The sequence below is a fragment of the Pelobates fuscus genome, chromosome 1 (genome assembly GCF_036172605.1).
Source record: "Pelobates fuscus isolate aPelFus1 chromosome 1, aPelFus1.pri, whole genome shotgun sequence".
NCBI classification, from domain to species: domain Eukaryota; kingdom Metazoa; phylum Chordata; class Amphibia; order Anura; family Pelobatidae; genus Pelobates; species Pelobates fuscus.
The window spans coordinates 101,111,010-101,255,188 of record NC_086317.1 but is presented as its reverse complement, the minus strand read 5'-3'; the positions used below and the strand labels follow the sequence as shown (position 1 = coordinate 101,255,188).

General features: G+C 43.3%; 3 protein-coding genes across 9 annotated transcripts; 2 read left to right on the top strand and 1 right to left on the bottom strand.

Annotated features, from left to right (window-relative positions):
* Window positions 1-31,680: 31,680 nt before the first annotated feature.
* Window positions 31,681-73,005, top strand: MED14 (mediator complex subunit 14). 6 transcript variants are annotated; one of them, XM_063450115.1, is made up of 31 exons: window positions 31,681-32,119; window positions 34,074-34,100; window positions 35,534-35,639; window positions 36,780-36,953; window positions 38,142-38,271; window positions 38,466-38,594; window positions 39,519-39,626; window positions 40,323-40,455; window positions 44,957-45,107; window positions 45,268-45,379; window positions 45,850-45,975; window positions 48,639-48,717; window positions 48,880-49,039; window positions 52,415-52,609; window positions 53,431-53,565; window positions 54,011-54,087; window positions 54,553-54,713; window positions 54,823-54,969; window positions 56,349-56,440; window positions 57,516-57,668; window positions 59,085-59,354; window positions 59,759-59,899; window positions 60,977-61,085; window positions 61,359-61,484; window positions 67,225-67,407; window positions 68,236-68,471; window positions 68,721-68,900; window positions 69,391-69,498; window positions 70,353-70,478; window positions 70,900-71,089; window positions 72,421-73,005. In XM_063450115.1, exons 1-31 carry the CDS (start codon window positions 31,935-31,937, stop codon window positions 72,492-72,494), a joined length of 4,323 nt encoding a protein of 1,440 aa, XP_063306185.1. In that variant the 5' UTR covers window positions 31,681-31,934; the 3' UTR covers window positions 72,495-73,005. The 6 variants fall into 6 exon arrangements, with proteins under 6 accessions (XP_063306185.1, XP_063306184.1, XP_063306182.1 ...); XM_063450114.1 differs by having other exon boundaries at window positions 60,974-61,085; XM_063450112.1 differs by having other exon boundaries at window positions 54,553-54,734; window positions 60,974-61,085.
* A 5,245-nt stretch (window positions 73,006-78,250) lies between these two features.
* C1HXorf38 (chromosome 1 CXorf38 homolog) lies at window positions 78,251-87,337 on the bottom strand. Of its 2 annotated transcripts, XM_063444261.1 has the most exons (7): window positions 87,095-87,337; window positions 86,048-86,182; window positions 83,114-83,236; window positions 81,632-81,781; window positions 79,733-79,906; window positions 79,531-79,651; window positions 78,251-78,595 (listed from the first exon to the last, which is right to left on the bottom strand). In XM_063444261.1, exons 1-7 carry the CDS (start codon window positions 87,296-87,298, stop codon window positions 78,582-78,584), a joined length of 921 nt encoding a protein of 306 aa, XP_063300331.1. In that variant the 5' UTR covers window positions 87,299-87,337; the 3' UTR covers window positions 78,251-78,581. The 2 variants fall into 2 exon arrangements, with proteins under 2 accessions (XP_063300331.1, XP_063300332.1); XM_063444262.1 differs by lacking the exon at window positions 81,632-81,781.
* A 16,919-nt stretch (window positions 87,338-104,256) lies between these two features.
* LOC134588276 (serine/threonine-protein kinase Nek1-like) lies at window positions 104,257-107,101 on the top strand. Its single transcript, XM_063444260.1, has 2 exons — window positions 104,257-105,741; window positions 105,907-107,101. Exons 1-2 carry the CDS (start codon window positions 104,285-104,287, stop codon window positions 106,547-106,549), a joined length of 2,100 nt encoding a protein of 699 aa, XP_063300330.1. The 5' UTR covers window positions 104,257-104,284; the 3' UTR covers window positions 106,550-107,101.
* Window positions 107,102-144,179: the final 37,078 nt, after the last annotated feature.

Here is a 144,179-nt window from a genome sequence, read left to right as displayed (position 1 = left end):
AGCCACTTTTCCACCTGTGCGTTCAGGGCGGACAGGAGTGCTTGTCCGGTGTGACTCTGCTTTCAAGCAAGTCAAACACAAGACGGCGTGACAATGCCGTATCCGGGATGTGGAATAGTACCTGGGGAGCTGGGGGGGTGCCGTTGATGTGGAGCAAGATGCAGCAGCAGAAGAGGACTCAGCCGAGGAGGTTATGGAAGAGGATGGAGTAGGAGGAGTAGAGGAGGTGGCAGCAGGACTGCCTGCAAGTCGTGGCGGTGTCACCAACTCCTCTGCAATGCCACGCATTCCATGCTTGTCAGCCGTTAGCAGGTTTACCCAATGCGCAGTGTAGGTGATATACCTGCCCTGACCATGCTTTGCAGACCAGGTATCAGTGGTCAGATGGACCCTTGCCCCAACACTGTGTGCCAGACATGCCATTACTTCCTTTTGCACAATTGAGTGCAGGTTGGGGATTGCCTTTTGTGAAAAGAAATTTCGGCGGGTACCTTCCACTGCGGTGTCCCAATAGCTACAAATTTTTTGAACGCCTCAGACTCCACCAGCTTGTATGGTAAAAGCTGGCGGGCTAATAGTTCGGACAAGCCAGCTGTCAGACGCTGGGCAAGGGGGTGACTTTGTGACATTGGCTTCTTACGCTCAAACATGTCCTTGACAGACACATGACTGTGGGCAGATGAGCGGGAACTGCTCAAGATGGGAGACGGAGTGGCGGATGGTTGAGAGGGGGCAAGGAGGACAGCAGTGGTTGACGTGGCTGAAGATGCTGGACCAGGAGGAGGATGGCGGCTTAGAGTAGGCGTGCTGCTTGTACTCATGTGTTGATCCCATAGGCTTTGTGATGTGAGATCATGTGCCTACGCAAGGCAGTTGTACCTAGGTGGGTGTTGGACTTCCCACGACTCACTTTCTTTTGGCACAGGTTGCAAATGGCATCGCTGTTGTCAGAGGCAGACACACAAATAAAATGCCACACTGCTGAGCTCTGCAATGACAGCATTCTGGTGGTGGCAACAGCATGCGTTGATTGTTGTGCTGTCTGGCTGACCCCGGGTGCCGACCTCCCCTTGCTTCCAACTCGTCTCCTCCTCCTCTCTGTCTCCCCATCTGAACTTTCGCCCTGTTCTTCTTCTTGCCAAGCGGGCACCCACGTGACATCCATGGACGCATCGTCATCATCAACCGCTTCACTTGTATCTGACAACTCAGAAAAGGAAGCAGCAGCGGGTACAACATCATCATCACACCGTACCTCCATGTGTTTAATACTGCCTGCCTGAGACATATCCCTGTTATCTACATCCTCTGGCAATAATGGTTGCGCATCACTCATTTCTTCAAACGGATGTGTGAATAACTCCTCTGACATACCAAGTAAAGCGTCTGTGGTGCTAGTTTTGGTGGTGGCGGCAGGCAGGTGAGTGGTATCTTGAGAGGTGCCTGAAGCTAAGCTGGAGGAGGATGGTGCGTCAAGGTTCCGAGCGGAGGCTGTAGAAGATTGAGTGTCCTGTGTGAGCCAGTCAACTATGTCCTCAGATCTTTTCAAGTTCAGGGTACATGGCCTCTGAAAACTGGGCATTATTCTAGGGCAAAAGGGAATCACAGCACCACGACCACGACGGCCCCTGCGGGGTGGCCTGCCTCTGCCTGTCATTTTTTGGGGGATTAGTGGTAGTATGCATGCAAGCTACTGTGAGACCAGATATGAGTGGCAATGTGCACTGGAACAGTTCTGCAGAGCACACACTGTAGGCCTGACACACCCGCTTGAAGACAAGTAACTGCTATTCAATCTATAACAGTGAAAAAAATCTTTTGGTTTTAAATGCACGCTATAGAGACACCAGATATGAGTGGCAATGTGCACTGGAACAGTTCTGCAGAGCACACGCTGAAGGAAGGCCTGACACAGCTGCTTGAAGGACACTGACTGGCTGCTATTAGCTTACACTGGAAACCTTTTTTCTTTGTAAAAGCACGCTACAGAGACACCAGATATGAGTGGCAACTGTCAAAGTACGCTGGCAGGGTTGTACAGGGCACACGCTGAAGGAAGGCCTGACACAGCCGCTTGAAGGACACTGACTGGCTGCTATTAGCTTACACTGGAAACTTTTTTTCTTTGTAAAAGCACGCTATAGAGACACCAGATATGAGTGGCAATGTGCACTGGCACAGTTCTGCAGAGCACAGGCTGTAGGCCTGACACAGCCGCTTGAAGGACACTGACTGGCTGCTATTAGCTTACACTGGAAACCTTTTTTCTTTGTAAAAGCACGCTACAGAGACACCAGATATGAGTGGCAACTGTCAAAGTACGCTGGCAGGGTTGTGCAGGGCACACGCTGGAGGAAGGCCTGACACAGCCGCTTGAAGGACACTGACTGGCTGCTATTAGCTTACACTGGAAACCTTTTTTCTTTGTAAAAGCACGCTACAGAGACACCAGATATGAGTGGCAATGTGCACTGGAACAGTTCTGCAGAGCACACACTGTAGGCCTGACACACCCGCTTGAAGACAAGTAACTGCTATTCAATCTATTACAGTGAAAAAAAATGTTGGGTTTTAAATGCACGCTATAGAGACACCAGATATGAGTGGCAATGTGCACTGGCACAGTTCTGCAGAGCACAGGCTGTAGGCCTGACACAGCCGCTTGAAGGACACTGACTGGCTGCCATTAGCTTACACTGGAAACCTTTTTTCTTTGTAAAAGCACGCTACAGAGACACCAGATATGAGTGGCAATGTGCACTGGAACAGTTCTGCAGAGCACACACTGTAGGCCTGACACACCCGCTTGAAGACAAGTAACTGCTATTCAATCTATAACAGTGAAAAAAAATTTTGGTTTTAAATGCACGCTATAGAGACACCAGATATGAGTGGCAATGTGCACTGGCACAGTTCTGCAGAGCACAGGCCGTAGGCCTGACACAGCCGCTTGAAGGACACTGACTGGCTGCTATTAGCTTACACTGGAAACCTTTTTTCTTTGTAAAAGCACGCTACAGAGACACCAGATATGAGTGGCAACTGTCAAAGTACGCTGGCAGGGTTGTGCAGGGCACACGCTGAAGGAAGGCCTGACACAGCCGCTTGAAGGACACTGACTGGCTGCTATTAGCTTACACTGGAAACCTTTTTTCTTTGTAAAAGCACGCTACAGAGACACCAGATATGAGTGGCAATGTGCACTGGAACAGTTCTGCAGAGCACACACTGTAGGCCTGACACACCCGCTTGAAGACAAGTAACTGCTATTCAATCTATTACAGTGAAAAAAAATGTTGGGTTTTAAATGCACGCTATAGAGACACCAGATATGAGTGGCAATGTGCACTGGCACAGTTCTGCAGAGCACAGGCTGTAGGCCTGACACAGCTGCTTGAAGGACACTGACTGGCTGCCATTAGCTTACACTGGAAACCTTTTTTCTTTGTAAAAGCACGCTACAGAGACACCAGATATGAGTGGCAATGTGCACTGGAACAGTTCTGCAGAGCACACACTGTAGGCCTGACACACCCGCTTGAAGACAAGTAACTGCTATTCAATCTATAACAGTGAAAAATTTTTTTGGTTTTAAATGCACGCTATAGAGACACCAGATATGAGTGGCAATGTGCACTGGCACAGTTCTGCAGAGCACAGGCCGTAGGCCTGACACAGCCGCTTGAAGGACACTGACTGGCTGCTATTAGCTTACACTGGAAACCTTTTTTCTTTGTAAAAGCACGCTACAGAGACACCAGATATGAGTGGCAACTGTCAAAGTACGCTGGCAGGGTTGTGCAGGGCACACGCTGAAGGAAGGCCTGACACAGCCGCTTGAAGGACACTGACTGGCTGCTATTAGCTTACACTGGAAACCTTTTTTCTTTGTAAAAGCACGCTACAGAGACACCAGATATGAGTGGCAATGTGCACTGGAACAGTTCTGCAGAGCACACACTGTAGGCCTGACACACCCGCTTGAAGACAAGTAACTGCTATTCAATCTATTACAGTGAAAAAAAATGTTGGGTTTTAAATGCACGCTATAGAGACACCAGATATGAGTGGCAATGTGCACTGGCACAGTTCTGCAGAGCACAGGCTGTAGGCCTGACACAGCCGCTTGAAGGACACTGACTGGCTGCCATTAGCTTACACTGGAAACCTTTTTTCTTTGTAAAAGCACGCTACAGAGACACCAGATATGAGATGCAACTGTCAAAGTACGCTGGCAGGGTTTTGCAGGGCACACGCTGAAGGAAGGCCTGACACAGCCGCTTGAAGGACACTGACTGGCTGCTATTGGCTTACACTGGAAACCTTTTTTCTTTGTGAAAGCACGCTACAGAGACACCAGATATGAGTGGCAACTGTCAAAGTACGCTGGCACAGGTCTGCAGAGCACACGCTGAAGGAGGCCTGACACCCAGACGCTTGCAGACAACTAACTGCTCTTCTATTACCGTGAAATTATTATTTTTTTTAAATGTAAAGCTTAAGCTATTGTGACAACAGATATGAGTGGTGGCACTGACTGTGCAAATGGGCACAGCATCCAGCCTGACACAGAAGCTGGCAGGCAGGCAACTGCTCTTCTATTACAGTGAAAATGTTTTTTATTTTTTTTAAATGTAAAGCTTAAGCTATTGTAAAAACAGATATGAGTGGTGGCACTGACTGTGCAAATGGGCACAGCATCCAGCCTGACACAGAAGCTGGCAGGCAGGCACCTGCAATTACATTACACAGAAATAAAATAAAAAAAAGCAGACTGATGTTCTAGCTCTAAAAAGGGCTTTTTGGGGTGCTGTCCTTACAGCAGAGATCAGATGAGTCCTTCAGGATTGTAGTGGACACTGAATACCCTAGCCTAGCTATCAATTTCCCTATATAATCAGCAGCAGCTACACTTTCCCTCCTCTCACTAAGCATGCAGCTTCAGAATTAATCGAAAATGGATGCTGGGAGGGAGGTGGGAGGGTCTGCTAGGGAGGGTGTGCTGCTGATTGGCTGGAATGTGTCTGCTGACCGAGAGGCACAGGGTCAAAGTTTGCTCAATGATGACGAATAGGGGGCGGATCGAACCGCGGATGTGTCCGCCCGCCGCGGCGAACGCGAACACGCTATGTTCGCCAGGAACTATTCGCCAGCGAACAGTTCGGTACATCACTAGTAATTACCAATGAGCCAGGCTTTATTCAAAAGAGAAGTAATATTTGGATCAATTATATAATACATGTAGATTTAAACTAGACTTGGTATATAAATAATCAGTTTAAGCAAGGTGTAAGAGCAAACACTAATACATCAAATAATGCAGCAATACAGTGGTATAGAACTCAACACACTTGTGGGAAATCCACTTAACACACATCCTTACTAATAACTAAAAAAATATACACCGTGAGGAGCTAAAATGAATACATATACTCTCCTGTCTCCTTTTTGTATATACCGTAATTCTGTAAAGATAGACAACAGATCTATATCATGTAATCGAGATACACTCACAAAGAGAGAGTCACAATGTCACCTGGCTCTAGTGTTATTTGCCTTAGGATCTTTTAGGAGATCCAAACCCTGCTTCAATCAGTCTGGATAGTGGTGGTTGGAGCAATATCCTGTGAATGAAGAGGTAGACGGTTCGATGGAAAAATAACAAACGTATTAGAAAAAACTAAAATAAGGTAAAGTAACACAAAGAAACAAAGTCCATTTAAATATTGGCAACAAAGTCCAAGAAGACGCGTTTCATCGAATTATGGCTTTATCAGTTGGTTAATGGCGATATTCTTAGCTGCTGTAGTGTTTTTTAAACCATCTGAATTTAAATCCCCTGGTTTTAGGTTTTGTGGATCGGATCAAGCATTCCACCTGTTGCTTCCTCGCGTCATGACGTGAATACATTTTGCGAACATTCTCCTTTCTGCACATATTTTACAGCATCAGGATACAATATTTACATAAAAAAAAAAGTAATATATGGAATGCTAGTGCGTTCCACCAGGTTCGGGCACTACAGTTGTGTAAAATACATAAAAACCTATATAAAAACTATTTAAAATCATATTCACACAAGCATATGCTATTAGATTGAACATCTATACATCTAAAAATCATACATAGATAAACTTTTATGTGGTAGAATATATTAAGAAAACATACAGATGATCGTTTCACTGGAACAAAGGCAGGGTTTTACTACATAATTAAAATATGCCGAGTATTGGCATAGGAAATAGGTGAGTAAAGTCCCTAAAATTTTACAGATTTAGATTAGAGGGTACAATCTAAAAAGTAGATGGCCAATGAAAAAATATTGCAATTCTTTATAAAAAAAAAAATCCATTTGATAATATTAATCTCTGGCCATTAATAAAATTATTATCAATATTGTTAATAAATGTAGAATCTTATTTAAAAATGCATTTTAATAATATTAATCTCTAGTAATTAAAACATAAATGTGTAAACAAAACATTTTTTAGTTTAAAAATGGCATAGCTCAAAATCTTGATTCAATCCATTAGGTATTAGTGTATTAATATTAAAGATACATTCCATTTCTTCTTCTCCTATTCTATTATTAAATCTGTCCCTCTCCAATCTTTTTCTTGTTTTAAATATTTTTATTGTCGTCTTAGTATATATGCGGTTGTCAAACATATTACTGGTTAAGCAAACAGTTGCCTACGCAGAGGCATGCTTATCAGAATTGCAAATGACATGAGAGCTTGCATTTTGCGAATTGAGCAAAGTAGCATACGGTTGCCTGCGCAGAGGCGTGTACGTCATAGTTATCAAGCGATGACCAAGTTTGAGTATACGTAGGCTTTGCATAGTTAGATTTATCATTAAACATACATAAACATTGCGAGAGTTGATATGTCTTGGCTTAGAACAAACCTGTGTTTGCAGTGTTCTGGTGCTGTGTTCCAATGTTTCTGTGTAAAGATTAAATGCATGCGTGGAAACAATAAAGTAAAGAAAAACAAAGAAATGCGGACTATAGAATGGCAGGGCGGCTATTGGGATATTTAGCATTTTTACCCACATCATGTTGTACTTCCTCCTGGCTATCTAGTCAACAAAAATAATAATAATCAGCCTCAAGCGGGGGCCCTAGGGGGCTTTTAAAATATAAATAGCTGGTGACGCGTAACTACAAGTGTACGTGCGTCTTCCTATTGGGATATGTTAGCATTTTAACTTACATCATGTTTGACAACTGTCTGGCTATCCAGTCAACAAGAATAAATGGCCTTTAGCGGGGGCCCATAGGGGCTTTCAAAATATGAATCGCTATTGACGTGCAGCTGCATGTGTACGTGCGTCTTCATATAAAGATATGTTAGCATTTTAATTTACATCATGTTGAGATAATCAAAGCAAGGAAAACCTAAAATTGCATAAAGAACGGTTTCTCAAATGTATTATCTTGATACTGTCCCTTTATCCTTATCTGTCCTTCGTTGCGATATTTATTCCTTGCTTGGGACAGTGCTCAGGCGAAGCGAATAATAATAGGCAAGTCTCTCCGCTGGAGGTGGCATAGCAGTGCCTGGTAAGATATGGTGCATCTGTGCAGGCCGCTCCTCACCTTGGCCTCTGGTATGCTCATGCCAAGGGTGCTCCTATGTGTCCTGTCGGTCGGTCGTTGCAGGGTCTCCCCAGCACCTCCGGTGTATCCGTCCCCCCCATTTCTCCATCCAGGCCTGCTCTGGCCGTGCAGCTGGAGACACTGCAGTGCTGTGGGCACTCAGGGATGTCGGCAGTCCGGCAGACTCCCACCCCTGAAAAGTCCTCGGCCTCCCATCCCCTGCACCTCCCCAACTCCTGCAGTACCCCGTCGGAGCTCCAGCCCCATGGTGCCTCACCCTTCTCCGGTCACATACATGTCACTGGCGCTCGCCTCCCCGGCCACCGGTACGCCGGGGGTCCAGCTCGCCCCAACGACACAGGGCTCGCAAAGTTGGGGGCATCCTTCCCTGGACCACCACCAAATCCTGGGGTAGGGGCCGGCTCCGCGCCTTCCATTCTGCCGCCTGGAGGGGTCTATCTGTGGGATCCGCCACCCCGGAGGCCTAGGTGACCCCCGCGTACCTTCCTGCAGCTAGCATATTCAGCGGCCATCTTGGCTCTTCATGGGGGAGGATTCCCCATTATGTGGGCCCTTCGCCTCCAGGCTCCGGAGATGCGACTTGTGGGCCGGAATCACCCCCGCCGGCCTGAGGGGGGGGAGCGGGGCCGGGTCCCCCTCTCTCTCTCTGCCGTGCTATCTCTCGTCGCCACATGTGCGTAGGCCCCGTGGGCTCAACCTGCAAGTCGGGCGGATATTTTGATCATGATCCAGCTGATGTGTTCCCGTTCCACCTCACACTCGATGCCCATATTTGTTTCGGGTCCAGTTGGGCTTTTAAAGCATTATTTCTTTATATTTATGCTGCTCATTGCCGGAGCTAGCTCGGATGGCTGCCGCTCAGCTCGGCGGCCCGGCCCCGCCCCCTCCAATCTTTTTGAACTAATTTTATTGCATAAAAGAACAGGCCTAGCGGATTTTGATTGTGACATAGTTTAAAATGATGGAAGACCATATGTATTTCCCCACGCTTTTTAATGTTTCTAAGATGTGTGCAAACATCTTAGTGTGCAAACATCTAGTGCTTCTCTCAACATAAATTACCTAGGCCACAAGGGCATTTTAAGATGTAAATTAAAATTTAAAAAAATAAGTGAGTTGAACTTGGATTTTAAAATCTTTATTACCCTGATATTTTACAGATGTTTTACAGATATTTTATATGTCGTTTTGCACTATTGGACTCCCTACATGCTAGACAACATCCACAAACCAGTGGCGGAACTACCGCTGGTGCAGCCAATGCGGCTTCCAATGCGTCTACACCGTGGCCCACACACTTTTCGGGGCCTATGGACTTAGGGCCACCCAACGAGTATTATAGCTGTATTGCTTAACCCTGTAGTGTCGGCTGGCTTGGAGAAAGTGACATCCGTTCACTTCCTCCCAGTTAAATAGAGAGTGGTGCGCAGGAGGGAGGAAGCACCGAAGACTGGCAGCTGGGGGGGAGAGAGAGGCTGCAGGTAGCTGCAGCAGATCCCACACTCGCTGCCATCAGCTTCAGTCACTCTAGCACCAATACTACACACAAATGTACATCCGCATTTAAAAGCCAACATTACATCCAAACACACCCCTGCAATCAAACACAAACATTACATACAATTACACCTCTGTATTGAAACACAAATATTATATACAAACACCCTTTCGATCGAACACCAACACTACACACAAAAGCGCACCTGCATTCAAAAGCCAACTGTCATAGCCTAATTGCTGGTATTACCGATATCCTGACACTTCCGGGTAGCCGGAGTTCTGCCACACCCCCTTTCTCTGACGCGCTACTTAGGGAGACCGCGCCAGATCCAAATTGCTGGATTATTGAAAAAGGTTACGACCGCAATCACATACCCGGCAAAAGTTTCTTCACTCTCTTTAACGTGTACCGGACCCGGACTGGATTTCGCTGACTCCCTCTCTCCTCACCACGACCTCGGATTGTATCACGGACAACTCTTCCATACTTAAGAACTTTCCCAGCATGGTGAAAAGCTAAAAGCAAGCTGGCCTCTACGAGTATCTTGTTATGCCTTTTGGGCTCTGTAATGCCCCCGCAACCTTTCAACATTTCATAAACGACATTGTAACGGATCACCTGGCACCCCGACTTGGTACCTCCGTTAATGGATGCTCCTAGTGCTTCCTGAGGACTCCAAGCACTCTGGCAGACACCATAATCACCGAATCCAAGAAACCTTTAAATTCTCCCAAGCGTATGAATGCTGTAGACCATTGAATAGGAACCATACGAATAGGCTTGTACCCCTAGCAGTCAACTGGAACAGCATACAATAAATCCTTCCCCCAATAATGAGACGACACATCACTTTGAGGTTAAAACAGGAACTCTGGACTGGCTCATCCAGCCTGGCTTTTATTACACTAATCCACATACAGGCCACACCCAGGGGGAGGCATAAAATAACCAATCACATAAATGGTTCAGCCCACACATCCCCTCCCCTCAGATAACATTAAACTCAATTATCCGGTACACTTTTTCAGCCAAGTTCTGGATGTACCCCAAAACCCGGGGGTACACCTTTAAATCCAGCATCGCTGGATAGCCCTTATTCAGGGGGACAACATATCCAAAATTCAAGTAATTCGGATGAATGGTTCGGGAGATATGGGGTTCCAAAGATTTGACCGACCGCATGGGTAAAGTATCCGAAAACAGTTCCATGCATTTTGGCCCTGCGGTCGGTCACAAACAAGGGAATGAAAACAGACGAATTGCCTGTGTTATAGAGCCTGGAGAGGGTTTGAATGAATTCCCTTGTTTGTGGGGTTCTTTCTACCGAACGGCGGGTCATTCGGTAGTTTCCATACGAATTTCTGGAAGTATGGAGGTCTCAGCGGTGTTTGCCTAGTCAAGTGTCCGATTTTAGTTCCAGACACTCGACGGCAAAACACCGCTGTTCGGTAGTTTAAGATGGCCGCCGCCACGTGTTTGTTTCCCGAATGGCGGCCACCCAGAGGACAAAGAATACATTACACGGATTGCCAATTACCCGTTTGCAACATTGTTGCAAACTGTAATTGGAGGCACACTTATTCCTGGGTGGTCTGGTTGTTCGGTGGTTTCACTCAATATAATAAATGGAGTGATTCTACCGAACAATCAGATGAATGCTGCATACATATCCCAGGTTAAACTTAATACACATATACACATATAATATTACAGGCAATATACTAGAATATGTATCACAGTCTTAAAGGGACAGTAGTCCCAAAAGTCCCAATATGTCCATAGATGCTGTTAAAAGGGCCAGTAGCAGCGATATACAGTACAATATGCCCCAAATAACCCAGGGGCCATAGTCAGCAGGTAGGAGGCTAGCAAACAGGCTTCTCCAGGGCCCAGTGGCGAGGTTGGTTTCGCCACATTTCTCCCCTTTTCCAAACAGACTAACAGGGTACCTGACCTCTTGCCGGTCAGTGCCCTTGTTAGTCCAGCAGCCCACCCACAAAACAGAAACAGCAGTACAGCCCACCCACAATAAATGGTTACTACACCTGAGTAAGAGAAAAACTTGACCAGGTCCAGGTGCCTCACCATGGCTGTGTGGGGGACTGGTAGGCTGTTTTGGTGGGTTGCTGAGTGGGCAGAGCCCAGCGGTACTCTGCCCTGGTGCCAGCACTACCCCGGGAGTAGTCTGGTTGGAGCCTTGCTGGAGACCGACTGCCTCCCCTTTAGCTGCGCAGCTCTGCTGCTGGAGACCGACTGTCTCCCCTTGAGTTACACAGCTCTGCTGCTGGAGACAGACTGTCTCCCCTTTGGCTAAACAGCCCTGTTGTGGGGGGGCAGGACCGACCGTCCCTACCCCCTGTGCTGGAAGTGCAGAGACCACGGTCCCATCTGCACAGGTGTGGGGCTTACAGTCTCCCCCTGGTACATTAAGCTGCCGCTGGGGAGAGGTGGTAACCAGCTCCTCTCCCATTAGAACACTCTGCCCATCGATGATCCGTCGCTGGGGAGAGGTGGTAACAATCTCCTCTCCCATTAGAACACTCTGCCCATTGATGGTCTGCCGCTGGGGAGAGGGGGTAACAATCTCCTCTCCCATGCCTACTTTCAGTCTTTGTGGAGGGAGACCGACTGTCTCTCCTCCCAATTCAGTGTCCTGCTGCTGGGGAATAGAGACTGGGCTCTCTATTCCCAAACAATCATGCTGCTGCTGGGGGGTAGGACCAACTACCTCTGCCCCCTGTAACTCAGCCTTCCGCTGGGGAGGGAGGACGCTGCTCTCCTCTCCCTGCACTTCACACTGCCTTCCCGGCATATCACTCTGCTGCTGGGGGGTAGGACCAACTACCTCTGCCCCCTGTAACTCAGCCTGCCGCTGGGGAATGGAGACTGGGCTCCCAATTCCCAACAAATCACACTGCCGCTGGGGAGGGAGGACGGCTCCTTCAGCTCCCTGTAACTTGGGCGCAGAGACCACGGTCCCATCTGCGCTGGTGTGGGGCTTACTGTCTCCCCTTGGTGTGCTAAGCTGCCGCTGGGGAGAGGGAATAACAAACTCCTCTCCCTTACACACCTTCAGCCGCTGGGGAGAGGGGATAACAGGCTCCTCTCCCTGCACTGTAGACTGCCGCTGGGGAGCAAGAACGGCACCTTCAGCTCCCTGTAACGCACACTGCCGCTGGGGATCTGGGCCGACTGCCCAGCATCCCTGTAGGGCCGGTAGAGAGACCGCAGTCCCATCTCCACCTGCCATCTGTGGGTCTTCCCAGGACCAATCCGTGAGGCCCCGCAACATTTGTGAGTAAGGGCCCGGTGGAGAGACCTTGGTCCCATCTCTACCTGCCTGTTGTGGTTCCTCACAGGACCAGTCTATGAGGACCCCCACTTCGGGTTCCTCCCGCCGCCTCAGGGAAAGACGGCTAACCTCCTCGGATGCAGCCTCTACTCGGCTGCTGTACCGCTCCTGCTGCTGAGCATACTTCCTCTCTTTTGCCAACCGGAATTCTCGGTCCAGCCTTGTGTTTCGCTCAGCCATGACCTGGTTCCAGATCACCCGGCGTGTCTCCATGGGTATATCATCCCCATACTCGGCCACTCGCTGCCTCACCTCGGCCAGCCAATCATCTCCAGAGCCAGAACCTTCCATACTTGTCTGCTCCCAGGGGCGCTGCACGACTGCTAGCGTTGCCCTCAATTTGTAAATCCAAACAGTGTCTCTGAGCTGCTATACCTCGCACTAGGACGCCATCCCACCGCTGCCACCAATGTAACGGATCACCTGGCACCCCGACTTGGTACCTCCGTTAATGGATGCTCCTAGTGCTTCCTGAGGACTCCAAGCACTCTGGCAGACACCATAATCACCGAATCCAAGAAACCTTTAAATTCTCCCAAGCGTATGAATGCTGTAGACCATTGAATAGGAACCATACGAATAGGCTTGTACCCCTAGCAGTCAACTGGAACAGCATACAATAAATCCTTCCCCCAATAATGAGACGACACATCACTTTGAGGTTAAAACAGGAACTCTGGACTGGCTCATCCAGCCTGGCTTTTATTACACTAATCCACATACAGGCCACACCCAGGGGGAGGCATAAAATAACCAATCACATAAATGGTTCAGCCCACACATCCCCTCCCCTCAGATAACATTAAACTCAATTATCCGGTACACTTTTTCAGCCAAGTTCTGGATGTACCCCAAAACCCGGGGGTACACCTTTAAATCCAGCATCGCTGGATAGCCCTTATTCAGGGGGACAACATATCCAAAATTCAAGTAATTCGGATGAATGGTTCGGGAGATATGGGGTTCCAAAGATTTGACCGACCGCATGGGTAAAGTATCCGAAAACAGTTCCATGCATTTTGGCCCTGCGGTCGGTCACAAACAAGGGAATGAAAACAGACGAATTGCCTGTGTTATAGAGCCTGGAGAGGGTTTGAATGAATTCCCTTGTTTGTGGGGTTCTTTCTACCGAACGGCGGGTCATTCGGTAGTTTCCATACGAATTTCTGGAAGTATGGAGGTCTCAGCGGTGTTTGCCTAGTCAAGTGTCCGATTTTAGTTCCAGACACTCGACGGCAAAACACCGCTGTTCGGTAGTTTAAGATGGCCGCCGCCACGTGTTTGTTTCCCGAATGGCGGCCACCCAGAGGACAAAGAATACATTACACGGATTGCCAATTACCCGTTTGCAACATTGTTGCAAACTGTAATTGGAGGCACACTTATTCCTGGGTGGTCTGGTTGTTCGGTGGTTTCACTCAATATAATAAATGGAGTGATTCTACCGAACAATCAGATGAATGCTGCATACATATCCCAGGTTAAACTTAATACACATATACACATATAATATTACAGGCAATATACTAGAATATGTATCACAGTCTTAAAGGGACAGTAGTCCCAAAAGTCCCAATATGTCCATAGATGCTGTTAAAAGGGCCAGTAGCAGCGATATACAGTACAATATGCCCCAAATAACCCAGGGGCCATAGTCAGCAGGTAGGAGGCTAGCAAACAGGCTTCTCCAGGGCCCAGTGGCGAGGTTGGTTTCGCCACAGACATCTTCAGGGATCTTCTAGATGTATGTGTCATCATTTATCTAGATGATATTCTCATATACTCTAACAATCTCGATGAACATAGGAAACACGTGCGATGGGTCTTATCCAGATTGAGAACTCACAAGTTATTCGCTAAACCAGAAAAATTTATTTTTGAAGTTAGTGAAATTACCTTTTTGGGGTATGTTATTTCCCCTCATTCCATAGGAATGGATAGTTCCAAAATAGATTGTATTCTTAAATGGCCTATTCCTACTAATGTAAAAGACTTACAACGTTTTCTTGAGTTTGCCAACTTTTATAGGAAATTCATTAAAAACTATTCCGACATAGCTCATCCGTTGAATTTCCTCAACAGCAATAAACGTCCATTTGTTTGGAATGGAAAAGCTCAATCAACCTTCAACGAACTAAAAGAAAGATTTACAACTGCTCCTATTCTTCAACTGCCTAACCCTACATTTCTTTATGTTCTGGAAACAGATGCCTCAGAGACAGCTATCGGAGCAGTCCTTTCTCAACACAAATCACCTCAAGATCCCCTCCATCCAGTCGCCTTCTTCTCACGTTCTATGTCTCCCGCTGAGAAAAACTACCCTATCGGTGACAAGGAATTACTGAGTATAAAAGCCGCTTTCGAAACTTGGCGACATCTTCTCGAAGGAACAAAAAATCCTATAGTGGTTTATACGGACCACAAAAATCTTGAGTATCTTTACACCAACAAGACACTCTCAGCCAGACAAGTAAGGTGGAATCTTTTTTTTTCTCGTTTTAATTTTCAAATTGTTTTTAGACCTGGATCCAGAAACAAAAAAGCCGATGCCCTTTCCAGAATCACTCAAGACCCTGGCATATAGAACCTTCCTGAGCAAGGAACTCCTCCCTATAAAATCATTGGGATCATATCATCCCTAATTGATGACATCAATAATCTAAAAGAAGAAGATATTGATCTTCCCAAGTCAACTAAACTAACAAAGAAAAACGGCATCTTCTATTTCAAAAACAGGATTTACATTCCTCCTTTATTTAGGGATAAATTGCTCAAAATGATTCACGATTCTCCTTTAGCTGGTCATCCTGGTGTAAAAAAACCTTTGAAATATCTACAAGATATTATTGGTGGCCTCGCCAGGACAGAACCATTAAATCCTATGTCAAAACTTGTTCAACCCGCCAGAGGTCCAAGCCTGAGCATCATCAACCATTTGGCCAATTATTAAACCTACCAATACCAGAAAGACCTTGGCAATCCATCTCTATGGACTTCTTGGTAGAACTCCCTCCATCTCAACATTATACCACCATTCTCGTGATAGTGGACCGCTTCACTAAAATGTCCCATTTTATTCCTTTGAAGAAATTGCCCTCATCATCTGAACTTGCTAAAGCATTTATCGATAACATTGTGAAACTTCATGGACTTCCTGATGAAATTATTTCAGATAGAGGAACTCAATTTACCTCCAAATTCTGGAAGGAAACATGTGCTTCTCTACAGATTCAACACAAACTGTCCTCCGCATATCATCCCCAAACCAATGGGCAAACAGAAATGGTTAATCAATGCGTAGAACAATATCTACGATGTTATTGTTCATACCTACAAGATGATTGGAGCACATGGTTGCCTATGGCCGAATTTGCTTATAACAACTCCATTCACACCAGCAGTAAAATGACGCCCTTCTTCTCAAATTATGGGTTCCATCCCTCTTCATTTCCTAACCACACTATTCCTTCATCCAACCCTGTCGTTTCTGATCGAAACTCTTTTATGTCTTCCTTATTCGTCAAATTAAGGGAAAATCTTAAATTCGCATTGCATAACCAAAAGAAGTTCTTCGATACTAAAAGGCAACCTCCTCCTACTTACAAAGTAGGCGATCTTGTATGGCTTTCCTCCAAAAACATAACCACCAACCGTGCCTCGAAGAAACTAAGTTCCCTCTTTCTTGGTCCTTTTCGCATATTAACAATCATTAACAGTAACGTTGTTAAATTAAAGCTTTCCCCAACTCTAAAACTTCACCCTGTCTTCCACGTTTCCTTACTGAAACCACATCTATCTGACCCTTTCCATAGGGATGTAATTACTTCTCCTGATCCTGTTTTGGTACAAGGTGAAGAAGAATACGAGATCCAAAAGATTCTGGATTCTCGAATCCATCGTGGTTCCCTTCAGTATTTAATTAGGTGGAAAGGGTACGGAATTGATGAGGACACTTGGGAAGACTCCTCTACCGTTCATGCGGACAGGTTAATTGCCGCCTTACACAAACGTTACCCTTCCAAACCATGTTGATAGCACCCAGAGGTTGCTCCATGAAGGGGGGCTACTGTCATAGCCTAATTGCTGGCATTACCGATACCCTGACACTTCCGGGTAGCCGGAGCTCTGCCACGCCCTCTTTCTCTGACGCGGTCCTCCCGCGCTACTTAGGGAGACCGCGCCAGATCCAAATTGCTGGATTATTGAAAAAGGTTACGACCACAATCACATACCCGGCAAAAGTTTCTTCACTCTCTTTCACGTGTACCGGACCCGAGCTGGATTTCGCTGACTCCCTCTCTCCTCACCACGACCTCGGATTGTATCACGGACAACTCTTCCATACTTAAGAACTTTTCCAGCATGGTGAAAAGCTAAAAGCAAGCTGGAACTATTCTCATCAAAAGCTAAGTAGTATCTTCAGTTCTAATTCAGATTCTGCCTGCTCGCAAGTCTGTTTAACTTTCTATTGCTACAACTATCAATCCTTCCTGCAAATTGTCGGACTGTTACTTCCCAGGAAGCCAGTCATTTTCATGGACTAACGAATTGCTTTTCTAACACTATTGCAAAACTGCTTCTGCTTGCTTCATTTAACAACGCTAATATTTAAAGCTACAGTACCAGTATTATTGTTTGCTTCACCCCCAAATTAATTAATTAAAGAACCATCAGATATCTGCAGTTGTGTTCCATATATATATATATATATATATATATATTATTCAAGTGAGCATTACACCAACACTACATACAAATATACCCCTGCATTCAAACACAAACTCTACAAACAAATACACTACTGCAATTGTATGATAACAGTACATACAATTACACCCCTACATGCACACATATACTCTATACAAAAACATGGTTACAATCAAATGCACAAACACTGCACACAAATACTCTGGGTTCCCAGAGTGGCTGTAGTGCCACTGGGTGGTGAACCATTTAACTGCTGTATCTCTGCCTGCAATGATTTTCATGATAGAAAAGAAAGATGTTAAAAAGAAAGATGTTTTTTCCTGAGGAAGTCTGGATGATAAAAAGGACAAAATGCGTTGAGCAAATTCTATATTCAGCCCGGCCTGAGCCTATGGAGTCGTGACCATCGATCCCCAGAATTATTTCTTCTCAATTATTGGCAGACTTAACAATGGGACTATTTGGCCAGCATGCACAAAGCCCAGTTTGCACATTATACAATATATGTGCATGACTTTTTGTGAGTGCATTTTTAAATATACATTTTTGTGTTATGATCTTTCTGCCTGTTTTTCTTTCTTTTTTATTATGACCTCACTTTTAAATGGATCCATTTAAAGGTGGATGTTTATACTATTTTGGTATGTACTAATTATATACTGGTGTCTTCTGTGTCTTTGTTATTTTTTTGGAAGATTCTTGTGGGAGTGTTTATTGGAGTGACAGCATTCATATGAATTATATATATCTTTGTCCTCACTGCACCATCTGTTTATCTTTTTTTCTTGTTTATTCTTGTAATTCTTCATACAAAGGAGGTCTGCTCCCTTTGCAGTTTTACATAAGCAGTCAATATAGAACCAACGGAATGGTTCCTCTCTCATGCAATTTTAAAAGATTACAAATAGGGAAAGGCCCAGACAGACATAATGGCTAAATCGTAGAACAGAAAGGCCAGAAGATTTTTATTTTTATACAGAAGATTAAACCATCTCCGAAAGGGATAAATGCTGACAGCCACTACACTTTTTACCCCCACAGTTTATAATATAAGTGATGGATCTGTTGATAAGTCCAAGTCCTGCCATGTAAACAAAGCAATGCATTCACACTAATGTAGAACAGAATGGAAATGAATTGTGTGATAACGTTTATTGTGCAACACTTCTTAGTGTCCAGCAGGTAATTAAATAATGGTGACTTAAACTAATTATGTCCTGGGCAAGGATTTACATTGTTTTAACTGATTATCTCCTGTGGGGAACGTGCCTATAAAATACCTGTGTTGTGTTCAATTAAGTCAGTTCTTATTCACCCTTCACTAAGTCTCAACTAGTGTTTGGGTGAGACTACTATACAGCTTATATCACTGTATCCTGAGTCATTGTGAAAAAGCTCCATAAACACTACAGTCACGCTGCGGCGACTGGGGCAGAAGCGTTCCATGTTTTCCTCTGTTGCTTCTTGGAAGCAAGCTTGGCAGAGGTACCCAGCTGGGGTACCAGGCAGCCCGTCACAATCAGTGAGTTGCCTTGGCCAAGTAAAAAAAAAAAAAAATCTGCTCCAGAAATATAAATTGTGAGAGAGGAGGCATGCACACACTGCATGCAAATATTGAAATAAACTCTCTCTGAAAGACAGAACTTCGGCACTGCAAATGCATGTAAACTGATAGCAGTCTTACTATCTCTTTAAAGAATTTCACTTATCCTGTATGACGATGCTATGGGACAAACTACTTGTCCCATTAACTTCTCCCTAGACAAGCATTCTTTCATCACTTAAAGACCACACAACAATCTATGTCACCATGCAGTGCAGGGTTTTTATATCGGTTAACGGCTTAAAACAACATGCGTTATAAGTACCAGCAGGGCTATATCTATGCTGGTACAAGGGAGCCCAGAACTGGTAAATGAGCTGTGTGCAGCACAAAGCCTTTTAAATCTTTTTAAATCACTGCAGATGTGCTGTGTCTGGATTAGAGGTTGGATTATGGATACAATAGTGGGTTGGATTATGGGTATAATTTGTGGTGGATTAGAGGTAGAATTCGGGGATTGGATTAGGGGCAAAGATATACATGTGTGATATCACTGTACTCGAGAACAGTAGCAGAATACAAGTATGTTATTTTCACAGTAGTAGGACACAAGTAGTTTGTGAATTCTCCATTAAAAAAAAATAACCTAACATAAAATAACGATTTGAGCAGTATACTAGAACTGTGGTTATAGAATGTCAGACCATTCATGCTAGAATGTTTCTGTTAACGGATGAGACTTGCTGCAGAAAAGGTTATGGTTAAATTGTTAACATAAAAATTACTGCAACTTGTGCAAGTGCTGAGGCCTGCACAACATTATGGGGCCGGAAATAGAATGAAAAGGTGAACAGAGAGGAGCAAGAGAGGAAAATAAAAAGAACAAGTGCGACAAGGGAGAAAAGCAGAGAAGAAGAAACTTAGTGTGACCAAGGGCATATGTCCACACTCCCGTTTTGGGTGACTCTTCTCTTTCCAGTGTTGCCAGGTTTTTAAAAATGTTTAATAGGTGCTCAAAGACCTATTCCTGTCTCTTTTGGTGGTATTAAGGGGGTCAATTATAATTTGCAAAGTTGAAGGATTAGCGGACTTCCAAAGCATAACTCAAGCCATCTTGGAGGCTATGAGAATGTGAAAACCATTTCTAGGCTAACCCATCAACAGAAGGAGTTAGCATGTCTAAAAGAAATACGTCAGGTACATGTGAGTGAGATATACACGTAGGCCAAGTAATTAGCTCATTAATGGCCATCCAGCAGGTTTTCAAGAAAGGCCAAGTCAAGAAAATACCGTAGAAAAAATTGGGTACACTGGGACATGTGGCATCTTTAAGAAAGACCTGATGAGTGTGGATAAATGTGTGAAAGTCTTTTCGGTATGAGGTACCATCGCATAAGAAGCCTCTTTTGGGACTCCCATTGATTAAGATAATTGGAAGCAATTTTAATTAATGAGGCTGCTTGTTCTCACTCAAAAAGGGAAACTGATTTGTTGAGATCCTCCTCCCATTTAACCAAATATTGCAGATCAATAAATGTTTCCAAAAAAACAGCATTTTTTAAAAGTGTGATAGTATAGGCATATTAAGGGGAGTTATATGGAAAAGCTAGAATATGCTTAAAATATGTGTATGTAAGCCCTTCTCTTTGTGAGAGTTTAAGTGTTTTTGCTAGCTCATCAAAAGGACATAGGCCTGTAAAATCCATTAGGTGATTAGATGACCATGGAGTAATATATAGGTCTTGTATGAACAATTTTAAAGTAGAAAGGGAAACACAATGCGGACCTTGAATGTTATGACGAAATTCCATAACCATAGGATGTGCCAGTATAAAATACAAGGTAGCCCCCAAGAGAGTATTAGTATATGTATGCATTTTCTGTAGCTGCCTAGGGATGAGTGTTATTGCCCAAAGAACGAGACAGAAACTCAGCCAGTGATGATGCTTTGTAAAAATTAGGCATGTTAGGGTCTTCAATCCCCCCAAGATACACCGAGAGTCAAGTAGTCTTAGTAGAAATTTGAGGTGGTTGTGTTTCGCAGATGTAGAAACGGAGAGCAGATTGGATATCTTGTGATAGAACATTGTGATACTAAGTTCCACAACTATATACAAGAGTGACATCTAGTGAAAAAGTTACTTATGACAAATATATATATTCATAATGTATCAATATTCTCACATTAAATGGAACTTTGAAAGCAGAAGCATGTATATCAACATAATACATAGATTTTATACTATAAATTGGTTTTACATAAATTGACAAATGTGAGTGTAAGACCATATGTTTCTCTCAGACCTCAAGCTGCTTATTTTTATTTTATTTTATTCATCTTTCATTTCCTGTTATAATCTGCCATTTACCTTCTTTTCGTATGAAATCTCCTATGTCTCCTGGTGTGCAGCCAGGAAGGGAGTGGGAGAACGATATTCTGTGTGTAAGAGAGAGAGTGTGTGGATGTTGCTGAAGGTCTGATGTGGATACGAGAAGGAGGCTGAAGATGAGAGGAGCATTGTTCCTGTCTCCAAGCTTCAATTCTACATAAATTAAATTGAATGGATGACATAACACATTAGTTCTAATAGCATACTGAGTATATCTAAAATATATATTCAGACACAAACAACCATACACTGTAATATGTCTAGTATTATAACACAAAAGAGAAAAGCCAGCACACACTAACAGGTCATCGAGAAAGGAAGGAGAAAAAAGTTTTCTTCAGACAGAGTGTGCAGAATTAATCAGAAGTACAAAACATAAGAAAAGGATCTAGCACACTTACAATTATTTTTCACTGATCAGGACTACAGTTTATTGGGTAACAGTGTCCACAAGGGCTACAGAGGGGCGGTTGGCTTGACAAAGACCCTTTTGTGGGTCAAAACATTGCCCTTGTGTGTGCAGTTACCCAATAGACCCACAACAGGGGCACTGAGGAAACAATATTCCACCCCCACTTTTTTTTTTATTAATTGTCCAAAGTGGGGGCTGTGCCAGGAACTTCCTTTTGTATTATCCCCATGTTGCCAGTCTTTTATGTCAAAGCACAGCCAAAGGTGCTTGCTGTTTAGTAGACAAGCCCCTAGCTGCGGCCTGGTAGACGGGTGCATTTGGGAGGTTTTAAACCTCCGTTATACTAATATGGGGGTTCATATTGAGTAATCTATTTTATGTGGCAGTACTGAATTAGTTAATTGTGTACATGTTTTATGGATTAAAATGCAGCTCTTGATCTCATGGTTCTCTGACTAGGTAACTTTGGTCAGTGTAGCTGACCATGAGTGCACCTTCACCTTCTTCCTGGCACATAGCAACAAACATCCTGGAGCTTTACCGAAGCTCTGCGGATAGCACAGCCTGACCGCAAGACCGCAAACATGCCTAGTAATGTCGCAAATGCCCGCTGCTATTCCAGAGCCGGTCGCTCTGACTTGGGGACCAGGATATTTGTCCTTTACAACATATGTAGCTGAGAGTATACTTTATCCAGTTAAATTGAGGGAGTTCCTCTTCTCTACAGAGAGATTCCCTTTTCTTTGATAGTCCCCTATTATACAAATAGGGACTTATTCTCTTTCCCCGGACTTCCTGGCACCTGTAGTGTGTATGTCCCAAAACTCGGATTGGCTCCCACTGTGTAGCTGTAGTGTACCAACCAGGTCCTCGAACTGTGGAAAATGTTTTGACACACCTTTGCGTAACACTTTTTAATGTATAAATATATGCCTGTTGTTCAGTAAACCACAGTTGTCTTGTTCCTACTCTAGGAAGATCTATTCATCACCTTACCCATTATCTGATTAATTTTAAGGTGATATCACTGAAGTGGCTCAGGCTACTCGGTATGTAGCCATAAGGTACCAGGTTAATGCATAGCTCCTGGAGGCCTTTGGTTGCATGGAGAAGGGATGAACGCATTACTAGCAGTGTCGGAACCCGATGGGTCTCGGTGAAAGTTGCCAGGTAGTGACAGCTGATCACTTCCTCCCAGTTTAATTATAGAGGACCAAGAGGGAGGAGGCTCAGAGAGCAGCGGTGGGGCCCCCATCAACTGTGCTTTACAGGGGCCATATGAGGTTGATTGTTTCCGTCTCAGCGGCAGCGCACTATGAAAGCCACGCAGGAGGGAGCCCAGCTTGGGACCACTTTCAGGAGAGCCCCCAGCAACAGAGAGGAGCGAGAAGCAGCAACAGGCCTTTCTGCTCCTCGCAGTACACAAGGACCAGGAGCTGAAGATAGAGAGAATGGGACTAACTGACCAGACTGACGGTGGGACTGCCTGAGTCAGTATTTATGGATCACTATGTGTGTGTGTTGTGTGTGTCACTATATGTATGTGTTTAGTTTGTGGGTTATTATGTGTGTGTTTTGGGTGTGTGGGTCACTATGTGTTTTGTGTGTATGGGTCACTGTGTGTGTGGGTGTATGGGTCAGTGTGTGTGTGTGTGTGTGTATGTGTGGGCCACTAAGTGTATGTATCTATATGTGTATATGTGTCAGTATGTGTTTATCTGTTTGTCAGTATGTGTGCATCTGTGTCAGTATGGGTGTGTATATATGTGTGAGTCAGTGTGCATGTTTATCTATGTTAGTATGTGTGTATCTGTGTATATCTCAGTGTGTATCTGCATCTGTGTCAGTATGTGACTGTGTCTGTGTGTGTGTGTATCTGTGTCAGTATGTGTGTGGCAGTGTATGTGTATATGCATCCAGGCATTCAAAGACCCACACAATACACAAAGACACCCCGTTATTTAAATGTCAACTCTACACAGAAATAAACACCAATACAACACACAAATGCACAACTGCATGCAAATGCCAACACTACATATAAACACACCATTACATTCAAATGGTAACATACATACAAATACACTACAATATTCAAAAACACGCTTACATTCAACACATACACTTCTCACATATACGACCCTGCAAGGAAACCCTGCAAAGAAATGGTAGATCTCCAGCTGTGAAAGCATTGCGGGTGTTGCACTATAGTTAAGGATCTGTCTTTTAGCCATCCTTGCGCTAGAGGGAGCCCAAACAAATTTCTTGCACCAGGGCCCTCTCTACCTATGTTCCGCCACTGATTAGCATATTCAAGTCAGGATCCTTGTTCCTGGTACAATTAACAATTGTATTCATGTAGCATTTTCTGAAAAACAACAACTTATTCTTTAGTAACAAAAGTTAACATTCCTAAAGAGATATTTCTGCCTGCTAATAAACGTACTCCCTTCAACTTCGATTTTAGATCTTCAGTTCAGTTAGGGCACAACAGCACGAACATATAGCTGCCTCATGACAGAGACAGTCACATCCACACCACACTGACACTTTACATTGACATGATCTTAGAACTCTGCTTTTCACTTCCCTCTAACCTAATAGCAGGCCTCAAGCATTCCAACACAGTCCTTGAAAACAAATAGTATGTTAACCCCTTAAGGACACATGACATGTGTGACATGTCATGATTCCCTTTTATTCCAGAAGTTTTAAGCAGAAAAAACATTCCATTTGACTGAGCAGTAAACCAAATTAAAAAAGAACGTAATGTCCATATATTTTTATTGTGCATGGAAAATAGTCTTCCATTTACAGGTCCTTCCATATGTCCTATGGAGAAGACAAAACTGAGTACAATACTATTTTAAAGTTTAAATATGACAAAATTACATATGTTGGACCTCTAAGTTGGCTCTCACACCTATTATGTAAAGTTGTCACACAAAGTAGATATACTATTACAAAACATAAGGACAATTTTAATTTGTCCAATTAACCAAAAAAATGTACGCAACGTTATAAGGTAATTTCAATGTTCATGATGGAATTTTTACATAATATTTGCTGGATTCCTACGACTTGTTTTGAGGGGTTTTACCAGCATGTCAATTCACCCCATATTGTCGACATTGTTCCCAAATGTAGGCAGCCCAACACTGACTGGATGTCTCAGCACAAAGTCTAGGTTTGGCCATCACTGACCAGGAGAATGTCTAAAAAAAACTTTAGCTTAACCCCTTCAGGACGGAGTCAATAGTGCACGTTCTGATCAAAACAAAACGTAAACAAAAACTGGAATTTGCGCTATATGTCTGTTCAACCGTAATTCACCTCTTTCATATTAAATGCACCCACACTTATTATATATCATTTTGTTCAGGAGAAACAGGGCTTTCATTTCATATAAAATATTTATATATGAAACAATTTATTATGAATAAAATAAAAAAAAACTGTAAGAAATTAGAATTTTTTTTTTTAATTTGTAGTTCCGCCTCACATTTTAGCTGTAAATGTCATAATACTGTTAGGTTTTACTGCAACAAAATGCACATATTTGTAATCAGCGATGTCTCACGAGTACAACAGTACCCCCCATTAACAGGTTTTATGGTGTTTTGGAAAGTTACAGGGTCAAATATAGAACGTTCCATTTTCAAATTGAAATTTGCCAGATTAGTAATGTTACCTTTGAGACGGTGTGGTAGCCCAGGAATGAGAATTACCCCCATAATGGCATACCATTTGAAAAAGTAGACAACCCAAGGTATTGAACGTGGGGTATGTTTAGTCTTTTTTAGTAGCCACTTAGTCACAAACACTGGCCAAAGTTAGCGTTCATATTTGTTTCTGTGTGAAAAAAGCAAAAAACTAATATTTGGCCAGTGTTTGTGACTAAGTGGCTACTAAAAATGACTGGACATACCCCATTTGCAATACCTTGGGTTGTCTACTTTTGCAAATGGTATGCCATCATGGGGGTAATTCTTATTCCTGGGCTACCATACGGTCTCAAAGGCAACATAACCAATCTGGCAAATTTCAATGTCAAAAAAATGAAATGCGAGCCTTATATGTGACTCCCTAACTTTCCAAAACACCATAAAACCTGTACATGGGGGGTACTGTTATTCTTGGGAGACTTCACTAAACACAAATATTAGTGTTTTAAAACAGTAAAACATATTACAACAATAATATAGTCCATAAAAGTGCCGTTTGTTTGTAAAAAATGCAAAAAACGTCACTTTTACTTAAAATATCATCGTTGTAATACAATTTACCAGTTTGAAACACTAATATTTGAGTTCAGCGAAGTCTCCCGAGTAAAACAGTACCCCCTATATACAGGTTTTATGGTGTCTTGGAGAGTTACAGGGTCAAATATAGTGCTTGCGAATTAAATTCTCTGCACTTTCTCCCTGTGTTGTCAGGCATGTCAATCAAATTTTAATTAATTAAATGACATAATTATGTTAAAAAATTACTTAAATATACACGTAGAATTTTAATATATATGCATTTATAGGTATTTAAATTCTACGTGTATACTAATGTAATCTTTCATGTAATTATATGTATTTATCTATCTATATATATTTGCGGTTATTTGTATTTTATATATAGATAGATATATATAGAATGTCATTCTAAGTGTATTCTGTTTCCAATATATATATATTAATAACAAAATACAGTTAGAATGAAATTACATATGAATATATAATTTATTTTACATTTTGTTTCAATATTTTATTTATTTATTTTATTATTTTATTTATTTATTATTGTAATTATACGTATATATATATATAATATATATATGTAGATCTATTATATATATAATATATATACATATTATATATGTAACGTCATTCTAAGTGTATTTTAATACTAATATATATACTAATATTAGTATTAAAATACATTACGTATGACGTTACATATATATAATATGTATATATATTATATATATAATATATATACATATATTATATATATATAAATACTTGTATTTTATTTTAACATGTGTATTTAATTTTTTTTTTACACTACCTACCAGCAGGGGGACTCTCTAATATTTTAGACAGTCCCCCTGCTGGCATATCCATAGCCAGCTATAGGGGGCCATGTGATCGCTCTTTGAGAGCGATCACATGGCCCCCGGGGGCCTCATTTGCTGGAGGGGGGCTGCCTGGGCTCTCAGGCAGACCCCCAGAAGAGGATCGCGGCGGAGGTAAGTATAGCTTACCTCCTGGGGGCTTCAGCCGTTACGGCGTTCTATGCCGCCGCAACGGCTTTAAAGCCCTTTAAAGCCGCGACGGCATAGAACGCCGTAACGGCGTTAAGGGGTTAATGAAGCAGTTGTGGTGTACAGATCATGCCCCTGATTAAAATATCAGAACAAGAGAAATAAACGTCTAAAGTAAAGTAATGTACACAATGTACTGACTGAAAATGAAATATTTTATTTTCATACAGGCTGTGTGAGTCACAGGCAAGGGAGGTGTGGGTATCCCTGCATAAACAGAAACAAAGTGATTTAACTCCTAAATGGCAGAGAATTGAGCAGTGAGAGTGTAGGGACATGATCTATACACTAAAACACCTTAGGCCAAAGTTGTTTTGGTGCTTAGAGTATCTGTTTAAGAATTAGATAATAAGCAAATACAGAAAACAATAAAGACTCAACATCAGCAAAAATCATAAATGTGAAATGTGTTCATACTTACAGTAATGTTCATTTCCTGTATAAATACATGGCAACATCACAAATGGGTAGCTCCTTCCTCTGGGATAACAGGACAGGAAGGACAGATTATTAAAGTAACCTTCTCTCTCTTAGTCCCAAATTCAAGTTCTCGGGAATAAAGGAAAAGGGGGAAAGGGGTTAATACTGCCACAGATTTCTCCAGAAAACAAAAATTACTGTAAGTATAAATACATTTTCCTTATTTCTGGTCAAGCCATGGCAGCATCACACATTGGTAATACCCAAGCTAATAATCAAAAAAGGGAGGGAAGGGGGCGGGGCCAGGCCGCCGAGCGAGATGGTCGCATGTCAGACCAGCTCCTGAAATTTCTTACGGAAAAAAAAAGCAATCAGCTTATTTTGGCGTAAAAAGCTGACAAAAATCGGTGAAACACATCGGGTGGAGAGTACCGGACCCGGGGTGAGGCTGGCCCGACCGGTTTCAGTCCCCTGGGGGATGAATCCTCACTGGCACCAACGAGGCCTACTCCGGCGGTGAGTGGGGCAGACGGCCGCTGCCCCGCTATCCTGCCCATCGGTGCTCAGACAGGAGCCAGACCCGTGGCCCCGTTCCCCCCCCCATGGACCGGGGGGGGGGGGTGATCCCGGTCCCCACCCCCACATGCCCCGACCATCCCGGGAGTAACAGCAGGGCCGCCTGGATCCAGCACAAAAGCGCAGCGTGCAAGATGGCGGAGACCAAGGATGCTGGCGCCAAAACCGGCAGTGAGGCTCAGAAGCGACCCACACCGCTCCCCCTGCACAGAATGAACTTGCGGGCAGCACTGGCAAGAAGCGGCACCTTCACAAGAGAACACAGAGCGCAGAGACCGCCTTTAAAATGGCGGAGACTGCATGCCCAGATATCCATGCTCGAGGGCTGACTGATGCACCCTCCCTTCTGACATCTCAAGGACGGACTGCCGAAGGACGCCAAGCAGGAACAGGCGAGCACATCCCCATACCCCACTGGCCTCACTACAGAGTGACAACAACCTAACCTTACCTTCCACACTGCATGCGGCCTGACGAACGCGGATTGACCACCTACAGCCACCATACTGTACACGATGACCGGCGCGGCAACAGGGACTCTTTTCCCGCCTAAGACAGGCACTCGCCTGGATCGCCCATACAGGGACTGCCACCATACGACCATGACACACATCGGGACTATAACTACCATAGCAGTCCTTATATCCCCTTTTATTTAAATGCTTTGAGAGATATTTAGGGGGATCCCCTTGCAGGCGACCACTAATTGCCCATCAAAAGAGTACTCACAAGGGTAATTCCATCTGCTGAAAGAGTAACTATGCGGCTGTTAATATACATATATTTGTGTGCACCTAACATTAATGCAGAGCACTGTATATCATCTAGCCTAACATACCCTCATTTTGTTATAGTTATCCTTGACTACAATACAATCGGTAGTCAGTGGTCTTTATTATATAATATGTCTGTCTAGCATGTAACCCAACGTTTAATAATTAACCTGTCCCAACCGAGTACAGCCTTGCATGTAAGCTACTATACGTTGACAGTATTAAAGCGAGAGACAACCGTATTAAAGCGAGAGATAACCGTATTACAGCGAGAGATAACCGTATTAAAGCGAGAGATAACCGTATTAAAGCGAGAGATAACCGTATTGAAGCGAGAGATAACAGTATTAAAGCGAGAGATAACAGTATTAAAGCGAGAGAAAACAGTATTAATGCGGGAGATTACAGTATTAAAGCGAGAGATAACAGTATTTAGCCATAGCATGTTACTATATATAAAATGAGGTTGATAATCATAGGAGACTTTGTCAATATGTTATGACGACCCCATCCTGTACAACTCTTGAACGTCTCCCTCTCTTTTTTCTGTACCTTCATAATCACATGCCTCAACAAAAATAAAGAATTAAAAAAAAAAAAAGGGAGGGAAGAAAAAAAAAAGTACACGCACACAAAGTACAAATACAATATAAAATTTTATAAATGATTTTAGAACTCGAAGACCAGATTATGAACTTTTTGCTGATCTGACATCGACGCCATAATCCTTCACAAATGTATTTGCAGATGACCAAGTTGCTGCTCTGCAAATACTCTCAACTGGAATTTGTGCTGCAGCTGCCCATGAGCATGAGAGAGACCTTGTCGAATGCACTTTTATTCCATAGAAAATTGTACCTTCTGGGCCTCATGGAATTTAATTATTGCTGTCACAACCCACCTGCTCAGAGTGCATTTAGAAGCCATATGTCCTTTCTGTGCATCACTGGGAATGACAGAGGTTTCTTTATCCTTTAGTTCACTCCAAGTAGACAGAGAGACATCTGACTATGTCAAGATTATGCCATAAGGCCTGAACTTCTGTTTGTGATTCTTTATAAAATGTAGGTAAAACAATTTCCTGATTTAAGTGGAAATTGGAGACAACTTTAGGTCGAAATTCAGAAGCAGTATGAAGGATCACTTTATCTTGATGAAAGATTGTGTATTGGCTTAAACAATATAAGCAATATGACATAAACAATATCAGGAATATAACTTGGAAATGTATCTAGCCGATTTTAAAGCAACTAATAAGATAGTCTTCAAAATCGGCAAATGATGAAAACAAAGATTTGAGGACCAGCCGTAAATCCCAACGAGGCAACAAAACCTGTAATGGAGGTCTAACTTTCATAACTGCAGTCATAAAATGAACCACCACAGGTTCCAAGGCTCAACGATTCTCTATAAGGGCAGATAATGCTTAGATCTGAAGATTAAATATACATAAACGTAACACCGGATTTGACATATATGGAGAAACTCCAAAATCTCTGAACTAGATGGAGATAGAACCTGAAAGTTTCTTGACTGATTTTTTTATGTGCTTAATGAAAGGTGATTACTACAACTTCTGATTGACTTGAGTTCCTTAAAGACTGCCTCTCATCCTTCACGTAATCAAAAGCAATCTGCCTGGATCCTGATGAAATAATGGACATTGAGATGGTAAAAACTTGCTAAACAGTATTTCCCAAGAAACATCTGTTGACAATTGTAGAAGAAGAGGAAACCAATGCCTTCTTGGCCAGAAGGGTATGATTGGAATTACCTCCACTTGTTCCTTCCTGATCTTGAGAATATGCAAAATTAGTGAAATTTCAGGAAACACATAGCCTAGGGGAAACACCTACTACATAAACAGGGCAGTTATCCCGCTTGAAAGAGGATGAAATTTCCTTGAAAAAAATGCTGGAACCTGGTGGTTTATTACTGTAGCCATGAGATCGATTGGATGCAGACCCCACCTGCGTATGATCATGTTGAAAACCCTGGGATTCAGACTCCATTTCAGGGGCAGGAAGACTTAGTTGCTGAAACGTCGGTGTTCTGTGGTCCCCTGCTCTTTGGGTTAGCATACCTGGTTTATTATGGGTTTATTTTTGTTCTTGAGCACTTTATTATGCACGTATAGTGGTTATTTCGTAGCTGGTTATTTACATACCTGTACTGCTATCAGCACTTTTTCTGTACAATTTATGTATATCCACTATATGAATAAAATACGTTTTATATGCAAACAACATTTTCTTATGTGCTTGGGATTCTTTCTACTCTTTTATTGCAATGACGTATACTTGCTGTAGTTGACTGGAGAATTCTTCCACCTATGTTAGTGATGCAAACTGATTTTCTAGTGATACTACCAGACCAACTAAAAAAGAGGTTTGCCGCTTGCTGAGCCATGCCAGGCACGGAACCACAGTAAGCAACACTAGCAATTCCAGAACTCTTGTTCCAGGCTGGCTTATAAAATATGCTGGAGATGGAGTTAGAACTAGCTGCAATATATATATCCCAGTAAGTGCAGTATTTCAGTATACAGTAATACTTTAACACTCAGACATATTGCACACCTTAATTATACAGTTTTTCCAGTGTCAAATGTTGAGATGTGTGGGCCACTACAGTAAACAAGTGCATGGAGATTGCGAATGATGTGGTTGTTCCACCCATAGAGAACACACTGGACTAGCCTGGCAACCCAAAAGGTGGATCCTGGCACATGATTTGTGGCTCACTGGTGCACAGCATTAGAAAGTGATAGTTTTAGGTGACTAACACCACATGTGTATTATAGTTTGACACCCCTACATGTAAGGAAGCAAGATGTTAACAGGTAATATTCCACAACAGAATCCTGAGCTAGCTTTGGAACGCATGACAAACTGCACAGCAGCTAATCTTCATTACGACACTGACGGCCGTAAACAGCGCTCGGCGAGCACTGACTGGGATTCCCTCCCGCAGCCGACGTTCTGCCTCCAATCAGGAATGAGCATGGACGCACGCCGACTCCCTGCCGCGCATGCGCGCTCCCAGCGTACCACTTCCGGTGGAACCTTCGCCGCTCGCCTCATTCCCTTCCGGTGTGTGACGGAGGAGGCTCCCTGGCAGGGCACGGTGGGTCTGCCCGGACCGGAACCGGAGTGCCTCGACCCCGGACAGTGAGCCGCCCCTGTTTGATGTGTGCAGCCATTCTCGGTCCCGCCGGGCTGTGGTGGTGACCCGCCTGTCCGCCCGGCTGATTGTCCCCCGCATGCACTCCGGCGGCGGAGCACGGTTGCCCCGGTAGATCGGTGTCCGGCAGCGGGCAGACATGCCTCCCGTGCAGCTGGAGAGCAGTCAGCTGGTGGTGGCTGGGGGGCCCACATCTGCCCCCCAGCCCCCTCCCCCCGGGGCAGTGGTAGCCACAACGTCCCCGAGCCATGGCTACCGGCTGAGCGCCCTGATCGAATTCCTACTGCAGAGAACCTACCAGGAGATCAACGTCCTAGCCGACCTGTGAGTACCCCCGGGCTGGGGGTAACTGGGGGGTGGGGGGGTAAATCACAACATACACCACACTGGCAGCTACAGTGAATGGCAATGTGTCTCTGCCAGCACTGGCAATGCTGCTCTGGGCTCTGTGTGAGCTGCTTGCTGTGAGGACCTGGGTTATATATATATATATATATATATATATATATATATATATATATGGTATATATGTGGAGTTTTGTAAAGTGCTAATTTACTCACTGCACAGTACAGAGGATGAAGAAAGTGCAGCAGTTATACAGACTTTGCAATGAGACTGATAATATTTGCATTGGGTCCCTTATAGCTGCAGCTGTGAATGGTCTCTATATTTCCCATTTAAATGGATATGACTACTGTAATATAACTTAATGCTGATCTAGTAAGAGCATAGCTACTTAATTTACTTACTGCTTATAAAGCCAGGAACATTTATGTACAGCTTTTTGTCTATTTGCCGAGGTGTTAAGTGTGAATGGGCATATACAGTTGGAACACCAGAAGAATAAATGTGTGGCTTGTCAACGTGCGATTTGTAAGGTTGCATTTGAATTACAGAGGTATGTTTCTGTGGTGTGTCAATGTTTGCGTGGAGCATTCACGTATGTAGTAGTTGATAGGGTGTAGGTCTGTGGAGTATCAGTGCATGTGTGGTTTACTGAAGTGTCAGTGGGTTGTGTGATTGCCATAAAGTATTTGCCTAGAATTTCAGAGTGGGTTTGGTTGCCGGGTTGTATTTGTGTAAAATTTCAGTGTCTGTTAAATTGCCGGGGTGTATGTGTCAGATTGGCAGAGAGTAATTTTTGTCGAATATCCGTGCAGTTGTGATTGCTGAAGTGTCATTGTGATTGCCAGAGAGTATATGTATATAATTTCAGTACAGGTTTGATTGCCACAGTGCATTTGTGTAGAATTTTAGTGCGTGTGTTATTAAAGATCTATAGTGTCGTGTACAGTGTCAGTGAGTCTGTGATGCCAGGGTGTATGTATAAAGTCAGTGTGTGCATGCTTTAAAGTGTCAGTGCATGTGCTGTTGCACGATTGTATGTGTGATGTATTTCTACAGTCTACTTGTGCAGCCTCTGTATGTAGAGGTGTGTTTGGGCAGGATATCTGTTTCTGTTTGCGTGTCAGTGTGCGTAATTGCAAGTGGATAATTTGTGACCGCAGTGTGAATGGGCTTTGGGTCACTGTTATTTGTCAAAATGGGTTAACAAATGATGGTGATGGTATTCAAACATCAAATGCACGTTAATAACTAAAATATGCTGTATAGATTTTGGTATTTTGAGCGCCTCCATAAAGGAACTTTCCAAGTACCATAAACACTACATGTTGCTGTACTGGTTATGTGCCCAAGTGCATCTCCTCCTCCTCTTCCCATCCCCATTGTAAGGAGTCAAACCATTCTGGAACTGTTTGACTTGTCAGCTTAGGTCTGCTGCGCCCTACTCCTCGCCCCCACTACTTACTATGGGGAGCCACAATCTCCGAAACAGGAGCTTTCATTAACTCAGTTGAGCTAAGCCCTGCACCTCCAGGCTTAACTTTGATAGAGAACGTGTGACTCTCTAGCTATACGAACTAGTGGAGACCGGGAGCAGTGCCCGGTGTAAACTAGATAAGAAAGTTATTTTAAAATGGCTTGACTCCTTACTATACCTTCTACTGCACACTGTAGTGGTTTTGGTACTTGGCAGGTTCCTTTAACGAACTGTGCTGATCATGGATATTCTCATTACACAAACTTCCAAAGTGCTTTAGAGCATTTTTGTAATATTTTTTTATTGTGTATTGTCTAATTGTGTATATATGCAATTTGTTTGTAAATAGGTAGCTATTGTAAGACCATTTAAACTTGCCTAGTTATATAACTATAAGCTTTGTGAGTTTGAATGTAAGTATGAATAACATTTTTTTTTATCTTGTGTCCAATTAGACTCCCAAGGAAGACTGACATGGAAAGGTGAGTTCTCTTGCAATTACTCTATTAAATAGATTCCCTTCTATTCATTTAACACCCACTACAAAACTTTTCAACATATTCATTTTACAATAATATGTTGCTCGTCCCTTTTAGAACACTATTTGGTTTGCTTCTATACTATATGAATTTATCTAACCTTTTTATTTCATGGTAATCCACCGATTAAGATTGAGTTCAAGAATGGTGTTTGCATGGCCCTGTTGTGTCCCTCATAACATTTTTAAATTATCCAATACTGTAAGCCATATCAACACCATGGTTTAGTTAATTGGAAGTCATTTAATACAGAAATGAAAAAAATTCCAATTTTTCACATGTAGGAACACTATTAAACCGCACAATTTATTGCCTCACAACTGTTGGTTAAAGGAACACTCAGCTGCACAAAAACAATTAAAAATTCCTGTTTAGCAGGTATACCCCCAGTGAAAACATGCATGCATTTAATAATGCATTTTTGTTGTCGAACAATAAAGCCCTCCCTTTCTAACCCAGCCCAAACCTTTTGTGGCTGTCCAGTCACAGTTTCCAAAGCAGCTTAATGAGAAGTCTTTGCAAGACAGGTGGTCTGAGCAATTGACTGTATCTTGAGTTTAGCTCCAGTGAGCCAAACAATAAGGAAGTTACATGACTGGTTGTCTGACAAGGTTAATTTATAAAATTGTCATTTTCTATTGAAATCCTACTTTTTGTAAAATAGAGAGAAAATGCATAAACACTCTTGAAACAAAAAATACTTCAGCAAGCTAAAGTGCTTTAGTGCTCTGAAGTGTCGTCTTAACGGTGCCCTAATCGGTGTGGGTTTTTTTTTTGTGCATTGGATAATTGTCATATAAAAATTACCTTTGCAGCTATTAGAGTGCATTAATATTTGCATGCATAGAAGCACTGATAATTAGTTTTATAAAAAAAATACTAGTTCTTGGATTGTTTTGATTCTTTCTAAATTGACTCTTTACATAAAGAGTTTAGGCCAGAGCTGCATAAACAAAAGTGATTTAACTGTTAAATGGCAGAGGATTGACTGCAAAGACATGGTCAGTGCACCAAAACTGCTTCATTAAGGTGAAGTTGTTTGGGTGCCTCTAGTGTCTCTAAGTTAGTTGCCTCTGCAAGCCTGGAGAGTCCATGGCATAGTGATTGGTTGTATTTCTACACAGCAGGGCTGAATTCTCACTTGCCAATGCTAGTGGCAAGTGGAAATTTTAAACTCTGATATAAAATTTATCATAAAGATACATTGTTTGCTGCTTTGGTAGCGGTTTGAGCAAATATTTAACCTGGCATGACTGGTTTACTTGAAAGGGTGGGGCAGGATTGTTAAAAATGAGTATTTGGTAAGAAATTAATTTGTTACCTTCACATGTGATAGGTGTTTGAAAGGCTTTAAATGCTCGTATTTTTGTTTTCAGGAAGATTGAAATTGTTCAGTTTTCCAGCCGTACCCGTCAGCTCTTTGTCCGCCTTCTTGCATTGGTTAAATGGGCAAACAACGCAGGCAAAGTAGAGAAATGTGCGGTAAGATTTCAAAGTGTGCTTTTTGTTTATTTTCTTCTTTAAGGAATGGCCGTTTTGGAGACTATGTAGGGGGACAAAAAATAAATAAGAAAATATATTGTCGTTTTATTTTGTGGGTGAAATTTACCTTCTGCCACCCTCTCTCTAGGATGCTTTATGTTTGTGTGCACGGTTTTCAGTCAACTCCATGTTTATAATCTTTCTTTTTCAATGTATGTTGTAATGTTTTAAAAACGTGAAGGGAAGTTGTTAAGGTGTCTGGAGGTCCTGGCCACACTCTTACTTTAAGGTAATGTACCTCCAACGCTGATCTGCAGGTCCCCCAGGCAGCATCTGACAACTAAATCTGTTTCAGAAAGTGCAGATTGCCGCCGGGCACTGGCGCTGCCTATTGGCTTAGAACTGTGGGCTGGTCCTCTAAGCCAGTCAGTATCACCCCACTAATGAAAACACTGGAAACAAATCAGTGTTGTGTGACATTATGCTGCATAAACCATCACAGGCATCCTAAGAGATTCAGACTGGTTCGCTTTTTTTGTTTGTTTGTTTTTACCCCTTAAGGACCAAACTTCTGGAACAAAAAGGGAATCATGACATGTCACACATGTCATGTGTCCTTAAGGGGTTAAACTCTACTAAATATTTAAATCTGTTTACCTTTATTTTAATACAGCACTTTACAAATTAAGTAAAAAAGATATAGGTGGGTTTACAGACCGAAGGATATGCAATGAGATATACTGATACAAAAAAAAGACTAGAGGACCCTGTCCATGGGCTTAATCCATTATCTGCAGCAACTTTTAAAAGAACTGTGGAAGACAGCTGGTGAGCTTACATAACCTGTCTAGCAGGAGTAAATTACTTATTTTAACAGAGGTATTCACAAAAAGTAAATTTTTAATAATTCAAGGAGAATCTCAACATTTAGTTGATAGTAGCCAAACTGAAAAGATAGCTGAGGAGAATTTTTTCAGTTAGCAGTTGTGGCATAGAAGTTGAAAATCAATTTAATTCCAGTTAAATTGCCCACATTTCACACTTCAGTGAATAACCATGCTAGTTCTATGTAAATGAGGTACAATTTATGATTTGTTGATTTATGTTTAGTTTTAAATGTATGTATTTTTTATTTTGTAGATGATATCAAACTTTCTTGATCAACAAACCATATTGTTTGTGGATACCGCTGATCGACTTGCATCTTTAGCCAGAGATGCCCTGGTGCATGCTCGTCTGCCTAGTTTTGCAATTACATATGCTATTGATGTGTTAACAACAGGATCCTACCCACGGTTGCCGACCTGTATCAGGGTAAGCATTATTCTCTTTTGACTGGTGGAAAATAAACTATTGTGATTTGTGGGTTTTATTTTCTATTTTGCTCTTTTGGTAAGTTACAAAAATCTGTTATGACTGCTTACTATTAAAGAAAATGTAGTCAACCTATGTAGTGCCAGGATTAACACTGTTATAGATCGTATATCCCATACATTTCAACTTACTAGGAAGACACTCGCACTTGAAGGCTGCATAGCTTAGATTACCATCTTTTTTATGTCCTACTTGGTAAGATGTGTGGCTAACATTTTGAGTCCTGTTTCCTTTTCCTGAATCGGTTCCAATGTTGGGCTGTTTCTATTTCTTACAGTCCCCTAGTAAATGAGTTGGAAACTATATCCAAACTGGCTAATTTGGATACTATTCTCTACAAATGCAAAAAGGTCTGTGGACCATTTCATGGACATTCCATAAACCCTCTGCTTGTAATCTTGCACAAAAAGTAGAACAGTGTCACAACTTGTGGTGCAAAGGTCCCACTGATGATAGTGCCACATTTTGTTCTGTGTTTTTGTGAAGAGCTTGGTATACACATTCTTGCTCCATGTGATGCAGACATGCCTGCCCACTTAAAGTAGCCTGTTCTGACATGATCATCTTCATGTGTAACGGCTCATGTAATGGCAATTTGTAAATATAAATTATGTTCGCTTTAGGAGCTGTTAAAGTCTTTCTTTCTACTGTTCAAGCAATTTCATGTTTGTAGGTCAGTGGATGCTACAATAGTGTAACCCCCTTGTTCTCACCCCTCTATAATGAGATTGGCCTTGCATGTGACTCCCTTAAGGACCAAACTTCTGGAATAAAAGGGAATCATGACATGTCACACATGTCGCGTGTGTCCTTAAGGGGTTGAACAAGACAAATCTCTCTAATCATTGCAGCACACTGGAACCACATTGGTGTGTGTGAAGTTCCTATGTTCTCCCAACAAACACTAACAGAATATCATGCCGACTGAGAGCAGGAGAACAGTCTGTAGGAAAAGTTTCCTGCTCTCTCCTGTCATTTAATTGTCAACATCGACTTATGCTTTTGGCATAGAAGTATTGGTTAGGAACGTTATCACATACCTGTATGATAGATTTCGCTCATGTTCTCATTGAGAATTTTCCATTTGTCTTTTTCACTGCATTAATTCATTCATTTCATTTTACAAAGGATAAAATAATACCTCCTGACCCCATAACCAAAAGCGAGAAGCAAACAACACTGTATCAACTCAATCAGATCCTCCGGCATCGACTAGTGACTACTGATCTTCCCCCACAGCTTGCAAATCTCACAGTTGGTATGTTTTATGTTCAGATTTTCTTCTACATTAAAATCAATTCATTATTATATATTTTTTGGAGTTTTTTTTTTTTTTTTTTTTTTTTTAAGTTGCACCTGGTCGTGAAAATATTTAAATTAACTAGTTTCTCAATTTTGGTCAATTAATTTATTTGGCAATTAAATATTGATTACCGTTTTAATTTAATGCAGCCAACGGCAGAGTAAAATTTCGCGTTGAAGGGGAATTTGAGGCCACTTTGACTGTGATGGGAGATGATCCTGACATCCCATGGCGTCTCCTGAAATTAGAAATACTAGTGGAAGATAAAGAAACTGGAGGTAAATACGTGAAAATATGATTTGTAATTGCTTATTCAGGTCTCTTGTGACCTGAAAAAAAAATGTGGCTTGGTAACCACAGTTTGTCTCCCTGTTGACTGGTGAAAGCAGACTAAAAGTTCTGCCTCTACTGGCATCCTTGTTGCATATTTTTGGATTTAATTATTTTTCCTCTCCCCACCACTGCTGTTCAATGCTATTGATGATCAGGTGTTAGAGATGTAAGGGCCTCAGTAACATTGGTGTTATTAATGTGGAAGTAGGCTGTCGCTGCATGATATGAGGTGTGAAATGGCGGCAGCATTTGTGTGTATGTGTGTAACTGTTTCAGGGACTGGCCAGTTATATAAGTTCATGATATACCTGTGTGTGTTATAAGAGTGACTGATGTGGCATGATTGTAAGTGTGGGTAATTTGGTATAGAAGAGTATGGCTTACTGTGTGTGTCACAAATGAAGTTTACCTGGCTTATAGAGAGAACATGTTAAAACAATGAAATTTGGCATTTTACATGTAGAACAGTTTCCTTTTTTGTTTTTTTCATGGTTCATGCTCCTTGACGCTATTTGAAGAGCCCAGAGGTCGCTTCAGAATAAGATTAATTTAACTGAATAGAAAATGTTGATTGTTGGCACTAATCTGCATATGTGTTTCTTATGTAACTTGATTACAAATACACTTGGTAAACACTCTGCTATATGATGTGTATGTTTGGGCACCTTGAAAGCTCTTAACCAGTCATTAGCATTGTGATGATCTAGATATGCACATCTATATATGGACTGCCAAGGTCTTTTATATTTTGGACAAAATACTCTTCCATTGACGTACAAAAAAATAACACATGTATGGATCAATTCTTTGACTCAATGCACAATTTCCTTCCCTGACTTATGTTTTTTCACAAAATATTATTGTTTTAGATGGTCGTGCGTTGGTTCACAGCATGCAGATCAATTTTATTCACCAGTTGGTCCAATCAAGGCTTTTTGCGGACGAGAAACCACTTCAAGACATGTATACCTGTTTGCGTATCCTTTTAGTTTTCAAACCTGGCTCTCATTTTTTAGGAGCATGAAAGTACATTTGCTTACTTATAAGTTATTTAAAAAGTATAATCTTGTTACCCAAAACATTTCAGTAAGGATATTTGAAAAGTGTAGATTGTCATTCTTATTTGTTTTTGGAAAACCTTGAAGGGGCCTCTGACCACCTCTACAGCTTATTAGGGGTTATGGTACAAAGAATCTTGGGCATCTTCTTACTAGTTGGTATCAAACGTTTTAACAAAACCTTGGGCTCGCTAAGCCTATTATCGTTGTGCAAAGGTAGACTGTGTATACAGAAGTTACTAAAAAAAATAATAAAAAAAAATAATAATAATAACTTAGCACATTGAGCTGTAATACTTATGGAGCTTTTAGACTATTCCTATAATCTGATGGTAATCTATGATTGAATATAGATGTAAATGTATATCTTTGTTATAGGTAACTAAGCCTTACGGCTAGCTATGTCTTCCCTCGGATGCAATGCAGGGTTTACATTTTTTAGCTACAAACCAAGATACTTTTAGGGTTGTTTATGAAAAAGAATCACTGCTTGTTTTTTTGAGCTGTGACCAAGTGTTGCCCTTTGTATGTTTTTGTTTCTTTCTCCATATGTTAAGCATTATTGCCTGTTGGAATTCCAAGTGCGATTGTTCCCTTGACCTTATTTCAATATAGATTCCTTCTGCCTATCGCTTCAGCTGGAAGTCCTTCATTCACAGACCCTCATGCTAATTAGAGAACGATGGGGTGATCTAGTACAGGTAGAACGGTACATTACAGGAAAATATCTCACGCTCGCGGTTTGGAAGTAAGTAACACTATTACGATGTCTTATCTACATGGGTGTACAATATTATCAGATTACCGTATATACTCGAGTATAAGCCGAGTTTTTCAGCCCATTTTTTGTGCTAAAAAACCCCAACTCGGCTTATACTCGAGTCATAGTCTGTATTATGGCAATTTGCATTGCCATAATACAGACTGGGGGAGAGGGGGGCTGGCAGAGCTGTAACTTACCTGTTCTGCAGCTCCTGTCAGTTCTCTCCTCCTCTGCGCCGTCCGTTCAGCACCTCGGTCAGCTCCCAGTGTAAATCTCGCGAGAGCCGCGGCTCTCGCGAGACTTACAGTGTGAGCTGATAGAAGTAAGTAAGGACCACTAGGGGAGGGGAGGGGGAAGTAAGGACCACTAGGGGAGGGGAGGGGGAAGTAAGGACCACTAGGGGAGGGGAGGGGGAAGTAAGGACCACTAGGGGAGGGGAGGGGGAAGTAAGGACCACTAGGGGAGGGGAGGGGGAAGTAAGGACCACTAGGGGAGGGGAGGGGGAAGTAAGGACCACTAGGGGAGGGGAGGGGGAAGTAAGGACCACTAGGGGAGGGGAGGGGGAAGTAAGGACCACTAGGGGAGGGGAGGGGGAAGTAAGGACCACTAGGGGAGGGGAGGGGGAAGTAAGGACCACTAGGGGAGGGGAGGGGGAAGTAAGGACCACTAGGGGAGGGGAGGGGGAAGTAAGGACCACTAGGGGAGGGGAGGGGGAAGTAAGGACCACTAGGGGAGGGGAGGGGGAAGTAAGGACCACTAGGGGAGGGGAGGGGGAAGTAAGGACCACTAGGGGAGGGGAGGGGGAAGTAAGGACCACTAGGGGAGGGGAGGGGGAAGTAAGGACCACTAGGGGAGGGGAGGGGGAAGTAAGGACCACTAGGGGAGGGGAGGGGGAAGTAAGGACCACTAGGGGAGGGGAGGGGGAAGTAAGGACCACTAGGGGAGGGGAGGGGGAAGTAAGGACCACTAGGGGAGGGGAGGGGGAAGTAAGGACCACTAGGGGAGGGGAGGGGGAAGTAAGGACCACTAGGGGAGGGGAGGGGGAAGTAAGGACCACTAGGGGAGGGGAGGGGGAAGTAAGGACCACGAGGGGAGGGGGAAGTAAGGACCACGAGGGGAGGGGAGGGGGAAGTAAGGACCACTAGGGGAGGGGAGGGGGAAGTAAGGACCACTAGGGGAGGGGAGGGGGAAGTAAGGACCACTAGGGGAGGGGAGGGGGAAGTAAGGACCACTAGGGGAGGGGAGGGGGAAGTAAGGACCACTAGGGGAGGGGAGGGGGAAGTAAGGACCACTAGGGGAGGGGAGGGGGAAGTAAGGACCACTAGGGGAGGGGAGGGGGAAGTAAGGACCACTAGGGGAGGGGAGGGGGAAGTAAGGACCACTAGGGGAGGGGAGGGGGAAGTAAGGACCACTAGGGGAGGGGAGGGGGAAGTAAGGACCACTAGGGGAGGGGAGGGGGAAGTAAGGACCACTAGGGGAGGGGAGGGGGAAGTAAGGACCACTAGGGGAGGGGAGGGGGAAGTAAGGACCACTAGGGGAGGGGAGGGGGAAGTAAGGACCACTAGGGGAGGGGAGGGGGAAGTAAGGACCACTAGGGGAGGGGAGGGGGAAGTAAGGACCACTGGGGGAGGGGAGGGGGAAGTAAGGACCACTGGGGGAGGGGAGGGGGAAGTAAGGACCACTGGGGGAGGGGAGGGGGAAGTAAGGACCACTGGGGGAGGGGAGGGGGAAGTAAGGACCACTGGGGGAGGGGGCAAATATCCTTGCACCGGCCCTGCACACACTGCATTCATACACACACACACTGCATTCATTATACACACACTGTAAATAAATATTCAATTAATATATTTTTTTTAGGATCTAATTTTATTTAGAAATTTACCAGTAGCTGCTGCATTTCCCACCCTAGTCTTATACTCGAGTCAATAAGTTTTCCCAGTTTTTTGGGGAAAAATTAGGGGCCTCGGCTTATATTCGGGTCGGCTTATACTCGAGTATATACGGTACCTAGTATTTCATGACTAAACCTTGTTGTGTTTTGGATTATGCTAGCTGAAGTTTTCTGCCGTTTGACTAGCACAATGTGTAGATGAAATTGTACGCTCTTTTAAAGTAACACTTTATTATTTTAGCCATGTAAATTGTGCACCAATATTTAGTGGGGGTTTTTTTTTGGCGATTGCGGGGAAATTTCTAAAAGTGAAGCATGTACAATAGAAACCAGTGGAAATTTTCCACCTTTAGAACCTTGCTCCAGAAGCATTGTGTGTTTCTGCCAATGAGGATATTTAACTGCCCAGCACCTCTCAATGTCAGCTTATACCAGGGCTCGACAAATTCCAGGTCGCCATAGCGACTAAAAATCTCACCCTGGCGCCTGGGATGCGGCCACCCTTAGTAGCATGGAGGCGGGCAGCCGCCCTGAGGAGCATGGAGGAGCCGGCCGCCTGCGAGAGCATTGTGCGCGAGGGAGCAGTACTCTGCCTGCAGCTGCTTTCTGCTCCCTCGCGCTGTGTAATGATGCTGGGAGCTGGAATATGACGTCATTCCGGCCCCGGCATCATTACAGAGCGCGAGGGAGAAGAGAGGAGCTACAGGCAGAGTACTGCTCCCTCGCACACAGGAAGAGTGCAGCCCCACTGGATCCTAGCAAAGTACCTCTCAGCTCTCCCAAAGGTAGGGAGGCTGAGTGGGTTTCAATTCAAACAAAAATGTGTGTGTGGGCCTGTCGGAGTGTGTGTGGGCCTGTCGGAGTGTGTGTGGGCCTGTCGGAGTGTGTGTGGGCCTGTCGGAGTGTGTGTGGGCCTGTCGGAGTGTGTGTGGGCCTGTCGGAGTGTGTGTGGGCCTGTCGGAGTGTGTGTGGGCCTGTCGGAGTGTGTGTGGGCCTGTCGGAGTGTGTGTGGGCCTGTCGGAGTGTGTGTGGGCCTGTCGGAGTGTGTGTGGGCCTGTCGGAGTGTGTGTGGGCCTGTCGGAGTGTGTGTGGGCCTGTCGGAGTGTGTGTGGGCCTGTCGGAGTGTGTGTGGGCCTGTCGGAGTGTGTGTGGGCCTGTCGGAGTGTGTGTGGGCCTGTCGGAGTGTGTGTGGGCCTGTCGGAGTGTGTGTGGGCCTGTCGGAGTGTGTGTGGGCCTGTCGGAGTGTGTGTGGGCCTGTCGGAGTGTGTGTGGGCCTGTCGGAGTGTGTGTGGGCCTGTCGGAGTGTGTGTGGGCCTGTCGGAGTGTGTGTGGGCCTGTCGGAGTGTGTGTGGGCCTGTCGGAGTGTGTGTGGGCCTGTCGGAGTGTGTGTGGGCCTGTCGGAGTGTGTGTGGGCCTGTCGGAGTGTGTGTGGGCCTGTCGGAGTGTGTGTGGGCCTGTCGGAGTGTGTGTGGGCCTGTCGGAGTGTGTGTGGGCCTGTCGGAGTGTGTGTGAGCCTGTCGGAGTGTGTGTGAGCCTGTCGGAGTGTGTGTGTGTGTGTGCCTGTTGGAGTGTGTGTGTGTGTGTGCCTGTTGGAGTGTGTGTGTGTGTGTGTGCGTGTGTGTGCGCGTTTAGGTATCTGCCCCCTCCGATTGTTTTTACTCACTTTTTTCCCCATTTTCTCACGCCGTGCCAGTTTCCCCATGGCTGAGATTATCAATCTTTATGATCTCAGCTAAGCTAATGCTTTCCCTTAGGAAAGCATTGGGAGGATTTTGTGCATGCACAGCAAATGTACCAATCTCCTAATAGAGATGCATTAAATTGATGAATCTCTACGAGGAACATTCAGCACCTCCATGCAGAGATTGGAGATATTGAACCTGGGTGCTGCACATGGTGCAGCAGTGACCCAGGACTTTCTAAGCAGCAATGTAAATTCTGCCTTTTTACAGAAAAGGCAGTGTTTACACTAAAATGCCTGCAGGGACAGGCTATAGACACCAGAACTACATCAAGCTGTAGTGGTTCTGGTGACTATAGTGTCCCTTTAAGAATTGCATTTTCTCGTTGAAAATGACTGGCTCCTAGATTCCAAACAAATTTGTAAAGTCCTGGCTTATACCATACGCTTATAGATCAATGTACAGATCCAACTCATTGGCTGCAAGCATTCTTCATTGTATTAATGGCATTCTAAATATAACTCTTGTGTCTATTAAATAAATTAAACAATTCCCCACATTAAATAATTTGCCCATTAAGGAGAAGATGGTCAGTGCTTTCAGTAAGTAATATTTAACATGTAGGTAAAAGGTGGAGAGCTATGACCAATATTTTTGAATGCTCTTTTAACACAAGGTGATGAAGTTTTGTTAGTGAGATAAGTCAAGATTAGTTAAATTAGTACCTCTGCTAGACTGCAGTTAATTGTGAAAAATCTTGCTTGCTATATTCTGCACCATTCCATACATGCATCCATACATTGCTATGACAGGCTTAAACTATGCTACTGACTTAAGTATCCCTGGCATATATTTTAGACGGTTAAATAATAAAAAAAAAAATATGTAAACATTTTTCTTGCCGTTGCAGCCAGCAGGTACTGGGAAGGAAAACCGGAACTGCATCTGTCCATAAAGTTACAATAAAGATTGATGAGAACGATGGTTCAAAACCTCTCCAAATTTCCCATGATCCTCCTCTCCCAGTATGTGATTCTAAATTAATGGAAAGAGCTATGCGGGTAAGGACTAAACCATTCTGAAACTATTATTTATCATTCATACCTTTTCTTACATTGTTTGGTAATTCTTCTTTTTTTTTTTTTTTTTTTTTTTTTTATATCACAATTTTTAATTTAAGAATGTTTGTTTTTGTGTTTTTTTTTTCCCTCTCTATTAAAGATTGACCACTTATCAATTGAAAAACTGCTTATAGACAGTGTACATGCCCGATCACATCAGAAATTGCAGGAACTGAAATCCATTTTAAAGAGTTTCAATCCCAACGACAATTGTAAGTACTTTGTATCCACACATTCTTCAGGAGTTCATGGGAAATTTATTTATATATTAAAAGAAAAAACTACAGTGAAAACTAATTATTGTGATGTAGCTTCTATTATCTTGTAATATATCACATTTTTTTTCTTCAATAAACAAAGCAATAATGCATCTCATAGAAGATAGAGAGCCAGCGGTTAGTGAGGATTGTTATAAAATGCGCACATACTTATAGTTTGCTTTTGCTAATTAGTTCAGCTGTAATTATCATAATGCTGGGAAACATGCACATATAAGCTTCTGAACTTAAGTTGGTATTAATGCTTGAACCGTAAACTTAACTTTGAAAACAAACAAAAAAATATTACAATGAATAATGTATTGGTCTAAAATAATATGGCTTTCTTTGATCCAGAATATATATTTTTGGTTTCACAGTGGTTTTATTTTATATTTATTGGTTTGTTTTTGTTTTTTACTCAGCCTTTGTGGAAACTGCTCTTCCAACTCTTGTCATTCCTATTCTGGAGCCCTGTGGTCGCTCGGAGTGTCTTCATGTGTTTGTAGATCTCCATTCCGGAATGTTCCAGCTCATGCTGTATGGATTTGGTAAGTCAGTATGGTTAATTGTTGCTTGACATTGCCCCTTGACTTCACTCAAGGCACTTGTATGCCGGCAAATAAAATGTAATCTGTGGAAAGTGACTACCTACTAGACCATTATTCAATTTCATGAAGGTCCTGTGGTTAGGACTGAAAAATTTGATATTTATATTACACTAAATAAAAAAAATTTCCGTATACAAGCCTCTTTAATAATTTATTTTATTTATAAAATATTTTACCAGGATGGGATACATTGAGATTTCTCTAGTTTTCAAGTATGTCCTGGGTCCACAAAACATTGCATTGTTACAATAGGATTCAATATTACTAAAATACAATATACAAACTATATCTACACACACACACACACACATATATAAAATTAATACATAACAGGTAATATATTCAACCATGACAAGTGCATTCTGTGCTGAGGTGTATTGCCATAGATCTCTTAAAAGATTTTAGATTGAATAAAGATTTGACTGTGTCTTTGGGGTTATTCCATAATTGTGGTGCTCTGTTGGAAAATGAGGATCGAGCCACTTTATTTTTGCATTGCGGTATGCTAAATATCGTGCTAGTACTGAATCGGAGGTTGTAGGAGGTGGGAAAAGCTTGAGAGAGCATTCTACTCGGGTAGGGTGTGAGCTTCCCCGAAATGATCTTATGCGCAAGGCTGGAAAGATGAAGTTTATTAAGGTGGGTTTGCAGTGCGGGTGCATACACTACATCCACATAATCAATGACCGGCATAAGCATTTGTTGCACTATCAATTTCCTTACTGTGGGACTTAGGCAGGATTTGTTTCTGTACTGGGCACCTAGTTTTGGTTAAAGTTTTGAAGAGATTTTTTCAATGTGAAGGTCAAAGGATAGATTGGCATCTAGCAACATACCTAGATATTTAAAAGAGCAGACTGCTGTCAGTGTGCTATTTGAATGTGTTCTGATTCACAGTTGTTGGTTTTTGTAGTTTATGTAATTTAAAGTACAGTTCCAAAGATCATTGTAACAGTTTTGTCAGTGTTTAGGAAGTTTGTTATCCGCTATCCACTTTTCTACCTCTATGAATTGGTTTTGGAGCACAGCCTCAAGCTGCGGTAGCTTGGGTTTACTAGCGTAGATTAGTGTTGTCTGCATACATGTGTATAGTTGAGGATTTGCAGGTGTTGGGCAGATCATTCATAAATAATGTGAATAGTAGGGGGTCGTGCATGGAACCTTAGGGGACTCCACACGGGACTGGAAGAGGGAGGGAAGCGCTTTCAGAAATGGCCACATATTGTAATCAGTCTGAAACATACGATCGAAACCAGGTTAGCGGACGATCCCCAATGCCTGAGTTTTTAAGTTTTTTGCAATGCCATGGTCTACTGTGTCAAACGGCCTTTGAAAATTAAGGAAAATAGATCCAGTTAAGTCTCCTTGTTCCGTGCCAATTTAGATGTCATTGCAAACTTTTAAGAGGGCAGTCAAAGTTGAGTAATTTGTCCAAAAGCCTGATTGATCGTTGATAATATTCACATTATTGGGTGTGGATGCATTTTTGTAAGATTTTTGTCAATCCCGGAAGCAATGATATCAGGCGATAGTTAGATACCAAAGTATTGTCACCACTTTTATGGATAGGTACAACTTTTGCAGTCTTCCAAAGTTTGGGCATGTATCCTGACACCAGGGATTAATTGATAACGGTAGTGACAGGTTTAGCAATTGCTGGCACACTGAGATTCAGCAACATTGTTGGGGTTTAATCTGGTCCTAATTGATTTTTCATTTTTAAATTAAGGTGTTTATTAACGACACTAACAGGCACAGGTCTAAAATTGTATTTCTCTATATGAGGATTTTGAAGATTTGGCTGGGCCTGATCTTTATTTGCGGTCTGAAAATTAATGTAATTTGTTATTTTAGCAATCAGGGTGGTAAAACATCCAACAAAATAATTGTTAAAGGCATTTGTTACATGTAGGGGGTGTTGCAGTGTTTGGTTGTCCATTTTGACAGTGGAGGGTTGGGAGTGGATTGTGGGGGTTTGTATGCTATTTATGATATTCCAGAAGTTTCTTGGGTTTGATAGGTTGTTCAGTATTGAGCCTTTGCCATTTTTGTTTGTTTTGCGCATGTATTTTGCCATTGTCTGTAAGTACAGTGATCATTCATGGAGCCAGTATGCTTGAACGTTGACCACAGTGAATAATTTGAATGAGGTCAGCTGTAACCCAGGGCAGGTGTGTCCCTTTTAGTCGCACTTTATTGCAGTTTCAGATTGGAACTCTATTTTGTTCCAGATTGTATGTTAGTTGCTAGGCGTTGTGCACCTTGGGCAAAGAAACACAGTGCTGCTAGTTTTATTTTATTTTACATATGTATTTAAAACTAGTTTCTGTAGCTACTGCAAGCTCTACCATTCTTCCATGGCCAGGGAGATGTTCCATTATATAAAAGCTGATTTCTATTGCGTGGAAAATGGGGGTACGCTGCAGGCTAAAGTGCTTTGTGTTTGGAGTGTTTAATGTAGTAGTATTTATGTGGTTTTATTTCAACAAATATTATGAATCACTGAGCTTATCTTTGTTAGTAGCTGTAAAGAATTGCTTTTATTTATTGATAGAACTTTTGTGTTTTTTTGTTTTTTTTTTAAAATTTCTTCTGCCTTTTAGACCAAATCACGTTGGAAGATATAGAAAAATCCATCAATGATGACATGAAACGAATCATTCCTTGGCTCCAGCAACTCAAGTAAGTTACTCTGGAATGGTATTGCCTTTTTTACCATATCGTAATCTTTAGCAATAGTGTAAAGTGCTACTAGGTTCTGGTTTCTGATTCATCCTTCAGGGGCACTTATTCAGAATAAACAAGCTGTTTATTGATTACATTGCTTTATATTTTTGCTTCAAGGTTTTGGCTCGGACAACAGCGTTGTAAGCATTCGGTAAAGCATCTACCCACTGTCTGCAGTGAAACCATACATTTGACAAACTATGCCACTCATTCGGTTAACAATCTGTCCAGACACAAGCTGTTTATAAAGCTCACTCGTCTTCCTCAGTATTACATAGTAAGTGACTTAAACATGGTAAGAAGAAAACCCAAAAAGTTGCTGACAAACTTAGATTCTCATTTATTAAAAGAGAGTAAGTAGATTGGTTTCCATGGTGTATTAGTTAACTGTGTATCTTTGTATATATGTGTGTTATAGTGCTACAGTTCATATCGGGCTTTTGCCAATGGATGCTTCTACTTCATTAAAATAATATATATATTTATAAAAAAAAAATGCTATAAATATTCACTGCATTTCCCCTCATATATTCAGTTTTCCTTTTTCAATTTTGAAACAGTGTTTGGCTATATTTCCCCAGTCCTTTGCCTTGCCTGTTTTTGTATGAATTTATACACTGAAAAAAAATAAACGCAACACTTTTTTTTTTGCTCCCATTTTTTTTTATAATTCTTTATTTTTCTGTGCAAGTGATTGATAAACATGTTCAACGTGCCGCAACAGCACACTTACGCTTTACATCATAGACATTATCATGGTTGCTCCCATTTTTCATGAGCTGAACTCAGATCTAAGACTTTATCTATGTACATAAAAGGCCTATTTCTCTCAAATAGGCTGGCCACAATAAAAGGCCACTCTAAAATGTGCAGTTTTATCACACAGCACAATGCCACAGATGTCGCAAGATTTGAGGGAGTGTGCAATTGACATGCTGACTGCAGGAATGTCCTACAGAGCTGTTGCCCGTAAACTGAATGCTCATTTCACTACCATAAGCCATCTCCAAAGGCGTTTCAGAGAATTTGGCAGTACATCCAACCGGCCTCACAACCGCAGACCACGTGTAACCACACCACCAGGACCTCCACATGCAGCATCTTCACCTCCAAGATCGTCTGAGACCAGCCACCCGGACAGCTGCTGCAACAATCGTTTTGCATAACCAAAGAATTTCTGCACAAACCGTCTCAGGGAAGTTCATCTGCATGACATACCACAACGAGATCCTGAGGCCCATTGTTGTGCCATTCATCCACAACCATCACCTCATGTTGCAGCATGATCTGTACGCAATTCCTGGAAGCTGAAAATATCCCAGTTCTTGCATGGCCAGCATACTCACCCATTAAGCATGTTTGGGATGCTCTGGATTGTCGTATATGACAGCGTTTTCCAGGTCCTGCCAATATCCAGCAACTTCGCACAGTCATTGAAGAGGAGTGGACCAATATTCCACAGGCCACAATCAACAACCTGATGAACTCTATGCGAAGGAGATATGTTGCACTGCATGAGGCAAATGATGGTCACACCAGATACAGACTGGTTTACGGGTAAAACTACACATTTTAGAGTGGCCTTTTATCGTGGCCTTAGACAAAATCTCCTTTCTTCCAGCCTAAATGCGTGACCTTGTGTCCTATGTATAGCCTTATTTATGAATACATTTCCAGAAAATTGTTTGCACTGGCCCCGATTTTATATTTTTATAATGTTATCATATCCCCTCTGAGGCGCCGTTTTTCCAAAACTAAAGAGATTTACATTTTTTAACCTTTCTTCGTAACTAAATTGCTCCATTCCTTTATTCAATTTTGTAGTTCGTCTTTGCACTTTTTCTAGTGCCATGATATCCTTCTTTAGAACAGGTGCCCAAAATTGCACAGCATATTCAAAGTGTGTTCTTACTAGCGATTTTATAAAGAGGCAAAATTATATTTTCATCCCGAGAATTTATACCCCCATTTATACATGACAAAACCTTACTGGCCTTAGCAACTGCAGATTGACATTGCATATTGCTGCCTAATTTGTTGTCTATAACAATTCTTAAATCCTTCTCGTGTGTGGTTACCCCATATTCACTACCATTTAGGGTGTAAGTTGCTTGTGCATTCTTGACCCCGAAGTGCATAACTTTGCATTTCTCTACATTAAATTTCATCTTCCATTTTAGTACCCAGTTCCACAATCTATCTAAATCCCTCTGCAGCAAAGCAATATCCTGCTCAGTTTATTACTTTAAACACTTTTGTGTCATCTGCAAACACTGAAACATGGCTTTCAATGCCTATTTCAAGATCATTTATAAATGTTAAATATAAGCTGTCCTAAAACAAAATTCGAGGGACACCACTTACCACTTTTGTCCAGCCTGAAAATGTACCATTAATGACAACTTGCTGTACTCTATCCTTAAGCCAATGCTCTACCTAAGAACAAGAATATTCATCTCGACCAATTTCTTTAACTTTGAAGACTAACCTATTGTGAGGAAGTATCAAATGCCTTGGCAAAATCTAAGTAGATCACATCCACTGCAACACCCTGATCTTTACTTCCACTTCTTCGTAGAATGTAATTAGGTTAGTTTTACATGACCTATGTTTCATAAAACCATGCTGATTATTGTTAATATCAAAGTCCTTCCTAATGAATTCCTGAATATTATCCCTTCAAATATGTTCCCAGTCACAGAAGTTAAGCTCACAGGCCTATAATTTCCAGGCAAGGATTTTGAACCCTTTTTAAATATAGGAACGACATCTGCCTTCCTCTAATCCTCCGGTACAATACCCGAAACAAAAGAATCTTGAAAGATTATATTTTTTATTTTTATTTCCCTTTTAGCTCCTTAAGTACTCATGGGTGAATACTGTCTTTTCTTTAACTGCTGTAGCATCTTGTCTCGAGTCATCCAATCACAAGTTATCTGCAAGTTTTTTGCCACAATCATTTGCATATCTCTTGCCATAGTATTAATATATACTGAAGAAAAATCGTTATTTAAAATTTCTGCCTTTTCCTGGTCTTCATTAACTAACAGACTTGTGAAGAATATTTGAGAGTAATAGGCCTTTTGTGTTCATAGAAAAAGTCTTAGATCTTTGAGTTCAGCTCATGAAGAATGGGGGCAAAAACTAAAGTGTTGCGTTTATAATTTTGTTCAGTGTAGATGTAAATTAGAAATGTGCCCATTATCATTTTCAAACAGATTGCTTTTCTTAATGTATTATCAGTGTTTTACCAACAAAAACGTGAAGGATAATTGTCACCACTGTTTGTGGTCATGTCCCCTGCATATTGCTGCAGCAAGAGATCACATAATTCACAATATGCACAGAAGTCCAATGTATTTGAAGCACTGGTATGCTTCAAGGGGAGATGTGGATGTCTCCTTTATAGCCCCTGCTCTGCTGGAAATGAATTGAGTGGGGATCTTGCATCAACTGATTGCAGCAGGGGATGATGAGATCAGCAGTTAATGATCGTTATTTATCATTGATTTGTTTAGTGTTTAAATATATAATGCTTCCCTTCCTAGTTGTAAACCAGAGACATCTCAATGTATCCACTGTAAGTAAAATGCCTTAAAAACAAATGCATGATGATGCATATATTAGTTTAAAATATCTTTTCATTCTGCAGATAGTTGAGATGTTTGATGTTGCCGGCAATCCCACAGAGTTGGAATACACATACCATTTCCTCTCTGTTAGCCACCCAGATGGAGAAGATAATCCCCCAACTGCCCTTGTACTTCAGAGGTTCAAACCAAACATTGAGGAACTGGCTGTTGATGGAACATGCCGAAAGCAAGCAAGAGCTGGCGCTAAGCGCAAGGTAGTTAAATGACCTTATTCTTTATTCATATTTGCATGAGCATTTACTGTGGTAACATGTTAAATGTTCAAGTGAGCTATTTACTGGTTTGATCTTCATAAGGTCACAAACATTTGCACCTAGGTAAAAGAAAAATGTTACAACTTCCTGAACTCTCTTACTCATGAGTGGCCAAAACGTAAACTTGCAGTTGTTTTAGAACAACTACAGCTCCTTTGATTTTTGAATTGTCTTCCTACTTTACTATATCCTGGTTGTTGTAACACTACAACTTGTTGGGTTCTCTCTTCTCAAAGTAATGATCAGATGTCCTCATTCGGTTGCTTACTACAGGAAGGGTAAATCCTTTGTGAATGAACCTCATGGCAGGATTGCATCTCCATCAGACAGCTCCACATCAGTGCACAGCCTGATGTAGGGTCATAAAGAGATCCTACACTTTTTACAGAAAAAGCCCACAAGAAGTGTAATTAAGTCTTAGTTTAAAGGTAATTCAGGCATGGGGTCCCTGCTCCCCGTACCTAGAGAGGTATTACCTCAGCAACTCCCTGATAAGACACAAGAATTCTGAAATAATTGCTTGGCGTTGCTGTATGTCTTGTGCACAGAGCACCTGCCATCATTTCAGTACTGGGTGAGATCAGTCTGAATTGCAAATAGTGTAGGTTTTCTTTGTAATAAAAATGTGTTTAAGACCCAAGTGGTGACAACCAGAAGAACAAACTATTAAGTTTTTGATTGTTTTCAGTGTTGTTTTTACCAACTGTCTATAAATAAATATTATTCCATCTTGAAGAAATTGTGGTTTTCTTTATTTCCAGCTTTCTGGTGAACAGGGCTCACCAGAATCCAAGAAGCCGAAACGGACAGGGGAAATGTGTGCCTTCAATAAAGTTCTTGCTCACTTTGTGGCCATGTGTGACTCGAACATGCCTTTCATTGGCCTTCGTATGGAGGCGAGTAGTTTAAAATCTTCACACTGACATCAGATATGCTCATTGTGTTTTAAACAGCACTTAAACAAATCCATTTGAAGCCTGAGGTACAGTTATGCGCATTTATTAAGATTACGACCCTCATCCTAACGCACTTCCACATCACAACACAAAAATGTCCCCCCCCCCCGCCTGCATAATATCTAATAATGTAGTGTAAATGGCAGTACACATTTCACTGAAGATTAAATCATTATGATTGAAATTTAATTGGCATTGTTTCACTGGAATGTTTGTATATTCAAATATAGTAGTTTTGGCGTTACCAGTAAATATTCAGCAAATTGGTAACGTCAGAGTTTCTGTTAACAAAGCAGCATATTTTGATTTTTTTTAAATTTTCTGTATTTTGAATGGTTTTATTTATTTATTTTTAAGTATTAACTTTTTTTTTACATCACTTTAGTTGTCCAACATGGAAATTCCACACCAGGGCGTTCAAATAGAAGGTGACGGTTTCAGCCATGCTATTAGAATATTGAGGTAATTACATTTTATTTTTGGTACATATATTTTTGCTTTGTTTAAGTAATTAAAGTACCAAACATTTGTCATTATTGTTTTGGCATCTTGTGCAGTCTCTTTTCAAGAGGAATGGCTTTGAGGAAAGAGCATAAATCTAGTTTCAGTTCTTAATTTTTTAATTTTTTTTCACTTTATTTGAGGCTTGGGTCTCTGCAACGACTCAACTTCAAAAGCTCAACTTCATTTAAAGATATTTAATGCTGCAACCTAGATCCTGTTTTATTTTATATATCCATTCATTCATCCATGGAGAGCCCATGTTAATAAAATATATATATATAATTTTTTTTTATTGAATATATTTTCATTTCAATGTCCGATTTGCAATATTTCTTTCTCAGTATGGGTTTGTTTTGCAAGTTATGTTTGCATTCTCTTTAAGCAATGTTCATGTACACTTCTTTGTTGTGTTCCCATTTCAAGGATACCTCCGTGTAAAGGAACGAGTGAAGAAACTCAAAAGGCACTTGAGCAGTCTCTTCTCGACTGCACTTTCCGGCTCCAAGGCAGAAATAACCGCACATGGGTGGCAGAGTTGGTATTTGCAAACTGTCCACTAAACAGTTCGGCATCTAGGGAGCAAGGTATCGCATTCAGGGAGCAAGGTGTGGTGACATTCATTTAGTTTGCTTATTTTTCTTGGCATCCTAACAGTCTTTGTAAAATATTTTCTTTTGTCATCTTTTATTGCAGGTCCAACGCGGCATGTCTACCTAACTTATGAAAACCCGCTTTCTGAGCCAGTTGGTGGGCGAAAAGTCGTAGAAATGTTCCTAAATGACTGGAACAGTATTGCTCGATTGTATGAGTGTGTATTGGAATTTTCACGCTGTTTACAAGGTACCTTTTTAATATCCAACTTAATTGTAATGCAAATTTTGTTTCATTACTGACATTCTAATATGGGTTTTTATTATTATTACCGTATTTTTCGCTCCATAAGACGCACTTTTTTCCCCCTCAAAAGTGAGGGGAAATGTCTGTGCGTCTTATGGAGCGAATATGAAGCTTTACTTACCTGTCTTGCAGCGTTGGCCGGCAGCACAGGGCGCACCGCGGTAGTGGAACTTGAATTTCATGTTCCGGTTTCCGGCGGGACTGAAAGGAAGTGTGCACAAGCTGAGTGCACACTTCCTTTCAGTCCCGCCGGAAACCGGAACATGAAATTCAAGTTCCACTACCGCGGTGCGCCCTGTGCTGCCGGCCAACGCTACAAGACAGGTAAGTAATTATGGGACAAGGGGAGGGGGACAGTATGGGAGAGAAGAATGCCAATTCATTTTCATTTGTAATAAAAACTTATTTAATATTTTATTAACTTTGAAAGTGTGTAGTAAATGGTTGATGGGGGTTATGGTATATTAAAGGAATAGTCTAAATCTAAATATTTAATGCATTGTAAAGTAGTGAAAGGGCTAAAAATCTAAACAAATATCAGTAATTGTTAAAAAAAAAAAAAACCACAAAAAAAACCAATGGATTACTGCTTTTTGGTGTGACCACTGACTAAAATTGAAATTATCTTACACCGTCAATACAATATGACATTTGCATAGTTGTAATATCAATATCTGGGCACATCTGGAGGCTTCTTATGAAGGCAGATTTATCTATGGGGAGGGGGGGGGGATGAAGTCTATGGGGAGGGGGGGGGGGATGAAGTCTATGGGGAGGGGGGGGGGATGAAGTCTATGGGGAGGGGGGGGGGGATGAAGTCTATGGGGAGGGGGGGGGGAATGAAGTCTATGGGGAGGGGGGGGGGAATGAAGTCTATGGGGAGGGGGGGGAATGAAGTCTATGGGGAGGGGGGGGGAATGAAGTCTATGGGGAGGGGGGGGGGATGAAGTCTATGGGGAGGGGGGGGGGGATGAAGTCTATGGGGAGGGGGGGGGGATGAAGTCTATGGGGAGGGGGGGGGGATGAAGTCTATGGGGAGGGGGGGGGGATGAAGTCTATGGGGAGGGGGGGGGGATGAAGTCTATGGGGAGGGGGGGGGGGTGAAGTCTATGGGGAGGGGGGGGGGATGAAGTCTATGGGACAGGGGAGAAAACAAATATTCTGTACAAACTGTCCCATAGTAAGAAACACTATGGGACAGTTTGTTCAGAATATTTTTTTTCTGGGTTTCTTCCTCTAAAAACTAGGTGCGTCTTATGGTGAGGTGCGTCTTATGGAGCGAAAAATACGGTACTTATTTGTTTATATTTTTTTTCTTTAAGACATACCTCCTCACCTAAATCTCTTTTCGGAAGTTCGTCTCTACAACTATCGCAAGCTCATATTATGTTATGGGCCAACAAAAGGAAGCTCGGTAGGTAAAATAAAAATTGGAGAACCAATAATGACTTTTGTTATTTTTTTTTTTTTTATATATATATACTAATATATAATGTTTGGTGAGATTGAAACAATCTAATTTTAAGTAAAACTATATGATGAGTCTTTAAATATTTAGTTCCGTACCTTCCTTTACATTGTTTGCATAGTTTAGTTAAATCTGTTGTTTTAAAATAGATAATGTAGCCTTCTTAATTATTTAACAATTCTTGGTGTAATTCTGGGTAAGAATGCTATTAAAATGCTAATGTTTCCCATCACTTCACTGTTCTGCACGCAGTGAAAACCTATATCTGACAAGCTAAAAAAGTAAAACCATTCCTCTAAGTTCTTGTGCAGAATTAGAAGTTCTAGAGTGACTGAAGTAATGCAGCACATGCCAGAATGCCTTTAATACATTAAATGACCACTGTTGCTTCAAAAATATTTTAATATAATAATCCTTATGTGTGTACACACACACACGGCAATAAACATTTTCTTTGTAGCACAATGTTGTATAGTAGTGTCTTTTTTTTTTTATAAATGCGCATTACATTCGACGACAAAAATATTTTTCAGCTTTCATATTTAAAAAATGTAGCCGCGCATTAGGTGTGTCCGTCCCTCCTTTAACCAGAAGATCATGTTTGCCTATGATGTAGTATGAATTGTAGTGTTATCTGTCCAATCCATGTGAAACTCTCATTTCCTATCAGTATTAAAGATCTATGGAAGATGTAACTTCCATACATTACATTTCCCTACTGCTGCAGTGACCTAATGCACCTATGGAGCTGTAACAGGACCTACAAAATTATTTTTGTCCCCGCCATAAGGCATACATTTTGATTTTCTTAACACTTTGTCTGCTCATTTGGGAATGCTGTGCAGTGCTGTTCGCTTTCTTTGGTCATGATTGTATAAATACTGATGATGGCAGCTCCCTGATTATTTTTTTTTTTAACATTTTTGTTAAACACATGACATAAAATTGATTGAAATGCTTTTATTTCAGAGGTTTCTAATGTTTAGAATGCTAATATTTTTATTTATTTTTATTTTGGCAGATAAGCATTCAGTGGAATTCTATCCATCACAAATTTCATATCTCACTTGGAACCACAGGCCCTTATTCTGGCTGCAGCAACTGTCACAATATCATCCTTCACCAGCTACAGGAAATGTTTAACAAAGTACCAAATGTTGTACAGTTATTACAGGTATTTTTTAATTTCACCAATGGCAGATGGCCTTTCTTTTTCATATTAAGTATTGCCATACTACAACAATACATAAATCTCTTACAAATTAACCATGCAGTAAATCCGTTTTAATCCACTTTTAAAGAGGAACAGTTATGTCCTAAATTTTTGCACAACCTGATGGGCTAAGTAAGTTATCATTTTTAAAATTTATTTATTCCATTTTTTTTTAAAATAATTTTTCTACATTTACATGCTTTGTCGAGTACTCTTGCAGTGTCTCATACTTGAGTATGTACAGTGCTGTTGTAGAAAATACACTCTTATGGAGTGTCTCTGTTAGATGCTCAAAAGCATGGCTCGAGTATCAGAGGGTCGTAAAGTTGCTGCTACACCTAAGTGCAGTGGAGATATGTTTCATTGCCTTAAAAGGACAAATAATTATCTCATGATGTGAGCATTGCTTGCTTTCCGTGCCACAATTTAACATCCTGCAACAACCACAAGGTGGCTGATGAATGGAGGACTGTGCCTGTAGGGCAGCCACTGATGAAATCTAATTCTCATGAAAAATGACTTGAAGGCACTCAAATTAATGAATGGAAGATACCATAGCTCGTACCACTTATTCATTTTATCTTTTTCTGTCATGTTGACTAGCAGCCACAATTTAAATGTCTGCAACTGATGTATATTTTTTTTTTGAGGAATTATATTTTCATTGTATATTATATTACTGCAATCATGCATCTGGTTTTGTGCAATTATATACACCGTTCAGTTGCCTGGTTACCATTAATGTGTATGTGATGTCCCTTAAAGGGACACTATAGTCACCTGAACAACTTTAGCTTCATGAATCAGTTTTGGTGTATAGAACATGCCCCTGCAGCCTCACTGCTCAATCCTCTGCCATTTAGGAGTCAAATCCCTTTGTTTATGAACCCTAGTCACACCTCCCTGCATGTGACTTGCACAGCCTTCCATAAACACTTCCTGTAAAGAGAGCTTTCTTTATTGCAAGTTCTGTTTAATTAAGATTTTCTTATACCCTGCTATGTTAATAGCTTGATAGAACCCTACAAGAGCCTCCTGTATGTGATTAAAGTTCAATTTGGAGATTGAGATACAATTATTTAAGGTAAATTACATCTGTTTGAAAGTGAAACCAGTTTTTTTTTTTCCTGCAGGTTCTGTCAATCATAGCGAGAGGAGGTGTGGCTAGGGCTGCATAAACAGAAACAAAGTGATTTAACTCCTAAATGACAGTGAAATTGCAGGGGAATGATCTATACACTAAAACTGCTTTATTTAGCTAAAGTAATTTAGGTGACTATAGTGTTCCTTTAAACCTGTTAAACTCTCCCAAAAACTTCTATCGTTTAGACATCATTTTTTTTTTTTTTCTTCTTTACATTTTCTGTGTCTTTCCAGGTATTGTTTGACACTCAATCTCCTTTAAGTGCTATTAATAAGCTCCCAACGGTACCGATGCTGGGCCTCACACAGCGAATAAACACAGCCTACCAGTGCTTTTCAATCCTCCCACAATCACCTACCCACATTCGATTAGCCTTCAGGAACATGTATTGTATAGACATTTACTGCAGAAGTCGAGGGGTTGTTGCAATACGGGATGGAGCTTACAGTCTCTTTGACAACAGCAAAATAGTGGAAGGTTTTTATCCTGCTCCTGGACTTAAGGTGGGTAATATGTGTACTGTATTTATGCAAATGTCTCGCGTATAATGTTATATTCTCCGTTAAATATGTTCTTTCACCTTGTTTTTTTTTTTTTTTTTTTTAACTCAATTGAATAATCTTGACAGTTCTTCACTTAATGTTCTTTGGGAAATTCTTTTTTAAATGTAGTCTTTTGTAAGCCCTTTGTAGCTGCTCAAGATAAAATGGATACATTTCCAAGAAATGTTTTCTTCGTATCCTGCTGAATTAGATGTTCTAAAGGTTATTCAAACTGCTCTCTTGCTCAAGGTTTCATTTTCAAAATAGACTGCAACTTAAAAAAAAAAAAAAGTAATTGTAAATACTTTTATATAACTGATCCACCGGTGTCTTCTAAGGGTATATTTATTTTTATCTTCCAACAGACATTCCTAAATACGTTTGTCGACAGTAACCAGGATGCTAGACGGAGGTCGGTAAATGAAGATGACAATCCTCCCTCCCCTATAGGAGGTGATATGATGGACTCCTTAATTTCACAACTACAACCACAACAAACACAACCGGTATGTCCACATGTTATGTACACTAATACAAGTAATGCTCCTTTAACGCCAGGGAGCCTCTGAGATCGTCCCTTTTGAAGTGAAAATAGAGAGCAAAGTCCCTGGGCCCTACATGGCCCAGAGCAGTTCATTTTAAGGGCGTATTTGGGCACTACTGTTCTAGGTGATGCTTTACTTTTATTAAGTATAGGGATATCTGAGATTTAAAAAAAAAAAACCTGTGTGTACAATTGCTTAAATGACCACTGTCATAAAAGTTTTACTTCTCAACTTTTTTAAGCTTACTATATTTAATGAAACTTACTGATCCATATTTTTTGGATTATGTATACAGATTTTTTGAGAAAATGTCAATTTATCTGGCAGGTCAGCAGTGTTGGGCACACAATATACTATTATTTGATCAAGTGCTGCTCAGCCTAACTTTGGGAGGGAGGGGGGGTGGGACTGCAGGCACCAACAAACTAAAATGTTTATCTGGTTCCTTTAAATTAAAAAAACAAAAACCTGACATCTCTTTGGTGTGAATAATACTTCACTTATTGGAAATGTACAGGACATTTTATTTCTAGAATATTACTGCATCTTCCAAACCTTTGCAAACTTTATATACACAACATTATGGATATGCATATAAGCTGTAAAATATGTTTATATGTCTGTATCTATAATTTGTGCATGCCTTTATATTTTTTTCTGAATTGACCTGCCCGTGTTCTGACACAGAGGAAACATGGGAAGATGCAATGCAAGTAAGAATAGAGACAACACAAAAAGGTGGCAATTTCTATCTAATGTCTGGATGGTACACATGTTGCTTAGTATTGAGAAGGATGTTCATCTCTCCCGGACCCTCGATAGCTGGTATTAGAACAAGTTCCGTCCCTGTCACTATTACTTTTGGAGTAAGAGGGTTTTTTCTTTTACCTTAACCTTTTTTTATTTTTTCTCTCTCTTTTCTACTAAGATACACTGCAGGTTTAAGGTCTGTGTAAATTAGCAAGTTATATAATTGAAACCACTATTACTACCTGGAATATTTTGACTTTCTAATTTGTAATTTCTAATTTTAAGCAGTTTGCGAAGCAGGCGGGCGCATCGGGTGCATACCCTCTTACTTCACCACCTTCATCTTATCACAGTACAGTTACACCGTCTCCATCCATGATGCATTCACAGTCTCCAGGTAAGAGTGGTCCACTTAAAAGCTTTGGATTGACATTGGTGGGAGGGTAACAACTCTAGGCTTTTTCTACTGTAGTATTGATGGAGTAACAAATCATATACCTCTGGCAGACCACAATTCATATTATGTATACCTGTCTTAAATTATTAGACATATGGATATGTTTATCACTGTTTTATTAAGAAACAAATCATCTGTTGCAGTTGCACAGCAATACCATTATCTTTGAAGCTACCCTTTAAAATATATATTTTTTTTGGTTTCGTTAACTAGGAAATCTGCAAAGCTCACCTAGTGGTGCACTAAGAGCACCTTCACCTGCTTCCTTTGGTCCCACTCCCTCGCCTTCCTCACTTGGAATCACTATGGTCCCCACCTCTAATTTTGCTAGCCCTCACGGTGAGTGCTTGTGTTGGATTTTTTTAAAGGAATATTCACCTTTTATCAACCTTCATTTTCTATTTTGATTTCTATACATAATATATTCCAACCGATGGTAGTAGTGATGTACCGAACTGTTCGCCGGCGAATAGTTCACTATTTCATATTAATACATATATTATCACACTGCACATTCTTCTCAGTAATGAGAATTTTCTCCCTATAATGTGTTTTGTAAGACAATGTCGCGTTTAGCCAATAGGTTTTTATTAAAGAGGACCACTATACACAGGGTGATTCCTGTTGGCTCTGGAATTATGTAAAAGTTGTGCACTATCTAATGCAGTAAGATGGGCATCTCTTTCTGCCTAATGCGTCAGTATAAAATGGTGTAATTAACTTTTCATTGAAGTCTTGCTGAAATCTTAACTACACCCTCTTAAAAGGACTAAATAAACAGCAAGTGACAATCATTTGTAAAAGTCACTATAGTCACCAAAACGACTTTAGCTTAATGAATCCATTTTAGTTTATAGATCATGCCCCTGCAGACTCGCTGCTCAATTATCTGCCATTTAGGTGTTAAATCACTATGTTTATACAGCCCTAGTTACACCTCCCTGCATTATCTGCCATTTCCTAAACACTTCCTGTAAGGAGTCATCTAATATTTATACTTCCTTTACTCCAAATTCTGTTTAAATTAGAACTTCTTATCTCCTGCTCTTTTACTAGCTTGCTAGACCCTCCAGGAGTCTCCTGTATGTAATTAAAGTTTAATTTACAGCGCAGGAGATAAAATCTTTTACATTAAGTTACATCTGAAAATGAAAGTTTTTTTTTTTTTTTTTTTTCATACAGGCAGTGTCAGAGGAAATGTGACTAGGGCTGCATAATTAGAAAGAAAAGTGATTTACTGTATATACTCGAGTATAAGCCGAGTTTTTCAGCACATTTTATGTGCTGAAAAACCCCAACTCTGCTTATACTTGAGTCAGTGTCTGTATTATGGCAATTTACATTGCCATAATACAGACTGGGGGCTGTGGGGGCTGCAGAGCGTTTACTTACCTCTCCTGTCAGCTCCCTCCTCCTCCGCGCCGGTCCATTCAGCACCTTTGTCAACTCCCAGTGTAAGTCTCGCGAGAGCCGTGGGGTCATAGTGTGGCTCTCGCGAGACTTGCACTGTGAGCTGACAGAGGAGCTGCACGGACCGGCGCGGAGGAGGAGGGAGCTGACAGGAGCTGCAGGAGAGGTAAGTGCTCTCCGCCAGCGCCCCTCCCCCCCCCCACTGAACTGCCAATGCCACTGGACCACCAGGGAGTGAGAGACCCCTCTCCCTGCCATGTATCAAGCAGGGAGGGGGGGCCGAAAAAAATGAAAAGTAAAATATTAAAAATAATAAAATAAAAAATAATAATTAAATAAAATAAAAAATAATTATTGAAATAATTAAAAAAATAATAATAAAATTGCCCACCCCCCACCAAGGCTCTGCAACACACACACTGCATTCGCACACACACTGCATTCGCACACACACTGCATTCGCACACACACTGCATTCGCACACACACTGCATTCGCACACACACTGCATTCGCACACACACTGCATTCGCACACACACTGCATGCACACACACACACTGCATTCATACATACACACACACACACACACACACACTGCATTCATACATACATACACACACACACACACACTGCATTCATACATACACACACACACACACTGCATTCATACACACACACTGCATTCATACACACACTGCATTCATACACACACACACTGCATTCATACACACACACACTGCATTCATACACACACACACTGCATTCATACACACACACACTGCATTCATACACACACACACTGCATTCACTCACACACACTGCATTCATACACACACACACTGCATTCACTCACACACACTGCATTCACTCACACACACTGCATTCACTCACACACACTGCATTCACTCACACACACTGCATTCACTCACACACACTGCATTCACTCACACACACTGCATTCACTCACACACACACTGCATTCACTCACACACACTGCATTCACTCACACACACTGCATTCACTCACACACACTGCATTCACTCACACACACACTGCATTCACTCACACACACACTGCACTCATATACACATTAATTATATACACACACTGTAAATAAATATTCAATTAATATAATTTTTTTAGGATCTAATTTTATTTAGAAATTTAACAGTAGCTGCTGCATTTCCCACCCTAGTCTTCTACTCGAGTCAATACGTTGTCCCAGTTTTTTGGGGTAAAATTAAGGGCCTCGGCTTATACTAGAGTATATACGGTAACTCCTAAATCGCAACCTCGGCTTATACTAGAGTATATACGGTAACTCCTAAATCGCAAATAATTGAGCATTGTAACTTCAGAGGCATAATCTGTACACAAACACTGCTTCACTAAGCTAACGTTGTTTTGGTGCCTATAGTGTCCCTTTAAGCTTTACAGGTCATATGATTGCACCACAGGGGCAGGTCAATGCTTCAGCATACACTCCCCCAAGACCAGAAAAGGGCTTTGCCAATCATGTCTTGCATTCTGGTCTTTTTGTTTTTAGGGTTTTGTTTTTTTCTCGTATCGCATAAGCACCTGTCCAGCATGGGCTCTCTAAATTGTTCCCCTGCCTTGTTTTCCCTAGTAATATATGATGAGTGGAACTGCTGAATATGCTGATAACAGCCTATTCACAGCTCAGTTTGTCTAGGAATTACCCAAACTTGATAATCTAGAGCTGGAGAGAGGCGAGATGTGCAATACAGCCACTTGACATATCTTGGTCCGTAAATGGACATTTATTTCCTCCCTTGATGTCAGTAAGCTAGCAGCAGTCTTCAAGCTGCAGTGAGTTTTGCAAATATCTGCAATTAACCGCTCTGAGTAGGGACTGCAAGCAAAGTGTTCTCCACACAATATTATTTGTAATGTTGCAGTTTTTTTCATAGAGTTTTTCTATTGAGCCTTTCCCATGTGTTGTGTATTAGAAATATGTTACATTCATATGCTGGACCATAACAGATTGAATGTGAGAAAAGTGGATTAGGACTGTTTGGGGATGTTGTTGTTGAATGACTTTGACTTTTAAAAGGCAGCCCCCAGTTTTTGTTAAACAAATCATACCTGAGATATTTCTTAACTAAAACCAGTTCTATGTATTTGGGCTGATGAGTACTATAGTCGTCGTTGCAGCCCAGGAGTAGTAGGAGTGTGAGCGCAGGGCTTAATTTTGAATTTATATTTCATATTACATTTACCCTCAGAAGCTTACTTTTTGTAGTGCTTTTTGTGTTGTAGTTAATTTGAACCTCTTGTACTTAAAGGGATCCTATAGTGCCAGGAAAGCAAAGCAAAACAGTTTTCCTGGCACTATAGGTTTAATAGGTCCCCCCCTAACCCTGAAAGGGATAAAAACACCTTTAGCCACATACCTGAATCCAGCACCGATGTCCCTTCCCCGCCGACATCAGGCTATGCCCACGCCCCTTCCCCCCTCCATAGGAAACCATTATTCAATGCTTTCGTATGGGGAAAATCTGACGCTGGAGGTCCTCATGCAGAGCGTGAGGACGTTCAGCGTCAGATAACGGACCAAAGATCTGTTTGGATTCTGGAAGCTCCCCCAGTGGCACTGTGGGCAGACTTAGAACTGCAGTGTAAGCATTGCAGTTTTTCTGGAACTGCAATGTTTTATATTGCAGCATTAAGTGCAATAGGGACACAGCACCCAGATCACTTCAATTAGCTGAAGTGGTCTGGGTGTCTACAGTGTCCCTTTAAGCAGCCTTTGTGCTATATTAATTTAGTCTGCATATTTAAAGCAGCTCATTTTTTTTTAATATTTTATAGTCAAAAATTAAATCTCGTCTACCTTTTTGTTTTGTTTTTCCAAAATGAAACCTATTTGCAAAGTGGGGACTACTTTTCCTTGTGCATAAGCTGCAGGGTGAGAAAAGGTGGGTGTTTTAGTCAAGCACCACGCCCGTTGTCAAGATTGTCATTGGCTGTATTTGTGTATACTCTCCTCCCTCCAGCTCCACGTCTGACAGTCATGGGCAGTCATAATTGTTTTTCATTGATTATCTCATCAGTGTATTTTACTTCTGCGTGATTTCATGCACATACGCACGGCAGGGCAGAAGATCGAATATCTGGCACTGCCATCTAATATGTCAGAGCAAAGATGAATACTCGGTGGAACTTTTAGATGTGCTTCAAAGCAGAAGTGAGGACTTCTTCTAGAAACGTTGCTGGCGGTGCAACAATTGCCATCCCTCTGCTTTATGAGTAACATTGGATTGGCAGGGTAAGCAACCTTCGGCTCTCCAGATGGTGTAGACTTCATCTCTCCTGACTCCTTGCCAGTGTTAGATTGTAAATATATTATGGGAGATATAGTCCACAACATCTGGTTTGCAGAAGGTTCCTAGCTCTTATCATATAACCCGATACAGTAAGATAAACAATATTTATAATTTTATTTGAAAGTAAACTGTTGACGGCAGCTGTCTAGCTTAGACCCGAATCGTAAGTGTATGAGTCCATAGGTGTAGCCTAGGGCCAACCTTTTCAAGTTTTTAGGGAGGGTGGCTGTCTAAGCCTCTATTACAACGCTAATTGTGGGGATTGACTTTTATGATGGATCAACATATGTATATGCCAACCTATAGTGTACATTTAGGCTGAATCTGTACTTTTTTTTTTTTTTTTTTTTCCCTCCTACTCCCTACAGTAATCCTCTAATTCCATAGCCCTGATCTGTGTATGTTTTTTCTGCTTTAGGTCAATGTTTCTGCAGATTCTTGTATTCTTCTTATTCATATTTGCGGATTGACTCTATCTCCGTGTCTTAATTAAATTTAGAGATTTGACTTGTCTGTGTGATATGATTACATTTCCCTGTACCCACCATTTCTGTATTTCTTGATACATTAGGTAGTTCTTAAGACAAGGAATATGCAATATTTATCCAGCATATGTATTGCTTATTTTAGAAGCTAGTGAAAGTACATTATATATGTGAAACATGTTGATGCTGCCTGGAGCTTTTGCAGGCATATATATTTTCTACTTGACCTCTTGTCAATTTCATGGAATCAATTGTCGCATGTAGAAGTTACTATGAAACAAATGGCTTGACTACTTACCTTGGTGGGATAGAGAACCAGGACACTGTAGTGGTTATGGTGCTTGGAGAGATTAGGTCTTCTAGTGAGGCTGTATAAAACAATTCATTTTGAAAAGTTTGAATCTGTTGTGATGTATAGGTGAGTGTTAATTGTATTGTTAACCGTGTCATTGCACCCTATGAAACTGTTTGAGGGTGCTTATCTGGCATGATTTTTGTTATCAATAATTTGAGGTCATCCTTTAGCAGTGGGACACAGTTAGGAGGTAGTTACAGTTAACACTTATATGGTGAAGTTGAGGAAACCGTCACATTTCTGTGGCATTATATCAGCATTGTCCATTATTAATAAAACCGACTACCATGCTAAATTTTATAATTCAGTATCAACATCTTCCATTTACACATAACTATGAATATTGTAGTCTTCTCCTGCCATATTGAATGTTTATACATTGTAACATATTAACATAAACACATTATCCCATGGAAAGCTTAAGTACATACTAACATTAGATGTGAAGTCATAAAAAAAATCTCATCTTGCAACTTGCACAGGTACATTAGACCCTAGCTCTCCGTACACCATGATGTCACCCAGCCAGCGTGCAGGGAATTGGCCAGGGTCTCCTCAAGTATCTGGTCCTTCTCCAGCAACTCGTATGACTGGAATGTCACCAGCAAATCCATCTCTTCACTCTCCTATCCCTGATGTGTCTCACTCCCCTCGAGCTGGAACAAGTATGTCATAGTTCCCATCATGCACTTTTTTTCACTAGACATCCTCGTTGGGTGTATTTTATTAGTGTTTTAACATTCTTCAAATTTTGTTATGATCTGTAAATTGGTAGCAATTGCAGATATTAACGTAAGATAATTACAAGTTTATTGCCTAATTATTTGGTTCCATGGGCCTCACAATAAACAAAATCACGAAAATTAAGCATATATTGTTTAATATAGTCCACTCTAAAGTTCAAATATAGCATTTCAGAAAAAAAATATGTAAATATGAGATGTCTCAAAAAGGATCTGTCTTTGTTTTAGATGGCTTTGCATTTTTGTACTTGTTCTTTTTGGTTTTCCTGTCCTTATAGACGTGCCTCTGTTTTGTGCAGTGTTTATAACTGCGATCTTTGACTTTTCTGTGTGTCTGGCACTAAATCATAGAAATGTCAACTTTCTTCTAATTAATCTTGACTACGTCATATAGCGTTAGTGAACGAATTGCTGAGATGTGCAAATCATTTGCACCAGGCCTCTTACATGATCAAAGAATGGAATAATGTCCTTCCTGAGCTTTAGGTTCAGTATCTCTCCAAATAAGCACATGTGGACATGTTGGTATCCCTCCCCCTTATGGGAGAAAAATTGTGTTGGGATCTGTTCCTTGAAAGCCCATCTAGTGTCTTAGTAGTGAAGTCTTTTTTTCCTTTTTTTTTTTTTCTCCACTTGCTGCTAAAGTTTAGCTTTTTGAATGTGTTATTTATATGTAAATATTTATCTCACAAGTAAAGCCTTTCCAGATTTTAGTGAATGTTTAATTGTTTTTCCCCCTTATTTTTATAGGCTCTCAGTCAATGCCAACAAACATGCCTCCTCCACGTAAGCTACCTCAACGTTCTTGGGCTGCGTCCATCCCTACAATCCTCACCCACAGTAACTTGCATGTACTCTTACTGCCTTCTCCTACTCCCGGTTTAGCACCAGCATTAGCCGGTAGCTACCTATGTTCTCCTCTGGAGAGGTTCCTTGGATCAGTTAACATGAGGCGACATCTCCAGCGGATAATCCAGCAGGAAACGGTATGTGCACAGCTTTCAGTTGGATCCTTTACATTTGATCAGGCATTTTGTTTATGCGTTTTACATGTCTTGTATTTCATGCTTTAACATTCATTTTCAGTAATATTTGAGATTACCATTTACTAACTTCATAGCTATTGATGTAAGTTAGTAAAAAATATCTTTAAGGGCATGTATTTAGTAAAATAAGTAAATAGAATGAGAGAGAATGTCGGTTATTAACTTTGCTGTGGTGTGGTCTTTCTTCAGTTGCAACTAATAAATTCCAATGAACCGGGGGTCATAATGTTCAAGACCGATGTATTGAAGTGCCGGGTGGCTCTCAACCCCTCAACAAACCAGACATTGCAGCTGAAAGTGACACCTGAAAATGCCGGGCAGTGGAAGCCAGAGGAACTGCAAGTTTTGGAGAAATTCTTTGAGACTAGAGTATGTGAAAACACTATTGTTACTTGTGAGGGGAAAAAAAATAACTTAATTTCGTTGTGTATATCATTGAGTCATATGTCTCTCACTAATGTTGAAATACCTTTTTATTATTTATTTACACCACTGTGTAATTATCTTTTGAAGAAACTCTATCAATTGGTCATTAATTATGCTGTAAAATGAGACCCACATTTTGTGAGGAAAAGATTGATTTATTGCAAACTGCTAATATGTGATGTTTAAGCAATATATTATGTTTCAAGTGAGCAAATTTGTTTACCCGGAATCATTTACGTTGATGTGCTTTATTGGCTGCATCAGGGTTTTTTTGTTTTGTTTTGTTTTGTTTTTTAAGTGTTACTGAAGAGAAATAAATCTGTCTTGTTTGGTTTAAGAATTGTTTTTTTTTTTTTTTATTGGTTTTTTAAACAGACTAAATCTACTTTAGTTACTAAAAATGTTATTTTTTTCCCCCGCTCCTTTCTAATAGGTTGCAGGGCCACCATTTAAGGCCAACACGCTGATTGCTTTTACAAAGCTACTAGGGGCTCCAACACACATACTAAGGGATTGTGTACACATTATGAAGCTAGAACTGGTAAGATTTTTATATATTCATTTTTGCTCGTGAAAAATAAATAAAATAGAAGTGAGTAGTATAGTGACCGAGTATGGTGTGAATGCATGTGCCAAATAGAAATCAGTTGCACCAAGTTCGAGTAAAATAATGAACTGAGAAATGTATTAACTCTGCAGTTTTGATCTAAATGATATGTCATAAATTCTGATTAAGGATTAAAGTTCACAGTTTGAGCTTAAAGGGGCAGACTATGCACCATATCACGTCCGATCGACTCTTCTGCTGTATCTAAAGTGGAGGCTCCCCATCCGCATTAAATATATCAGTCTGTTTCCTGTTGGAGTACAATGGCCGAGTATCAGCTGACGCCAAATAATTCCTTTCACAATAACTAATGCAATAGTATGGACTTTGGCAGTCCCAGAAAACGTGGCAGCTGTGGGCCTCTGAGTGTCAAACTATTAAAACATGATTTGGCTTACAGTGGGGGCAGTTCCAGGTAACCCCTGGTACCATCATCACTACAGTTCACTGTAAAATTGAGCGTGGGCTGAGCTTTTAATGTGGCCATTAATTTTAAATAACAAAAAAAACAAAACATTTGGTAACAGTAACATTCATGTGTTTTTGCTTGTTAAAGATTTATTTAGCTGAATTGGAAATTGAGTTATATACATTTCAAAAACTGCAGTAGGTAATAAAAATATTAAATAACATTACGCAAAACAATATATATGAAATGTGTTCTTTAGCTGCAGCTGTCTTTGTCATAAAGCACATAATTATGTGTAATTGGTTTTATAGCCCTCAGAGTATAGAAAACAGATGTTATAAAAGTAGTATGAAATTCATAATTTATTTGTTGTACACAGTTCCCTGACCAATCAACGCAGCTAAAATGGAATGTTCAGTTCTGCTTGACTATACCACCGAGTGCACCACCAATAGCTCCACCTGGCACTCCAGCTGTTGTGCTGAAATCGAAAATGCTGTTCTTTGTAAGTAAACCCACGATCACCTTGATTTCACGCTGGTCAATGACTGCCAGTTGTTTGTATATCATCAGTTGTGGTTCTTTGATACTCAGTCAGGAACTTCTTACTTGTCCACACAACTGGTTTTCCGATATTCGCAATTATTTATAAAGTCCATACTCTACTCAGTATTGCAATTTAGAATGGTAAAGGGCACATTAAATAGTTTGACATATTCTAATTATGTCTTCCAACAACAGTCTTTTGATTGATCTATAGATTAGAAATTAAAGTGTATGTATACATGTTTCACCACCATTACTATTGCAAGCCATCTGTATACGTCCGCTTCTGTAATCTTCATTTGTGTGTTTATGTATCTTCCCAGTATTTTATATTTTATGACTACCCTACTGACATTATTTGCTTCTGCTTTGGTTCATAGCTTCAGTTAACACAAAAGACATCCGTGCCACAAGAGGCTGTTAGTATTATTGTCCCCATCATCTATGATATGGCATCAGGAACAACCCAGCAGGCGGACATTCCACGTCAGCAGAACTCTTCAGTGGCCGCTCCATTAATGGTCAGCAATATTTTGAAAAGATTTGCAGAGATGAATCCTCCACGTCAAGGTAAATTGTCTTAGAGATGTTGTTTACCAGTTTTACATAAAGTCAATCCTCTATTTTAGCAGATTTTCAGTTGGGGTGTGTAGTGATCACTGCTTTGATCATTGCTGTGACTATCAATTTGGATAATAATTAGCCTGCTAAAGCTACCAAAAAGAGCTAACATTTGGAATGATAACTCAACTCTTCTCAGAATTGATGCTCTATTGGCTGTCATACTTCATCACAATACAATATAAATGATGTCAGAAATATAACATTGTTTATAAAGTGTTTAAAATCAAGAACAGAGATCATGTCTAGTGATTTAAAATATCCAACATTTTTGGGAGAACGTAAAAGGTTCAAAAACCTATAGCTTCAGAGCATGAAAAAAATTATCAGGAACGTTTAATTTAACACAGGATTTCTTTATTTTTAAAGTGCAGTTGCTATGATAAATTCTTCAAACACTGTCAACTGGACATACATTCCTAAATGAGTCTGTCCATGCTTGATTTAGTGAATTAGAGATCTTTAAAAACAAATATTTTTATATATATATATATATATATATATATATTTGTCACTAAATGTCTGCTTTAAAATGCCAATAATTATTTTGCAACTGTAGACCTGTTTTTACACTAATCAATAAAGTGAAAACGTGGCGCCACACTAACAATATAACATGTGATAAAATCTCCCTCACAGTTACAACGAACCAATCAATACATTAGAATACAAGACGAGAAAGTGGAGGATGCGCTAAATCGTTTGAAAACAGAGTAATTAGTTGGTACAGCCACGTCCTATTTAAGTTTAATGTGGATATACCAGCTAATTACTCTATTGATAAGTATTCATATGGTTTTCATGCTGTTTAGCGCACCCTCCACTCTCTTGTCTTATGTTATGTTTTTTGTTTTATGGAATTGTGGAACGGGATATCCTGAGATCATCTAGTAAGGACGATGCCACTGCATTAAGCTATAACAACCGAAAACTGTTACCCAAATAGTCTGTGCTTCCCTAAGAAAGGGATTGGAGAGGCAGTCTAGGAATATTTATTTATTTCCCTCTCTCATCCAGAGGTATTTCAGAATAAAAGAAGCATGTGTAGCACACGTTTGACTACGTACCTAAATACAAATATGTACAGTATCAATTAAATCATTAAGTTTTCCCATTTATGCTCTTTTTGATTGCAATGAATATCTCACTGGGGAAACTGGCATATACAGAATTTATATATTTTGCACAAGTCACATGTTTGTCATTTGGTTAATAGGTTTCAGTTGTTACATGAATTGAAAGCTTTAAATATGTTTCCTTACGTTTCTTGTCTTCTACAGGTGAATGTACTATATTTGCAGCTGTACGAGATCTGATGGCTAATCTCACACTGCCTCCTGGTGGAAGACCATGAACACCATTTTTCAATTTTCATGGAAACATTTTTTTTCTCCGCTGTAAATATGAACTTAACAAAGGGCAATTTGTAATTGGATATTTTTGTCTACGAGAACAAGGAAGTAAAACCGGGCTGATTATTTTCAGATGCACTTCTTTCACCAGAAATATATATAATTGATCAAAAGAAGAACTAATTTTTGTATAGCATGTTTTACTACAACACGTTTCAACTGACGAACTTATAAATATCCGCTTGCAGGAACAGATTTATTATTCTGTTTTATACTGAAAAGATAATGGAAATGCCAAACTTTCTTTATGTAAATGTGATTTCTTTGGTGTAACAGATTTTCTTTTTGGATTTTTTTTTTAAGGATGATTTGTCATTTTGAATACTGTAAAACTGTGACAAACATTATTTATAATGAAACTGTATTTTAATATGCTTAAAATCCTACCATGAAGAGGATCTGGACATGTTGTGAACATGTCCTAAGAAAGCAATATTTAATAAACTAGAAGAAAAAAAATGTTTGGTATATTCTTTTCTTCCATTCCACACTGGATGCTGTGACATACATTTTGCAGGCTGATGGATTGTGGGTAATGTACGTTGGCAAGTGAAAAGAAGCTTTACTTAAGATGCTCTACATAAGGAAAAAGAGTAGTCCCTACTTTTTCTTATGTATAAAAAGAAAAGGAGAAATAGAGGAAAGAAAAATGATTAATGTAATAAATCTGCAGAATCTGCCAGTTACAATAACTTGTGCGTGTGTGTTTCTGAATTTTGAAAACCTCTCTGGTCAATCAGCTAGCCAGCCACACTTGCTCCCCACTCTTCCTACAAGATGCAGCACTGTCTACACCCTAATAAAGTCCAATTCAGTGAACTGGGCAAAGGGTAAATTGATTCCTAGCACTATAGTTTCCCTTTAAGCTTCCAGTCTATCAATAACAGTTTTCCATTCATTAAGTTTTAAACAATCCGTAGGAGCTATTTTTGGTAACATGTTATACTGAAATAACGCTTGAGCCTTTATTTTATTCCATTGTGGTATCTTGTTGCTTCTTCAATTTCCTGCTAGTATTAATTTTGAGGCTAACCAAATACGTTATCATTTTATTCTCCATCCTTCCTTCCATTCAGTCATCCTAGATCAGTACAAATGCAAGAGGAAGCTCTCTGGGGCAAATAATAAATTCGCCCCGCATAACGTTTATCTGATGTTTAATACTATTCCAAACTTTAAGTGGCTACAGTGCCACCAGATATAGAGATAATCGCCTTTTCCTGTTCCACATCTCCAGCACTCATAATGCCTATCTTTGTACATTTTAGAGAGTTTTTCTTGTACTAGATACCACTGTTTACCAATTTGTAAAAAAAAAAAATTAAGTCGACATTTAAGAAATGTACTGTTCTATTGACATTATGTATAGCCTTAATCCACTCTTCTTTTAATATCGCTATATTCAGACCTTTTCCCATGTCCCTTTAGCATTAAAATTGTTATGCCTCTTTAATTCTCTTATCATATCTAAGCACCTAGATATCAGTCCTCTAAGATTTGGACTGTTGAAAACCGTTCTCAGGCCTTTCTTTTATTCATTTATATAAAAGGAACACTAGCGTTAGGAATACAAATATGTATTCCTAACACTATAGAACCCTAGTCACTGTTTAGGTGACTAGGGCCCCGTTCCGTGGCAAATAAATGGTTAACCATTTATTTGCTTACCTTAATCCAATGCCGGGCTCCCTCAGCACTGGTGAACTCTCCTTGTCCATCAATGTCAGCTCCCGAGTGGAGCTGAATGCGCATGTGCGTCCAGAGGCGCATGCACATTCAAACATGCCCATAGGAAAGCATTACTCAATGCATTCCTATGGGAATCTTTTTTGACGCTGGTCTCCATGAGGACTCTGTGTAAATCGCGGTAGCGCCTCTAGTGGCTGTCAGGGAGACGGCCACTAGAGGCTTTATTAACCCTGTAGTGTAAACAGCAGTTTCTCTGAAATTGCTATGTTTTCAGCTTCAGGGTGAAAACTGGAGGACCTTGCACCCAGACCACTTCATTGAGCTGAAGTGGTCTGGGTGCCTATAGTGGTCCTTTAAGCTCTAGAAAGGATTCTAATTCCAACAAACAGTCTTTAAGGGTCTGGATTACAGCCTTTTCTGGGAACACCTGTATTGGCAGAAAATGAAAATCTGTTTTAAGACTTATTTTAAATCTTTGCCATAGACACAGAATAATGTCTATAACTAAGGATTTACCCAAGTTGGCCTTTTCTGACTATCTGATACCATGCTTCCTGTCTGGCTTTCTCCATTTACGTGGTAATTGCATATGTCAAATCATACAGACATTCTGATAATCTACTATATTAGGGATTGCTAGCCCTCCCACTCTTGTCGTCTTTGACAGTATTTTTTAATTTTATTTGTGGCTTCTCCCTCCGGCAAATAAACTTTGAAAAAGCTGCCTGTTTACCTGGTTGCCAAAACCCGCACAGACTAATGAAATCAGGTCTCACCCACTCATTGGAGCTACACTGCAGATCTGGGCGACTCTACGTTACAAGCTCGACCTCACCACCAACCCCAATCCGCTGACCCCAGTGATCTACAATCCAGAGATTGCCGGAGGTTTGGCCCCAGGGGACATCACAGGCCTAGGCAACCCGAACGCCCCATGGCTTGGAGACTGGTGTGCAGACACACACTTGAAACCTTTCGAGACGCTAACCTCCTTAACATCTCCAACGGGGCTAGCCCGTTTCCGATACCATCAGATCCAACACTACCATAGCTCCCTCCAGGGAAAGCAACTACTATCCAGGAAAAAGACGGGCTTTGAGACTCTCTGTACGGAGAATCGACACCTTCCGCGAGGTATCTCCACGCTGTATTCTATGATACTACAAGCTACCAGGCTCCCCCCTGCGAGATACCAAACTAAATGGGAACAAGCCACGGGAACTACCCTCACTGACATGGAATGGGAAAAAATACACGTCCTCGCCCATCAAGGTTCGACCAGTGCGAAACTTCAAGAAACCAATTACAAGCTTATGACGAACTGGTATCGGACCCCCAATAAGCTTTACCAGATGGGGTTGCTACCATCGGCTAGGTGCTGGAGATGTGGAGCGGACGATGGCACGGACCTACACATCTGGTGGTCATGCCCGCCTATCGAGACATTCTGGCGACAAGTACACGGGAAGCTACGCGAGATCCTTGACTCCGACATACCACTACAACCCCTACCGATGCTACTCCACCACTCAACGATGCCCCTAGGAGCCTACAAGAGATCTCTCACGCGACACTTCCTAAACGCGGCCAAGAGCCTCATCCCCGCCCGCTGGAAATCCACAACAACCCCCACCATGGCTAACTGGATGGAAGCAGTTGAAGAAATATACAGTATGGAAAGCCTCACAGCTGACCTACAGGGGACGGCGGAGAAGTGCGCCCGGCTTTGGGCCCCCTGGATCGAATACATGGCTCGTGTACCGGCGGGTTCCCGGAGACGTGGGACCGAATAAACGGGAGTGTGGGTGGACTCGGGTTGTTGGGCTATGGGCCGGGGTGTCGCTGGCGGACCCTCCCCCTGGTTCCCTCCCTGCTGCTGCCGACCCTCTCTCCCCCCCCCCCTGTAATCCTTCCCCATCTGCCCTATACTACCTTGCCTAAGCAACAGTCCCCCCACTGTATGGCCCTCTGACCTAGCTATGGTTACGGATGTAACATACTGTATATAGACGACGAATCTACCCGCCATCACTTGAGTAGTATGGACCGAGGTGCCTACCTACACCACCGGGCACCTAATTGACGTTGACAAGCCCTGACAAGGGACCCTTGACCACTCAGACTGGCCCCCGACCTGTTTCCCACTCCTTCCCTCCCCCCCCCCCCCCCTTCCCCCCCCCATAGGGGGACAGACAGATACCGAATAGGGACAATATAGTTGCGCAGTTGCGCCTGTTCAGGGCATCACCAATTAGGGTCTAAGTAGGGTGACAGTTCCAACATTGATCTAAGTGATTAGTCAACCAAGCTAACATACACCTGGGCTTTAGTTTGAAATTTTGTAATACAGCTGAGTTGGGTAGCATATGAGACCTATCAGGCAATATCTGTGTTATAAGCAAGACCCCCTAAGCTGTAAAAGGCCCTATATTTCCCACCTGACTCTGGGAGACTAAGCTGAGCCCCCCCTTTACAAGACGGGGCTGAAAATTCCTGGTTGAATCTCCTGTTCCCTCAATGTAGAGGAGAACACCCAACCCGCTTTGTTCACCTATTTCGATATACAACTCCCACTGTGTATGTTTACGCACTTTCCCTTATAACTGCTTATTTGTTTGTTTTGTTATAATGTCTTGATAAAATCCAAATAAACATTCAGATTGTCAAAAAAAAAAGAAAAAGCTGCCTGTATCATTTTTTTACCATGCCACAGGGTCCTGAACCGGTATCAATTTGGATATATAATTCCATTTTGGTAAGATATGAGATCAAATCGTATTCGTCCTATCCAGGAAATCTTCCTATCAGCCCATTCTTTCAAAATTGCATTCTTAAATTTTTTCAGTGGAAGAAAATTTACCTCCACCTCCGTCTTACTCAGATTTTTTGGGAATTTCAATAACTTGGAATGTAATATCTTTTGCCCAGGTCAAGTTAAATCTTGATCTTATAAAATCCCTATCCTCCGGACTGACTTTTCTTGTTAGAATAGTGGTCTAACTAATATTTAGTTTATAATTTGAATATTTGCTATGATCTATAATTCACCCCACCCCACCCCCATTTGACAGTTTTGTTGTATTATAAGCATTTATGCTGCCCCTTTTTCATCCTAGAGCCTGTAATCTCTTGGTTATCTCGTATATCTGAGGCGAGTGGCTGAATTGCTAAGACATATAGCAGGAGGGTCAAAATACTTTGGACCGTGTCCCCTATACATCTAAACCTGTCTAAGATAACCAGTAGCTAGTCAACCCGGCTTAAATACATAGGAAAACAGAGAACGTATGGGGTACGGCTGTACAAAATCTACAACAAGGATCATAAAAAAGCATATAGTATAACACAGTTATATGCAAATGTTCATGCGCAACAATGTAATACACTCACGAGAGAGATGTAAAGTGCGCTCTAAGGTGCCTTCCCCGATGTGAATGGGTGGCTTAATCTCCCTCTTCTGCTCCAATGAAATAGATGCAAAGCAGGAGTCCAGTAGATGTAAGTTAGAAAAAAATATCAGAAGCTTTTATTATAAAAAATAACCACCAATTAGAAATATAAAAGTAAGGAATACAGGTCCGGCTTAAATACAACCTGGTCTTTTTTTATTAGACCAGAAATATACAGCGGAAGTTTGCTGTATTTCTGGGGTTTTATCTGCTTTCAAAATACGGACATTTGCCTGGAGAATCTCCTTAACCCTTTAAGGACCAAACTTCTGGAATAAAAGGGAATCATGACATGTCACACATGTCATGTGTCCTTAAGGGGTTAAGGAAAGTATGATTGACAGGTTTGAAATCTTAACTAGAGGCTCCATCACGATTGGAGAAGATTACAGGGCAATTCTGTTGCAGCAGTTGTCCAATGTTGTGGATGCCCATAGTTTCCAGTCTTACCACATTTACAGAAGTTCGGAATAGAACCCTGGCAGAGAAATTATATATATATATATATATATATCTCATACCATTCTACAACTGTATATTGCTCAATCCTCGAGTACGACAATGAGTGAGGTGTTGGGGACTAAATGTAATTCTGCAGAACACATGAAAATAAATAGGTTTATACTCAAGGAGTGATTCACTTTCATGTATTAAATAGTATTTATCTCAGTACAAAATATAAGTTAAATAGTCAAAGAATAATGTAAAAATGAAATTCTGAAAATGTCTTATTAGGTCACATTGTATAATAGTATGTGCTTATTTTAGAGAATGTCAGATGGTAAAAAGCAGCATATGATCAAGTTTTTAAAACATTTCAAGCTCCAGCTATGTCCATTGAAGATGTAGTGATAATATTATAACACCGACTTCATCAGCACAATTCCATTCTTACAAGGAACAACCTATAAGTAAAAAAAATATATATATATCATAGGCATCATAATTATTTACAGTGCTTTGCTACCTTAACAAAAAGGGGCGTTTTGCTATTGAATAACATGGTGATCTAGCCTACTTCTAATTAAGCTTGTGCTTAGCCTGCCTTCTGTACATTTTTCTTATTACGTGGAACAAAAATTCACCTGATTTTGCCAAGGCTTATTAAGTTGGAACCACTCTAATTTATCAATTTTTTTTGCTATTATTTAAAGTTTGTGGATTTTGCTTAGATAAGAATAATTCTGCAGACATCCATGGGTCTTTTTTTGTATGAATGAAGACACTTACAGGCTTCATTATAAGGCAAAATAGTGCCCTGATCCGTGGAGGTTTGGGGAAACACCACCCCGTCAAAGTTTAGCCCGGCCGCTAGAACAGTCCTGGTCGAAAACTGTTCCAGGGGTTTAGAGTCACATGCTGGTGTTTTATCGGGGTCTCTGGTGGGTCAATATTTATATCAAGTGCTATTTTTATGACTAAGACACTGACTTTAATGAAGTCAGAAATAGGCAGTAATTGGAGAGATAATTTGACTTTGGATACAATATTGCATATTACTGAGTGCGTTTAACATTTATACCGCTCATCACAAGGTGCATTTAATTACTGATGAGAAATTGCACTTTCATTTGTTGCAAAATAGTGAGCATTGGGTCATATAACAAACAATCTGACCGAATGTGCATAAAGATGGTTATCAAACGGGAGGAGTTTGGAAGGTAGTCAAGTGATTGCTTAAAACTAAATATTCAATATTTACAAGTTAAAAAAAATAAATAAGCAAGAGATGCTATATAATAACAAAGATTATGTTAAAACATTAGACATTTCTGATGACCTAACGTACACATCGCACATAAAAGGTGTGAGTGCCAAAGAAATACAAAGCTTAACTCACCTTCCGCAAATGTAAGATGGGAATACAAACTTTCAAATCTCACTAAATCTGCCTTAAAATCAGAATGAAGATCTTCATTATCTGATAAAAACTTCTTGATGGCTTGCAAAGTGTCATTGTCCTAAAGAAGAAAGGAACAGGGAAATTGTGAAATGAAACAGTTTTGTTTATTTTTGGCACATTGAGAGAAACATTTGTGTACCTGTTGAGTCCATGTGTTTTTATCTTCTATCTGAAAGTATGTTTCTTCCAGCAGCTGTTGTATTAGCTGTTTTTCTACTTCATACACAGACAATGATGTTGTTTCCTCTCTACTTGGCAATCCATCAGTTTCATAGTGATCACAATCTTCAACAAACCAATCTGATGACAACACCTAAGTTGTGATGGTTGAAAAATAGAAAAGATAATATTACATTTCAGAAGTGACAATAAGTTGTCATATAATTATTTTTTTGTACTTTTAAGGCCTGGTCAGCTTTAAAAAATATTATTAAAGTGAATATGTGTATACATGTTTTTTTTATGTTTGTCTTCACACTGCTTTTGTGGCACGGTTCCTTTTAACCCCTTAAGGACACATGACATGTGTGACATGTCACGATTCCCTTTTATTCCAGAAGTTTGGTCCTTAAGGGGTTAAATCATATTCCTGTAAAAACCTACATTGAGCTTCAAAAGTACAAAATTCAACAGTAGAGCCCCATCACCAAGTTACATGAATTTTATTCCTCATATGTGTGCATCTGACAAAGTTTCAAGTAAAGTCAAGGCACTCAGAAGGATAAAACTTGTATGAAAACAAGCTGGTCAGGTGGCTCATTGTTCGCTTTCACCTATCAGTACTGGAGAGACAATGGGATGTGCTGATCCACCTAATTTCTCTGTTTAAAGGGACAATCCACTGCCAAAACCAAAACTCTTAGCTTAGTATGTATAGCCTCAATGAAGACATGCATGCATTTAATTTTTTTTATTGGAGGTACATCTAAAAACAGCCTGCAAAACCTGCAGCCTTTGCAAACCCTCCCCTTCTAACCCCGACTAGAATATCTCTGGCTGTCCAATCACAGACCTCCTAATGCAGCTCAATGCAAGTCAAGTGCTCTGGGCAATTGCTACCTCTTGAGTTTAGCTTCACAGTGCTAACCAAACTAGGAAGTTACAAAACCTGTTTGTTTCGAATTGACAAAATTAAGTAATACAAAGTAAGAATTTCTATTGAAATTTGCATTTTTTGTAAAATGAAAAAAGAGAACATATTCTTCACTGTTTAGGGATCTGGAGTGTCCTTTTAACTAAAGATAAAGAACTTTTCATAAATATCACAAGAGGTAAATACTACAAAATAGCAGGTTTTATACCCCACAATACCAGATCACAGGTAACACAACATGTAGGCAACAAATGTCACCATTTAATTGGGAGGTTTTTTTTGTGTGTTTGTTTTTTATCCCAGTATAATGTAAAATGAATGTACCCCAAAAATCTAGAGCTTCATACTGATCAGGGTCAGGTTTTAATAGCCGCAAGTATTAACGGTCTGTTTCCAGAAATGAGCACCATACTGCACCATTAATCAAAGATGGAATTCTAGCAATAGCCCTGATGACACGTGATATCAGAAGTCACAGAGCATTTCATATTTAGAGGACCACTCTACACCCATGAAGAACTTCAGCTCGCTCATGTGCTTTATTGGTATGAGTATCCAGTTAAAAAATGTCTCTTCCAAGGAAAAGGGGGAAGGCTTGCAAAGGCTGCATTTCATGAGAACTGCAGCCTTTGCAAAATCTTTTAAGATATACCCTTAATGAATGCATGTATGTATTCCTTGGGGGTATATCTACTAAACAGTGATTTTTTTGTTTCCTCGTATTTTTGACTGTGTGGTGGTACATTACTACAAAAACTCTTGTTCTCTGAAAAGGCAGTGTTTACATTGAAAAGCCTGCAGGGTCAGGCGGTAGACACCAGGACAACTATATTAAGCTGTTGTGTTTCTGGTGACGATAGTGTCCCTTTAACCATCTGAGCTATCACATTGTTTTCCTTAATTTTATTTGTAGTAGAAGGAAATCATAAATGCATAGGCTATTACCTGCAGTATTTTGCCACTTTCCTCTTTTATTTTGGGCACATGTTTAAACTCTGCTATTAAATTCTGCAACTTATTCCCAAAGTCATTCAGCCAGTTTGCAGAAACACTCATGTCTGAAGAGTGCATTAAGTCGTTACGGCACTTTATAACCTAGGAACATTGTATAAGAGAGCAATTAGCATTGCACGTACACAAGAAACTGAACACAGAAAATACAATACATGTACCGGTATCTCAAAACCAAAAAGATTAACATGTTTTTTTTTTGTTTTTTTAATGAGGGCTGTCAGTTAAATCTCTTCAGATATTTGCACAACTCCAATAAGTACTTTCAACTAATTTATTTATCCTAACAGTCAGCAAAAACACATGCAGAGGCTTCATAATTAACATTACACATACAGATAGCAGATACTGTGTATTCATGAAAATAAAGCAATCTAGTATTCATTTGAATAATATTAAAATGTGTTCCTTAGAGATTTAGGTTTTCTCTCTGAGTTTCTTGCATTGATTCCTTTCACCCAGCAAGCTACCACTTGCCAAAGTCGTTTTTCCCATATGCACGCTAAGCACTTGTCAGCCCCCAATTATGCACACTTATCACTTTTATCATGTTAACTTTGACGCAAGCTTGAGCTTCCAATCTTTTTCCTCCTTCAGCATACCAGGAAGCAACGGGAATGGAAGCTGAATTACATGATGTAGAACTTACCAAGAAGCTCTTCTTAGAATATGAACTTTTTAGAATATGTAATTACAAATAGTGCATATGGGTTTGAACAATATGACAGTTAAAGGGTTACTCCAAGCACCACAACCACGTCAGTGACTTAAGGTGGACACGGTGCCTGGAGTCTGTATGTGGAGCGTTGCACTGCACTGCACAGAGAAGATTGAACCCCTGTGCTGCTGGAGGTGTAACTCCAAGGCAGCAAGCTCACCCCCCACCCTCCATCCATCCCCTGGCATCTAGAACTGTGACGTCAATGTAGGGGAGGGGAGGGGGGACCAAGCTAAAGGGAGAACTTGGACTCGGATCTGGAAGAGAGGGAAGTTCCCTTTAAAACCAGGATAGGAAGGGTTACTGTAACCAAAACCAATATTTTCTTAACACACTATTTTATGGTTAGAGTTGCCCTTTATTACCTAAATATGGGCCATTTTTTAAGACTGAACTCATGAGAAACATAATTTCAGTTTTGCAAACAGGTCACTGGAGGAGTAAAGTTCTAAAGTCACCATAGAAACACATGAAATGTTCCCACTATATAAGCTGCACTTGTAAGAGCTACTTTTCCCCCTGCGTTTGTTTACATGCCCCACAATTTCACAAACATATATTTCCAATTTCACAACTAGAAGCATTAAGTACTAACTAGTAGCAGGAAAAAAACAAATTCGGTTTATTACCAGTGCATGAAAACGGATGCTATTTTCCATGAATAATTTATATACATATGTTTGTTAGAAAGTATTTACCGCTCTAACTTTTGAATTATCAAATCTTCGAAAGCGATCGCAGGCATTTATCAAATTGAGGATGGCAGATGCATCACATAACTCTGGTCCTCTCTTGTCTGCATGTCCACGTGGCATATATGCCTACCATAAAAAATAAATATATAAATATGTGTACATCAAGAGAAGCAGGACTTCTTTGTTAATTAGTAGGACGTGCACAAAGATATAACAGAATATGGAAGAGTGTGTACTCATGGAGTTTTTATTGAAGTATTCTCAAATTTATGATGGCAGATATATATAGTATCAACAACTCGCCATCTATACAAAACATTTATCAAGATCTCCACCCATTCTCTATATGTGTGTGTGTAATGGAATGTGTCTGTGGATGATTGCCCAACCTTTAGTAGTTTATGCTGTTCTAGAGAGAACGCTACCCATCCACATTCTTCCTACACAAAAGGATCACAATTCGTAGCACCTCTTTAACCCCTTCCTGAAGTTAGGATATTCAATTTCGTCATGCACAGAGTGGGCTTTAATGCCACTAGGAGAGCATGGAACATCCATTTACTTTTTGGCTGTCTCAGACTGGCAGATGAGCTGTATACAGTGCTTAAACTAAGCAGTGCGTACAGCTCATTATATGGGCTTTTAAATGCCTATAGCTAGCTTGTGGTGTGAGCAGTGTTAAAGGGCTAGTGTCACTGTAAGGGTTAATGCTCAGTAAGGGTTAATTATAGAGTATGGTTAAGGTAGATATACAGATAGCGTTAGTGCAAGCATAGTGTTGGAGGTAGTGATCGGTGGGTGTTGGTAAAGGGTGAACATCGTCTACCAAACATTAATTCCATTAATTTAGGTCCTAGACAGATGAGACATTTAACAATAAGGACTGATACTGGAATCCATTATTTTTCTTTAGTTTCACTGGATGTGTAAAAATTATTAAAAGAAAAAATGATTAGTAGATAGATGATTTTTTTCATTCCTCACACCCCCTCGTTTCTAACATTTTATTCACACTTGATGTTGTGTTAGGCATACATATAGGATATTAAAAGAATTAATTTTCTGTCATTTAAAAAACAAACAAAAATACAGTATATAGCATGTTTGGGGGCATTTAAAAAGAGAAACCTGTAAAAAGGACACTATAGGCACCAAAACACTTAAGCTTTAGCTACCACAATTAAGAGATATACTCTTAAATTAGAGGGGCAGAGGTTTAAAAATAATATCAGGAAGTATTACTTTACTGAGAGGGTAGTGGATACATGGAATAGCCTTCCAGCTGAAGTGGTAGAGTTTATAACAGTGAAGGAGTTTAAGCATGCGTGGGATAGGCATAAGGCTATCCTAACTATAAGATATGGCCAGGAACTAATGAAAGTATTTAGAAAATTGGGCAGACTAGATTGGCCGAATGGTTCTTATCTGCCGTCACATTCTATGTTTCTATGTTAAGCTTAATGAAGCAGTTTTTGTGTATAGGTAATGCCCCTGCAGTTTCAATGCTCAATTCTCTGCCATTTAGGAGTTAAATCACTTTGTTTATACAGCCCTAGTCACACCTCCTTCCTAAACACTTCCTGTAAAGAGAGATCTAATGTTTAAACTTCCTCTATTACACATTCTGTTTTATTTAACATATCTTATCTCCTGATCTGTTAATATCTTGCTAGACCCTACAGGAGTCTCCTGTGTGTGATTAACATTCAATTTACAGAGTAGGAGCTAAAAACTTCTAAAGCAAGCTAACATCTGATTGAAAAAAAAATGAGACCATTTTTTTTTGTATCCATGCAGGCTGTGTGAGTCACAGCCAAGGGAGGTGTGGCTAGGGCTGCATAAACAGAAACTAAAGATAAATAACTCTTAAATGGTAGAGATTTGCAGGGGCATGATCTACACACTAAAACTGCTTAGTTATGCGAAAGTTGTTTTGATGCTTATAGTGTCCCTTTAAATTATGGTGGAACAAACTCAACGCACACATTCTAGGTTTTGCTTTGGTTCAGAACTTGGACAATTGCCTCTATCCTAAAAGGAGTACTATAGTGTTGGGAATACAAACGTGTATTCCTAATTCTATAGCGCCTTGTTAACAGTTTAACTTCTCAGTCCACACCTATAATAAGTAAAACAGCAGGTTTACTTACAGATTTCTCTCTTTCAGTGTCAGTGTCGGTCTTGGCGCTGCAGTCCACGCCTCTGTCCCATTGATGATCTCAGCCAATCCAATGCTTTCCAAAGCATTGGGCGGCTAGTGCGTGCATGAACAAGGCCAAACACCATGCTGTGCCAATTAGATGGCCTCTATAAGACCATCTAGTTAAAACAGTTTCACTCAGCTATTTCGGCAGAAATGAGTGACAGCGACTAAAGCGTCGTTCCTGCAGAACAACAATGTTTTACATTGCAGAGTTAAAACAACAGGGACATGGCATCCAGAACACTTCATTAAGATGAAGTGGTTTGGGTGTCAATAGTGTCTCTTTATGGGGTTAATGACAAATTATCACTGCTGATATAGTAAGACAATTGGAACATTGTTTCCATACTTACCTTAATTCTCATTTCCTGATTAAACCATAGCAGCATTGGCTAAATGTGGAAAAAACATCAATGCTGCCGTGGCTTAATCAGGAAAAGCCATTTTGGTTTACATTGTCTGTTAGATTATCAAGGCACTATCTGGCACGAAATGAAAATCCCATAATGCCATGCATGCAGGTTATCACTAGAAAAGTTCAAATATCCAGAATACTGGAGAGGTGTGTTTAGCCTCTTACCTTACCTGCACACCCTACCCTTTGTAAAAACGTCAACAGATTGTAATAGTCGGTGAAAATGAACTTTACTGTTTAAATAGAATAAACATAGAAAAGTTGATCATTGAACATTATCTTAATGAGCTATGAAATTAAAATTACAGGACATCTTTACCTTTGCTACTTCCCAGTAATTTGTAGGCCATAATGATGGATTGCAGTTTCCCCAGTGTATTTCACCATTTCTGTTCGTATGATGATTTAGAATCAACCTTTTCCATTCTGCACAAACAGGGCAGCCAGGATGGAACTTAAAGGAAATTAGTGAATTAGTAAATCACACTACAGTGTGTACACCACATTAACACACGACTATGGCTCCATATATCAATATATATCTTTCTCCGTCTATCTCGAAGATTAGAAGTTCCACAAAAGTGCACCATTCCAAATTCTTACCTTCTTGTGATAATATTACCTTGATTTGCATGATAGACTCTTCCCCCCCAAATCAATGTATATCACAACGTTGAGTAAGTCAAATGCCAACATATGAAGAAGAAATCAAAAGGGCAGTTACTAGAGCTGGATTCAAGGTAAGGAAAAATAAATAAATAAAGTTTTTGCAGGTTTACAGCACAATGTGTGTTTTGGGGGAGGGGGTCCAAAGTTATAGAGCCCAAAAGGGCATTTATATAGAAAAAAAATATCCTGCTCGGGAGGGGGTTGGAGTAACCCTTTAAGTGCAAATTGTCAGGAATTCAAATTAAAATTTACACCAAAATGGCAGAACTGAAACAGCTGACTTGGAAAATCTTTACACTGAAGCTAATGTTAGCCTATCATTTGAAATTCACTTTGGGTTTTATTCATTCACATCCCAATTGTAATGAATGAAATCTGGATGGCATCATTGAAGCTAAAATTGCTAAACTGTGACTACTGCTCAGTTGTTAATTTATTTTTTATCTCTGATCAGATATTTTTGCCATTCACATTTTAATTATCTTACCAAATCTCAGAGTTTAGTGTATAGAACCCAACGATAATTTCTAACAATTTCCCACTTTGGTAAATAAAGCCCACAATTATTACTATTTATGTCTCTCACACCCTTTCCTGTCCTAGACTGCTCTCCTGCAAACCATACACTTTGAGAAAATAAAGCCTCGTGTCTACAATCCATAAAAGACATATGATGGGTTGGTCTCTCAGTACTTACCGTTTTCCCCGTTGCTTTGCATTGACAGCTAGAATTTTGCAGAGCTGCTGGGATCTTGCTGCGGAGTTCTCTGTGAAAAGTCTTCATTTCTGATACAACGAATTCTTGCAGGGAGCCTTTAAGGAGCAGCAGACAATGTCCAGCTTTGATCCAGTTCTTGTACCCCATGCTGTTCAGCCTCTGCAGCAGCCCGGTCAGTGCCATGTCTTGTACAGTAATCCCAGCTGCTCTGTCATAGACTGTCTAAAGCCGGAACAAAGAAGAAACACACAGATACAGTGTGTAGAATAAGAGATTCCGGGTCAGACTCCTCCCCAGAATGTGCTGTAACTTGCTCCTTCATATTCAGTGTGCAGACTGTCTCAGGATGTTAGTTACTCTATCATGATGCACCTGGGACTGTAACCAGTGAGCTATAAAGAAATCAAGTGTGTCCATTGCAGGATGGATAGACAGTTTTCATTTGTAGGACAATATTCAGTGATTTTCTTTTATCCAGAAATGTTTGTTCTACTAATGTATAAATATACCAGTATATACCACAGTGGTGTGTACTTTTAGAAAGACAGGAATTCAAGACCTAAACAGTTTATGGGTTATTGTTCACATTTTTATTTTTCTCCCTAAAAATTATAAATTAAAGGGGGACTGTCACATCTCATTATATTTAATTGTTCACATCTCACAAATACATATTTAATAAATATGTATTTGTGAGGTGTGGAAAATGAAATTAAAGCAACACTATAGTGTTAGGAATACATTTCCTGGCCATACCCATGGCAGCACAACAATGGGCTGCTCCTCCCTATCCCTAATTAGACAGGAACCTAATTAAAACAGAAGGTATAAGTAACTCCTCCTATCCTCAGTCTTTTTGTTCCTGTCCTATCCTATAGGTACCAAATATAATAATGTATGGCTTACCTGAGGATAGTCTTTTCCTCTTGCCCCTTGGGAGTTCAGCCTTTCTCCCTTGGGAACTCTACAGTACACAGCCCTGCAAAAAGGTGACCCCCTGGAAAAACCCCTTTAGTGACCGGGGGTTGTAACTTGCTGTGACCCGATGGGGTAGGAAGATCATGCCATCACCATATTTACTGCAGTGACCCAAGGGGTAGCAGGCTGGGCATGCACATAGAAAGCATTTGGATTTACTTGCTGTGATCGGATTGGTAGCCCTGCACAAAGGCGACCACCTGGAGAAACCCCTTTAGTGACCGGGGGTTCTAACTTGCTGTGACACGATGGGTTAGGAAGATCATGCCATCACCATAATTCCTACAGTGACCGAAGAGGTAGCAGGCTGGGAATGCACGTACAGAGCATATGGATTTACTTGCTGTGATCCGAGGGGTAGCAAGATTATACCGTCCCCATAATTCCTGCAGTGACCCAAGGGGTAGCAGGCTGGGCATGCACATACAAAGCATTTGGATTGCAAGGATTAATATGTCATTAACTAAGATTCCATCGCTGAAAAAGTTAATGTGAGACTAACATTCCATCACTGAAAGGGTTAACGTACAACTCAGCTATCTTGTACTTTGCCATGGATTTAATTGCAGTGACCCTAGAGGTAGCAAGATTTGCCATCACCCTATTTCCTGCAGTGACCAAGGGGTAATAGACTGTGCATGCACATTCAGAGCTGTTATATGGAAAACCCTTTCTTCCCTTCATCAATTTTATCTGAACGGTAAGAGGTTCCTGCTAATTTTAATTTCAATCTACTGCCACCACAAAAAGAGACCGACTCTGACTCAAAAATCGGCTTTAGTGAGGAGACTGGTCAGGAGTCTGAGAGTGACTCTGAGCGGGATTCCGCTGAGTTGGGCCTTGACCTCCTTTCCTCCGCTCAGGCGGAGATGTCCGGAGGCGATCTTGGGGCTGCTCCTCCCACGGACGCGGGGACTGCCCTCATGGATCCATTGGGCGAACCCTGTGGGGCTACACAATCCGAGGTTGGCTGAGTGGCTCCCAGCGGACCGATACCTAGAGAACTGGGTATGATGCCCACTCAGCAAATCCGCCCGCAATAAGCTAAGGGCAGAGTGCCCCAGGCCTGTAGTGCCTAACAAAGTGTGTGACACCCTGGAGGTAGACCCTAAAATAACCCAGTTTCTGGCTAAATTGGGATTAAACCCACGTAAAGGTCTGGATTCGGCACTTAGATCGTGCCAAGACAAACCCCTCGATGTATTTGGGCCCCTAGCAAAATTGTTTCACTTGGTGGAGGATGCTTGAGCTGAAAATCGTATGGTAGACCCGGAGGAACTTGTGGTTGGGTCCAGAGAGCGATTTGAGCGGAGTGTTAATGCCTCTCTGTCCATGGAACAGCGTAAAGTCATCCTGTTTAAAATAGAGCCAAAGTGGTAAGGACCAATGCTTATTGTTTGGTGATTCCTTCATTAAGGATCTGTGACGCTTTTTTGGGGCATTTACTGCCCTTGATAATGCCCAATCTTCCATGCGAAGGGTATTTAAGGGGTGGGTCTCTACCAGGGCTTGCAGATTCAGGGGCCGTCTGGCTGGCCACAACTATTTCCAGTCTCGTGGCTCGGGACGAGACTCTTTCCAGCAACGCTCCAATTTCCAGATAACAAGGACCCGGTCCTCCTTCCCATCATGGGGTCGACCATGGCGGTCTCCGAGGACAAACTGGCTTAAGACGCCCTTATGGTGAGTTTACATACACCCCAAGTTTTTTCTCATGTTTGCCCGCCTTTCTTTTCCACTAAGAATATATTGCTAATGATCCCTTAAGGGTCCAGAGGGACCGGTTCGATTGCCTCTTTGTCGTGGAGGGCCGACAATTCCTCTTCTATCAATCTGCGGTCTCTGAGTGAGAAACAGATTGGCCGAGGAGTTGGAATCTCGCAAGGCGTGCTCGCAAGTTCTATATGAAAACCTCATACTGTGTCGAGTACCCATATGTCTGAGGTAATTGTTGACCAAACTGGGGAAAAATGACAGAGGTGTATGTAAACTCACCGTGGTCAGTGATTTTCCTATTACATGACGTAAAGTCATGATTTTATTAATGACACGGAGGCGAGTATTGTCCCACCCGATATGAAGCAATTTCTCAGGTAGAGAGACCTCGGTCCCATCTCCACCGGCCACCTCGGTTTCTTCCTCGTCCCACTCTACCTGTGGCTGGAGTTTCTCCCAACGTGCCCACTGGCCTTCCCTCAACGCCCTGTGTTGTAGGTTCCGGGTCACCATGTCCCACACGAACCGCACGTATTTCTCCTCTGGATTGGGTCCGTAAAACTTCAGGTGTAACCCTACCATCGTGCCAAACTCTAGTATGGAGTAGCTATACGCCATGCTTGCTGTAGCCACTGCTGGTTCCATTATGTTGCTGAAGATAAGGACGCTGCACAACTCCACACGTTACCGGTATCTCCGAGCTGCTTCTCCTCGCACTAGGACGCCATCCCACCGCTTGCCACCAATGTAACGGATCAACTGGCACCCCGACTGGGTACCTCCGTTGAAAGATGCTCCTAGCGCTTCCAGAGGACTCCAAGCACTCCACCAGACACCATAAGCACCGCAGGCTGCAGCTATCTCCCTTCAGAACGAAGCAGGAACAAGCTCTTACAAGAGCTCAGTGATTATAGCAAGGGAATATGCCTAGCATAGCAATCCCTTGTAGCAGATTCCCCCAATAAGAGACAGGACTCAAGTTGAGGGTAAAAATAGAACTCTCTGGCTGCTAGCTTGCAGCCCTTTTTATTAGGTGCTCCCATGAAGGGGAGGGACACACACAGTAACGTACATTAACCAATCACACAATAGTTACATCCCACACATAGCCCTCCCCTCTACCTGTAAACTAATTATCTGTACACACAGGAAAATACAATTATCATAGGTAGGGAAAATACAGTTTTTACACAACATTCATAACTCCCAAAATATACATCACATTCGCATAAAAATACATATTCACAATCAATCCATTCAGGGGAATAACATATAAAAAAATGGCATGAATCAGACCAGGGGTTCAAAAGTTAGTAAAAGTATCTTTTGTTCCCCCTGGCTGATTGTATTTTAATCTGGCTCAAACAGTAAAAGTCAAACATCCCCACAATGCATCCTGGCTTCCTCCCTTCTGCCCTGGAGATAATTGGAGAAGGAATCTAATTATCTCCAAAGACAGAGCCAAACTCCATTACCCACATGGCAGACAAAAAGACAGTAAAAGACATAAAATTACATACTGATACATTTAGTACATAAAACACACATTTCTACATATCCCCAGATAGCTTTGATCTGACTGCACATTATTAGATGAATGGCACTCAGATCACACGAATACGCCTTTCTGCAGGGAAAATAAACAGTTTAACCTGCAGGGCCATAGTCCAAAGGCAAGAGGCGGGCAAGCAGCCCCCTCCAAGGACACGTGGCGAGGTCGGTTTCGCCACACTTCTCCCCTTTGCCCCCCAGACTAACAGGGTATCTGACCTCCTGCCGGTCAGTGCCCTGGTTAGTCCAGCAACCCACCCACGAAGCCTAAACAGCAGTACAGCCCACCCACAATAAATGTTTACTCCACCTGGATAAAGTAGCAACTTGTCCATGTCCAGGTGCCTCACCACGGCTGTGTAGGGAGCTGGTAGACTGCCTTGGTGGGTTGCTGAGTGGGCAGAGACCAGCGGTACTCTGCCCTGGTGCCAGCGCTACCACCGAAGTAGCCTGATTGGAGCCTGGTTGTGGGAGGGGGAGACCGACCGTCTCCCCTCTGGGTACACAGCTCTGGGGCTGGGGGACAGGACCGACCGTCCCTACCCCTTGGGCTGTAAGCGCAGAGACTACGGTCCCATCTGCACAGTTGCGGGGCTCAACATCTCCCATTGGTGGGTTAGGCTGCCGCTGGAGAGAGGGTGTAACAAGCTCCTCTCTCTGGACTGTCCACTGCCGCTGGGGAGGAAGGACGACACCTTCAGCTCCCTGGGGTACACACTGTCGCTGGGGAGGAAGGATTGCACCCTCAGCTCCCTGGGATACACACTGCCGCTGGGGAGAAAGGACGACACCTTCGGCTCCCTGGGTTACACACTGCTGCTGGGGAGGAAGGACGGCACCTTCCGCTGGGGCAGCCTGTAGAAAGTCAGGCTCAGGGGAAGGAAACAAGGGAGGACAGAGGCCAGCGGCGCTCTGCCCAGTTGCCAGCTCTTCTGCTGGGGGGTCAGGGAACAAAGGAGTTGGCTGGGGAGGAGAAATATCACTTACCTCCCCCTGGTACTCCGGCTGCTGCTGGGGGGGGAGGTCGATGCTCTCCACTTTCTGTAACTCCAGCTCTAGTTGGGGATCTGGGCCGGTTGCCCAGCATCCCTGTAGGGCCGGTGGAGAGATCTCGGTCCCATCTCCACCTGCCTGCAGGGGGTCCTCCCAGGACCAGTCTATGAGGTCCTCTACCTCGGGTACCTCTGGTTGCTGTTGGGGAGGGAGACCGGTTGTCTCTTCCTCCAATAGCACATTCTGCCGCTGGGGAGTGAGACCGACTGTCTCCCCTCCCTCTAAAACATACTGCCGCTGGGGATCTGGCCCGGGTGCCCAGCATCCCTGTAGGGCCGGTAGAGAGACCTCGGTCCCATCTCCACCGGCCACCTCGGTTTCTTCCTCGTCCCACTCTACCTGTGGCTGGAGTTTCTCCCAACGTGCCCACTGGACTTCCCTCAACGCCCTGTGTTGTAGGTTCCGGGTCACCATGTCCCACACGAACCGCACGTATTTCTCCTCTGGATTGGGTCCGTAAAACTTCAGGTGTAACCCTACCATCGTGCCAAACTCTAGTACGGAGTAGCTATACGCCATGCTTGCTGTAGCCACTGCTGGTTCCATTATGTTGCTGAAGATAAGGACGCTGCACAACTCCACACGTTACCGGTATCTCCGAGCTGCTTCTCCTCTCACTAGGACGCCATCCCACCGCTTGCCACCAATGTAACGGATCAACTGGCACCCCGACTGGGTACCTCCGTTGAAAGATGCTCCTAGCGCTTCCAGAGGACTCCAAGCACTCCACCAGACACCATAAGCACCGCAGGCTGCAGCTATCTCCCTTCAGAACGAAGCAGGAACAAGCTCTTACAAGAGCTCAGTGATTATAGCAAGGGAATATGCCTAGCATAGCAATCCCTTGTAGCAGATTCCCCCAATAAGAGACAGGACTCAAGTTGAGGGTAAAAATAGAACTCTCTGGCTGCTAGCTTGCAGCCCTTTTTATTAGGTGCTCCCATGAAGGGGAGGGACACACACAGTAACGTACATTAACCAAATCACACAATAGTTACATCCCACACATAGCCCTCCCCTCTACCTGTAAACTAATTATCTGTACACACAGGAAAATACAATTATCATAGGTAGGGAAAATACAGTTTTTACACAACATTCATAACTCCCAAAATATACATCACATTCGCATAAAAATACATATTCACAATCAATCCATTCAGGGGAATAACATATAAAAAAAATGGCATGAATCAGACCAGGGGTTCAAAAGTTAGTAAAAGTATCTTTTGTTCCCCCTGGCTGATTGTATTTTAATCTGGCTCAAACAGTAAAAGTCAAACATCCCCACAATGCATCCTGGCTTCCTCCCTTCTGCCCTGGAGATAATTGGAGAAGGAATCTAATTATCTCCAAAGACAGAGCCAAACTCCATTACCCACATGGCAGACAAAAAGACAGTAAAAGACATAAAATTACATACTGATACATTTAGTACATAAAACACACATTTCTACATATCCCCAGATAGCTTTGATCTGACTGCACATTATTAGATGAATGGCACTCAGATCACACGAATACGCCTTTCTGCAGGGAAAATAAACAGTTTAACCTGCAGGGCCATAGTCCAAAGGCAAGAGGCGGGCAAGCAGCCCCCTCCAAGGACACGTGGCGAGGTCGGTTTCGCCACAGATTATGTCTGCTGGTTTTCCTGTTTGTGGATTTTCTGTTATGGTGTGCCTACTTATTATACTGGGACTTGTCCAAAAATCCGTCCTCACCCCATCTCAGGTGGTTCAATTCCTGGGATTCCAAATAGATTCCTTTTGGCTATCCTAAAACTGCCTTCAGTAAAGATCAAGAACATCAAAAAAGACATCAGAAAAATTCTAGCCTCTTCGACTATCCGTCTTCGCGACTTAGCTTGCATAATCGGACTACTCTCCGCCTCGATTCAGGCGATATTCCGAGCTCCTTTACATTACCGAGCAATGCAACGTCTGAAGACTCGCTCTTTACGTCACTCTGCATCTTACGATCAACAGATCTCCTTGACAGATGAAGTCCGACTCGAATTGAACTGGTGGCTACACCATATGGATGCATGGAACGGGAGAGCGATCTTCGGATCACAGCCAGATTACATCCTAGAATCAGATGCCAGTCTTCTGGGCTGGGGTGCTGTCACGGTAATATACCCCAACACGCAGGAATAGTTCATATAGCCAAGAGACAAGAAACCAGGGTTCGTCTTACCGGACCTTAGAATGGCCGGACTAGGACGAGTAAGAAAGACAGAGTCTAGAACAAGCCGAGGTCAAGGGAACTGAGAGACAGCGTAACGTAGAACAAGCCGAGGACTGGTACACAGAGGACAAAACAGCGGATAAGCAAGCAAGGATAAGGAGAGAGCGGAGTCAGGAACAAAGCCAAGGTCAAGCACCAAAAAACCAACTGAACGATACAAGCACTAAAGGGAACTGGACAGAAACCACGATAGGGCAAGGAGCAAAGGAAACAGGTGAGTATAAATACCCTAATGTTCACTTTGATTGGCCCTTGTCATATCCACGCCCCCAAAACGTGAGTGTATGGGGAACGTGGCATGACAGGGGCCAATGGGAGACTGATTCTAATTTAGTCTCCCACTGTCCCTTTAAGAGCGCGCCCGAGACGCGCGGCGCGCTCTTAGTGTCGGGCGGGACACGTGACCGCTTCTCGCGGTCACTGCCCGCCTGACTGATCTTATCGTTGGCTGAGCCGCGCGCGGCTCGTGCAGGAGCAGGACCGCGCGCGGCGAGAAGAGAGGACCCCGGCCGGCCCCTGGAGAGGGTAAGTACCGCTACAGTACCCCCCCCTGAAGACACGCCCACCGGGCGGGGAGGAGCAGGCCTGGCAGGAAAACGAGCGTGGAGCGTGAACAGCGTCAGCGGAAATCCAACTGCGTTCCTCAGAGCCATAGCCCTTCCAATGTACCAGATATTGGAGGCGACCCCGAAGAAAACGAGAGTCAATTATAGCCGCCACTTCAAATTCCTCATGGCCCTCCACAGAAACCGGAGGAGGAGGAGGGACATGCCGAGTATAACGGTTGCACAGGAGGGGTTTTAACAAGGAGGTATGAAACACGTTAGGAATGCGTAGATTCCTAGGAAGATCCAATGCATACGAGACAGGATTAACCACATGCAAGATACGAAAAGGACCAATAAAACGAGGGGCCAACTTCATAGAAGGCACACGAAGACGAATATTGCGAGTAGAAAGCCAAACCCGGTCTCCCACAGCATAGGATGGAGCCGCCCTGCGATGCTTGTCTGCCTGAACCTTCTGGCGAGCAGCTGAAGCCACCAAAGAACACTGAACCTGCTCCCAAGTATTACGTAGACTAGCCAAATGTTCGTCCAGAGCTGGCATGCCCTGTAAGGAGAATGCAGCTGGAAGAACCACGGGATGCCGGCCATAAACAACGTAAAAAGGGCTGTTACCGGAGGATTCATGAGCAGCATTATTACGAGCAAACTCAGCCCAAGGAAGAAGGTCAGCCCAATTGTTCTGATGGTGGGACACGAAACAACGAAGATACTGCTCTAGAGATTGGTTGGCACGTTCAGCAGCTCCATTAGACTGGGGGTGGTAGGCGGAAGAAAACGAGAGGGAGATACCCATCTCTGTACAAAACGTTCTCCAGAATCTGGAGATAAACTGGCTACCCCTATCGGACACGATCGAAGTGGGGATACCATGCAACCGAAACACCTCCCTGGCAAAGATAGAGGCAAGTTCCTTGGATGATGGCAATTTGACAAGAGACACAAAATGAGCCATCTTGGAAAAACGATCCACAATCATCAGGATGACAGTTTTACCATTAGAGGGAGGTAATTCAACAATAAAATCCATGGATATATTGGACCACGGCCTCTCGGGTATGGGCAACGGATGCAACAACCCACAAGGAACTCTGTGGGAGGACTTCATACTGGCACAAGTACTACAGGCATTAACGTAATCGGTGACGTCCTTGCGCAAGGAAGCCCACCAGAAATATCTAGAAACTGCTGAGAATGTCTTAGAAATACCAGGGTGTCCAGCAGTTCTAGTGTCATGATATAATGACAAGATGTCTCGTCTCTCCGGTATATCAACGAATAGTTTATCAGCAGGCCTGTCCCCAGGAGCCAAGTTTTGTTTAGCCTGAATAGCTTGTAAAAGGGAAGACGAAATAGAAAGAACAGTAGTAGCTATTATTCTGTCAGGCGGAATGACAGGGGTAACATCGACCTCGAGTTTGTCAGTAGTCTCGAATTGTCTGGACAGAGCGTCAGCTTTAGTATTACGATCACCTGGTCTGTATGTGATTATGTAATTAAAACGAGACAAAAACAGAGACCACCTGGCCTGCCTAGAAGACAATCTTTTTGCTTCACTGAGATAGGAGAGGTTTTTGTGATCTGTTAAAATGAGGATGGGATCCCTAGTACCCTCTAGCAAATGTCTCCATTCCTTGAGCGCCAAAATGATAGCAAGGAGTTCACGATTGCCTACATCATAATTCTTCTCTGCTTTGGACATCTGTCTGGAAAAGAAGCCACAAGGGTGTAACGGCTTTTCAGGTGAATCTCTTTGAGACAAGATAGCACCTACCCCTATCACAGAAGCATCAACTTCAAGAACAAAGGGCAGTGAAGGGACAGGATGCTGTAAAATAGGAGCAGAGGAAAATGAAGCCTTCAGGAATTCAAAGGCCTCGAGTGCTTCTGGTTTCCAGACATGAGTATTACCATCCTTCTTGGTCATTCTGGTTATAGGCGCCACAATGGCAGAAAACCCTTTAATAAAACGCCTATAATAATTTGAGAACCCCAGAAAACGCTGAATGGCTTTCAAACCCTGAGGTAGAGGCCATTCCATAATGGCAGACAGTTTCTTGGGATCCATACGAAAACCCTTGGCAGAGATTATATAACCCAAGAATTGGACTTCAGATTGATCAAATGAACATTTTTCAAGTTTGCAATAGAGACCGTTAACCAGAAGAGTTCTCAACACTAATTTAACATGCATGTGATGAGTCTGTAAATCAGTAGAATAAATTAATATGTCGTCCAAATATACTATAACGAATGTATGTATATATTGACGTAGGACATCATTAATAAATTCTTGAAAAACTGCTGGGGCGTTACAAAGGCCAAAGGGCATCACAGTATATTCGTAGTGGCCACTCCTGGTATTGAATGCGGTCTTCCATTCGTGATCCTTTTTAATACGTATGAGATTGTAAGCACCCCTAAGGTCCAATTTAGTAAAAACTGTGGCCTGTTTAAGCCTATCAAATAGTTCAGTGATCAAAGGTATGGGGTACGCATTTTTGACGGTGATTTTATTTAGGCCCCTATAGTCAATACAAGGCCTTAATTCGCCATCTTTCTTAGATACAAAGAAGAAACCCGCCCCTGCCGGGGAAGAGGATCTTCTTATAAATCCCTTCTCTAAAGATTCCTTAATATATTCCTCCATAACCAGATTCTCCTGAGGAGATAAAGGATATATTCTCCCTTTGGGAGGCATCGTACCAGGTAGTAAATTAATAGCACAGTCGTAAGGCCTGTGAGGTGGCAATTTTTCAGCCTCCCTTTTATCAAAAACAGATTTAAGAGGCAGGTACTGAGGGGGTATGACCGTAGGCACGGGAGGTATATTAGTAGAATTCAAAGGGGTGATTTTAACAATACAAGACTCTTGGCAAGAATCACTCCAAGAAACTATTTGTCCTGACTCCCAATCAATGGTGGGATTGTGAGTACGTAACCAAGGATACCCTAACACGAGGTGAGAGGAAGGAGAAGTAATGATCTGAAACCGAATGGTCTCAGAGTGTAACACCCCTGTAGACATAAGTAGTGGAACAGTTTCATGTGTGATAACTGGAGAGCATAATGGTCTACCATCTATGGCCTCAACGGCCAAGGGTGTCTCCTTCTCTCTGGTGGGTATGTTATTCTCCTTGACAAAACTGGAATCAATAAAGTTTTCGGCCGCTCCGGAATCAACCAGGGCTAGTATATTCCCTGCTATGCAGTTACTACCAAGGTGCAGGGAAACAGGGAGAAATAATTTATTAAGAGGCAAATGTGAGGAATGTGATGTCACACCCAAGGCCAGTCCTCTATACGGTCTTAGGTGCGATAGTTTCCCGGACGCACGGGACATTCTTGTCTCATATGACCCCTCCTACCACAATAAAGACAAAGTCCCTCCTTTCTCCTATAAAGCTTTTCAGCGTCAGTAAGTTTGGCAACCCCTAACTGCATAGGTTCCTCCTCAGAACCTTTAGATCCCTCGGGAGTCTCAACTCTAGGTGAGTTAACGGGAACAAAACGTCTATTTCTGGACCTGGTAAATAACCTGTCACGGATCCTGTTATCTATATCGATAAGATAGTCAATCAGGTCCTCCAGGGGTACAGGGAGGTCCTTAGCTGCTACCTCATCCAACATAGTTTCAGACAGACCTTCCATAAACGCAGTAGTAAGCCCATTATTAGTCCAATCTACCTGTGAGGCAAGGGTACGGAACTGAATAGCATAATCGGCTACAGATTTAGATCCTTGCTTTATTCTCATTAATGCCCTGGCGGCATTTTTTGACCTTTTAGTCGTGTCAAATGTTCTACGAAACGCTGTGAGGAAGCTATTGAAGTCGTGTACCATAGGCCCATTAGCCTCCCAAATCGGATTTGCCCATTCTAGTGCCTTATCCGTAAGCTGGTGCATAAGAAAACCCACCTTAGATCTATCAGTGGGAAATGAACGTGGGTACATTTCAAAGTGGAATTCCACCTGATTAAGGAATCCCCTACATGTCTTAGCGTCCCCTCCATACCTAGGTGGCGGGGTTAGATGTGCTGAAGCATTAGGCATATTAGCTGTGTCTGGTATAGGGTTTACAGGAGGCGCAGGTACAGGTACCGGAGCTGATCTGGATAACAGTGTCTGGATGGCTTGAGCCATTTGATCCATACGGTGATCCTGTTCTGCGAATCTAGCCTCATGAGTGGCCATCTGTTGTCCTAAACCTGCGGGGTCCATGGCCCTATCGTAATGTCACGGTAATATACCCCAACACGCAGGAATAGTTCATATAGCCAAGAGACAAGAAACCAGGGTTCGTCTTACCGGACCTTAGAATGGCCGGACTAGGACGAGTAAGAAAGACAGAGTCTAGAACAAGCCGAGGTAAAGGGAACTGAGAGACAGCGTAACGTAGAACAAGCCGAGGACTGGTACACAGAGGACAAAACAGCGGATAAGCAAGCAAGGATAAGGAGAGAGTGGAGTCAGGAACAAAGCCAAGGTCAAGCACCAAAAAACCAACTGAACGATACAAGCACTAAAGGGAACTGGACAGAAACCACGATAGGGCAAGGAGCAAAGGAAACAGGTGAGTATAAATACCCTAATGTTCACTTTGATTGGCCCTTGTCATATCCACGCCCCCAAAACGTGAGTGTATGGGGAACGTGGCATGACAGGGGCCAATGGGAGACTGATTCTAATTTAGTCTCCCACTGTCCCTTTAAGAGCGCGCCCGAGACGCGCGGCGCGCTCTTAGTGTCGGGCGGGACACGTGACCGCTTCTCGCGGTCACTGCCCGCCTGACTGATCTTATCGTTGGCTGAGCCGCGCGCGGCTCGTGCAGGAGCAGGACCGCGCGCGGCGAGAAGAGAGGACCCCGGCCGGCCCCTGGAGAGGGTAAGTACCGCTACAGGTGCATCATGCGCAAATCTCCGACAATTCCTCTTCTATCAATCTGCGGTCTCTGAGTGAGAAACAGATTGGCCGAGGAGTTGGAATCTCGCAAGGCATGCTCGCAAGTTCTATATGAAAACCTCATACTGTGTCGAGTACCCATATGTCTGAGGTAATTGTTGACCAAACTGGGGAAAAATGACAGAGGTGTATGTAAACTCACCGTGGTCAATGATTTTCCTATTACATGACGTAAAGTCATGATTTTATTAAAGACACGGAGGCGAGTATTCTGTTTTCGCACACATGCTGTTCAATATAGGTGTCTGGATTCGCTGGGGCATTGTATTTATGAGGCTAAGTTTTGACTGTGTCTATTTAGACTGTTGGACTGTTGTTCATTTTAGTATGTAGATTACTGCCTATAGTTATTTTGGCCTTGATGTTGGTCTGTAGTACCGATTTAACCCTTTTTCTTTATGTTTTCACAGCATGATCCGGACCTGTTTGATGTCTCTTTCGTCTGCCTTGGAGGAGCAGTATCTTGTTGGAGCTGTTCTGTGGATGTTCCTGGATTAGTTTCCTGTTGTCGATTAAGTGGTCCTGTGTTCTCGGTTTTGGACTTTTACATTTATTTTGCTGATGGATTATGTCTGCTGGTTTTCCTGTTTGTGGATTTTCTGTTATGGTGTGTCGCATCATCAGGAAAGAGGTCTGAGGGTGGTGCCTGCTTATTATACTGGGACTTGTCCAAAAATCCGTCCTCACCCCATCTCAGGTGGTTCAATTCCTGGGATTCCAAATAGATTCCTTTTGGCTATCCTACAACTCCCTTCAGTAAAGATCAAGAACATCAAAAAAGACATCAGAAAAATTCTAGCCTCTTCGACTAGCCGTCTTCGCGACCTAGCTCGCATAATCGGACTACTCTCCGCCTCGATTCAGGCGATATTCCCAGCTCCTTTACATTACCGAGCAATGCAACGTCTGAAGACTCGCTCTTTACGTCACTCTGCATCTTACGATCAACAGATCTCCTTGACAGATGAAGTCCGACTCGAATTGAACTGGTGGCTACACCATATGGATGCATGGAACGGGAGAGCGATCTTCGGATCACAGCCAGATTACATCCTAGAATCAGATGCCAGTCTTCTGGGCTGGGGTGCATCATGCGCAAATCTCTCTACCGGAGGTCCTTGGTCCCCATCAGAACGGGCATTGCACATCAATTGCCTCGAGTTGATTGCCGGTTCCTTTGCGATTCGCAGGTTCGCAAAGGACTCCTACTCCTAATTGTTCCCTAGTACTGAGAATGGACAACATCTCAGCTGTTCAATACGTGAATCATTTAGGGGGATCCCGTTCCAAAATGCTCTCAGACCTCACAAAAGAATTATACCAAGTTTGTCTGGACAGGAACATCTCCCTTCGAGCGGAGTATCTACCTGGTTCCGACAACTTAGTCGCAGATTGGTTCTCTCGACACTGGAGAGACTCCAGCGACTGGCAATTGGACCCACACGTTTTTTACCGTCTCCATCTTCTTCGGGGTCCATTCAATCTCGACCTATTTGCGTCTCATCTGAATCGACAGACGGACGCTTTTTACAGTTGGTTGCCGGATCCGACCTCTCTGGCAGTATACGCCTTGCTTCAATCTTGGCCAATGACCGGAGCTTATGCCTTCCCTCCGTTCTCCATGATCCTTCACACTCTCCATCATCTCAGGACTCAGGGGACCACAATAACACTGCTGACCCCTTTGTGGCGTACCCAACCATGGTTCCCCAATCTCTTGGAGATGTCGGTGAATTATCCACTACTGCTACCTGCCACGCACGATCTTCTCAAAGATCCCGCAGGCAATTTCCACCCTCTTGCGTTGCAGGGTCACCTCCAGCTAGTGGCTTGGACTGTTTCAGGGGATCCTGGAATGCCGCAGGACTTTCGGAGACTGCTAGAGAACTCTTATGGGACTCATGGGCCCCCGGGACTAGACGCTCTTACCTCTCAGCCTGGCGAGTTTGGCATCGCTGGTGCTTGGAAAGGGGTATTGATCCCGCTTCTTTGATTACCGTTATAAACGTTCTGTCCTCTCTTTTTGATCAAGGTAAATCCTACAGATCCATTAATGTGTTTCGTTCAGCAATTTCGGCAGCTCATGGCCCCATTGATAATACAGCAATAGGTAAACACCCCTCCATCTGTAGACTGTTGCGTGGCATTCGTCTTGCTCGACCTCCTGTCCCAAAATATTCTTATTTTTGGGATGTTGCTCTTGTTTTGTCCTTCCTAGAGACTTGACCACCCAATGAAGCACTCTCTTTACGACAACTGTCGGCCAAATTAACTCTTCTTCTCTGCTTGGTTTCTTTTAGGAGAGTGTCTGATATTCAGGCATTTGACTTTCATGCTATTGATTTCACGCCCCAAGGTGAACGTTTCAACATTTCTCGCCGCACTAAAACTAATTCCTTAACGATTACGTACCCTTATTTTTCTGACAGACCGTCACTCTGCGTTGCTTGTGTCCAACACTACGTCGCCTCCACATCACCTCTACGTACCCCTACGGGCCCCCTGTTTATCTCATATGTCATAAGGCCAGAGAAAACATATTTGATAGCAGAAAACTGCCTACCATATAGGGTTTCCAGTGGGGTGGGAGAGGGCGAGAAGCCTGAAAAAAGTGAAGATGGAGTAGTTTATACAGTAGATTTATACACAGTATACACCTGGTTAACATGACTCACCGCAACATTCCACCCACTGTATGTAACCGCAACATTCCACCCACTGTATGTATATAACATGACACACTGATGGTGGCTTTATGCAATGTATAGGCACAGTACAATAAAAAATGATGGTTGATGCATTGATGTACAGTACATTATAGTGCACACAGGATGGGTGCTGTTTTTATATACAGCAAAGTGCACACTGTATTTGTGCAGTTTTTATGTACAGCACTGTGCACACTGTATTAATATTGTGTATTAATCTACAGCAATGTGCTCACTGTATTTATGATGTTTGATGTACAGCACTGTGCTCACTGTATTAATCTACAGCAATGTGTTCACTGTATTTATGATGTTTTATGTACAGCAGTGTGCTCACTGTATTAATGTACAGCACTGTGCTCACTGTATTTATGATGTTTGATGTACAGCACTGTGCTCACTGTATTACTGATGTTGGATGTACAGCACTGTGCTCACTGTATTAATATTGTATTAATCAACAGCACTGTGCTCACTGTATTTATGATGTTTGATGTACAGCACTGTGCTCACTGTATTAATATTGTATTAATCTACATCACTGTGCTCACTGTATTTATGATGTTTGATGTACAGCACTGTGCTCACTGTATTAATGTACAGCACTGTGCTCACTGTATTATGATTGATGTACAGCATGTGCTCACTGTATTACTATTGTATTAATCTACAGCACTGTGCTCACTGTATTTATGATGTTTGATGTACAGCACTGTGCTCACTGTATTAATATTGTATTAATCTACAGCACTGTGCTCACTGTATTTATGATGTTTGATGTACAGCACTGTGCTCACTGTATTAATATTGTATTAATCTACACTCTACAGAACTGTGCTCACTGTATTTATGATGATTGATGTACAGCACTGTGCTCACTGTATTAATATTGTGTATTAATGTACAGCACTGTGCTCACTTTATTAATATTGTGTATTAATGTACAGCACTGTGCTCACTGTATTAATATTGTGTATTAATGTACAGCACTGTGCTCAGTCACTGTATTAATATTGTGTATTAATGTACAGCACTGTGCTCAGTAGATTGTGCTGTAATTACAGATTGTGCAGGGGGAGGTGGAGAGCTGGGTGGAATGGCAGACTGTGCAGATGGAGGTGGGGTTTCATTTGGGAGGACGTGGTAGGGGAGTTATGATATAGGGGCAGGATTATCCCGGTGGGGGCGGGGCTAAGCCAACAAGAGAGGAGGGGGTGCCGGACTGGAGATAGTGTGGAGGCAGGTTTAGGACTCGAGCAGGAAGGGAGAAGGGAGGGGAAAGCAGGAGCAATCTGTGATGAAATGCGGTACACAATCTGATGGGTCACTGAATCGGACATAACCGGAAGCTACAGATCTGACACAGACTAGCTCCACATGTACCAATGCAGAAAGTGAATCCTGTAGAAGAAAGGAGGAAAATGGTTGAGGATGCAGGTAAGAAAAAGAGACTTGACTTGAGACAACTCGAGAAGGAAAAAAGACAGATGAGTTTGCTGAAGGCTGAACAAATGAGAAGAGTGGAAAAGGAGTGGATGGATCGGATAAACCAAGGAAGACAGCAGGGATGTAGAAACGTTATTGGCACAGGAGGAAGTTGCGAAATGAAGATGCAGATAGAACACATTAAAGCAGTAGAAGAAAGAGCGGTCAAGCTGAAAGCCAGTAGTGAGTACTCTGACCAAGCTAGCAGAGCTGCAGTGAAGCCAGAGGCTCCCAATGGCCCTTCACCTCACGTAGCCTTCCCTTTTGGTGATGCCATGAAGAAAGAAATGAAGAGGTTTGAGGAGGTTTCAAAACAAGCAATTGCAAACAAGCATAGACATGCTGCTGCAGAAAAAGCCAGGCAGGTGGAAATGTTTCAACAAAGGAGGAGAGAAGTAATTGAAAGAGATAAAATATTGAAAGCCCAAGTAAATGCAAGAGCAGCAGTTTTGAAAGAGGAACTTGAACGAAAACGGAGGGAAGCTAATGAAAGAAGAATAAGAGCATGGGAAGAACAACATCTTGCAGCCCGTTGGTTCAGGAATCCCAATTTGCCTTTTAATGCAGCACAACCTGGTTCTCCCAGACATGCAAGTGCTTCACCTCATGGTTTACTGGTCCGTTTACAACATCCAGCCGAATCCAATACACCTGCCATCTCTATGAAGTGGCAGGCACATGTTCCTCCTGTAATTCCTCTTTCACAGCTCACACTCACAGATGATACAGTGATTGCATCTCAGATTCTTATGGTAGAGGGTGGTGACATCAAGTTAGACAGTGGAGAGCCGCGGCGGCCTGTGTGGTCCAATAGTCCTGGCGAAGCTTTCTTAAGAATCCCTGGTGAAGCTAAACTGCAGATGCAGACTGAAAGGTTACAACTAACAAATAAACCACATCCTGAAAAAGAAGATGTAGCAGAACAAAATCAGCATCTTCGAGACCATAAAGTAATTGACGTCTCTCCCGTGGACAGGGATAATGTGGGTGTATCTGATGAACAAAAAACAGAGCAGCCACGAGGCTCTCCACAACAAGAAATCAAGCCAACAGTGATCATGTCTGTTTCCAAGGCTGCAGATCTGTCTCACGAGGATCCCGAAGACATGGAAACTGAGGATGTGAAACCTAGTAAGATTACCGATGGCAAGCAGCGCCCTGTTCATGTCACACATGTTTGGAATGAACAAAGTGAGGACGTGGCGGCAGCTATCTGTGACATTGAGTTGTCTAAAGAAGAAGCTAAATTAGATTCTGAGCATGATGAAGTTGCAGAAAATGTAGGAGACTCAACAGCTTTATTTAAAAAAGTTCCACTTCCACGTTATACAATGACATCAAACTTCTCTGCTCAGTCCTCTTCGGATGACTCACTACCAGCTCGTTCACAATCTGCATCTCCCACCAAAACTAAAGGCAAAGCATCGTTAGTAACAGGGCTCTCCACTGGTCTGGTTGATGCAAACAATCCAAAGATATCAAGGACATGCTTCTTGCCAGACCTAGCAAAGCTGTTCAAAACCTTTATTGATGTTCCTGATGTGGCTGATGTACAAGGAGGGGACCCTTTAAAAATAGGGGACATAGAGGATGATCCCACCCAGAAAGCAGATCACTCTGACTCAGAGGATACTATGTTTGGAGAGACAGACAGAGACTTGCACGAGCTGCAGGCATCAATGGAGCAACTATTGAGGGGGGAAACAATTGAAATATACTGTCATGATGAAGAGACTGTTATGACTATGAAGCCATTGGAAGAGAACAAGCTGGAAACAACCAAATTTACCATCAATGGTGAAGAGCAGAAGGGAGAAGAAGAAGAAGACGAGGAGGAACATGAGAATCTTCCGGGCAGTGAAAGTGATATTAACAAAGAGTGGCATTCTGATGACAGCAGTGAGGACTTTGCCACTGAATGCGATAATGGCGACAGTGTCTTTGGCCATCTTGAGGAGCTGCGGCTCAAGTTAGAGCAAGAGATTGGTTTTGATAAGTTCATAGAGGTCTACAAGAAAATTAAGGCCAATCATGAAGATGAAAGTATTGATACATGTTCTATAGTTGTACAACAAATTCTTGGTTTTGAACACCAGCATTTGTATCACACAATTTTCCGTTTGGTAATAGCAGATGGAGCCTATCAAGAAGATAATGATGAATGAATATCTCAGGATTTTCTTACAATTTATGCTACTTTAAACAGTATGAACATTACCTTTTTATTTTTAATTTCTATTAGTTTTTTAGAGAGATTACGTAATCTATGCTTCCTGACATTCAAAGATTTATGATTGTGGTTTGCCATCTGCATGAAGAGAGGGAAGCCTCTTCATGCCTTGGTAATCTACCTTCCAGATCTCTATGCTATTTGTTTGACTTTTCTGTTATATTTGTCAAGCCCAAAGAAGGCTAACGCCATTAACCTTTTGATGGTCCAATGCTACTCTAAGAAAGCTATTGTCTGGTATGTAACACAAATGCAAGCAGAGCAGGTCAACAGAGCTATCATAAGAACCAATTGGTTTTTTTTCTATGTTTCTTGTCACATATTACATTGGGATTGGAGAATTGGTTCACATATTTATCATTATGCTTCTGATCTGTTAAAGGACCACTATAGTGCCAGGAAAACATACTCGTTTTCCTGGCCCTATAGTGCCCTGAGGGTGCCCCCACCCTCAGAGACCCCCTACCGCCGGGCTCTGGGGAGAGGAAAGGGGTTAAAACTTACCTTTCTCCAGCGCCGGGCGGGGAGCTCTCCTCCTCCGATCCTCCTCCGATCCTCCTCCTCTCCTCCCATTCGGCTGGCTGCGCGCGCATTCAGCCGGTCTCATAGGAAAGCATTATCAATCCTATTTCCTATGGACGCTTGCGTGCTCTCACTGTGATTTTCACAGTGAGAATCACGCAAGCGCCTCTAGCGGCTGTCAGTGAGACAGCCACTAGAGGATTTGAGGGCTGGATTAACCCATTTATAAACATAGCAGTTTCTCTGAAACTGCTATGTTTATAAAAAAAATGGGTTAACCCTAGCTGGACCTGGCACCCAGACCACTTCATTAAGCTGGGTGTACCAAGATGGCGTATATGTTTCTACTAATCCCTAGCCGGAACTGGAAATGCACATCACGTCAGACCGGAAGTGACTTGACGCTACGAAAAAGGGGCGGGGCTAATATGAATTTTTGGTGCCAAACAATGGAATAAAAGAGGAGAAAGGAGGATCACATCTTTATGCACCTGATGAAGGCATCCAGCCGAAACGCGTTGTGTTTGAGTGTTTGACCTTGGAAGATTCCTTGTATGCAGCTTGCTGTGTTTTTATATGTAAGAATTTTTATTGATTTGGGAATAAATATTTGGATTTTATCTTTAACCCCTGCCCATTATTTCTGATTACATGACCTGTGGGGGAGAGCACAGAAGCTGAAGGAGTACACCTATACATCCTACTTATGTGTATTTACCTGAGCCAGTGTTTGTATACAGGCTCATGAAAATGTGAGTAGGATGCAACTTTTCTTTTAATATTTTAGTCACAGTGTGGACATTTATACAAGCTATATTGCCCTATGTGAGCCTTTTTATTTTTCAGAAAATTCCCTCTGGAAAAAGTATATTTTAAGTGTATGTATTATATCTTATTACTGCACTTTTGAGATCACTGTGCACTTTATTCTTGTTATCAGTTCACAGAGCGCTAACCTCCATTTTTTTGCTTTGCACTAAATTTAAAGGACCACTATAAGCACCCAGACCACTTCAGCTTAATGAAGTGGTCTGGGTGCCAGCTCCAGCTAGGTTTAACCCTTTTTTCTATAAACATAGCAGTTTCAGAGAAACTGCTATGTTTATAATAGGGTTAATCCAGCCTCTAGTGGCTGTCTCTTTGACAGCCGTTAGAGGGCTTCCGCGCTTCTCACTGTGATTTTCACAGTGAGAAGACGCCAGCGTCCATAGGAAAGCATTGAGAATGCTTTTCTATGGACTGGCTGAATGCACGCACAGCTCCTGATGCGCATTCAGCCGAGGAGGAGGAGAGTCCCCCGCCTGGCGCTGGAGAAAGAGGTAAGTTTTTAACCGTTTCCTCCCCCCAGAGCCCGGCGGGAGGGGGGCCCTGAGGGTGGGGGCACCCTCAGGGCACTAAAGTGCCAGGGAAACAAGAATGTTTTCCTGGCACTATAGTGGTCCTTTAACCCTGTAACTTTCCAAGACACCATAAAACCTGTACATGGGGGTACTGTGTTACTTGGGAAACTTCGCTGAACACAAATATTAGTGTTTCAAAACCGTAAAATGTATTACAACGATGATATCGGCAGTGAAAGTGAAATTTTTCGAATTTTTCACACACAAATGGCACTTACACTGACGATATAATTGTTGTGATATGTTTTACTGTTTTGAAACACTAATATTTGTGTTCAGTGAAGTCTCCAGAGTATTACAGTACCCCTCATGTAAAGGTTTTATGGTGTTTTCAAAAGTTACAAAGTCAAATATAAGGCTTGCGTTTCAGTTTTTTCACATTGAAATTCGCAAGATTGGTTACGTTGCCTTTGAGACTGTATGGTAGCCCAGGAATGAAAATTACCCCCATGATGGCATACCATTTGCAATAGTAGACAACCCAAGGTATTGCAAATGGGGTATGTCCAGTCTTTTTTAGTAGCCACTTAGTCACAAACACTGGCCAAAATTGGCATTCAAATTTAGTTTTTTTGCATTTTTCACACACAAATATTATTGCTAACCATTGGGAGGAGAAAAAGTAAAGTCTCAGCAAACTATCCCTGCCGATTAAACATTCCGGACCAAGCATCTGTCTCATCATCCTCGTGAGTTGACACTCCACCCCTCAAAGTGAGGTTGGAGGTGGAGTCCACAGAAACTCACACGCCGTCCTCAACGGCTACGAGGAGAGAAAGGAGAAGGAACTCTAACTTAATCCATATCCATCTGGGTCTAGATTACAGGTTTTTTGCTTTTTTCTATCTGAGACATAATAGACTATTCACCTACCTCAATATTTGACTGATATTTTTGATATTTGAAGTTTCTATATATTTTATATTTTTATACTTACCAATAAATTTCAACTTTTTATCAATTCACTCAGTTCTTAGTGACTCTTTCCAAGGATATACCACTACTATTATTTATTTCAAGATTTTGAGCATTTAGTTTCCCTATACTAAATTGCTAACTGTTTACATTTTGGATTCTGTTACATCTTTATATTAAAAGTATACCAAAGTCATAGGTGCTATTTTACCCTGCATTGTTGCTACAAGCTGGGTTAAGGCTACTTATGCTACAATATTTCTATACTGTTTAGATACATATCGTGGACTGCTAACAAATTGCAATCATCCAGGACTATCAATTGGCATCTACTGTTTAATTTCTAAATTGAAGCAATCATCTTTTTATCCTTATTGTGGGTTTTATTGTGATATTTATTGATTTTATTGCAATCCAGCAGAATTGTGTCTTTCTCTACAGTACGAATTTTTGTATTTTAGGTTACATCCACTCTACTGAGTATTCATACACATAGGCTGCCTAGTATTATTTTTAGCTCCTGGATACTCGCACTTTAGGGTGTTCTCTCTTTTTTCCCCCCACTATCTATAGGATTGGGTGAAATCCTTTCTTTCCCGTTTTAGAGCTTATTTATTTATTGTTCTTATTCCCTCTTAAATTTTCTGTTGTGTCCTATCACCTCAGAATACTACACCCAACATTATGATATCTGATTTGGATTGCAGTGGACAAAAATACAGTTAAAGCTAGCTAGATATCCAGAGAAATAGTCAGGTTAATTTGATGCAGTATCTAAATAGTAATATACAGAAGACAAAATAATATAAAGGGTATTAATAATAAAATAATAATTAGATTTACAGAATTTCTGTGAGTCCACCCTGTGGGGCACTGTCTGGTACCCCGACTGGGTACCCCCGCCAAACACGCTTCCTAGCCATCGCCGGGACACCATAAGCACGTTTAACTCCTAGCTGCTGCAGCTTGGCTGGGATCTCGCCGTCTCTTACCACCCTGGACCAGGTTCCTAGATCCAGCTCCCAGTGGTCAAAGCTCTCCTACAGAGAGTATAGCTGTATAGCCAGTATAGCAGTCCCCCCACACACTAGCCGAGACTTAATGCTGGGAGTAGTTCTGTTTAATGAAGGCAAGCACTCACAATTTATACACACATTTAAACCCCAACAGCCTAATTTACATACAATAGGGTACATAGAGCACTATAGTACAATGAGAGGTGGGGTCAGACAATAGCAAGGCCAGATGGGAGATTGAGGAGGGAAAGGGCTGCTAGCTTAAACTGGTCTAGCAGTGTTTCTGGGACAACGCCCTGCTCGAGAAACAATAGGACAGGAAAAAAGAGGGGGAGAGGCACATACAAGCAACATACCCTGCACCAATAATGGGCACAGGATGACCAAAACACAAAAGGAATCTGGGGACCTACATATATACCTACATATAGTGTCTGTCTTCCATCCCCAGTGACGGTGACTACCGTCACCCACCCTTTATATTATTTTATTATATTTGGAATGAGGGCAGCACCAAGGCGGTATTTACATTGACTATTTATATTATATATTATACACTCCAACCTCTGGCACTCACCATCAATGAATGAAAATAACTTTAATAATACCTGGGTGCTTCCAGCGCCGAAATAAATAAAAAATAAACGGAGCACTCCTTAGGAAATTTTTCAACAGTGTTAACGAATAATCAACGTTTCGACCCTCCTGGGTCTTTATCAAGATCTTGATAAAGACCCAGGAGGGTCAAATCTTTGATTATTCGTTAAATACACTGTTAAAAAATGTCCTAAGGAGTGCTCCGTTTATTTTATATATTTATATTTATATTATATATCTCTCTATCTATCTATCTATCTCTCTATACACTGTGGCTTGGTATATGGTGTCGGGAGCAAGGATTTGGCTTTATTTCTCATGGTAGCTCTGTTTGGAATGGAAATAAATTGTACAAAAAAGATGGTTTGCATCTTTCTCAAAAGGGAACAAATGTTCAGAGGTTTTGCTAGGATGTAGTAAACTAAGAGGGTGATAAAACATCAATCCATTTGCCCCCCAAGACAAGGACAGAAGTTGCCTGTAGCAAGTGTGTTAAAAAATTACAAGCTCAGTCATGTCTACATATGCTCGCAGTTGAGGCAATAAGATCCATGAACCTGTGGCAATAATGGTAACTGATAATGTAGATTTAGTCACTGTTAGTGAGACATGGTATAATGAGAAAAATGATTGGGGCATAGCAATACCAGGGTACTCTTTATATAGAAAAGACAGGGAAGGCAAGAAAGGGGGAGGGGTGGCCCTGTATGTGAAGGATAGCATAAAATCTAGCCTGATAAAAGTTAGTGAGGCGAACAGAGAGTCCGTTTTGGTTACGTTAGAATTTGGTAATCACACAGTAACTTGTGCTCAGAGGTGGAGCGCTTAAATCATACACTTACCCCTCGGGGTTGAGGAGAGGTGTGCAATAATGATAGAGTCCTAAATGGTATACAAAAAGTGCAAATATAGGGTAATATTGTATAGCAAATATACTTTATAAGTCTCTAATAGGAGCGCACTCACATGGTTCAGAGCCTATGGGTGATCGGCTCTGATCTTGAAGGCAGACGTGTACTTTGAGGTGACACACACCTATCTTGCGTGGATAATAACCTCAGAAACGAAAAGAATAAGAAAAACAGGGAAGCAGAATCGACCCTGGTGTAGGGACCTTCAATAAATTCGGCAAATGCAATAAAAATACAGATAATTGCTCACCTTCTGATGAGCCTATGACTTGGCTCTCAGTATACACGTAGATATATCGATTTCAGGGTGATATTAGCCCTTCTTGTCAGCAGTAAACAGAATTCCTCCGAACCAGCTTGTAGTAAAATTAAAACATTTATTTCAATAAAATATACATACATACAAATGATGCTGGTGTAGGGAAATCCACCAAAACGCAATGTCATCGCGCACCATGCGTCGTGTGGATGACAGCACTTCTGGGACCTCAATCCTGTGTTCTTCCGAATCCGGAACTAGAAAAACTTCCGGCGCTCCCATTTTTTTATTTTTATTTTTTTATTTTTACTTTGTCTGTATACTCGTATATGAGCTATTGTGTATAAGTCCACAATATGGGGAAAACTGACTTTGCCAGAAACTAAGATGGCCACTATTCACAAGAGGGCATAGGACTCTCCGCTACAATATTGAAGATCAGCCGATGAGGAGACGTCACTCGTGAGCGCCGGAAGTTTTTCTAGTTCCGGATTCGGAAGAACACAGGATTGAGGTCCCAGAAGTGCTGTCATCCACACGACGCATGGTGCGCGATGACATCACAAGGGGGACAGATTACGCACCGTCGACACCACCTGACAGGCGGGGTAACAGCGGCGTGTGATTGGACCAGTAATCGGCTTGACCCACCAATAGTGGGAATGCGGGGCATATTTAAACTACACACAGCAGGAAGCAAATTACCAATTGAGAAAGCTGAATTGAATCAGCGAAACGCGTTTTGGTGGATTTCCCTACACCAGCATCATTTGTATGTATGTATATTTTATTGAAATAAATGTTTTAATTTTACTACAAGCTGGTTCGGAGGAATTCTGTTTACTGCTGACAAGAAGGGCTAATATCACCCTGAAATCGATATATCTACGTGTATACTGAGAGCCAAGTCATAGGCTCATCAGAAGGTGAGCAATTATCTGTATTTTTATTGCATTTGCCGAATTTATTGAAGGTCCCTACACCAGGGTCGATTCTGCTTCCCTGTTTTTCTTATTCTTTTCGTTTCTGAGGTTATTATCCACGCAAGATAGGTGTGTGTCACCTCAAAGTACACGTCTGCCTTCAAGATCAGAGCCGATCACCCATAGGCTCTGAACCATGTGAGTGCGCTCCTATTAGAGACTTATAAAGTATATTTGCTATACAATATTACCCTATATTTGCACTTTTTGTATACCATTTAGGACTCTATCATTATTGCACACCTCTCCTCAACCCCGAGGGGTAAGTGTATGATTTAAGCGCTCCACCTCTGAGCACCATTTCACCACTGAGTGAGGGATTGGTGTTTGTTCTGTTGGTTGTTATTTTATATTAGGATAAAGGGATCCTATTTTGGTGGTAGCTGCTATCTGACTACATCTGTTTCTATATTATATAAAGCGCCTATTTCACAGATATACATATCTTTTCTATTTGTATATACACAGTAACTTGTGTAGGTGTGATTTTATAGGCCCCAGGACAAATAGAAGAGTTAGATAATCTACTAGTTGAGGAAATAGCTAAAATGACAAAGGAGGGGGAAGTTACACTGCTGAAAGCAACAGAAAATTGCATTAGGCGTGTCAGTAAAAGCAAAAAATTCAAGAAACCACTGTGGTACTCCGCAGATATGGCCAAAATAGTAAAAAACTAAAAGTTAGCATTTAGTAATTATAAAAAAACACAGAGTGAGGAAGACATAATGCTCTATAAGATTAGGCAGAAAGAGGCTAAGCAAGTTATAAGAGCTTCCAAATCACACACAGAAGAGAAAATAGCACAGTCAGTAAAAAAAGGGGACAAAATATTTTTTAGAATCATAAATGAGAAAAGGAAAGTAAAACAAGGTTTAGTTAGATTAAAAACAAAAGGGGGGCGGGGCCTGATGGTAATGGCGACTGGATGCTTTTTTCGTGAGCTCCTCATGCTTCTGGTGATTTAGCCCAGTCGCCGGCACCCTTGGCTTCTTCTTTGGACCAGACTGAAGCATAGTAGCGTCCAGCAACGTCCGACCAGCTCGGGCAAGCTTCCAGCAGTCGTCAGCTGTGATTTCGGGTGTGAGGCCTAGTGGGAGTTGAGGAGGGAAGAGGCGGCCGCTCGACAAACTCTAATTAATGGAGCCAAAGCCCTGCCCCCCCCCCCCACCCCCCCATGGACCAGCAGGGGTTATCCCGGTCCCCAGCCTAGGGGCTTCTTACCTCTGTGGGAGGATAGCGGTGATGCCGCGACTCACGCTGCTGACTCGAACGGCGCATCCAACATGGCGGCGATCACATCCTCCTGGATGAATCTGGAAGAGAGCCTCTGTATTCTGCTGCGGTTGAACTACCACTTTGAAAAATTCTGGCAGAAGCTATAGGATAGGTGTCTACGGCCTGTCACGCGACCTCCACCATGTCACTCACCTGCACGTCCACTCCGAAGCCTCAGCGATCAACATGTGGCTCTGAACCCTGTGGTGACCCGCAACATGCGGTATAGGCCGCACTGGCGACACCGGAGGAGGGCAGCGCGCAAACGCTTACTGAAGTTGGGCACACTCAAGACCGGCGGCAGAGCTCCCAGAAAGACTGCAGCACAACAAGAAAAGCTGACTACAACCCAATGCCTGACCAATCAAGGTACTTATCAACTGGGGATTCCATCACTGGGCTTGCTGATCAACACCACGCTCTGGGATTTAGACTTGCCCTTGGAGGGCATAGGCTGAAGGACACCCAGGATGTCTGAGTGTACAGCTCCTTACTCTGTGTCATGCTACAGTAGCCTGCTTTTCCATTATCCTTCATGAATAATATCAGGACTCTCACTCCTATCACACAGAGCCCCAATGGTTGGAATTTTTCATCAGACAAAAGTTAATCTTTCTGTTACTCTATACTTGTGTTGTCTGCTCAAGCAAAGTTTATACAGCCTGAAAATACTATTGTAGCTTACATAACTAAGCCTACCTTTTTATAAAATGTGCACCACTCTTGTCATGTCCTGTAATACTCATGCACCCTCTTATGTTTACTTTATTCTATGGATATGTCTTTATAAGCTTATTTGGCAATCTCTGCACAACAAAAAAGAAGAATTAAAAAAAAAAAAAAAAAAAGGAAGGTATGTAGAAGAAGATAAAGGTCTAGCTGACTGTCGCAATGAATATTTTTCTGCAGTATTTACAGATGAAAACGAAGGAAAGGGGCCTCAGTTAGGTAAAAGGACAAATTAGTAATTTGTTACATGTGAGTTTACAGAGGAAGAGGTTCTATTTCAACTGTCAAAAGTAAAGACAAATAAGTCAATAGGACCTGATGGAATACACCCAAAGTTATTAAAAGAACTTAGTGGTGTACTAGCAAAACCATTAACAGATTTATTTAACCAATCATTGTTAACAGGAGTAGCCCCAGAAGATTGGAAGTTAGCGAATGTTGTGCCCATTCACAAGAAAGGTAGTAGGGAGGAGTCGGGCAACTATAGGCCAGTAAGCCTTACTTCAGTAGTGGGGAAAGTGATGGAAACCATGTTAAAGGATAGGATTGTTGAACATCTAAAAACACATGGATTTCAAGATCAGAGATACTTCAGGGAGATCATGCCAAACTAATCTTATTGCATTTCTTGATTGGGTTACTAAAATAGGGTGGTGCAGTAGACATTGCTTACCTAGATTTCAGTAAGGCTTTTGACACTGTTGCACATAGAAGGTTTATCAATAAACTGCAATCTTTAAGTTTGGATTCCAATATAGTTGAATGGGTAAGGCAGTGGCTGAGTGACAGCCAGGCAACAGAGGGTTGTAGTCAATGGAGTATATTCGAAGCATGGGCTTGTCACTAAGCTATGTAACAGGTTTGATGTTCCAGGAGTGATAAGCCAAATGGCAAATGATTTAGGTAAATTAGAAAAATGGTCAGAGTTGTGGCAACTGACATTTAATGTGGATAAGTGCAAGATAATGCATCTAAAAACCCAAGGGCAGAGTACCAAACCTCAACATCAAAGGAAAGGGATTTAGGGGTGATTATAGCTGATGACGTAAAGGTGGGCAGATAATGTAATAGAGCAGCAGGAAATGCTAGCAGAATGCTTGGTTGTATAGGGAGAGGTATTAGCAGTAGAAAGAGGGAAGTGCTCATGCCAGTGTACAGAACACTGGTGAGACCTCACTTGGAGTATTGTACGCAGTACTGGAGACCGTATCTCCAGAAGGATATTGATACTTTAGAGAGAGTTCAGTGAAGGGCTACTAAACTGGTTCATGGATTGCAGGATAAAACTTACAAGGAAAGGTTAAAGGATCTTAACATGTATAGCTTGGAGGAAAGACGAGACAGGGGAGATATGATAGAAACATTTAAATACATAAAGGGAATCAACACAGTAAAGGAGGAGGCTATATTTAAAAGAAGAAAAACTACCACAACAAGAGGACATGGTCTTAAATTAGAGGGGCAAAGGTTTAAAAATAATATCAGGAAGTATTACTTTACTGAGAGGGTAGTGGATGCATGGAATAGCCTTCCAGCTGAAGTGGTAGAGGTTAAAGGATCACTATAGTGTCAGGAACAAAAACATGTATTCCTGATCCTATAGTGTTAAAACCACCATCTAGCCCCCCTGGGCCCCTCATGCCTCCTTAAATATAGCAAAAATCTTACTGTATTCAAGCCTGAAGCTGTAACTCTGCATGCTGTTAGACTCAGAAAAACAAGCAGTCTGCTGACATCATCAAAAGTGGTAGCCTGATCCAATCACAATGCTTCCCCGTAGGATTGGCTGAGACTGACAAGGAGGCAGATCAGGGGCAGAGCCAGCATGATTCAAACATAGCCCTGGCCAATCAGCATCTCCTCATAGAGATGAATTGAATCAATGAATCTCTATGAGGAAAGTTCAGTGTCTGGATGCAGAGGGAGGAGACACTGATTGTTTGGATGCATTTTAGGCAGCCATGACCCAGGAAGGATCTCTAACAGACATCTGAGGAATGGCCAGTGAAGTTATCACTAGGCTGTAATTTAAACACTGCATTTTCTCTGAAAAGACAGTGTTTACAGAAAAAAAAACCTGAAGGTAATGATTCTACTCACCAGAACAAATTCAATAAGCTGTAGTTGTTCTGGTGACCATAGTGTCCCTTTAACATAGTAAAGGAGTTTAAGCATGCGTGGGATATGCATAAGGCCATCCTAACTATAAGATAAGGCCAGGGACTAATGAAAGTATTTTAAAAATTAGGCAGACTATATGGGCCGAATGGTTCTTATCTGCCGTCACATGTTTCTATGATCAGCCACAACATTAAAACATACCAATCAGGGGGCGTGGCCGACCGGACATGGAGTAAGCCGCACGCTCGTGAGGCTCTGCAAACCCGGCTCACAAAGCACAGTACTCACAGCCCTCCTGCAGCCTAAAATGGGGAAACCGAGGCGCCAGATGACTCCTGGACCCGCAGGGACTACCTCCCCGAAACGACAAGCCGGACCTATGGACGGATACCTGTCCACCCCTGACGGCTTCAAATCCATGCGGCCGGCGGACAAGATGGCGCCGGAATCGCCGGGCGCCAGCAGCACAGCTGAATCCACGGCGGGATTTCTGCAAACAGACTCCCTGGCACAAATCTCGGCGAAACTAACAGCCATAGCATCCAACATGCTGACTAAGGCTGACAAGGCAGCCATGGTGAGAGAAATGCGCACAGCAATCAGGGAGGAGATTCAAGAGGTGCGGAGAGATGTCACTGCCCTGGAGCAGCGAGTAACAGAGTTGGAAGCAGACTGCCTACAGGCCTCCCAACACTCCCAGGCAGCGGATAACGCCACCTCCAGACAGGGCACGGTCCTTCTGGACTTGAGAAGACAGGTTGAGGACCTGGATAACCGCGGACGCCGGAACAACATACGCGTCAGGGGTCTGACTGAACAGGTAGGGGAAGATCTCGTGGCCATACTGTCCGGGCTCTTCACACAAATACTGGGGGACGACGCTCCAGACACTTACCACATCGAAAGAGCCCATAGAGCCCTCCGACCCCCGAGGAATGACGGTCTGCCTAGAGACATTATATGCTGCCTGCTATCCTTCCACCTGAAAGAGACTATTATGCGAGCAGCCAGGCCGCAGACCATTACCTTCATGGACTCGCAGGTATCTCTATTTCAAGACCTCTCACCCCTGACGCTGGAAGCGCGCCGTGCTTTGAAGCCGCTTACCCGCTTGCTACAAGACAGAAGGATCCCATACAAGTGGGGCCACCCGTTTAGCCTGCAGGCGCGTAAAGACAACGCCTGGCGCACGCTAAGATGGCCAAACGATGTTCCCGGGTTCCTGCGAGCCCTGGACCTACCGGCAGTGGCAGTCCCTAACTGGATACTGATGGGGCCACCACAACATCCCGCTGACCCCGGTATCGGTAGGAATCGGCCCCTGAGGAGAGGGGGTCCGGACGCTTCGGAAGAATGACTCCCCGCCACACCCAGATCGGCCCACCCCGAGGACTGCGGGGCCCCCACCTTGCGGAGGGCCAGCCTACCCCGGCGTTCCGCCCGACCCGGCACCGACGCCCTGGACCCCGCAGCGGAGCCACCAGCAGGGGTATGTAAGTAACATTGCAAACACACCTGCAATCCCAGCCCACACTCCCCCCGGGACCCCCAGCACGGCCGCTACACGAGGTAGCCTCCCTTCAGCCCAAACCCATCTGTATCGGGCTCTAGTCTACAACGAGACTCGGTCAACATAGACCCTAAACCCAAGACTCACATTGCTAACACAACGCAACCAGCGGGAGGGAGAGGTTTGTTTGGGCGGGGGGGCCCCGGGCATATCCTTACTCTGGTACCGCCCTGCGGTGATGTGGGGGGATGTGTTCCCCGGGAATTTCCAACAGCCCACGGACATGAGACAATGCTGTCACCGGAGATCTGGACTCATGCTGGCTCTGACCCGGCTATACCCAGGGACTCTCAAGCTTGGTCGAACCCCGGTACACCCCGGAAAGGCCCTTTTTGGGCCCAGAGTTGTTACCACGAGCAGCGGGGAAGGGAGGGACGGGAAAAGGGCAATGGAAGGAGGGCAGACCCCAGACAGATGTGGGGACAGTGACCACTAGAGAAAGAGACCGACAGTGAACCCCAGTGCAGCCCATGACAGCAAAATCCCCTCCCCCGGACGCACGGACCCATGCCATGCAGACTCCCCTGCAAATCCATCTGACTACCCCACATTAGGCCTGGGGACCGCACTAGACAGGGGAGGCTGATACCAGCAGGTTCAAGACAGGGAACACTCCGCACTGACAGGGGAGACGTGGGAAGGCCGCATGGGAGGAACTAGAGGGACCACCATGGATATTACAGACACGAGATTGGGACCCCCTCCGCCCCAGACAGCCGGCATTGCCCGAAACACCACACCCCTGACAGCCCCCCACCTCAACCGCACCCCAACTGCACAGCAGACTAGCTCGGGAACCCGGGAGGGAGGACTAGGGACTAGGGACTGGAGTTAGGTGGACACCCACGGGGGGAGGCACGACTACGGGGAGACCCTCCCACTTGCCCTCAGAATGTGGCTGATCTGTTTACAGTTGCTGATTTACTCTGTTTTATTCTCCGGTTTAATTGCAATTTCTGATACATTATAACTCGCAAAAATGTTTAAGTTGAATATTGTTCATATGACTAGCTTTATTGTATTATGTACACGCAGTCCACAATTGGACCAACCACACACTTGGCTCCCCCACCAGGCTCAGGAGCTCTTAGCTGCTTAGTTGAGCCGGTCACAGGCAGTAGCCTCAAGACCATTAACCCCTTACACTCTACCTGGTCACCGCGACCCCGCGCAGCAGACCCGAACTGTATATTAGATCGGGCCCAGGGTTGCCCGCTGACCTCAGACAGGTAGCATAGACCCTGGTGCGCTAACCCGATCTTGGGTCATAGTTGTCTAACACCACCCGACGTTTCCATCCCTTCCAACCCACCCCGACACCAGCTGACTGATTTTGACCGACTGACACATCCTCCCTACCCCTGCCCTCGCCCCCCCCCATCTCCCTACTCTTCTCTACTGTTTCTAACTACTCCCCTACCACCTCTTTGCCTACTCATTCCCCCCTCCTTCCCCACACACACAGTCCGCAGCAATGTCACAGGGATTCCAACCGGCCTCACTCAAGCTCTGGACCAATAACTCCAGAGGCCTCAACATCCCTGAAAAGCGCAGTCAACTCCTGAAGACGTTATGGTCTCTCAGGGTGTCTGTAGCATTCCTACAAGAGACGCACTTTAAAGACGGGGGTGCACCCACACTGAAGGACAGGCGATTCCCTCAGGGATTCTTTGCGAATCACCGGGACTCCAAACGCTCAGGAGTTGCCATTCTCTTTGCGGGGACGGTGCCGTTTCAATGCACTGCCACTCAGGCTGACTCGCTAGGGAGGTTCCTTTTCGTGAAAGGAACCATAGCAGACCGCCCATATACCCTGGCCAATATCTACTGCCCCAACCGTGGCCAACACTCATTTTTGGCCCGGACGCTATCCCAACTAGAGAAATTCCGGGAGGGCCTCCTGATATTGGCGGGGGACGTAAACCTCCCATTGGACCCACGGGTGGACACTTCCCGGGGCTCCAGCGCCATACCGGACCACTGTGTGCGCAAGGCCAAACAAACACTCGCCAGACTAGGACTAGTCGACTGCTGGAGAGCAGCACATCCCGACGGCAGGGACTACACCTGCTATTCTGCCCCTCACAACCAATACAGCAGGATAGACTACATCTTCGTGGCACAGGAATTCCTCCCCTTGCTCATGTCCGCAGATATAGGGATCCACGTTGACTCCGACCATGCCCCGGTGACCGTCCATCTCAAATCACCCCTCTTTAAGCCGAAGGAACGCCAGTGGAGATTAAACGAGACAGTGCTAACTGACGCGGAATGCACTGCACTGACTTCGCAAATACTCACCCAATACTTTGAATCCAACGCCACACCCGAGGTTTCTCCGCTGACTACATGGGAGGCGCATAAATGCGTGGTTCGGGGACACTATATCAGCCTATGTACGCAGCGCAAACGGGAAAACGCCAAGCAAGTCCTGGAACTGACCAAGCAGATTTCGGTCCTGGAAACCACGCATAAACGAGACCAAAGAGACGACATATATCTGCGATTGACAGACGCAAGGAGAAAACTCAGGGACATACTTTCCCAGAAGCTGCTCAACGTACTCCAGAGGTCCAACCGCTATTTTTATGAGTACTCAAACAAATGTGGTAGACTACTTGCCCAGACCCTAAAACAAAGACAGAGGCAAAACCACATACACAAAATCAATACCCAAGGACGGAAAGTAACGCGACTCCCAGCGGAGATCCTGCAGGCGTTTAGGGATTACTACACCGGCCTCTACAACCTGGCAGATCCGACTAATGCGTGTGATCCGGCACGACGCAGACGTGAACTAACGGATTACCTCGCCGCGCATGTCACCCGCAAACTCACACCCGAAAAGGCCGCAGGCATGGAACACCCAGTGTCGCTCGAGGAGCTCCACGCTGCACTCAAGCTAACCAAACCCAACAGAGCCCCGGGACCAGATGGCCTCCCCGCAAGCTACCTCCGCACCTTCAAAGATATCCTACTGCCACACTTACTAACGGGCCTAAACTCGATACTGGAGGGTCGGCAGCTCCCGGTAGACTCACTTAGAGCTGTAGTGACAGTCTTGCCGAAAGAAGGGAAGAACCCGGCCTGCTGTGCGAGCTACCGCCCCATCTCCCTTTTAAATGCAGACCTAAAGCTTTATGCTAAAGTCATGGCACTGCGCCTCGCCCGGGCATTACCCGAGCTGGTCCACCCAGACCAGGTGGGTTTTGTGCCAGGCAGGGAAGCCCGAGACAACACTATCCGGGCCCTTAACATCATTCACTCGGCCAGGGGCCAGGGAGGAGGTCTGGTCCTCCTCTCCACAGACGCGGAAAAGGCCTTTGACCGAGTGGACTGGGCCTATCTCGAGGCAACGCTGCAACACATGGGATTCGGACCCAATATCAGAACCTGGATAGCTGCATTATATACGACCCCAACAGCCAGAATCCGAGTTAACGGTGCCCTCTCTGCCTCGTTTCCCATACGAAATGGCACACGGCAGGGATGCCCCCTGTCCCCCCTTCTGTTCGCCCTCTCCCTGGAACCATTCCTGGAGGCGGTCAGAGCGGATGGGGGTATAACGGGGCATAAGATGGGGGGAGTGGAACACCGGGTCGCAGCATATGCTGACGACATGCTTTTCTTTCTGCAGCAACCCCTGATCTCCATCCCGAACCTCCTGAGCCTCTTCCGTGAGTTCGGGAGGGTCTCGAACCTGAGACTCAACACGGAGAAATCGGAGGCAATCAATATCTCAATCCCCACCGGCGAAGAAATGCACTTACGCTCCCAATTCGGATTCAAATGGTGTGACACTAAGCTGAAATACCTTGGTATCTGGCTAACCAAAGAACTTGCACACCTATATCAGGCAAACTTTGCTCCCATCCTGGCCTCCCTACAGGCCGATATGCACCGTTGGACGGACCTCTACATCTCGTGGTTCGGTCGCATAAACGCGATTAAAATGAACATCCTACCTCGCTTACTCTATCTTTTCCAGACGATCCCAATCTCCCTGCCACGGGAATTCTTCCGCTCTATCTCTGCAGCGATACGGGGATTCGTGTGGAGAAGAGGGGCACCAAGGATAAGTAAACACCAACTGGAACAGCCTAAACAGCGTGGGGGGGTAGGGCTCCCCTCGATACTGGGGTACTACCGAGCTGCCCACCTGCTGAGGGTCACCGACTGGCACGCTCACACGACGGAAAAGCTCTGGGTGGGAGCCGAGGTGACCCAGGTAGGGGGGAAAATCCCCTCGCAACTGTGGAGGACGGGAACCCCGTTCAGTGCCCTCAAGACGGGTAACCCCCTGATCGATGCAACCCTGAAGACTTGGTGCGCCCTGAGATACCCACAACAGCTGACCACCCACACCAGCCCGCTAACACCCCTTACTTACAATCCAGACATTGGGGGAGGTCTAACACCGGCGGACCTGAAAAACTTCACTCAGTCGAACTGGGTCTACATGCGCCAATGGTGCGGCAGTGACACCCTCAAAGCCCTGACAGACCTGCTCCCGGACACTACCCCGACGATCCTTGATCGGTTCCGATACCTACAGGTCAAATCATACCACTCCACAACAGCAGCCAAGCAACAATTCCATCGGGATCTCACACCCTTTGAGAAATACTGCACGGCCGGTCGTCACCTAGAACGGGGAATCTCTACGCTATACGCAATGCTTATGGAAGGAGACAACAGACCACCGCCGAAATTCATCGCCAGATGGGAGAGGGAGACCGGGGAAACCCTGACCGCCCAAGAATGGGATCAAATATTTCAGCTCACTCATAAAAGCTCAATTAGCTCAAAGTACCAAGAGATGAGCTACAAACTGCTGACAACCTGGTACAGGACCCCGGATGTGCTGCACCGCATGAACCCGGACATCGAGGAGACCTGCTGGCGATGTGGAGAAGAGAGAGGCACTATGCTTCATATTTGGTGGTCATGCTCAGCCATCACCCCCTTTTGGGAGATGGTTAACACCAACATCCGGGAAATATCGGACCCGGAGCTCCCGCTCCAACCACTCCCCATGTTGCTACACCACACGACCATGTCACTTAAAACGTACAAGAAATCCCTGACAAAACACCTGCTGACAGCGGCAAAGTCCCTGATACCCACTCTATGGAAAAAGCCCGCCGCCCCCACCTTCCAACAATGGGTGGATAGGGTGGGAGAAATACGCAACATGGAAGCAATGACGGCCTCCCTCCAAGGCCGCACAGAGAAATGCAACCTGACGTGGACCCCCTGGCTTCTGTTCATAACTGCAGACAGGACAACCCCCTGAGACCTCAGCACATACCTTAGCCCTCATCAGCCCCGCACCCCCACACTCCCCCACCCATCTCTTTCTCAACTATTCCCTCCCCCCCTCGCTTCACCCCCAACTCTCCTCCCCCCCTCCCCTTCCCCCCTCGGAACCGAGACAGACACGACTGAACCATACCCAGAACTGGACTGGAACACGCATAGCGTGATGGATTATACACAGACAAAGAAACAACCGGCAGACGGAACCCCACGCGGACGGGATGAGACACCGCCAGCCCCCAGGTCGCTGTACGATACTCCATAGCTCATGACCAGACTCACAGCAGGCGCCGCGATAGACCTGTGTACACGGGTACCACCGAACAGTCACGCCACACGTAGGCAACATCCAGACATGATAGACACACTTAAAAACGCGACTAGACGACCCCAACGGCAGTACCTGGGACTGAGGGAACGGCACACATAGCGACCGAGCAGCAGTGAATGGACAAGACCTAGCGGCCCAGGTAGCTCACCTGTACCCGAAACGGAAGTGCACGAGGCGGGCTGGGCCGGAACAGGCCCCACCCCACGCATGACTGTAGCTTACAGCCCGCCCGCCCGACCCACCTAAGCACTCACACCTGCCACATACACCTTAGCTGACAAATGCACCAGGACCACAATCAAATAATAAATGAATAATTGCACAACTAATATGAGTTACTACGACATGCCGATACAAACACGGAATACTACATTGGTCCTCCGACCTCAGACAACCTCATGTAACCAACAAAAACCTACTGTGTAACTTCAAACGCACATGTATCTGTCAAGCAGAGCTATTGCGTGTTCTGTAACCCTTTTGTAACCCCCATCCTATACCCTTTTTCTTTACTGTACCCCCCACTTGATCTAAAATAAGAAAAACCGTTAAATAAAGAATGTCAAAAAAATAAAATAAAACATACCAATCAAGTGTCTTCAGAAGAGATTTGTGGACCTCCTTACCAAAGATTGACCACCTATTAAACCAACATATATACAGAAAATTATTTTTTAGATAAAAGTGGGAGGCTATCCCCCAGGAGACCTACAATGGAGGACTTCGGAACACCCATGGCGAGAAGGAAAAGAGTCTTAAGGGAAATCGAATAAGAAAGAGAAAACTAAGAAGATGTAATACAACAGAAAATTAGGAAATAATATTACATTTATCAAATAAAATTCTAAATGATGACTTTGGACATTCAAAAGGCAACGAATGGCTATGAACACACTGACTTATATCCAAACTCTACTTTCTATCCACAATACGCAAAAAAATAACCAATCAAAGTATTTGAAAGAATTGTGGAGGCTGATTTTAGAAGATTTAAAAACACAAAACTGAAGAACAACAACTTAACATACAGGGAGAGACTATCTCTAAAAAGATTAATGAAAGATGATAACATAACCATCAAATCAGCTGATAAGGGAGCGGACTAGTCATCTTGAATACGGAAGACTACAAATCGGAAAATATGAGATTACTTGAAGATACGTCTACATATCAGATGATGGAAAAGGATCCTACGGTACTCTTTACCGCAGAATTGAAATAATATTTAGATCATGGTAAGGATAGAGGTATCCTAAATGAAAGAGAATATAAATACCTATATGCACTACATCCTAGGATACCTATCTTGTATCATCTACAGAAGATTCAGAAAAGACTACAAAATCACCCTGGTAGGACTACCATATCAGAGATAGGCTCCCTGACATCTAATTTATCAGAGTACGTAGACCAATATCTACAGAATTTTGTTCATCACCTCAAATCATACCTCAAAGACTCAACCCAGATACTTAATCTATTGACAGACATCGATTGGAAAGATGATATGATTTTTGGTTACAGCAGATGTCACCTCTTTATACACAATAATAGAACACATCCAGGAGTGTGAAGCAATTCAATATTCTCTAGCTACCTACTCTGAATTAAAGAATGATCAGATCGATTTTTTTTTTTTAGTACAATGCGTAGCATATATTTTAAGTCATCATTATTTCTGGTCAGATGGCTGTTTTTTCCTACAACTTGCTGGGACTTTCATGGGAACATGTTTTGCTGTTCCTATGGCATAGGTAGATAGATGACTGCTTGTTTATTTGGCAAGGAAACCTGGAATCACTTGAGTGTTTTAAGTCTTATCTCAATAATAACCCGTATAACCTACAATTCACGTTCCATCATTCTACAAGTCAAATCGAGTTTTTAGATCTGGAAGTGTATATTACAAATGGGAAGATCCCAACAAAACTTTTAAGAAGAATGTTGATTGCAACAGTGTTATCCCTTTTAACAGCTATCACAAACGTACATGGCTTGAAAACATTCAATATGGGCAATTCAGAAGAATAAGAAGAAATTGCTCAGAATTGGAAACATGTCAGATCCAGATGCAAGAAATGAGAGACAGATTTGCAGTAAAAGGATATCATGAATCTCTCTTGGAAAAGGCAATAAAGAAAGCCTAATCTATTCCTAGAGAAGATACCCTCCGCAATAAAGGAACACAATTAGAGGAATACAAGAGAGCCCCTGCCTTTATAACCAAATTCAGCAATCAATCTCAGAATATAAGGAAAGTGTTAGCTAAACATTGGGATATATTGAGAAGTGAGCTTTTAGATGATCAACCCAGTATCATCTTTCCCAAGCACCTAACCTAAAATTTATGTTGGCACCTACTGACAATTCCAAAACCAATCTCCATCACACTGAATTAACACCAACCAAAGGCTTCACAAAGTGCAGAAAATGCATAGGATGCAGAAACAATCCGAACCTGGACCATAATAATGAAAAAAAATTATCACTGAATAAACAGAAAGAATACAAAGTGAAATCCAACATGGACTGTAACACAACAGGGTAATCTATCTACTCACATGCCCTTGCCCAAAGCAATATGTGGGAAGAACAAAAATATCTCTAAAAATTAGAGTCTCTGAACATAATAACATTAAGAAAGGACTACAAACACACAACCTGTCAAAATATTTTCATGATGTCCATGGAAGACATCCAGGCTGTCTACAATTTTTAGCTATCAAAAACGTTAATGTACATTGTACAGATCTAGAGAAAAATCTAGACCAAGTTTAAGCTAAATGGATCTAGCCCCAAGAGGTCTCGATGTAGATTTAGAGCTCAATGCCTTTTTATGAAATATTTTGATGAGCCATAGCCATATTAATTATTAATTATTTTTTTATTTTATTTTTTATTTATCATAAACATAATTTTTTTTTGTGCATAGAAATAGTACAAACATGCTTGAGGTGCCCCGAAAGCAGTCCTCAGGCGTAGCTTCTCGCGTAACATGCGGGACATTTAGGTAACACGCACATTTTTTTTTTATTATGATATCATTAAGCATCAGCATTAAAAGGGAGTGTACAATGTAGGCATTATCTCGTTAAGTAAATGAATTATGCGTGTTAACATAGCTTGCGAGCGGTGGACATGTCAAAGGAGCTCGGGTAATGTTAAGCAATTATTTAGTCTAGTTTGCCCATGTATGTTGGGGTTATGGTTATGGCTGAAGTGGTGTTGCATTAATTGAGAATGTGTAGATCGTGTTACATGCTAACGAGGCATGTTCTAACAGGCTATGTACATATCAGCAGGTGTATTGTCTATCATACAAACAGTGCTCGACTTTCTGAGTCTAGTTAATGTGATGTAACAAGTAAATTGGGCTGGCTCAAAATTAACTGGGTACGGGGCGTGGCCTGGAGCTCGAGCGCAGCGGCCGCATGTCAGTGTAGCTCCATGCTACCACGGCCTAACAATCAGTGGAACAAGCACCTTACCAACGGAAAACCACCTCATCAACAATTTCCCAACACAAGGGGCGAAGACAGAATGAGAAAAGCGAAAAAAACAACTTCTTTACTGTCCGGAATGCCCAGGGGAAAATGCTGGCGAGATCAGAGGAGTCCCAACATGGTGCCTGCGGCAGACAAAATGAAATACAGGGACCAACGGCTGAAGATGCCCCAGCAACCCAAAACATAATACAAAAAATGCTGGATGACATGCACCAAAAGCTGCAACTCACCCTCCAAACATCACTAAACGATATCAAATCTGAAATTCGTGATCTGGGTATGCGCACATCGTCACTTGAAGACAAGATGGCGGACCAAGCTGAAGTCTATAATGTCATGCAAGCTGAAACGGATGAAATGCAGGGCACAATAGAGACCTTTGAAAACAAGCTGGCAGACTTGGAAGACCGCTCAAGACACAATAACCTACGCCTGAGAGGGGTAGCAGAGACAGTCAGCACAGCGGATCTACATGCATACTTACAAGGTCTGTTTAAAATCCTCATTCCAGACATACATCAAGGCATGCTCCTGCTAGACAGATATCACAGAGTCCCCAAACCGAGATTTCTAACATCAGAAGAGCCACGAGACATCCTAGTAAGGCTCCACTATTTCCATGTAAAGGAAGATATCATGAGGGCAAACAGGCAGCATCCGAATCTCCCAACACCATACCAGGGGATCACAATCTACGCTGACATATCAGCAGTAACGCTGAAAAAGAGGAAACCTTCTCAGGAATCACAGAGCAACTGAGACAACACAAGAAGCCATACAGATGGGGATTCCCAGTCAAGCTACTAGTCATGCATGAAGGCAAGCTGACGGCCATCACGACCCCAGAAGCTGGTATTCAAGCACTGAAAGATTGGGGCCTGCCACCACCGCAGACACAAGACCTCTTGACACAGACGTTTGGCAAATCCCTAGTTTTGGACCCATGGATCTACCTGTTAAACAGATCTATTGAGGGATGGACGAGAAGAGAGCAGAAATTGGTACGGGCGATAACTTTAAGCGCACGCAGAGCGGTAGCAATGGTGTGGCTCTCACCTGGAGGCCCAGAGTTCCGGGGGGTGATTTCTAGGATAAGAGAAGGCAGAATCATGAACGACCTGACCGCAAGATTAAGAGTAACAACCGTAACTTTCCAGAGGATTTGGGAACCATGGGATAATAGCGTAATGGGCTCCAGTAGTGATTGATGGGATGGGTATATGGTATAGGCTGGGAACTGGCACTGCGAGGACCAGTGTCGGTGTGGACTCCGTTAGCCTCGTTCGCCCCCCCCCCTCACACCTCCTTCCTACCCTCTCTACTTACATCTTCTTTTCTTTTTTTCTTTTCTCCTCTCTTTATCTTCCCTCTACTTTTCCTATCTTGCTTCCTCACATTTCACACCTTGTTGCTAAACCCTTGGTTTCCAAGGGTATTGTTCTTCTTTACCTTTTTTCTATTTTCAATGTCTCAGTTTTTGTTTTTTTCCTCACTCAGGCATGATCATACTGACGGAGAATTGAGGGAGCCTAAAGTAAAATCTGACATGGATAGAGTTGGGGCTCCTTTTTAGGATGCATAGCCTGATTGTAAAACACAAAATCCTCGATGGGAGGCAAGTGGTACAGAATTTATAAAGAGGCTTGTCATATGGGCCGATGTCAAATATTGTGTTTACAAGACTGTTCTTTTGAATGTTAGCTTCTGCGCAAGCCTCACAGTTGTATTGCTCTTGCTCTGCCTATCGTGTGCAAAAATAAAGAATAAAAAAAAAAATATATATACTCTCACAATACTAAATGGCTTAATCACCCAGCGAAGCGAGGCTTGCTTCGCAAAGATTTAAACCAACTCAAACCTGAGGTAGTGTGCCTCCAGGAAACTCATTTAAAATCCAAAGCACATTCACCTCTGTTTCAGCAAGACTACCCACACCAATTCCACGCCACATACTCCACCAAATCTAAAGGGGCCTCTATACTCATCAGCAGGGATGTGGCATTCACCCTCATGCAATCAGAGGTAGACACAGAGGGTAGATACGCTATGGTGGTGGGGACAATTAATGGCGTTCTATACACGATTGCAAATCCAAATAAGGAACAAAGAAACTTCCTCCACAAGGTGTTCAAAAAATTGTCGACTATACGCCAGGGAATAGGGGTGATATGTGGCGACTTTAACCACGTACTGGACCCACTGATGGACACCACGGGCCCACACACAACCACTAGACTGAAACCGCTCAAGAGACAGGGCAGGGCATTGCAAAAACTGCTACAAGACAACCATTACTATGATGTATGGCGAGCACTACATGCGGGGGAACGGGTTACACATTCCTATCCACTGTACATAATACCTACTCACGGATTGATGGCATACTGATTACGGGCCAATACCTGGAACAGGTCAAAGGCTGCTCCATTGAACAGATAACGTGCTCAGATCATGCACCAGTGGTGGCGACCATGACAGACTTGTACGAATCCACACATAGAAGCCCGTGGAGACTAAACACATCACTCCTCACAGACAATACATTCAAAAAAACACTAGAAATAGAACTCACCCACTACTTCACAGAAATCAACACAGAAGATACATCCCACAACACAATATGGAAAGCACACAAATTGGTAACCAGGGGACTGTTGATAAAACGAGCATCCTACCTAAAACGACAAGAGCAATCACATATGCGACAATGGCAAAGGGAACTGCAGGACCTTAACTCCCAAAACCAACAAACCCCATCCAACGAACTGAAATCACGCATCATGACGATGACACAGGCCATACATAAACAAGCCCTAGAAAAAAACAGGGCTCTACCTGCAAAAACTAAAAGCAACCCATTACTCTCAGGGAAACAAAGCAGGCAAACTGACAGCCCAACTTCTCAAAACCAAGCAAGCACAACAAAAAATAGCTTATTTAACATCAGCTGAGGGACACAAAATAACAGCACCTAAAGACATAAGCAACATATTTGCAAAATACTACGCCTCACTGTACAACCTAGCTGAGGACGCACACACACCCCAACCGAATCCTCAAGCAATACGGACATACCTGAACTCCATACCCCTGCCAACATTCACACCGCAACAACAACAGGAACTCACGGCTAGCATAACAGTTGCAGAAGTCGCAGAAGCCATCAAACTACTACCATTGGGCAAAGCACCAGGCCCAGATGGCTTTGCAAACTGCTACTACAAGCAATTTGCCTCAATCCTAACGCCACACCTGACGAACGCATTTAATGAAGCCACTACATGACAACAACTACCCACCAAATCCCTACTGGCCCACATTATCACACTTCCAAAACCGGGCAAACCACCCACATGCCCTCAAAACTTTCGCCCAATATCCCTGCTCAACACTGACGCTAAGCTCTACGCAAAGATCTACGCACTACGCCTTGGCAGAATGCTCACACAGGTTATACACACAAACCAAGTGGGGTTCATAAAGAACAGGCAGGGAGGAGACAACACTAGGAAGGTTTTGCACATTGTACACAGCGTCCAAAGATTGAAGGTGGGAGGAGTGTTGGTGTCATTGAACGCCGAAAAAGCCTTTGACCGACTGGGATGGGAGTTCCTTGAGCAGGTCCTCTTAAAGTTTGGGGTGCCGGAGGGTTTCATCTCAGCGGTCAGGGCTCTGTCCAATGCACCAACAGCAAGGGTCATCAACGCAGGGTTCGTCTCGGACCCATTCAAAATTACAATCGGCTCCCGACAGGGATGCCCGCTATCGCCACTCTTGTACGTCATGGCCCTGGAGCCTTTAGCGGCAGCAATTAGACAGCATACCTCCATACACTGGGTAAAAATAGGGGACAGGGAATACAAGGCGAGTTTATTCGCGGATGACATCCTTCTAACCCTGACACAACCCCACATATCCCTCCCCAACCTAATGGCCACCATCACGGAATACGGGAAACACTCCTACTACAAATTAAATGTCACAAAGACGCAAGCAATGGGGTTGGGGATACCAGGGGAAACACTCAATAGACTCAAAAACGCCTTCCCCTTTGATTGGCGAGAGGACCACTTAACTTACCTGGGCATTCGTATCCCACCACGCACTGAAAAACTACTAGACCTAAATTACAACAGACTTATGAAGGAAGCAACAGCCACCTTGGGGACATGGGAAGGGAAATACCTGATCACGGCGATAAAAATGATGCTGCTCCCGAAACTCCAGTATCTCCTGAGAACCCTCCCCATAAAACTGCCAAACACGTACCTGACCTCATTTAAAAAAACACTAATCCGATTTGTATGGGCCAACAAGAGACCAAGGGTGGCCACTAAGATACTACAAATACCAACCATGAAAGGGGGTCTGGGACTGCCAAATATCCAAGCATATTATAGGGCGGCACAACTGACAGCAATCAAGGTGGCAACGGCGGGGGGAGAGACACCACAATGGACCCAGATAGAGGCCCACTGGACAAATAGCCCATCTCTCAGGGAACTCCTGTGGCTCCTGAGACAACTCCGCCCCCAACATGTACACCCCCTAATGACCACACAACTAACACTCCACCTTTGGGACAAAATCCGCAAGAGGGAAGGGAATGAGGGGAAACTCCTAGGGGACGCTCCAATTTCCAAACATTTGACACAAAGAAATGGAACAAGGTGGGCTGTACTAAGATCAACCCCATGTACCATGACAGCAAACTGATGCCTTTCCCAGACCTCCAAGCACGATACGACATCCCCAAAAAAGCTCTGTTCTCCTCCTATCTACAGCTGAAATCACTGCTCACAGGAGTACAAATTAATAACCAGGTGACACCCAACAAACACTCAATAAAACAACTATGCCTAACTAGCAAACCTCCTAAGAAAATAATCTCCGCGATCTACAACATACTCACAGATGACAAGGCAGACCCAGACTTGACATTCCAAACAGCTTGGCACAAAGAACTGGGACAAGTCATAGATAAAGAGCACTGGCAAATGGCATTCAAAATACACAAAGGTAACGATGCACAACGCATCTCGAAACAATCAGGAAGCTGCACTATAGATGGTACATGGTACCTGAGCATCTGGCCAGGATATACCCAAACTCCCCAAATACATGCTGGAGATGCGGGGTAACCGGAGGCTCCATGAGCCACATATGGTGGTTGTGCACAGAGATTAGGAAATACTGGAAAATAGTAGAGGGAATAGCAAGTGACCTACTGGGTAGGCAGTGGCAACTTACCATACAACACTGCATACTATTTATGATAGTGACCAGAATAGAGGAGTCCCTGCTGTTTCACCTGTTAGTCTCAGCAGTAACCCTCATAGCTAGATCGTGGAAATCACCACAAACTCCAACCAAGGAAGCCCTATTACAACAAATATCCCTTAATTGTCAATACGAAAAGATGGCAAACAAACATATTGGACCAAGGAAACATGTAGGCCCAGCTAGTGAGAGGTGGGAAGAGTACAAGGGTAAGAGGCAAAGCGATCAAACGGTGGGTCGGTGATCCTGAGTGGGCAAACAGTGAGAATAGGAAAAGGATGACCAAGAAAGAGTTAGGAGATGGAAAACATATGACACATAGCACGCAGTAACAATAGCGCAGGTGAAATTCCTAAAGACCACTAGAACCTTTATGGGAAAGGGCACAAATCCTAACAACATAGCCCGCGCTAGGCCTGCCATTCTACATCCAAGCGCCCAGAGCCTTACGCAGAACCAAGTGTCTGATACATGTATGTAACCTGAATGACATGGAATGTTTTGACCTTACCTTTTCCCCCAACCCCTTTTCTTTTCTGTACCCCAAGTTTTAAAGAAAAAATGTAAAACAATAAAAATTGTCAAACTGAAAAAAAATAAAATAATTAACTGGGTACGGCCATGCTTTTGCGTAGCTGCTAGCCCTGGGTGGGATAAGGCACTGTTACCTTGCTCGGGATCACTTAGAAACATAGAATGTGACGGCAGATAAGAACCATTCGGCCCATCCAGTCTGCCCAATTTTCTAAATACTTTCATTAGTCTCTGGCCTTATCTTATAGTTAGGATAGCCTTATGCCTATCCCACGCATGCTTAAACTCCTTTACTGTGTTAACCTCTACCACTTCAGCTGGAAACCTTTCCTGGTAAGTTTTATCCTGCAATCCATGAACCAGTTTAGTAGCCCTTCTCTGAACTCTCTCTAAGGTATCAATATCCTTCTGAAGATACGGTCTCCAGTACTGTGTACAATACTCCAAGTGAGGTCTCACCAGTGTTCTGCACAACGCCATGAGCACTTCCCTCTTTCTACTGCTTATACCTCTCCCTATACAACCAAGCATTCTGCTAGCATTTCCTGCTGCTCTATTACATTGTCTGTCTACCTTTAAGTCATCAGAAATAATCACCCCTAAATCCCTTTCCTCAGATGTTGAGGTTAGAACTCTATCAAATATTCTGTACTCTGCCCTTGGGTTTTTACATCCAAGATGCATTATCTTGCACTTATCCACATTAAATGTCAGTTGCCACAATTCTGGCCATTTTTCTAGTTTACCTATATCATTAGCCATGTGGCTTATCCCTCCTGGAACATCAACCCTGTTACATATCTTAGTATCATCAGCAAAAATACATACCTTACCATCAAGACCTTCTGCAATATCACTAATAAAAATATTAAAGAGAATGGGTCCAAGTACAGATCCCTGAGGTACCCCACTGGTGACAAGCCCAAGCTTTGAATATACTCCATTGACTACAATCCTCTGTTGCCTGTCACTCAGCCACTGCCTCACCCATTCAACAATATTGGAATCCAAACTTAAAGATTGCAAATTATTGATAAGCCTTCTATGTGCAACAGTGTCAAAAGCCTTACTGAAATCTAGGTAAGCAATATCTACTGCACCACCCTGATCTATAAGTTACCCAATCAAAAAAATCAATAAGATTAGTTTGGCATGATCTCCCTGAAGTAAACCCATGTTGTCTCTGATCTTGAAATCCATGTGTTTTTAGATGTTCAACAATCCTATCCTTTAACATGGTTTCCATCATGTTACTGCGTGCTATGTGTCATATGTTTTCCATCTCCTAACTCTTTGTCATGCCTCACAGAAGCACCATCTTTCCTCCAACGCCTAGGCATACCAGCGGAGAAAGCACCGCAAGCAGAGCGACCATCATGGACAGTAGCTGAAATCACTCCTTTTGTCCCAGGAAGGGGGAGACGCGAGAGGGATACTTCACCCACCTGCGAGAAGACTTTCAGACACCCATGTTGACTGTTCACACAGTTGGTGGACCGTTAGTCTGCCTATCGCATACACTGCAGAATTTATCCCCCCCCCCCCCCAAGTTCTACACTGGCTCCGTAAGTTGACGGACTAGCCCTATAATACGACACACACCCCCCCCTCCACAACGAGCAATGGCCTGCTGTTTCTACCATTTTCAGCTAAGCACACCATGCTCATACGAGCCACTCCTCAGACCTTCCACTCTAGCGTTCGTATACCAAGCACAAACCCACAACACTGAAGGCTAGCAGGCTAAACATATACCACACTGACGGCCTCAGTGAAGCTGATTTCTCACACCCATATCTCGATCAGACCTAAGAGGCACTACGAGATCTAAGGCCAGACGCCTCTATAATCATAGCTTGCCATAGAACACCCTGTCCACAATAGAGTATCCCAGTTACTAAAACCTAAAAATGAGTGGACTACAGAAATGAGACCTAATAACTCGAAATTGTACCATGTTTAACTGTCATATTTTGAAATGTTTCATATGCAATGTTACCATTAAGCGATCACTCGCACAAAATAAAGAATTAAAAAAAAAATAATATTCATTGAGGCAGTCAGCTAGACCTTTATCCTCTTCTACATACCTTCCTTCTTTTGTTTTTAATCTAACTAATCCTTATTTTTTTTTTTTTGTAAATCTCTTTTTTATTGAGGCATAAAGTTATGTGGGTACAGAATGTAGAAAGGGAGACAATAAGGTTTCAAACAATACGGGGGTAATACCATGCAATACATATCATCTCTGTACGGTGTTAGCCTCATTTTTGTAGATATTATGTTCATTGTTTCTTTTCTTTTTGTTTTTTGTTTTTTCAATCAAGACGTTTGAAGCTGTGAGACTCGCAGGTCTCCATAATGAATTATATGCAATTTAAATCAACATTAACAGTTCGGGCACGCAGGCCCACATTGCTGTTGGGTTCGCAAATCACTAATGTCAGTTCAGTCACGTTTCTGGTTGGATAAATAGTCAAGTGTGTGTTAGCTGGTGTCTCCCCCAGTGTCTGTGTGGTTTGGGTGTGTTTGGGAGTCAGGTGGAGTGAGCGCCACCATAGCTGTTGGAGCGTAGTTTGTGGGTTACTTTCTTCAGTAGGGGTGTGAGTTAGCTCCTTCCCCTCCTTGTTTTCCTTATTCCCTTACTGTGGTTGGACCCTCCTTTTCTATGTCTGTCCCCCCGAGGGGTTGAGTGAGTTGGTAAGTCCGAAACTTGTTTGGTTCCTTAGATTTCAGGGTTGTATGTAGTGTTGGCTGGGGGTCTACGGTGGCTGGGTAAGCTCTTGTTTAGGGTCTGTCGTTTTCCCTTGTGTTGGTGCGTTCCTGGGGGCTGAGGCAGGAGTGTAGCTAGGTCAACAGGGGGGGGGGAGGTGGGAGGGGGGTGGGTTGAAGGTATGTCGGGTAGAAGAGGGGGATCGGGTGCGTCCTTTGTCCGTCGTCCTCAGTCGTGTTTGTTGTGGGTTGGTCTAGTCTGGCTGTGTCTCAGTGGGCGTTAGTTCTGATGGTCTGTTGGAATCCTTCTTTTGCTGTCTCAAGGATCCAGTGTGTCCAAATGTCTAGGTAGGTCTTATGGTTCTGGTTGGCCGTCATCGTCAGTTCCTCAATTTTCCTAAGGTCTTCCATTTGGCTAAACCATGTCAGTAGCGGGGGTGTTGTAGTTTGCTTCCAGAATTGGGGGAGCACCTGTTTGGCTGTGTTAAGTATTCTAACGGTTATAGATTTTTTGTATTTGGAGTGTGGGACAGTTGTATGGTGTAGGAGCATTGCAGCCGGTTCCAGGGGGGGGGGCGCATCCGAGAACTTCTCCAGGACCTTGTGTATTCCCTCCCAGTATGTTTTGATTTTCTCACAGTCCCACCATATGTGTTTTATGGTTCCCACCTCTTTTTCGCATCTCCAGCATTGGTCAGAGTGGGTTGGGTCAATTTGGTGTAGGAGGTGTGGTGTTTTGTACCATTGTGTTAATAATTTGTATGCTGTCTCTTGAGTTTTACTGTGTGTTGAGCAGTGGTGTGTTAGGTAACAGATGGACTCCCATTCCTTATCCGTGAGTGTGGTGCGTAGGGCCGTCTCCCATTTACCCATGTAAAGTGGTGTGTCGGATGGGGTTTCTAGTTGCAGCATGGAGTATAGATAGGATATTCCATGCGGGAGTGGATCTGGGCTTGCGCTGACCGCTTCTATTGTGGTCAGGCCCCTAGTGAGCGCCGGGCCTTGCGGTAGCGTTCGGATAAAGTTAGTTAGCTGGTTGTGTCTGAACCTGTGCATGAATGTCATAGGTGTCTCCCCTAGTAGGGCTGTCAGTGGTTTACATTCACCTGCTTGGAGGATGTGGTGTAGGCGAGGGGTCTCGCCCGGGAGAATGTTGCGAAGTGCTCTCGGGTCTAGTCCCGGGGGGAAGTCGGGATTATATGTAAGGGGCAGAAGGGGGGAGGGGAATGGCGACATGTTGCCGGTCTTGGAGGCTCTCCTCCATACTTTCAAAGTGTGCCATGTGTATATGGACATGTCCTTCCCATCCGCTGCCTCCCGGCCCCAGGGTAGTCCGGAGAGCGGTCTGCCCACTTCTGCTTCCTCTACTGTTTTCCAGAGCTTCCCGACGGTATCTTTTGACCACTCCACGATCCGCAGTAGGTGCGCCGCGACGTAGTATCGGTAGAAGTCTGGGAGGGCTATTCCCCCCCTGTCTTTGGGGCGAGTTAGTGTGGTGAATTTCAATCTAGGTCTACCCCCGTTCCAGACGTATTTGGTCATCTCTGATCTAAGGGACCCGAAGAATGTCTTTTGGATCGCTATGGGGATGGCCTGGAGGAGGTAGAGGAGACGTGGGAGGAAGTTCATTTTCAGGACCTGGACCCTTCCCAGCCAGGAGATGTGTGGGAAGGACCACTCTCGCATGTCTCTTTGGAATGATTGTAGTGTGGTCGTGAAATTTTCTTTGTACAAGTCCTCACTATGTCTTGTCAGCCATATCCCTAAGTACCTAATTTTGTGTTCGGCCCATTGGTATGGGAAGCTGTGCCGTAGGGGCTCTGCTTGTGCAGTATTTAAACTGACGTTGAGAATGAATGATTTCCCGTGGTTGATTTTTAGATTTGATATGGTCCCGAATTCCCTTAGTTCTTTCTGCAGGTTTGGAAGGGAGATCTCGGGTTTGGTCACCACAAAGAGCATGTCGTCCGCGTACGCGGCGACCTTGTGGTGCACTTGCCCTGTTTCCACTCCGGTGATGTCTGTGTTGTGTCTAATGTGTGAGAGGAACGGTTCTAGTGCGAGAACAAATAAGAGTGGGGAGAGGGGGCAACCCTGTCTCGTGCCGTTGTGTATGGTGAAGGTCTCCGTGGGCGCTCCATTAACTATTACCTGGGCTGTCGGTTCCCGATAAAGTTCCTCTATCCACCTTCTCAGGTGGGGTCCTAGTCCTGCGTGAGCCAGCACTTCGAAGAGGTACACCCAGCAGACCCTATCGAAGGCCTTCTCTGCGTCAGTTGACAGGAGAAGAAGGCCTTCCCTCTTACCTGTACTACCGTGCATGAGGGTAAGCGCTCTGATGGTATTGTCGCGGGCCTCACGTCCCGCCACAAACTCCACCTGGTCCGGGTGGACCAGCGATGGGACATGTTTTGTGAGCCGTGTGGCCAGGATCTTGGCCATTAGCTTGATGTCGCAATTGATGAGCGATATGGGCCTGTAGTTACTACATTGTTCCCTGTCTTTACCGTCTTTGGGGATTATGGAGATATGCGCCGCTAGGGCTTGTTTAGGGATATTGTGTCCCTCCCTGACTGCGTTAAAGGCTTCTACCATTGGTTGGTATAAGTCTTCAGCATAGGTCTTGTAGTATTTGGTCGGTAGGCCATCCGGCCCTGGGCTTTTACCTGTCTTAGTTTGCTTAATTGCCATCGCTAATTCCTCTATCGTGATAGGCACATCTATCATGTCTGCTATGTCTGGGTCTAAGGTCGGCAGTGGGTGTTCAGCTAGGTATTTCCTGATCGCTTCGCGTAGGTGGGCTTTCGCCTTTTGAGTTTGTGGTTGTGGCAGCGTGTACAGGTCCGAGTAATATGTGCGGATGGTGTTTTGTATGTCTTTCGGGAGATGGTGTAATTTCCCTTGTTTGTCTCGAATCTTGTCAATGTAAGTGTGTTGTCTCTGTTTTTTCAGCATCGCGGCTAGGAGCTTGCCGCTTTTGTTTCCCTGTTGTGCAAAGAGGGCCTTGTGTCTTATCGCTTCTCTGTGGTGTTTGGTGTGCAGTAGGGTGGCGAGCTCTCTCCTTAGTTGAAGAAGTCGTGATTGGTGTGTGCTGTCAGGTGTTAGTTTGTTTTGTTCGTCTACCTTGTGGATGTCGGACAGTAGGTCGTTTAACCGTGCCTCGGTCCGTTTCTTCAGTAGTGCCCCCTGTTGTATGTAGTGTCCCCTTATCACGCTCTTGTGCGCTTCCCAACGGATTGTCGGGGAGGTCTGTTCGGCCGTGTTGAGTGTGAGGTATTCTTTTATTTTCTCGCCTATGAAGCCCGAGATCTCTTGATTGGCTAGGAGGTACTCATTGAGTCTCCATTTCGGGTTTGTGGGACGGTAAAGTGGTGATGTCAGGGTCAGTAATACTGGGGCGTGGTCCGACCAGGTGGCCCCACCGATTGTGACTGTAGTCACCAGGGGGAGGTCGTGGTGCGTGGTATAGACATGGTCTATCCGAGAGTAGGAGTTGTGTGGTTGGGAGTAGAAAGTGAAGTTCCTTTCATCTGGGTGGTGGGCTCTCCAGCAGTCAACTAGGCGCTGGCTACGGAGAAGGGATTTGATGTGTTGTAGGTGTTGTGTGGGGACATGGGAGACGCCCGATGAAGTGTCCCATGCCGGGTCTAGCGCAATATTAAAGTCCCCCCCTAGAATGAGAGTCCCTGCCGTGAAGTGTTGGAGCTTGTGTAGTGTCTGTTTGAGAAAGCGCGCTTGTTGTTTGTTTGGTGCATAGATGCTTGCGAACGTGTATTGGTGTCCCGCAATTGTCCCTTTGAGGAATAGGTATCGACCTTCGTCGTCGGTCATGCATCCCCCCTCCTGGAACGGCAGCCTTTTGTGAAGGAGTATCGCTGTCCCCCTGGCCTTACCACCATGGTAGTCGCTGTAATACCCTTGGCTATAGTGATGGTTTGTTAGTTTGGGTCTTGCCCCTTTTTTGAAGTGGGTTTCCTGTATCATGACTATTGAGGCCCTGTGTCTGTGGAAGTCTCGTAGGGCCCCCGTCCTCTTTTCCGGTTTGTTCAGTCCTTTAGCATTTATTGTGAGGACACGTAATTGGTCGGGAGTCAGCGTCATGTCGTGTGGTCGGTTCGTGTATGGACGGGTTTAAGGGGGTGTCTCCGTCTGGGGTCTCTGCCTGTCGAGTAGGCACGTCGGGTCTCAGGTGTGTCGGGGAGGGTACGGTCAGAGGAGTAGGCGTTAGGGTGGGGATGGAGGTGGTATGGGGGTCTGGGTGGAAGGGTGAGTGGTGGAGGTGTGGAAATGCCTCCGGGAGTCTCGTCACTACCTAATGACGATGAGGTATAGGCGTCGGTGAGCCTCACTCCACCGCACCTCCAGAGGTGTCGGTGGGCGGCTCGTTACCTGGTTGGCGCCTCCCTGTAGGGCGTTGGTTGGGCGTCCGGTGTGGCGAGTCGGTGTCCCTGTGGCGCGTCGGGTCACGTGGCTTCCCTATGTGGCTCGTCTTTGTTCGTTTGATATGTGCGTTTCTGTCGTCCCCGCCTCGGGGTGTACTGGCCCTAAGGCCTGTATGGGTGCGTGTCGATGAGTGCCTTAAGTCAGCGTGTGGCTGGTCTGTCATTTGTAATAAGGTCGCATTAATATAGCAGCGGTATAACTGGTTACATATCACAACAGGTGAAAACAAGTCTAAACAGTTTGACAACTTCACTAGATCGTGTACATTTCGCCCCCCCCCCCCCCCCTCCCCAAAACCCACACAATTCCCACACATGGTGATTGAACATAACTGGGACGTCTGGGTCAGGTAGTGCTCGAGTTTCTGGGCCTCTCTATCCCGTATCATGAGTGGCACCCCCGACTGGGCCTATGCGTGTGGAAGGTTGGGTCCGAATTGTGGGTGCCTGAGACCCAGGGCGGGTTTAGTAGGAAAGCAGTACGGGTGGTTTGGCTATGCTAAGAGGATAATCACCAGGGTGTATGCCTTTTGTTGACCCCGTCCCCCTCCCACATTCATAAAGCAGATATTCGTGCAATCCCCCCTTCTGGGTCTTCCGTATCACCCGTCTACTCATCATCTGTTCTACAGTGTTTGGTCGTTTGTTCCTCCCCTCCCAGGTGTGCCCCACCAGCGGAGCCCCCCGCCTGCTCCCCGAGGTTCGTCACAGGTCGGGCGGGCTCCGGCGGTAGGGCCCAGCCGGGATACGGGTCTGCCCTATGTTATTCCAGCTAAGGTTGGATAAGTTTGCGAGCGTGTTCTCTTCCCTATAGTGACCCTTCCCCAGTTGGACCCTGTTGCCCCTGACTATTCAGCTAGGTGGTGGAATCTGGAGTCCGGAGCAATGTCTTGGTATCGCATTGTCCTTTATACTCTGCGGGCAGAACATGTCCGCCTGTGTCTCTAGTTCCCTGTGGCCATGTAAGTTCTGAGTGTCTATCGCCCATTGGGCTGTATACTTGCGTTTCAGACGTGCGGGGTATCTTTAGTCTCTCGAAGTGGGGGTGGGCGACTGTGAGCTTGGTTGCGGTCGGTCTCCCGTGGGTTCCGGAGGTGGAGGGTTGCGGTTGTCTTCTTATGCGTTGGCTCCCGAGGGACGAGTAGCCTGTTGCCTCGTCCTCCGGGTTCTGGGAGGTTGCTGTGCCTGGCGGTGTGTCTCAGGAGCAAAGTTATGGAAGGCCAGTGGGTCCGGCCAAGTCATGTGTAGTGGGGGTAGTTGTAGTTCCTTCATGAGGTCCCCTAGATCTTCTTCTCTCCTCGCCGTGAGAGGGCCAGTCGGCGTGGCGATTTGAAGTCCTGTTGGGAAGTTCCAGCGGTATCTGATCCGGTTGGCCTGTAGCACGTGTGTGAGTGGGCGCATGGCCCGCCTGTACGCCAATGTTGCCGGCGATAGATCAGGGTATAGCTGTATGTCATGGCCATTATGTGAGACTTGTTTCTTGTCCCTAGCGCTTCTCAGGATGTCTTCCTTTTCTTGAAAGTGTTGTAGGCAGCAGATAACATCCCTAGGGGGGGAATCTGGAGGTCCCCTAGGTCGGAGGGCTCTGTGGGCCCTGACAAAGATGATGGGCGTCTCGGTTGGCCTCTGCAGGAGGGAGTTAAATATCTCAGTTAGGGTGTCGCGTATTGGGGCAGTTTGGTCTAGATCTTCTGGTAGGCCCCTAATTCTTATGTTTTGCCGCCTCCCTCTGTTATCCAGGTCTTCAACATGGAGGGCCATTTGGCGGATTTGGGCCGCTTGCTTCTGTATGATGTCCGCGGCTGTGTTTTGCGCCGCCACCACTTGGTCACATTCTGCCTCCAGTTTGTTTAGCTTGTGATGGATTCCCTGTATGTCCTCTCTTAGGGCCTGAAGTTCTCCCTTTAAGGAGTTATGTAGTGCCGTGTTGGCCTCTTTTAAGTCGGCTTTAGTGGGTAAGCTGCTAATTAGTGCTACCCAGTCCGGCTGGAACTGGGCCTGGGGTGGATTAATGCTGTACCTGTTGTGGGTGTTCGCCATGCGGTGAGGACGGGCGTGGTAGGCCCGAGGCTTCTGCGCCGTTGGAGGCCTGTGCGGTGTGGTCGGCCGGGGCAGTAAGGTATTGGCGCATACCTGCCGGTTGAGAGTTCCTCGGTGTGCCGGTGGTTGAGGCAGCCTGCTGTTGCTTGGTGTTTTTCCCCATTTTTCCGTTGATTAGTGCGTGTTTAGCGGGTTTTAGCTGTGAGCCTGAAGGGAGCCCTCGTTTCACGCCGCCATCTCGTCCGGCGTCCAGGCCACCACTAATCCTTATTTTACTTTTTTTCTCAAGTCATTTATCCCTACATGGACAAGTACATCCAATTCCCCTTCCTGCTTTGCTCGCTTAACAATATTACAGATACGTCTCCTGTCTCTGTGAGCAGTAGCTCCAGGAAGACACCTCACAAGACCACCATTGTCCATCTCCACACCTCTTATGATGGAATCCCCCAACAACAACTGGTTTCTATTAGGCCTCACCATAGTCTCCAAGCCTCTCTCCACAACATCATTGGCCTCAGTGCCTCTCTCCACAACACCACTAGCCTCAGTGCCTCTCTCCACAACACCACTAGCCTCAGTGCCTCTCTCCACAACACCACTAGCCTCAGTGCCTCTCTCCACAACACCATTACACTCTGAAAGTGCAGAAAATGAATTATGTAGAGCAACAGACTGTGCAATATGCCTTTTATCCACAACTCTAAGTCTACCAGATCACTTGGCACTGTCAGCCAATGTCTCAGCTCGGTACAGCCTGAAAGTCCCTGTGAGTCTCTGGTTGTATAGATCAGCCGATGCCCTGTCTGGACGTTGTGGTTGCTTGTCTGGGGGTGGTCATCAGATGTGGCCGTGGGGGTCCTGCGTGTCGCTGGGCTTGTCCGGAGATGGTCTTGCGGCCCTGCTGGGCGTTGGATACGCTTGTCTGCTTTTGGCGTCTGTCTACCGCTGGGTATTGCAGTCTGTGCACTCCGGCCCTGGGGTCTCCTTAGTGGGCCCAAGTTCAGTCCTTTAGAGGACCGTCTGGATCTGCGGTCTGTGGTTTGTGCACTTCTGCCCAGGCGCTGTACGGGAGCTGGTGCTCTTGAGCCAAGAGCCTGGGT

What these genes read in the sequence shown, in the direction of transcription:
- LOC134588276 (XM_063444260.1), top strand. Translation starts at nt 104,285, where the DNA reads ATGCAGAAAGTGAATCCTGTAGAAGAAAGGAGGAAAATGGTTGAGGAT. An exon ending in TCAAACTTCTCTGCTCAGTC is followed by an intron (nt 105,742 to 105,906) that starts CTCTTCGGATGA and finishes GCTGTTCAAAAC; the next exon opens with CTTTATTGATGTTCCTGATG.
- C1HXorf38 (XM_063444261.1), bottom strand. Translation starts at nt 87,298, where the DNA reads ATGGCACTGACCGGGCTGCTGCAGAGGCTGAACAGCATGGGGTACAAG. An exon ending in ATTACTGGGAAGTAGCAAAG is followed by an intron (nt 83,237 to 86,047) that starts GTAAAGATGTCC and finishes TTTTTATGGTAG; the next exon opens with GCATATATGCCACGTGGACA. An exon ending in AAAACACATGGACTCAACAG is followed by an intron (nt 79,652 to 79,732) that starts GTACACAAATGT and finishes TTTCTTCTTTAG; the next exon opens with GACAATGACACTTTGCAAGC.
- MED14 (XM_063450112.1), top strand. Translation starts at nt 31,935, where the DNA reads ATGCCTCCCGTGCAGCTGGAGAGCAGTCAGCTGGTGGTGGCTGGGGGG. An exon ending in GAGCTGGCGCTAAGCGCAAG is followed by an intron (nt 52,610 to 53,430) that starts GTAGTTAAATGA and finishes CTTTATTTCCAG; the next exon opens with CTTTCTGGTGAACAGGGCTC. An exon ending in GGCCAACAAAAGGAAGCTCG is followed by an intron (nt 56,441 to 57,515) that starts GTAGGTAAAATA and finishes TTATTTTGGCAG; the next exon opens with ATAAGCATTCAGTGGAATTC.